Source organism: Bos javanicus, chromosome 10, assembly GCF_032452875.1.
Source record: "Bos javanicus breed banteng chromosome 10, ARS-OSU_banteng_1.0, whole genome shotgun sequence".
Lineage (NCBI taxonomy): Eukaryota > Metazoa > Chordata > Mammalia > Artiodactyla > Bovidae > Bos > Bos javanicus.
This window is the reverse complement of record NC_083877.1, coordinates 5,884,255-6,028,433: the sequence shown is the minus strand read 5'-3', so window position 1 is coordinate 6,028,433 and position 144,179 is coordinate 5,884,255.

The following is a 144,179-nucleotide window of genomic DNA, read 5'->3' as shown; positions in this document are numbered from 1 at the left end:
ATGCCAAAAGTCAAGTCATTTAATATACTTTTTCTGTGTGGTAATGTGAAAAATTTAACATATTATCAGTGTTGTTTGCTTCAATTTACTTTTAATTTTAGGTTGTGTTTTTATTTTTTTTCTGTTTAGTTTTTGAATATGTAAAGACTTACATAGTTTAAAAGTTAAAAAACCATATACAAAGATGCACTCAGAGGAATATCTGTCCCTTCTATACAGCTAAATGTTACTTTTATTAGCTTTCAGACTATTCATCTGGTGTCACTTTTTATATAAATAGTATATATTGATACTTCCCCTTGGTTTTATACAACAGGTGGCAATGGCACCCCACTCCAGTACTCTTGCCTGGAAAATTCCATGGACGGAGGAGCCTGGTGGGCTGCCGTCTGTGGGGTCGCTAAGAGTCGGACATGACTGAGCGACTTCACTTTCACTTTTCACTTTCATGCATTGGAGAAGGAAATGGCAACCCACTCCCGTGTTCTTGCCTGGAGAATCCCAGGGACAGGGGAACCTGGTGGGCTGCTGTCTATGGGGTCGCACAGAGTCGGACACGACTGAAGCAACTTAGCAGCAGCAGCAGCAGCAAACTCTAAATGATTTTCAGTAACTTGCTTCTTTACTTAATAAAATATGCAGAAAATCACTCCCAATCTGTAGACTGAGATATTTTTTATTGAATTTTAGCATTGCATATAATCCGTTGGGCTTTCCAGGTGGCAAGGTGGTAAAGAACACCTGCCTGCCAATGCAGGAGACCTGGGTTTTGTGCAAAAGTATCCTAGTTTATGCAACCATTCTCTGAATGATACATATTTGATGTATTTCCAGTCTTTTTGCTCTTGGAAATAATGCCATAGAGGCATTTTTGCCACAATGCCACAGATATTTATGGAAGTATATCTTTAGGGTGGACTCCTAGAAATAAGATTGCTGGGTCAAAGGATAAATACACATGTAATTTTAATAAATATAAAATTCCCCTTCATAGGTTTTGGATATTTTGCACTTTTATCAGCAAAGTATGAGGGTGATGATTTCTTGCAAATAATGTAGTACCAAACTCTTGGATTTTTGCCAATCTGAGAGAGAAGAAAGGATATTTCAGTGTAGTTTAAATTTGCATTTCCTTTATTACAAGTGAGGTTGAGCATCTTTTCATGTGTTTAAAAACCCTTGCCTTTCTTTCTGCTATGAACTATGCCTTTTGCCCATTTTACCTCAATTCTGAAGAGCTTTTTAATGTATTAATAAGATTAGCCTTTTATGATGTAAGTTGCAAATATTTTCTCTCGACTTTTCATTTCACCTTGACTGCTTATGATGTCTTTTGTCATGCAAAATTTTTAAAAATTTAGGTAGCTGAGTTTATTAGTCTTTTCTAACACTTTTGAATTGTGAGTCATAGGGAAACAGGCTCCCGTCATTCCCAGGATGAAAAGAATCAGCCCGCATTTTCTTTTAATATTTATATGGGTTAAAATATTTTATATTTAGATTTCTGAGGCATTTGGAGTTTAACCTGATGAATGGTATGAGGCATGGACATACTTTTATAGTTTTCCAAATGTCTATCCAGTTATTCCAACACTGCTAATTGCAAGGCCATTTTTTTCCTCCCCAGAATCTGGGGGTGTCACTTTCCTAGACAAAATTTCCATTTGTTCTTGATCGTATTTCTGGATTTGCCATTCTGTTCACATTTATTCTGTCTATTCAGGTGCTTTAATTATGGACTGTCATGTCTTCCACTTGCTCCCTGCCCTTCCCTCCGAGACCCTCTCCCTTGCTTCTGCACTCTGTCATAAGCCATGGGAGGTTGGTTTGAAAGAGCTACAACCACTGCTTTCTTGTCTTTGGCTTCTGGTTGGGTGTACCTATGGGGGCGCTCTGGCAGGAGATTGGAGAGAAGTGAGCAAGGTCTTTATTCTCCTGACTCCTTCCTGCAGGGTCTCCTTGACTAACCTGTGTCCCGGGAAAGAATGTCACCGGTCATCTCAAGCTGGCCATTTTACACAATCCTCTCTTCTAGGTTCTGCTACCTACTCCCTCCTCTCATATATTTGGGCCCTTAGCTGGTTAACAACCCTGTATTTATTCAGAAAACTTTATAAACCCTTGCGATTTTCAGACAGCCTGTCTACCCACTTGTAAATAGTTCTTTTATTCAGTCATTTTCCAATTACACTAATTTGTGTTATCTGTTCCTTGCTCCAGCCTAGGCAATATACAGAGTCTGTATTCACTTCTGTCTATGTATGAATGTATATATGTATCTATCTATCTATCTGCCATCTATCTATCTGATGAAATCACCTTGCCCTTAATTGCTTCTAAAAGAATCTCAAAGCTGTTCTTGCTTTTAATTTATATGGACTTTTAAAGTCGACTTGGCAGACTCGATTTATCCATATTCTGCCAACAGTTGTAACTGTCTTTTTGATAACAGTCATTCTACTGAGCATGAAGTTGTATCATGTAAATTTGATTTGCACTTCCTTAATAAGCAATGACACTGAGCATCTTTTAATTGGCTTGTTAGCCATTAGTATATCTTCTTTGGAGAAATGTCTATTCAAATCTTGCCTATTTTTAAAATTTGGTCACTTCTATTACATAATTATAAGTTCTTTATATACTCTGGACCCCTATAAGATATATAATCCTGAATATTTTCCACCATCCTGTGGATTGTCTTTTCACTTTATTATTATATCATTTATAAACATTTTTAATCATTCCCTGGTAGCTCAGCTGGTAAAGAATCCTCCTGCAATACAGGAGACCCTGGTTTGATTCCTGGTTCGGGAAGATCCCCTGGAGAAGGGATAGGCTACCCACTCCAGTATTTGGGGGCTTCCCTGTTGGCTCCGATGGTAAAGAATCTGCCAGAAATGTTGGAGACCTGGGTTTGATCCTTGGGTTGGAAAGATACCCTGGAGAAGGGCATGGCAACTCACTCCAATATTTATTACACAGAGGTATTTATTTTAAAAAATATTTATTTATTTGGCTGTGCTGGTCTTTATTGCGACACAGGGGATCTTTAGTTGTGGCATGAACTCTTATTCATGGCATGAGGCTCTTAATTGCGACATGTGGGATCTAGTTCCCTGATCAGGGATCAAACCTGGGCCCACTGCAATGGGAGCACAGAGTCTTAGCCACTGAACTGCCAGGGAAGTCCCAGCAGCATTTGATTTTTATATAATCCAATTTTGTGTTTTTTGTGTGACTGATAATTTTGTTGCCCTTTCTAAGAAAGCTTTCCCTTCATCCAAGGTTGTGAACATTTACTCCTATGTTTTTTCTAAGAGTTTTCACAGTTTTAGCTCTTAAATTTAGGTCTATGATTCATTTTAAGTTAATATCTGTTTACGATGTGAGTTAGGCAATTCAGCTTCAGTCATCTATATATGGATATTCAGTTGTCCCAACATAATTTGTCGAAAAGATAATTCTTCCATCAGTTGCCTTGACATTCTTGTCCAAAATCACTATCTTAATGTAAGTGGTGATTTTTGGACTCAGGTAAATTTTCATATCAAACAAAAATATTATATAAAGTGGTTTCTGAGAATTATTGATATATAAAGTTGTGTCCGACTCTTCTGAGACACCAAGGGGTGTAGCCCACCAGGATACTCTGCCAATGGGATTTCCCAGGCTAGAATATTGGAGTGGGTTGCCGTTTCCTTCTCCAGGGGATCTTCCTGAGCCAGGGATAAAACCCATGTCTCCTGCATTGCAGGCAGATTCTTTACCACTGAGTCACAAGGACAAATTTTTACTTAAAGAAATGTTTAAAGTTGTCATTGTTATTTTATATGTGATAGAATAGTTCATTTGAAATTATTAAATTCTTCTATTACTTCTTGTATCTACCATGTTTTCCACTTTATGAAATTTGCTGCTATATTATTTGGGGCATAAATATTTGTAACTATTTAAACTCTTATACATTGCTATTGTATTGTTTTATTAAATATTCTTTATCTTATTATGCTTTTTAGTCTGAGTTCTAAGTTATTATGTTGAAGTGTTGTGTTTCTATTTTTCTGTACTTCATGGATTTTTTTTACAAATTCTGAATAGTTTTTATCTCCTGAGAAAGTGTAATTTTCACTTTCTGTTTTCGTCTCAGAGTAACTTTTAATCAGTTATGGATTTTTTCCTACTCATGATTATTTTATGGGATTTTCCCGGGCCTGTAATATGTGGTGATCTTACGGGAGAAGGAGGGGGATTGCACAGGCAAGGTCATATACTTGCTAAGTTTCTTGGTTCAGCCCTACTTTGCTAACATCAAGTGTGATGTATTTAATAATGGTACTTCCTTTCTTTCTTTCCTTCTTTCATCTCTGACACATATGTTGTCTCGGTATGCTCCTATCATTAGTCATTACTTTCTTTCCCTCACTATCAGGCCTCCATTGCTTCCACCTACACCTTCTAAGGGGCTTCCCTGGCGGCTCAGATGGTAAAGAAACTGCTTGCAATGTGGGAGACTGGGTTCAACGTGTTCCTCTTTCCCAACACTGCCTCATGTCTTCCTGCACAACTTTCTTTTGCCCTTTTCTAAACCCCTTTCTTTTTTCTGACCCATTAGCCAATGCTTTGGTCCACCAGTTCGGTTCAGTTCAGTCACTTAATCATGGCTGACTCTGCAACCCTATGGACTACAGCACCCCAGGCTACCCAGTCCATCACCAACTCCCGGAGCTTGCTCAAACTCATATCCATTGAGTTGGTGATGCCATCCAGCCATCTCATCCTCTGTCATCCCCTTCCCCTCCTGCCTTCAATCTTTCTCACCACCAGGGTCTTTTTAGGGCTACTATCTATTTTCTACACGTCTTATTTAGAGTAAAACCTTGTCCTGTAGAGTGAACCTTTCTGGAACTCACTTATGCTCCATTATTAGTAGGACCCCTCCTCCATTTTCTATTTATCAATACTTCCCACCAGACTCTGCACCTTTACGTAAATTCTGAAATGGACTCTGCTAGTATTACACTTTTGTTTTCCCAAGTACATATAAACTGAAGTGATCCAGTCTTTGCACTTTACTTATGCTATGGGTACTGACTATGGTGGTTCTATTCTCTTGCTCTCTCACTCTCATCTCTCTTTCATCTCTTTTATTTGTGTGGGTTTTTAGAAGACATATGGAAAGTTTCTAATCTAGACAGCCACCATTACCCCACAGGACTCTGGAACTAATGTGAGTCTGAAATTTTGGCTAGAGACTTTTTTTAACACAAAGAAACTACTACAATTTGGAAGTAGTGTTTCTGCCCTCTTTGTCTAATTCAACCAGTCACTCTGCCTAATTGGTACAGTTTGCAGCCACAAATTTTGGTGGAGAAGGAATGACTTACTAATTTATTTGAATATAGGAAACCTTCTTGGGGTATTCCTGAAAGAAGTAATTCCCTTCCTTAAGGCTTCCAATTCTTCTCAATTCAATAATAATTTTAATCCTTTCCAGAAAGACAGTATCTCACTGCAGAATAATAATCACCATCATGACTGCCCTGGATCAGTGTTCCTCCCAGAAATGCCCTTGCATGTTCTGCTTTGTGGACTCAAAAGCTTGGGCAAGCATTTGCTTAAGGGTTTTGTCTGGTTCCTGAAATGAGCATTAAATAGACTTCAGATTATTATCCAAACGTTCTGGAAATGTAAGGAGTTATTTGCTGGCACATCAGGAGCTCACCAGCGTCTTCTCGCCATAGAGAAACCTGCATGTTTTTCACCCCCCATATCATTTCCCTCCCAATTCATCATTCCCATTTCTCCTGGGTAACTATCAGAAGATGTAACTGGACAGGTCAAAAGTTATGACCTTTGAGGTTCCCCACTACATACAAAAGAAAGCCCCAATTTTCCCACATAAGTTTCACCATCTGGGTTGCACTTGCCAATCAGCCACTTATCTCCATACTCTAGTCTCATGAAACTGCTGCCTTGTTTGTTTTTCCAATATACAGCCTTTAATTCACGTGTTTCTCCTGTGTGTGTGCTTTCCGCTGTATCCAAACACTAGTGCACGCCTTGTCTTTCTGTAATCAGTTGAAATGAATCCATCCTCCACTTCCCAGTCTGGGCTGGAGGCCTCTCTCTGCTCTGTGTGCTGTGCTGCCTGCTCAGCTCCTGTGCTCACCTTCCAGCTCTTCTGACTGTAGTTCTCAGCGCATTGCACCACCATTTTCTGTGTGTGTGTGTGTGTGTTTCCATCGTCCCCTCTATTCTCTGAGCCTCTTGAGAGCAGGAACCAACACCTTGTTAATTTCTATAGCCCCAAGGCCTAGTACAGAGCCTGGTGCAACGTAGGTGCTCATTAAATATTTGAATGAATATATGCACAGGTAGGATCTGTGAGTAAAAGCCCTGACCATGTTAAATCTCTTCCCACCCATTAAGACGATGCTCAGTTATCTCTGCAGTTGTGTTTTACTCTGTTTCAGTGAACACTAGTCCAGTGAGAATTTTTCCAGGGAAAGTGTTTCATGGTTGACCATGTCTGGCAAGTGCTATTTATTCAGCATCTCTTTCAGAAAGTGCCTAGACCTAGGAACATTAGTGCATTAAAGGCTCTGAGAAGTCCTGCAGTGTTAAAAACATGTTCTCTCTTTTTAAACCCAGGGATTCACAAACTTATTTGATCATTGAATTTTTCTTTCCAGTAATACCTTATTTACCCTGAGAAAATATTGCTGTAAAGAACACACATTAGCTCACAGAAAGGAAATATCCAGGCCCCTCCTGAGAAACAAAGTTGGGTGGTATTTATTGACTCCCATCCCCAAAGCTACGTGATGGGTCAGTGACAAAGAAGAGACAGGAAACGTGGTGATAGCTGGTGATAGACTCGTGATGGGAAGACAGTTCTAGGGTCACTTGAGCAGAATCTCTGTTTTAGCTTCTGCAGGAATATTTGGTGAACTGGGCATTTATGGCCATTCTTGCAGGCTCTATCTAATCAGTTATTGTGGATTGCAGAAAGAAACCCAGCTCATGCAAGGTTTTAGTCTGGCATTAGACTCAGCTTGACCCAGAGCCCAAAGTCATCAAGAAACTATCTGCTTCCGTCTCTTTCAATTCTACTTTCCTCTGTTTGGGTTGTATTATCAGACACATTTTAGTCAAATAATGGCAAAATGACTTCTGCCATCCCTAGCTTCCTATCTTCCAGCTAGCATATGCAATGGAATACATCCTTTCCTAACCCAATAGAATACACAATGAACTATATGCTTTTCTAACTCAGTAATGCCAGCAAAAGTCCTAGAGCTATCTCTCTCACTGAGCCAGTACGGTCATTGTGTGTGTGTGTGTGCGCGTGCTCAGTCACTCAGTCATGTAGGACTCCTTAAGACCCTACAGCCTGCCAGGCTCCTCTGTCCATGTGATTTTCCAAGCAAGAATGCTGGAGTGGGTTACCATGCCCTTCTCCAGGGGATCTTCCCAACCCAAGGGTTGAACCCGCGTCTCTTGCATCTCTTGCACTGGCAGGTGGATTTTTTACCACTGAGCCACCTAGGGTGTCCCGGTATGGCTATTACCTAACCCTAAATCAATTACTGTGGGATTCTCTGATTCGGACAGGACTGTTCACAAAGTCCACTCCAGAGAAGGAAGGTAGTTCCTCCTAAACCACAGAGAAATAATAGTACAAGAGAAGCTGGATTCCCAACAGAAACTGGCTGCTATTCCCAGATAAAAGGATCCAGGGCAGACGGAACAACAAAAACATCATTTAAGAAGGAAAGGAGAGATGTAGACTGAGGCACTATGCTAAGCGTTTTCAATGCCTTTTATACGATCATTTCCTCCACTCAAAAGATGGGGAAAGGGGAGTTTTGTGAACTGAGTGATTTTCTCAAGGTCACACATAATTTGTGAAGAAGCTTAGGCCTTGGATTCTGACGTCTGAACTCTTATCCACCGGGTTGGGCTGCTTAGCCCACCTCAGTATCAGCTCCTCATCTTCCTGCCTGCATTCTTTTCTAGAACATTTTAAAGCATTTTTTTTTTCATTTCCTTAAAAATCAATTTTATAGTAGAAAAGTTAGGTCTGGGTCATTCACACTTACTGCACTTTTAATGCATGTCTGCCTCCTCTCCCTCCTCTGTTCTTACTGAGGCAATAACATCATTTCTAATGAGTGACACAGGATGCGTGGGTTCCAACTTTGCTTAAGCAGACCTGCAACACTGCTGGTGGATAAATGGTCCTGGCGGGCTGCCCTAGCAGTTTGTATCCCAGGGGCATCTCCTTTCCCTCTGATCTCCACATAAACTGTTCCCTTTCTATTAGCATATCTCAGAGACCCTTCCAAAGCCCAACTTGTGACCCAGAAAACAATAACCTGGTGGAGGCCAAGTGACTTCCTCCCTAACAGCGTTTCCTGTCTGCTCACCTGAGGTCCGCAGCCTACCTGTCGCTCTGCACCCATATCATCCTGTGAAGTGATACATCATGCTCCTGGTCCAAATGAAGCTGATCACCACCAGGTGCAAAACTTCTACTAGTACTGACGACCAGTAACTAACCACTAACTCTTTTCATGGGGACTTCTCAGGTGGCACAAGTGGTAAAGAACCCACCTGCCAATGCAGGAGACACAAGAGATGTGGGTTCAACTCCTGGGTTGGGAAGATCCCCTGGAGTAGGAACTGGCAACCCGCTCCAGTATTCTTGCTTGGAGAATTCCATGGACAGAGGAGCCTGGGGGCTACAGTCCAAGGGGTCACAGACTTGGTGGTCTTGTTTCCATGTGCAAAATACAGGCCTGTCGATATGCACACATCTCTGGTGCAGCAGCAGCAGCAGCAGCTGGTTCCAATCCCTAATTCCTTCCTTTTCTATCTGTTACCACCAAAGAGAGCCAAGCATCCTCAGTGGAGTACAGAAAGAGCCTTGTTATACAAGATGCAGGCCACTGGAGAGAAGGACTCGGGACGTCTGCGATTCTCACCTGAAAGAAGTGGAATGAAACTAACCCTTACTGAGGCCCTTCCACAAGCCAGATGCCACTTCACAGAAGCACTTTCAGAAAGTAGTTCACCCAAGCTTTACCATGACCCAGTGATACTACTGGAGAAGGCAATGGCACCCCACTCCAGTACTCTTGCCTGGAAAATCCCATGGACGAAGGAGCCTGGTGGGCTGCCATCTATGGGGTCGCACAGAGTCGGACACGACTGAAGCGACTTAGCAGTGATACTACTACCATTTCACAGATAACAAGCAAGGTTGGACAGGTTATAGAGCTCTCCCCAGGCCACGCAGTTCGTGAGCAGCAGAGCAGGATTAGAACCTTGGTCTGTACCTCTAATGCCACTCTCCAGATCCCTCTCTGTAATTGCTTTTCTTCCCACCAATGGGCTCATGGAACAACCAAGGATTAAATAAAATAATGGCCGTCAGTTTGTGCTGGCCTCTGCTGTACAATGAGGTGTTTGGCGAATGTGCTTGCCTTTCCATGAGTTGGATAGAAATAGGGGAATTATGGCACTGGAGCCAAGGCTTCCTCCAGAGACTGGAGTAATGCCTTGCAGCGGCTTCTTTGCTGGAATTCCAGAGATTAAGCATCTGAAAAAGACTTGGCCAGAAAAAGTGGGCACAGCATGGGTCCATGGGCCCATGCATGAAAAAAATTAAAAAATAACACAAAAAATGTGCAATTATCAAGAGTGAAAGCTGTAAATAGAAGCAGCTCCACTCAGCACATGTATGGAAGCCTCCCTCCCAGCCAGTCCCCAGGATTATGAAAGGGTCACTGAAACATGAAGGGTCACTGAGTTCCTGGCAACTGAATGTTGCTATTATGGACTCTTCCCAAAACTCATCCATCAAAAGGATTATTAGAATTCTGGGAACAGCCCAGCAAGCAAAGGTACAATGTAAAAGGAAACTCATGGATATGGATGGGTCTCCTGGTCCTGCCAATTCTTGCTAGATGGTTTCAAACACATCTTCTGCCCTAACCTGTACATCCAGCCCAAGAAATAAATATGATTTATTCCACTTCGTAGATGTGATAACTGAGCCTTCTGGAGAAAAATTCCTTATCATTGTACAGCTGGTAAGTGGCTAAGTTGAACTAGAAGCCACATTTTTGACTCTATCTTGTTTTCCCTACCATTTCCCTCCCTGTAGACAGCATATTGAAAAGCAGAGACATTACTTTGCCAACAAAGGTCTGTCTAGTCAAGGCTATAGTTTTTCCAGTGGTCATGTATGGATGTGAGAGTTGGACTATAAAGAAAGCTGAGCACTGAAGAATTGATGCTTTTGAACTGTGGTGTTGGAGAAGACTCTTGAGAGTCCCTTGGACTGCAAGGAGATCCAACCAGTCAATCCTAAAGGAGGTCAGTCCTGGGTGTTCGTTGGAAGGACTGATGTTGAAGCTGAAACTCCAATACTTTGGCCACCTGATGAGAAGAGCTGACTCATTTGAAAAGACCCTGATGCTGGGAAAGATGGAAGGCAGGAGGAGAAGGGGACGATAGAGGATGAGATGGCTGGATGGCATCACTGACTCAATGGACATGGGTTTGGGTGGACTCCAGGAGCTGGTGATGGACAGGGAGGCCTGGCGTGCTGCCGTTCATGGGGTCACAAAGAGTCGGACATGACTGAGCAACTGAACTGAACTGAACTGTCCATCCCTGACATTATAGAAAGTCTCCAGTTCATGTGGAAAGTGGCCCCTACACCCTAAACCAGCCTTCCTGACCAACTCAGATGCTCAAGAGGCCCAGTTTGTTTGAGGTATTTTCCCACTGTGATTATAACAATCCTCTAAGGGAAATGTGGCCACACAGGGCCTTCTGTGAGTTCCGGTTCTAAGCCCCACTAAGCCCCTTCTCCTTCAGGGCCGAGTGTGCTGACCTGGATTACTTCATGAGTTGTTCTCAAGGTCGCCACACTCAGTGACCACCTCTCCTTGGAGACTTTCCTCTACTTCACACCTGATCAAGGACATTGTGCAAATCTCTACTTAGTGCCAAATGCCGAATGGCTTAGAAGCCATTTCTCTGGGGACGGTCATGTATAAGACGCACCTTCCCAAGAAATGGCCTCCAAACCCTGATATGGGAGGGCCTTCTGACTGCCCTGAAAGCGAACGCATAACCCAAACAGGGCCAGTCAGAGCATCTTTCTTGGTAACAGAAACACTTCTCCTAGGAAGTGGAAGCGTGGCTGAGGCACTCCAGACAAAGTGTCCTGAGCCAACTCAGTTATTCCCACCCTCCCTCCTTCCTAAAACCTGTTGAAAATATCAACATCTATCTAACATGTCTCCCTCTTGTTCAAGATGGTCGGGGTAGACTTCTATCATCTGTAACCAAAAGAAACGCTCTAGTTTCACTTGCTGGCTTTTGTCTGGTCTCCTTCACTTGACTGAGCTCCTCAAACACTATCACTTTACCCTAAATGTTTGATCCAGAGAAAGAGCTCAGTCAAGGATGGCTGAGTAAGTGGCTGACTGCCTTTCTCCACATTTTTCCTTCAGGTCATCACATGCACACGTTTTCTTCATCTATTTCCCCTCAAGTCAGGTTATTAAGGAACCATTCTGTGATGAGATCTTACTAGAAAGATAAGGAATGCAAAGAAGCATCATACTCATGCCTGCCCTCACCTACCTGCAGTCCACTTGAGTAGGGCAGACAGCGAACCAAATAAATAGCACAAAATGCAAGAAAGAACAAAAGAAATGAAAATGATAACACCTACCATGCACTGAATGCCTACTAAATGCTATGTAGAGCCCTTTTACCCACCATGTCATTATAATCTCACAACAACCTTGGAGAAAGATGTTACTGTATCTGTTTTAAAGAAAGGAGACTTGAAACCCGGGGAGTTTAAGTGACGTGCTCAGTGTCATACAGGCGGTAAGTGATAGGTGTGGGGTTCAACACATGAGTGCATGCTCTGTCTGTTTCCAGAGCCCACGGAGTCTCTGGGCTGTTCCATGTAATCCCAGTGCTAAAAGGCTTAGCCAGGAGCAATAGATATGAGGCAGGGCCAACAGAGGATTTTAAGAAGGACTTCAGCCTGGGCAGAAGGTCCCAAGTTAAGTGGTGGAAGCACCTGACAGCCGGAGAGAGGGAGACAGGTGTCACCATTAGCTAATGTAGATGGGGTTAGCATATCAGGAGACGAGGTTACCTCTTCTGAGGCTGTCCACTGGGGACTTAGATCTCTGAGGATAAGCTGGGTGTGGGGCCCCAAACATCCTTTCCATTTCTTACCTCCTTTTCTATGCCAAAGGGTGGTGCCAAGTGAGAATAAGTGGGAGGGAACTCCTTTTGAGGCACCTGATCCAAAGGGACAACTCATTGGAAAAGACCCTGATGCTGACAAAGATTGAGGCAAGAGGAGAAGGGGGTGACAGAGGATGAGATGGTTGGATGGCATCACTGACTCAATCGGGGAGATAGTGAGGCCAGGACTGAAGCCTGGAATGCTGCAGTCCACGGAGTCACAAAGAGTTGGACACAACTTAGCAACTGAACAACAACATCAGAACTAGTACAGCATGCAAAAGTTCTCATAAATCTGATTAAGCTTACCCAAGTGATCAGCAGGAAGCCTTGATGTTTTGTATTTGTTCTGAAGCAATTCTATATTAGTCAGCTTTCTTTTAACAGAAATCCAACTCAAAGAGCCTTAAACCAAAAAAAAAAAGAAAGAAAGCATTGACTCATGTAACAGAAAGGCCAGACATATGGTTATTTTAGGGGATGGCTGTTTCCAGATACTCAGTCAGTGTATTCAGAAAATTGGCTCTCGTCATTGCTTCATTCTGCTTTCATCTGTGTTGACTTTATTCAACCCCCATAGGGTAGCAAGACAACCCCTTAGCATCTCCAAGTTTGTCTACTAGCTTGAAAATGCCAAGTTTAAAAAAAAAAATGCCTCTTTCTAAATAGCTCCAGCAATAGTCGTGGCTTGGCTTTAATTAGCAAGGCTTGTGATGTGTGCTCATTGCAGACCTAATTATAATACTAAGACATCTCAGGCTCTCAGACCAGACAGACCTGGGTTATGAATCCATTTTTGGAGCTATAGTTGTAGGGTTTCTCAAAGGAGTATCAAGGTATTGTTACCAGAAAACAGAGGACTAGATTGCATTCGTGTGTGCTAAGTCCCTTCAGTCGTGTCCGACTCTTTTCAACCCATGGACTGTAGCCCACAATGCTCCTCTGTCCATAGGATTCTCCAGGCAAGAATACTAGAGTGGTTTACCTTGCCCTCCTCCAGGGGATCTTCCCGACTCAGGGATCGAACTTGCATCTCTTATATTTCCTTTAGTGGCAGGCAGGTTCTTAACCACTAGACACCTGGGAAGCCTGAGGACTAGGTTGAAAGTGAGTGCAAGTCTTGTCCTGTCCAATCACTCAGTTGTGTCCAAGACTTTTGCAACTTCATGGACTGTAGCCCACCAGGCTCCTGCTGCTGCTGCTGCTGCTGCTAAGTCGCTTCAATCATGTCCGACTCTGTGTGACCCCATAGACAGCTGCCCACCAGGCTCCCCCGTCCCTGGGATTCTCCAGGCAAGAACACTGGAGTGGGTTGCCATTTCCTTCTCCAAGGCAGGAAAGTAAAAAGTGAAAGTGAAGTTGCTCAGTCATGACTCCATGGACTTGCAGCCCACCAGGCTCCTCTGTCCATGGGATTTTCCAGGCAAGAGTACTGGAGTAGGTTGCTATTCTCTTCTCCAGGAACTAGCTAATGTTATGCTAAGTTGCTTCAGTCGTGTCCAACTCCTTGTGACCCCATGGACTGGAGCCTGCCTGGCTTCTCTGTCCATGGGATTCTCCAGATAAGAATACTGGAGTGGGTTTGCCATTTCCTTTTTCCAGAGGGACTAGCTTCAGTTCAGTTCAGTTCAGTCACTCAGTCGTATCCAACTCTTTGTGACCCCATGAATCCCAGCACGCCAGGCCTCCCTGGTGTTGGTGCTGTCCATCACCAACTCCCGGAGTTCACCCAAACTCATGTGCATCTAGTTGGTGATGCCATCCAGCCATCTCATCCTCTGTCGTCCCCTTCTCCTCTTGCCCCCAATCCCTCCCAGCATCAGGGTCTTTTCCAATGAGTCAGCTCTTCGCATGAGGTGGCCAAAAGACTGGAGTTTCAGCCTCAGCATCAGTCCTTTCAATGAACACCCAGGACTGATCTCCTTTAGGATGGACTGGTTGGATCTCCTTGCAGTTCAAGGACTCTTGAGAGTCTTCTCCAACACCACAATTCAAAAGCATCAATTCTTTGGTGCTCAGCTTTCTTCACAGCCCAACTCTCACATCCATACATGACCACTGGAAAAACCATAGCCTTGACTAGATGGACCTTTGTTGGCAAAGTAATGTCTCTGCTTTTGAATATGCTATCTAGGTTGGTCATAACTTTTCTTCCAAGGAGTAAGCGTCTTTTAATTTCATGGCTGCAGTCACCATCTGCAGTGATTTGGGGGCCCAAAAAAATAAAGTCTGCCACTGTTTCCCCATCTATTTCCCATGAAGTGATGGGACCAGATGCTATGATCTTTGATTTCTGAATGTTGAGTTTTAAGCCAACTTTTTAACGCTCCTCTTTCACCTTCATCAAGAGGCTTTTGAGTTCCTCTTCACTTTCTGCCATAAGGGTGGTGTCATCTGCATATATGGGGTTATTGATATTTCTCCCGGCAATCTTGATTCCAGCTTGTTCTTCTTCCAGCCCAGCATTTCTCATGATGTACTCTGCATAGAAGTTAAATAAGCAGGGTGACAATATACAGCCTTGACGTATTCCTTTTCCTATTTGGAACCAGTCTGTTGTTCCATGTCCAGATCTAACTGTTGCTTCCTGACCTGCATATAGGTTTCTCAAGAGGCAGGTCAGGTTGTCTGGTATTCCCATCTCTTGAAGAATTTTCCACAGTTTATTGTGATCCACACAGTCAACGGCTTTGGCATAGTCAATAAAGCAGAAATAGATGTTTTTCTGGAACTCTCTTGCTTTTCCCATGATCCAGCGGATGTTGGCAATTTGATCTCTGGTTCCTCTGCCTTTTCTAAAACCAGCTTGAATATCTGGAAGTTCACAGTTCACGTATTGCTGAAGCCTGGCTTGGAGAATTTTGAGCATTACTTTACTAGCATGTTAGATGAGTGCAATTGTGCGGTAGTTTGAGCATTCTTTGGCATTGTCTTTCTTTGGGATTTGAATGAAAATGGACCTTTTCCAGTCCTGTGGCGACTGCTGAGTTTTCCAAATTTGCTGGCATATTGCGTAGCTGAGGGGGCAGCAAAACAATTGCTGGCCAAAGCAGTGGTGTTAAAGCACTCTGGGAAATATTTCTTTACTCTTTTACAGTATATGCACTGCAAAGAAGACATTGTGCTGGGGAGGAAGAAACCATGAAACATAGTATCTGTTGTATGAATAGCAACAAATACTGGTGCTGTTCTTCATTGCTTAAATGGTACTTTCCCCTTCATTGCCTTTATTTCTATCTTAACTCTGCATGGTGTCAACAGCCCCACTTTATAAGATGAGAAAACTAATGTTTAAAAGGTAAATTTGCTAGTCTAGGTTTCCTTGGTGTGGTAGATTGGAATACTGGGCCCAGGTCTGCCACTCTTTCCTGTAACAGGATTAAGGACCCAGGTCCTTTGCAGGCCTTTTGGTAGGCTGTGATTCTGAGCCAATAGAATGAGAACAAATGTGATATGCAGCATTCCGTACAAGGCTTGAAATGTGCTTACAAGTTTCACTTGGCCTTCTGTGCTTGAAAGCAGATCTCTTGCACCTTTCCTGTTTGCCCATTTCTATTCCCCTGTAACCTTAAAAAAACCTAATTTTATGAGATCAGCAGGCAGTCTGTGCTTTCTGCTGTCGTATTAGAGTGGCCTCTAAATTCCTGATTCATGGCTTCTTATTTAGGTCTGTTAATTAGCATTTGCTGTGTAACAAGCTTCCCTCAAATCTCAGGGACTCTCACACGTGACTCACAGCAACACATGTGATCTTGAATACATATCTGAATATATTGCTCTCCTGAATACATACCATGCCTTGTCTAACATGTTGATTCTTTTCCTAGATAAGAAGAAGTCACTTTAAAAAAAAAAAAAAATGAGTAGCTCTACTCCCAACAGCAGGCAAGATAACATCTGAAGAAAGAGTCAGCCAGTCCACACACAAAGGAAAATAATGCAGAACCCAACCTCCTGCCTTGGTGATTCACTGAGCTTCTTGCCCATTTTTCCCTTTAAAAACTGTCATGACTGAGCAGAATCTTCAGAGTTCGTCCCTGGACACAAGTTCCCCATCTCCCCTGACTGCCAGCTTTCCTGGTCAAAGCATCTTTTCTTTCTCCTGACATTTGTTTCTCAAATTATTGGCTCCTGAACCCAGGCAAGCAGCCAACCTGGGTTCAGTAATATGTTCTGCCAGGAGAAAGCATGCTCCAAGGAAGCACTGCTCTTTCAGCCTGGGTCCCAAGTTAAGGGGACACACGGAAAAGACCTGAACCCAACTTGCTAGGAACCAAGTTGAGCTGAAGTCATCAGAACCATAGCCGATTCACAGATCTGAGAGCACATGACCACACATGCTGCTGTGAGTCACTGAGATTTGAGGGAAGCTTGTTATACAGCAGATGCTGATTAAGAGACCTAACTAAGAAGCTATGAATCAGGAATTAATTTAGAGGCCAGTCTAATATGACAGCAGAAAGCACAAAGAAAGGGCCATGAGTATCGATGACCGATTTAGACTTCACCCTGAAAACAGTTGGAACTCCTGAAAGGAAAGCGCTAATTAAGTGTGAGTGTTAGTATGCTGACTCTAGGGTTTTAATGAGTAAACATGTGAAGAGGGTGTCCAGGGAGGAGGCAGGATCCCAGCTCCAAGAAAGAGATAATAAAGGATGCAACTGAGGCAGCTCAGATGCGTGGGCAGCTCTCTGACCTGCTGTTACAGCTGGGTAATTGTTCAACTCTATCAAAAATCATTAAATCATTAAGACCAGGTAAATCTGTTACAATATTTACTAAAGATAAGCCTCTCAAGAAACACATCTTTGGTGGTAACACATATTTTCCTTTCATTATCTCCTTTCTGATTAGAATGCATCTGATTGTAATTGCTGAACTTAATTCAATGTTGTGTTTTATCCCATATTGCAAATATCACTTCCAATTCTGACACGGTGCTGACCGTACATAGCCATTCCATTTGTGTTCATTTGGGTGCAACAGAACTTTCCTTCACATTGAGAAGCTGTCACTGGAATCGATACCATGCACCTTTCAAAGATAAATAGCCATGCTTTTAAAAAATTCAATGAACTTTAGAGCTAATATTAACTTCTAAAGATAAATGTTTATGAAGAAGCTTTAAATAGGGAATTTAGATTATGATGCCTTGTATTTTAATACTTTGCTCTGTGTCAACCCTCTATTTTAAACTAGTTATTTCTCTTAATCTCTGTGACTCCCATTATCAGATGAGGACATTGAGACTTAGAGAGTTAAAGGGCTTTTTAAAAAACGTGAGAATTTAGAATGGATAAACATCAAGGTCCTACCATATAACAAAAAGAACTATATTCAATCTCCTGGGATAAACCACAATGGAAAAGAATATAAGAAAAGGAATCTACATGCATATAACTGAGTTACTTTGCTGTACAGCAAAAATTAGCCTAACATTGTAAATCAATTATACTTCAATTTTTTCAAAAAGAAGTATTAATGTGATGATGAGCTTCTTGGTGGGAGCTCCCTGAACATCTTCTTTCAAAAGATTATTTTTTAAAAAGCTTACTTTTGGGGCCTCAGTTTCCTCATTTACCAGAGGGTATGAAGAGACTAGGGTTTACCAGGTGGTACTAGTGGTAAAGAAACTGCCAATGCAGGAGACATAAAAGTCACGGGGTTCAATCCCTGGGTCAGGAAGATTCCCTGGAGGAGGGCATGGCAACTCACGCCAGTATTCTTGCCTAGAGAATCCCATGGACAGAGGAGCCTGAAGGGCTATAGTCCTTAGGGTCACACAGAGTCAGACACACCTGAAGTAACAGCACTCATGCGTGAAGAGACTAATGTCACGAGATTGTCATAAAGATGAAATGTGTAGTGGGCATTTACCATTCTTAATGCCATTCTAGAACCTTCAAAGTCTCTTTTTAGTTAGAAAACTCCCTTGCCTGAATCTTGAATGCCCCCCCACAACCCAATTTACTTTTAAATAGCTTCCTTGAGATATAATTTGCAAACGATAAACTTCACACATTTTAAATTACAGCTCAGTGATTTTTAGAAAATTTACAGAGATATGCTTCCCTCACCACAGTCCAACTTTTAGAAAATTCCCATCATTCCAGAAATGGAAATTTCATGAGTATGCGTGCTCAAGCCCCACTCTTGCTCCAGCCCCAGGCAATCACTGACCTGATTTCTGTCTCTAGATTTCCCTTTTCTGGACATTCCACATGAATGAAATCAGACACTCTGTGGTTTTTTAGGCTGAGTCTTTCATTTGGCATAATCTTTTTGAGGTTTATTCATCTGCCTTTTTATTGGTGAATAGTATGGCACCCCACTCCAGTACTCTTGCCTGGAAAATCCCATGGACAGAGGAGCCTGGTGGGCTGCAGTCCATGGGGTTGCTAGGAGTCGGACACGACTGAGTGACTTCACTTTGACTTTTCACTTTCATGCATTGGAGAAGGAAATGGCAACCCACTCCAGTGTTCTTGCCTGGAGAATCCCAGGGACGGGGGAGTCTGGTGGGCTGCCGTCTATGGGGTCACACAGAGTCAGACACGACTGAAGCGACTTAGCAGCAGCAGCAGCAGTATTCTGTTTATGAATGTATCTCATTTTATTTACCAATCACCAGCTGATGAACATCTGGATCATTTCAAGGTTTGGGCTATTATGGAAAGTGCTGCTGTTAACATTTGCCTACATTTCTTTGTGTGGAGATATGCTTTCATTTTTCCAGTGAGCTTTTCCAGCTTCCCTTGCAGCTAGGGTGCAAGCATCGTCATGTGACCAGCATGTACTAAGCACTCCACATGCATCTTTTCATTTAACCCTCAAAATATGCTTTATTCTAGGCACTATTCCCATAACCATTTTACAGATGAGCAAACTGAGGCCACAAAGAGGTTATGTGACTATCACTGGGAAACATCAGAGCCAAAATTTGAATCCAGGCAGCCTGCCGTCATTAGGGGCTATGCACTTAACTGTCTCTCTGCTCTGAGAAGTGGCTGAATTTGTACCCTGAGCTCAGTTGTCATTGCATGTATCCTGTTTTAAGCACCACACTGTGCTCTCCCTCTGATGACAACCAACCCTGCATTGTTTCACTGATGCATGAAGTGGAGCAATAGCAGAAAGAGCATTTGCAGGATCTCAGAATTCTGATATCTGCCACCATCAGAGCAGCACCCTGCAGGTCCCAGAGTCACTGGCAACCACAGTCCTATGTAATCATCTAGTCACCATGCAAAGAGGGAAAGGTCATCAACATCCCACTAACAGAAAGGAAAACTGAGACATGGAGAGGAAAGTCACTTGCCCAAATTTACACAGAGAGGAGTCCCAAAAACCAGGATTCCATGCTCAGTGGGCCAATAGCCAGCCTGAGTTCCTCCTGCTCAAACCTCCTTCAACTTAGAGCTCCATGTTTTCCCAGGTGATGACTGAAGAGAGGAAGAGCTCAATGTGCCCTGGGTAGCACTGGAGGGTTGTCAGGGGCTTTGGAACCTAATAAAACCTCTCCCTGTCCCATTTGTCACCTGTGCTAACAAAATTTTTATTCATTTTCCCTTTTGTAAAATGGTGAAAGGTATTTGTCTTTTTCTGGCTTACTTCACTTAGCATCATAATGTCTAGGTCCATCCAAGTTGCTGCAAAAGGCATTATTTCACTCTTTTTAATGATCGGTAATATTCCACCGCCTCTTGAGAAACCTATATGCAGGTCAGGAAGCAAGAGTTAGAACTGGACATGGAACAACAGACTGGTTCCAAATAGGAAAAGGAGTGCATCAAGGCTGTATATTGTCACCCTGCTTATTTAACTTATATGCAGAGTACATCATGAGAAACTCTGGGCTGGAAGAAGCACAAGCTGGAATCCAGATTGCCCGGAGAAATATCAATAACCTCAGATATGCAGATGACACCACCTTTATGGCAGAAAGTGAAGAGGAACTAAAAAGCCTCTTGATGAAAGTGAAAAAGGAGAGTGAAAAAGTGGGCTTAAAGCTCAACATTCAGAAAACGAAGATCATGGCATCTGGTCCCATCACTTCATGGCAAATAGATGGGGAAACAGTGGAAACAGTGTCAGACTTTATTTTTCTGGGCTCCAAAATCACTGCAGATGGTGAATGCAGCCATAAAATTCAAAGATGCTTACTCCTTGGAAGGAAAGTTATGACGAACCTAGATAGCATATTCAAAAGCAGAGACATTACTTTCCCAACAAAGGTCCGTCTAGTCAAGGCTATGGTTTTTCCATTGGTCACGTATGGATATGAGAGTTGGACTGTGAAGAAAGCTGAGCACTGAAGAATTGATGCTTTTGAACTGTGGTGTTGGAGAAGACTCTTGAGAGTTCCTTGGACTGCAAGGAGATCCAACCAGTCCATTGTGAAGGAGATCAGCCCTGGGATTTCTTTGGAAGGAATGATGCTAAAGCTGAAACTCCAGTACTTTGGCCACCTCATGTGAAGAGTTGACTCATTGGAAAAGTCTCTGATGCTGGGAGGGATTGGGGACAGGAGAAGAAGGGGACGACAGAGGCTGAGATGGCTGGATGGCATCAGTGACTCAATGGACGTGAGTCTGAGTTAACTCCGGGAGTTGGTGATGGACAGGGATGCCTGGCGTGCTGCGATTCATGGGGTCGCAAAGAGTCGGACACAGCTGAGCGACTGAACTGAATATTCCACTGTATGATATCACTTATATATGGAATCTTTAAAACTGATACAAATGAACTTATATACAAAGTGGAAATAAGCCCACAAACATAGAAAACAAACATATGGTTATCAAAGGGGAAAGAGAGAGGGAGAAATTAGAAGTTTGGGATTAACATATACATACTGCTATATATAAAATAGATAAACAACAAGGACCCACTGCATAGCACAGGGATCTATACTCAGTATCTTGCAATAACCTATAAAGGAAAAGAATCTGAAAAAGAATATATATATATATATATGTATTATATATAACTGAATATACATATATGTATACAAAACTGCATCACTTTGCTGTACACCTGAAACTAACAAATTACTAATCAACTATACCTCTATTTAAAAAGTGTTAAAAAGCCCCCTTTATAAAGTGTTAAAAATTAAATAGTCCTGTGGGGCTATTGTGAAAGTTGAGGGAAATACGCATAGTAAAAACACATGGCAGCCTAGAATCAGGCCTCCTTCTGTCTTGCTCGCCAAACAGCACCACCAAACCCCAGAGATGGAGCAAACAAAGCCCCAGTGGCCTGGTTTTAACTCTAGAGCCACCTTTGCATGACGCCAGCATGGCTCATCCCTGAATAGAGCTCAGCCCAAACTAGATGTCACCCCGAGTCTCCCCCTTCCCTGTCACACTCCCAACCCACTAAGATCACGTCTGCTGAATCAGTTCACTGCTTCTCATCTCTGCAACTCCTCTTTGGCCCAAAGCATTTGAACAACTGCGCCAGCCTCCTAACTGGTCCAGCTTCCATGCTCCCCTCCCTTTTTCCCACCCAAAATTCATTCTTTTCACAGCAGCTGAAATGATCTTTCCAGTTTATCAATCAGACTCTCTCCCTCTCTCAACAGATGACCATTTGTTGCTCTATGAATCCAACCCAGACTGCTCAGTTCTTGTCCATAACCTCATAAATCTGGTCCCAAGGATTCTCATAAGGTCTTCTGGTCTGGCATTAATGATAAAAGATATCATTTACTGAATGCTTGCTACATGTCTTGGGGTTTCCTAACCAATATGCAGATGTTAGCTTATTTGATGAGGTCTATATGTTTACAAAGGGCCCTGTGGTTAGGAGGGTCCCATGTTTTGTTTAATGCTTTTCTCCCAGAGTCTGGAAATCTTACATATTAATACTTTTTTCACCAATGTGCCCTGCATTTTCATTTCACACTAACAATATAGCTGATTCTGTCTCCTAATAGCCATGAGAAATTGTGGATGAGTCAGAAGTCTTCTAGCTGCAAGTAACAGATCCAACTCAAAATGGCTTAAAGGAGAATTTACTGGTTCATAGAAATAAATAGGAGTAGATTTTACTGGTTCAGACATAATTAGTTCTAGGGTTAAAATGATGCCACCAAGATTCTGTTCTCCCCATCTTTTACCTCTGTTTTGATTTTACCGGCTTATTCCTCCCATAGTTTCAACAGGTCATAACATGGGGTCTCACCATACTATTTTGTTGTTTTCCCATTCCTGAACAAAGCACAGAGGCCTCGGGATGTCTAGTACAAAGGGAGTGTGTTACCATCTCTTATTTTCAGGTAAGAAAAGAGACTCACTGCAGCAGTGCAGAGTGACCAGAATGACATGCTGCCCTGGGATTTAAATGCAAGAGTGAGACTCCAAAGTCCCCTAGACCTGATCCTGACCAGGCCCTCCTGCCTCCCACCTGACAACGGCCCAGCTGAAGATGTGCACTGCATCCAGCTTATGTTTGCTTATTCCCTATCTCAGATCAGGAGGTTTGGGCATCACTTTGTGCTGTTTCTACCTTAGAATGTTCTCTTGCTGGAGGAGAATGGGCAGAAATACTAGTCTAGCCCCTGGCCAACAGTCCATGACAGGGACAGACGTTTTTGTTATTTTTTCTGTCATCGTCATTATGATCACTAACATTTTGGTCTATCTGTTTCCAACTTATATCTATAGCTACAGAGCCATATTGATTACATTCTCAGAAATGGGAACAAACTATAATATTGTTTTATGATCCACTTTTCTCATAGATGATAGTGTGGTCCATGCAGCTTGTCTTACCCAGAATTTTTAATGGATACATATTTGCCCACTGAATTGAAATAACAAAATTTCTTCATAGGTTTTTTTTTTTCTCTGTGTGATTAAAATCCTTATATTCTCCTTTCATTCATTGTCTCATTACTTCCTTAGGGTATGATCTTAGAAGCAAAATTTCTAGATCAAAGATATTTACAAGGTAATATATATGATACAAATCACTAAATCACCTTCTAGAAAGATTACTCCAAATTATACACTCATCAACAATATATGAAAAGTACCCATTTTTCAGCACCTTATTTTAAAGTATCTTGTTTTTAAGAGGCTGATATAAGCCTTGAAATTTGAGGATATTTTTACAATTGATTGTAGAAACTAGGGAAAACAAATCAGAGATTAATTTATTTCCCCCAAGTTATCATATATACATAGCTGCTTTGCTATAAATTAATTCAAACTTGCCTGCCTTAAACATTTAGCATGAGGATTTTATGCTTTATTTTGACAAGTGCATTTAAGAGAACCCTTGTAGCTTCTAACCATTTCAGCTTGTTTTTCTTCTTGTTTTATATAAACACCACATTCAGCTCCATGCTACAGATAAAATTGCCACACAGTTCTCACAAAATGTATATCCCTGCTACTGTCCTCCCCCTCCACAGCTGCAGAGAAAAAAGAAAACATCTGGTAGGAAGCTGGGGCGTTAGAAAAGCAGGGTCTTGTGGACTGTACTCCTAGGGACTGGCTTTTTCCACAAAGCCTGACCCCAAGGCCTCCCTGGGCCAGGTTCCATTGCTGAGTCAGTCTGTGACTCTCCAGATGACTAAGGCAAAGCCTTATTAATTAATTGGGGAGCACGCCTAGTGGAGGAAGCAGGCTAGAAAACAGAAGTTGACTACGGAATGACATAGGGCTGATGGAAGCCTGGAGGAGCTCAGAAGATGGAACCACTCATGTCTATGGAAACCAAAGAGGATCAAAGTCCCCTGGAGTTGCCAGGCCAGGACATGAGAGCTCAGGGCTTTCAGGCAAAGGGCGCACCACATACAAAAGTGGGAAAGCTTGGCAGGTCCTGGGAGGCTTAAGAAAGCAAAGCATCCACAGAGGTCAGAATCCCACGTGTGTGGACTGTAGAGGAGACAGGGCAAGGATATGACGTCTAGGTGGGTGCCCCGAGCAAGCTGGATAGACAGAGAGAGGCTGGGCCCAAGTTGCACAGAACCACGGATGTCAGGTCCAAGCATTTGGGGAGCCACTGAAGTCTCCAGCAGGAGAAGAAAGTGACGTGTTTAGCAGGTGGAAAGGTCACACAGGTCACCATAAGGAGAGTGGATTTGAGTGAAGTTTGATGACAGGGAGATCAGATCAGAACTAGATCTTGGTGGTGGAGATGAGAGGTGGAGAAGTATCGGGGAGACATGTACAGATGGACTAGAGGGTCCTCACTGAGTGACTGAGTGTAGAATAACAGGGAGGGGAAGAAGGAAAGCTATGTCCAGCTCCTGGCTCTGCTGACCAGATGGAGGGCGTGAGCATTCACTGACTAAGCTGCGGAGCCCATCAGTAGGGTCATATTGACGGAACCTTAGGGAGCACATCACTCCCCAGGCACAGTGCATCAGGGGAAGATCACAGGGAAGCTTCACGTCCTGCCTGAGGAAAACTGTGATGGGCATGTGGAACCCTTCCAGGCAGGGACAGAGGCTGATCATGGCATCACAGAAGCTTCCACCTTTGAAGCAAATGTATGCGAGCTGAAACCAAATGTCCCTCACTGCTTCTGTAAGAACCGGTACTGGTCCCTATGGGCAGGTAGGGCAGAGTGGAAATCCAGAGCTCCCTCAGCTCCTGCTTCCCTCACGCTGCGAGAATTTCATGGGCAGTCAGCAGCTCAGTCTCATCACCATGGATTCATTTCACTGGAGAGCAGAATGAACTTTTTTTTAGGAGAAAATTAATTTATTTCAGCAGTATATTAAAACAACAAAATCAGTATTTTTTCTTTTTTATCGAAATTAGTTGGTTTATAATGTTGTATTTGTTTCAGATGTACAGCAAAGCGATCCAATTACATATATATGTGTATTTACGTATATATATGTATACATGTTATGACGGCAGCAGAGGATTAGATGGTTAGATGGCATCACTGACTCAACGGACACAAATTTGAGCAAACTCCAGGAGATAGTGAAGGATAGGGAAGCCTGATGTGCTGCAGTCCATGGGGTCATGAAGAGTCATACACGACTTAGAGACTAAACAACATGTATGCATATATAGTATACATGTATACGTGTTTATATATTCTTTTTCAGATTCTTTTCCCTTCTAGATTATTGCAAGATGCTAAATATAATTTCTTCTGCTATATGGTAGATCCTTGCTGGTTATCTATTTTATATTTACTGTTTTATATATGTTAATCCAAAACTACTAATTTATTCCTCCTTCCCCCAACTCGAGAGGGGAATTCATATTTAAATGCATCATATCTGGTTCAGCACTGGCTGATAGGGAGAAATGCCAGAGGGCAAGGCCCTTTCCTATTTCACTGTGTGAGTTCTTCTTTCACCAGGTTAACCCTTTCAAGTCAGGGATGTGTATAGGAGTGGTTAACCCCTTCAAGTCGGATCCACAGGAGCCCTGAGTATGCTGGGTGCCCACAACGAGAGGAACATGAAACATATTTCATCATTGGTACAATAAAAGTCCCACTGTTCCTGAGAGGGAAAATACAGATGAATCAGAATACTTCTCAGGCAGCAGAGAGTGGTGGTCAAAAGTTGATGCTATATGGTAAAAACCACTACAATATTATAAAGTAATTAGCCTCCAATTAAAATAAATTAATTAATTTTTTAAAAAGTGGATGCTAAACGGTCAGTTGCCAGGATTCAAGGACCAAATCCTCCCTCTTATAGGTTGTATCTCTGGGAACGTCTCTGGCCTCAGTTTACCTATCTGTAAAATGGGGATTAATAATAGTTCCTACATGTAAGATCGATGAGAATTTAAATATGTGTATTTCTTCTGGGATGATGGAAATGTGTTAAGAGATTTAGGATAGGCAAATAAAAAAGGAAGAGCTGCCTGGAATTTGTGGAGTCATTTGTTCAATAACAACGCTTAGAATATGAATTTCCAAAGCCAATTACGTTTCAGTAGTTAGTTTGATATCAAACTCCAGGCCTTCCCTAACTCAAGATAGATTTATAGATAAATATAGCTTTTTTTCTACCTCAATGATTTAAGGTTGAGTTCTTTTATTTTCCTACCCAGATTCCTACACTCATTTTGTATTTTAAATTCATAGGCAGCTAGAAAACTGGAGGCGAAAAACCAAAGGAGAAATTTAATATAGAGAGAAGCTCATCATGGTGGGAAAAGAAGGGGAGCGGTGCTTAGACCTGGGGAACAAGAGACTGTTTTGAGGTCTATCCCTGCTTTTGATCAGCCCTGAGGCTCCGGACAAGGTCCTGGATCCAGGAAAATTAAAGCTGAAAGAAGCTTTAGACACTACCGGGTCCAACCAGCTCCATCGGGAGGAGGGAAACTGGGGCCCAGGAAGGGGAGGTGAATTTCGTGACATTGCCCAGTTAGCAAACAGCTGAGCTGACACTCCACCCCAGGTTTTCCCATGCTTTGAGCTCTGAATGGGGATAATGGAGTTAGTGCTATCTAGCTTGTCTAGCCCTCGGGGTTGCCACAGATGTCAAATGCTATATTAAATAGTCAATACTCAAGTGCCCAAAATATGCTCTGAAGAGCTACAAACTTGGATCTGAACTTCGTCTGTAGCAAGTACCAGCTATTGTGACTTTGACCTTAACCTTCCCGGGCCTTTGCATTCTCATCTGTAAAATGGAATAATAGTTAAAATGACAGGCTGCAATTCCACATGTAAAACACTTAGCACAGTGACTGGTACATGAGTGACTACTTGGTTAAAAAAAAACACTAAAGCCTGAAAGGGAAAGTGAAGCCGCTCAGTCATGTCCGACTCTTCGCCACCCCATGGACTGTAGCCTACCACGCTCTTCTGTCCATGGGATTTTCCAGGCAAGAGTACTGGAGTGGGGTGCCATATCCTTCTCCAGGAGATCTTCCTGACCCAGGGATCAAACCCGGGTCTCCCACATTGTAGGCAGGCTTTACCATCTTCAGGCAAGAATACTGGAGTGGGTAGCCATTCCCTTCTCCAGGGAGTCTTCCTGACCCAGGGATGGAACCTGGGTCTCCTGCACTGCAGGCCAACTCTTTACCATCTGAACCACCAGGGAAGCCCCACCCACTGTGCATGCTAACTCTCACCGTAGGCACAACACACGTGGGCTTTTCTGTCACATACACGAGAGCTGGCAGTCATGGACCCCTGATGCTCTGATTCTAACAGCCCATGAGGGTCCTCATCTTATTAGTAACATGGTTTTCTGAGTTTAAGGGTGTCCTTGTTTACCATTCTTTTTTTCATAATCTTACTTCCAATAGGAAAATAGACAAGAGCTGAATGCTTAGTCTTAAATTTCTTTGCATTTTTCTTCTTGGGAAATCTAGCATGTCTTTTTTGGGAAAAGGACTCCTGGTGACCATTTGAGTGCACCTCTCCGGCTATGAATGTGCCCCCATGTGTCCACCTGCCCACTCTTGCCGTATGCAAGTTTTCCTGCTACAAGCTAACATAATTCTTCCCTATGCCTAAACTTTTAAGAACACTAGCTTTACTAGATCAGGAAGCTTTAGACAATACAGGAACATGGCTGCTTGCCTGTGCTGCTCTGGGTACTTTCTGTGTGCACTGGCGCTGCCTGAAGCGCTATTCACATCCTGCTTCTGAATGTGAACCTGTTCGCCCCCAAACCCAACGCTCTAACTTTATACTGAATTCCAGGTCACACAAATGGCTAAGAAAGGCAAACTCCAGAATAATGAGACATGCTGTCTTCTTAGAAAAACTCAAGGGGACTAAGTTTGTATTTTGGACAAAGAAACAGAATTTCAGATATTTCACTGTGGCTAGTAAATATACATTTATTTCCTAGTAAATACACATTTATTTCTTTGCATCATGAGGGGCTGACCCAAAGCAGGCACTTAAATTTTGCTACTGTAATGCTGGATAGGGTTGAGGGCATTGCATATGAATTGAATTGAGTTGAAGCTAATCAAGTCAAACTAAAAGTGATGGAGACAGAAAATAAAGACAGAAAATATATTGGGTTTGCAGACAACTCTAGTGGGAACAGCAACTGATAGGAGTAAAATCTTGAAGGAAAGGTGAAAACTCATCTCCTGAATATGCCCTATGGGAGCTCTAGCAGTGTTTTTCAAAAATTGACTATTATCCACAGTAAGACATGCATTTTATAGCACAATACAATACACAGAGTCATGTAGACATGTATATGTATGTAAATTAGTGCCTATAAATATACATGCATATGTGTGTGGAGTTGCTCAGTTGTGTCTGACTCTTTGTGACCCCATGAACTGTAAGCCCACCAGGCTCCTCTGTCCATGGGATTTTCCAGGCTAGAATACTAGCTGCTGCTGCTGCTGCTGCTGCTAAGTCACGTCAGTCGTGTCTGACTCTGTGCGACACCACAGATGGCAGCCCACCAGGCTCCTCTGTCCCTGGGATTCTCCAGGCAAGAACACTGGAGTGGGTTGCCATTTCCTTAGAGTGGGTTGCCATTTCCTTCTCCTATATTTACAAATATATATATATAAAGTTTCCTGAAATAGGATTGGTTCATACTACCCAGGGTGCACTCTAGTTTTCCATTCTACTTTATTCTAGTTTAATTTGTTCCATTTTATAATTTTAATCATTTTAGTTCCAAGCCATCTAAACTGATTTTACCTTTCTTTAAGAGCTTGACCCCATAGCATGGAAAGCTCTGCTTTACTGGAAAGGGTTCTGGGTCGACCTAGAGTTGAATCCCAGTTCTCCACTCACTGTCTGTGACTTTGTGATCTATTAGAGTCTCAGCTGCTTCGTCTTTAAAATGGGTGGGAGGAGTTACAACACCTCTGCCAGTGATTCTGTGAGGACAGACAAGTAACATGGTAACATGCCACCTGTAAAGCTCCCAGCACAATGTCCAATACACATCAAGTGGCCCTTGACATCGCCAGCCCACGGAAGCTGCATTTGACCCATTGTAACGATTCCTGATTCTTTTCAAATCGGGAGACGTGAAAGGTAGAGGAGGCATTCCCACTTCGCATGCCCTCTATGCCTTGATTCCCTGGGTCCACAGTGGACCAGCCCAGCTGAAACACAGCATTTTTAGCACAGAAGCCTATTCTCATCCAGGTCATTCCTGGAGGTTCCTAGCCCCCAGGAATTCCTCAGGCCATCCTTCTGCTCTGGGGTCATTTCAGAGAGAAGCAGTGTCTCAGGTAATTGAGCACCGTGAGCCAGGACCTGTCTGACTTATGCCAGAGAGCAGGTGGCAGTCAACCAGGGCTTGAGGTTGGCCCCTGAGACCCTGCACTGAATTATTCAGGATTAAAAAGTTCTGACCTGCCAGGGAACAGAGGGGTAAGCCAGCTGCACAAGTTGAAAAACAGTGTAATAAAAAGTTAGACATAAAAATGAGCAGTGTGGGTTCAAGTGGGAGAGAACCTGGCTAAACCTATGGCTGATTCATGTTGATGTTTGGTAGAAATCCATGCAATGCTGTAAAGCCATTACTCTTCCATTAAAAATAAACAAATGAGCACTGTGGACCCAGAGAGAGAGGGGGGGGGATAAGTTGCAAACTCTAGAATAATCATCTTTCTAAGTTTTGTGTTCATTTTCCATTTGTTAACCCATTCATTCATTCATTCATTTTCTGCTTTCTATCCCTGCTCAGGCTCTAGAGGCCCAGATATATAAGACTAGCTCTGGTCTTTGAGGAACTCAGCACAGGAGGCCATCAGGAGGCAGGAAAGGTACAAGAGATGCCATGGACATCTCACAAGGTACAAGAGCTTGGAGTCCTCGAGGTTGGAGTGACTGACTTGGCCTGGGAGAACAGTGGAAGACAAGAGTACCAGGAGAGAAAAAAGAGAAGTGTGTTCCAGGCAGAAGGAACAGCAGAGTCAGAGGCACAGAGGAAAGACAGTGACCTGAGAGAGGCTGATGGGGCTAGGGTTTAGAAGGGAGGAAGAGGGGGCACAGGAAGGGGGATGGACAGAACCACCAAAGTGTCAGGCCCTCTAATCAGGCACCAGGGAGCTAGCAAAGGCTTTGCAGTGGGGATGGGGTGGAGAGCCTCAGTTTTACGATCTACGAAGCGCTCCGTGGAGCAGAGCAGTAGGAGCCCTGGGTAGAGAACCTGTCAGCAGGGAGACCATTCTGGTACTGCCCCGACAGTCCAGGAAAGAGGTGGTGAAGAACCAAGGAAATGTAAACACTAGCTGGATTTTTTGTTAATATTCAGGGATTAGCTTTCACTTTCAGGTTAGGTACTATGGCACTTGTATATTTTTAAAAGTGAATCTTTATCTTTTAAAGCTGCGTACTGGAATATTTATGAATGACATCATATCTGGGGTTTCTTCAAAATAATCTGGGTACAGGGGTTGCAGGAATTGGGGGCAGATAATAGATAAAACACAATTGGCTCTAAATTGGTCGTTGTTGAAGCTGGTTGCTGGATACACTGAAATCTATTCTATTATTCTCTCTACTTTTGTTTTGTTTGAAACCTTTATAAAACATGTTAAAAAAATAATGGTTTAATAAAAGAAAGGAAATAATAAAAGAGCTAATACATATGGAAGACTTCCCGTGTTCTGGAAGAGCTTATGCATATTAATGACCATCACACCTACAGCAACTCTTGATGCAGATATTATTAAATCCTTCTTGAACAGATGAAGAAACTATGGTCAGATCGGTGTGAACCATACTGAAGGTGATACAGATTACTTCGTGGTGGAGTGAAAATTCTAACCCATCTGACACCACAGCCCTGCTCTTCTTTTAAGATTTTTTTGTTTAATGTGGACCAGTTTTAAAGTCTTTATTGAATTTGTTACAATATTCATTCTGTTTTATTTTTTGGCTTTTTGACTGCAAGACACGTGGGATCCTAGCTCCCTGACCGGGGATCAAGCCCACACCCCCTGCGTTGGAAGGCGAAGTCTTAACCACCGGACTGCCAGTTCTTTCTTATGCTCTAGGTTATGGGAGTGAGCTTAGGTTATGTTGCTTCATCAAGACATTTTCCAGGAACAGGAAATAAATAAAACACACATGTCCCCAGCATTCTGAGCCTTACCTGTTCTTACTGAACATACAGACAAGAAGCCAAATAAACCCTCCAGTGTGTTAGAAGACAATGGAAAGTACAAAGGAGGAAAGGGTCAGAGACAGTGCCGTCACCCGGAATGGACTTGGGGAGGGGTCATATGTGCCACTGAAGGAGAGAGAGGAACCCAAATGGACTGCCGAGGGGAACACCTTTGGCGAAGAAGGAACAGTAAGTACAACACTTTTGGGTTGTACACGTGGGCCTGCTGGGTTCCCTGAGCAGCAAGGAGGCCAGTGTGGCCTGAGCAGAGGGGGAGGGTTGAACAGTCAGAGATGAGATTAGGGAGGGCATGGGGGGCTCCACCAGGCAGGGAGTTTTAGTGACTTTAAAGACTGTGGCTTGTACTCTGTGTGAGCTGCAGTGTCCTGCAGGGTTTTGAGTTGAGGAGCTGTGCAGAAAAGAGTGAGTCCCGGAGGCCTGCAGCTGCCCTCAAGGAGCCTGTTTACAAGGTGGGCCTCTAGCTGGCATCTGGGACCTGACTTGGGGACGGCCTCACTGCTCTCTGATAGGAGTGGCCCACTCTGCCTGGAGCATTCGCACTAACAATGTGGTAATGTGGTTTGTGCTTCCTTCTGGAAGGCTAGAGTCGAGCTTTGTGGCGCACACAGAGGGGCTGACACCATAGGCCCCAGTAAAGACCGTGGGCACAGGTCTAACGAGTGCCCTGGTGGACAGCGTGTTCAACATGCGGTCACAGTCTGCCGCTAGCTGGGTTAAAGGTGTCCCCTGCCGCTCCACTGTGGAAGCTTGTGTCTGGCTTCCCCTGGACTCCACCGCACATACCTTTCCCCTTTGTTAATTGTGTTTTGTATCCTTCACTGTGATAATTCATAGCCCTGAGTATGACAATACATGGACTCCTGAGTCCCAGTGAATTGCTGAAACTGGCGGTGGTCTCAGGGCCTTCAGCCCAGGAATCATTTTTCCAGCATTTTTAAAAGGATCACTAAGGCTGCCTTTTTGAAGGCAGCAAGAACAGAAGCTGATAGACCCCACAGGAAGCCACTGCAATAATCCAGGTGACAGCCTCAGCTTAGGACAGGATGGTACTGCTGGAGACAGTGAAAGGAGGTGGGGTTCACTATTTTTTTTATTCCTCACACTTCTACTGAAAACACATATCCTGGTTTTCTTCAAGTTTTTTTCCACATTGAGGTACATTTTGGCTGACTAATTGGTTACAGATATAGTACCTTATTTATGTTAAACTCAGGCACAATGAAAGTATTATACTTAATATTATATTTAACACCTTGATGACTCAAGACCTGTCTATATTATTATTATTGTTAGATCAATAAACTTCAACATTACTACAAGGTACCAGTAATACCAGGTAATTTAATATTAAATATTTCCCAGTTCCTGTGAACCTGAAACTCAAATTAACCATGGCAATGTGATTTTTTCAAAAAAACAAAAGGGACATAAAGACACACAGTGAGGCCTCAGTCCTTATTTTGGTTTCAATGCTGAGTCAGGTACAGTAACAAAAACCCCATTAGTTTACAAAAAGGTTGGATTAAAACCGGGGTTCTCATAGGTGAAACAAGTCAGGTGCACTTGGCTGGATGGCTAAATATTAATACTTGTTAAAAAAAAAAAAAAAGCAACTTTCAATTACCTTGGACAAGCCAACTTCTAAATTATTTTGCCCTTTTCAAATTTGCATTAAAAAGACACCAGAGAGGACATTCGCATTTCAAAGATACAGCCAAGTTCTTTCTCGAATGACTGTTAACCCCTTTCTTTAATATTTACAAGCTTCATAAGATGAGCAGGGAAGGTTTGGGGAGTGATGAAAGGACTTTTGAAACCACCTGTAAAGACTACATTTGTAAACCAAGTTTTGTTTTTTCCTCCTTTCCCAAAAGAATTGGGTGACCTCCCCAACAAGTACTGACACATCTATCCACCCATGTTGGAAAGCTCACCCCTCTTCCTGTAGCCTAAAGGAGAAGGCCTCTCAGGAATGTCCAGAGGCAATTCCCAGACTCCCGCAAATCCATCTGGACCAAGGGGAAGGAGGCAAAGGCAACAGGAAAAGTAGGGAAGATGGACTGAGGAATCCACCCTGCAATCCCTCTGGCCTGGTCCTCAGCTTAAGGGAAGGAGAGGAATGGAGAGCCCTTACCTGCTTGGGTGGCAGCTACGGGGGCACACCAGGCTGAGGGCCTTTGAGACACACCAGAGAGTAACCCTGGCCAGAGTTCCTCAACTGCTCCCGCAGCCACTTGCCTGTTCACAGAGGGTTTGAGGAGAAAGAAACGAGAAAACCCGAGAGGAAGCCTTAGAGGAAGCAGTGAGTACCAGAGGTCTGTGTGTTACCAAAGTAAGCAGAATAAACCAAAACTTAGCCAGCCGGAAAGTTACAGTAACGTGATTTCCCAGTCCCATAAACCAGTGACCTTTCTTCAAAGCACCTTATAAATGGAATTTCCCTTCACAGGTAGAAGACCCCAAATTGGAGCCAAAGCCCCCCAGATGGGAGCCAAAGCTCCCCAGATTGAACAAGGTCACAAAGGCCCTGGTGGGACCCTGATGTCAAGCTGTTCTGGGGAGAAGGTTATTTGAGCGTTTAATTTACAAAGTAGAGTAGTATTTATTAGAGAATCAACCAACTTGCTCCCCACTGTTAAAGTTACCCGGGGCTCCAGTAGGAGAAATTAGAACTGAACGCCTCTAGTCCAAGGGAGTCTTCAGACCTGTTCATCATCAAAGTGTTCCTGGCCTTTGTAAAGTACTTCTGACTGCTAGATTCTTTTATTGTGAGTCATTCAGAGGTCACTGCTCTTCTGATCTTAACATATCTAATACATGCCCCCAAAAATCTTTCCTTTGGGATAGATGAAATATTTCCCATTTTTATAAGCTTTATATGTAACACCAAAACACAAAAGACACAGACAAATTTCAACAAAAATGGCACAAATTTTGGCATCGATGCACAGATGAACTGATTCCCACAATCAGGTAAATAAGTTTACAAAACAAATGAGCTAATTCCAGATAGGCTACCCATCCCAGAAAAACCAGCTCCCCAATGAACTGGTTCCAACTGAGCCTATTCCCAAATCAGGTAAATAAATTTACCCTACAAATCAAACGAGCTAATTCCAACTAGGGTGGGCTTGTCCCACGAGATCTAGTTCCCAATGAACTGGTTCAGGGTAGAGTCCAACACTTCCCCTCTCGAACAGCATACACCAACCAAATTGTCCCATAAAGAAAAAACCCAAATTGAGGGGAAAAAATGTTCCCAGAGCAACTTGCCCTCCAAAATCGAGCTCACTGGCTTATCACACAAAAGGGCTCACAAAAGAAGTGAACTGGCTGAAATGGCTATAAAATTGAGAAGGCTTACTCTACAAACAAAATCAAGTCTGCCAACTAATAGAAGTCTGTCTGTTCCTTTTCTCAACTGCCAAGCACTGGGAGCAGCCAGGCCACTGCGGGTAATCTTGAAGGAAAGACCCTCAGGACAAGTGGCCCCCGCAGCTGCTAGGGTCTTGCCCCAGTATTCCTTGATCAGGATCAGCTAACCATGAGCAGCAAGGCTCCTGACTGGCTAAGCCAAATTGATACTGAGTCCAGGCTTGCTCTTCTCACCACACGACAGGCCAATGAACCTGAGGGACAAGGGGCTGAGGCAAGAAAGAGACTTTTTTTGGGGCCCAGCTGGTCAAGAAGCTGGCAGGCTAGCGCCTTGAAAGAACCATCTTGTTGGGGCCTGGTTGCCAGGTTCTTTTATGGATCAGAGATGGGTGGGAGGAGAGGAAACAAAGTAAAAAGGCTATTGAATCCTGCCAAAGTCCCGTGGGATGGCAAGCCGCAGGCAGGGGATGTGTTAGTTTCACTTCCTCACAGTCCTTCCCGTGTGGGCAGCTCAGGTTACCTCCCTGAGGCAGGTGAGGGTTGAAGCCACAGCAGCAGATCCAGGGTAAATGTAAAATGAACCCTTCCTGGTTACAGTTCTGGGTTTACAGAGACTTACTCCACTACTCTTGCCTGGAAAATCCCATGGACGGAGGAGCCTGGTAGGCTGCAGTCCATGCGGTCCCAAAGAGTTGGACACGACTGAGCGACTTCCCTTTCACTTTCCACTTTCATGCATTGGGGAAGGAAATGGCAGCCCACTCCAGTACTCTTACCTGGAGAATCCCAGGGAAGGGGAGCCTGGTGGGCTGCCGTCTATGGGGTCGCACAGGGTCGGACACGACTGAAGCGACTTAGCAGCAGAAGCAGCAGCGGAGGCAAGCAGAGGAAGGCGGTGCCTGTGAGGACACAGCATGCTAACTGAGGACTGTCCTCACGCAGGAACGCTACACTATTGGATGGATCCCTTAGCGTGTAGAAAACCGGTGACAAATGCCCATTACAACCTCCAGCAGGGTCTCTGACCCACCGTGCAAGTGCAATTGTCAACGATGTCTCCCTCTTATCCAGCACCTATTTTCAGAAATCAATCTAAGGAGACTCTCTGCCCTTGAAAAGACAAGTGTAACTTCTAAGACTTAAGTGCCCTTCACAGAAGAGGGCAGTGAGTTCAAAACTGTGGGATGTCATTCAAGAAAAGCTGTATAAACAGTCTAGCCCTATTTCCTGACCTCAGCTTTTCCGAGTCCAAAGTGGGCAGGGAGATTTTAAGAAAAAAACAGTTTTCAAGGACAAAAAGTGGAAGTGCCTTTTTGATTAAGAATACAGGTACCCGTGGGCTGCTTCTGCAGTGGAAAAAAAAAGACATCTCTTTTTATGACATAGATTACACAAACTTTCTTGAACTCTAAATTTGAAATAGCATATTTCAAGGCAGGTGGGTGGATGGGTGTGGAGGAGGGAAAAAGCAAAAAGACAATAGGAAGTGGGGTGGGCCTGAGGGAGCTCTTGGGAGCTCATTTGCAGAACTCTCTCTGAAATTTTCAAGTTGAGAAATGATGTTATGTTAATCTATGTCCTAATTGCTCAGCAATAAACAACACCCACTTGCTGCATAAATGTCAGGACCAAGACTATTTCTGTTTCTGCTTTGAAGCAATGTCAGTCATGGTGAAGAGCACAAAGGGATGGAACGCTTGGGTTAGCTACAAAACGTGATGTGTTAGCATACCAAAAGACCGAGGGGCATTGGTTCCCGAGAGAAAGAGCTCTCAGATGCCTTGGGACTGGTGGAGCTGGGTTGAGGTGGGACTGTTTGCCTGCTGACTGCTGATGTGGGAGGGATAGGCATGATGTGTACCCACTCATCACCTCTTGCTGAAAGTGTTAAGAACAGGTCACTGCCAAGCTTGGATGGCACTGGGAGGAGGGAGATAACTTTTCAAACAAAAATGAAGGCCAGTGAGACAACTTTGAAGACTCCAGTCCTCCAAGTCGGTGAAGATGTCAAGAAGTAGAGTGAAAAAGATAATAATAAAATAACCAGATGTTCTGTCTGTTCTAATCACAGGCTGGGAAAGACTGGAAACCCACTCATGGGGCATGCAGAAGTTGTTTGGGAAACCAACATCTGGAAATCCTCTCCTTTATTTACTGTGTGTCCTCTGGCAGGCGCTCCACCTCTCTGAGTCTTGGTTTCTTTGTCTTTCATGCTGCTGCTGCTGCTGCTAAGTTGCTTCAGTCGTGTCTGACTCTGTGCGACCCCATGGACTGCAGCCTACCAGGCTTCTCCGTCCATGGGATTCTCCAGGCAAGAACACTGGAGTGGGTTGCCATTTCCTTCTCCAATGCATGAAAGTGGAAAGTGAAAGTGAAGTCGCTCAGTCATGTCTGACTCTTAGCGACCCCATGGATTGCAGCCTACCAGGCTCCTCCATCCATGGGATTTTCTGGGCAACAGTACTGGAGTGGGGTGCCATTGTCTTTTATAAATGAAGGTAATGATCCCCACCTCTTTGAGGAGACAAGAGGATTCATGAACTAACGTGTCTATGTAGGTACATTTTTGGTTGTAGGTATATAATCTTCATGACATAAAGCACGTTCCCAGAAGCAGCCTGCAGCAGCTGGACACTGTAAACTCACGAATTTCTACTGAAGTGCATCGAGTTATCTTGGCTCCCCAAAAGCTACACATATATCTCCACTGATCCCCAAGGATCTGCCTGGCCTATCCTTGCTGACTGGGTGGAGATCCCAGGGAATGTCGGGAAACTGATGTCTCTCTAAGGTGCTCATGTCAACATCTAAACTGAGGGAGTGTTTCTGCAAAGTGATGTCTGCTTTGGGTTTCAACCTCCTCCTTGCTTCAAGTAGGGCTGGAAGACGAGTGAAGCTTAATGGTCAAGAGCATGGAATTTTGGCTTCTCCCATTGCATCGAGGTCTGTTGCTTTCCATAATGAATAGAGCATGGTTGTTGGCATCAGATCTGACTATAGCTCCAGGCCTTGCTCTGTCAAGCTGAGTAGCCTTAGGTAAGTCGTATAACCTCTCTGAACCTAGGTCATTTGATGAAAACAGCAGAGGGAGACAGTTATATGGTTGTGTTATTAAATCCACCACGCCTCCCAATTTTGAAAACAGAGCTATACAGATTTCGTTGAAAAAATAACTTTGCTTTTAAATTTTCTTCAAGATAGAAGGTGTTGGTAAAATCTGGCATCACTGGAGACCACGTTTAGATTTTGGAGTTTGTTTTCTTCCTACTTTTACACGGTAGTTTCTTATTGTTGTTGCATTCAGCCAAAGATTTTATTTTACTGTTGACGCCAGTAAAATACGATGCTCTTCAATAGTTGAGACCCCGAGGAGACAGAAAATGTCTATCTATTTCTATTAAAGGTGGAAAATAAAGACTGCATTTCTTCAACTAGCAAGGCTTTCCCAAAATATCCCAAAGTTCAGTTCTTCTCAGAATTATTTGTGTGTGTGTGTGTGAAGGCACTATTTATGTATGGGTATACACTTACGTGAGACCATGAAAATAAAGTTCTTCCCTAGGAATTTCTTTTGTGTGTGTAATCCAAGGTGTTGTTTGAAAGCAGTTGAGCTTAACTTGCAGGTCACCCAGGTCTCATGGGTGGGACCCGAGGAGCCATCAGTGTGATCTGACACCCCGTGGAAGGTTTCATCAATGCTCTGCATGTTCTGGGGCTAGTGTGACAGCCCTAGAGTGAGACACAGGCCACCTCCACTCTCTGCAAGATGGTGACAAGCTCCTCTGTCTCTGCTCACACAAGTTAGTGTAGAGCACCTTGGAGAAAGAGTACTCTGGAGCTATCAAGAAGGACTCGGGAGCCATTCAAAGCTCTTATATCAAACAAGAATGCTTTCATCTGTAGCTAATAGAATTATTGACCAATATATACTTTTTTAAAAGTCACTTAATTACCTCACCTAATAAAAAGTCTGAAGTTAAATAGCTCCAAATTTGTGTCAAAGACTTAGTGACTGAGACACATTTTATTCTTTTTATTTCACCATCCTCTGCAAGTAGATTTGTTGCCTCATGGTCACAAGATGGCTGCTGTTGCTCCAGGCATAATGTCCTTACATGAGCAATGGAAGTAGAGGGGGAAATGGGACAAAGGCTTTCTCCTGGGAGAACTTTTGTATTTATGCTTTATTTAAAACCAAAATTATTTGATTTCAGAGACAATAGAGGATTATTGTGAGACTTAATTACATGATGTACAGGAAAAAAATTGGTACCTGGTTCCTTTCTTTGGAGGAAGTCTAGCAAGATCCCAGGCTCTAATGTTTTGTTACCTGGATGAGACCATGAGGGAGCTACTTCCTTCTCTGTGCCTCAGTTTGTCAACCATGAAAAGGGATGCTAGTAGTCAAGTACATATAAACATTCATTGTTCTCATTATAATTTTTTCTTAGCCTGTGTAGGCTTAGTCTGAATTTGAAGATTCACTTTTCAGGCCCAAGTACTAGTCAATTAGCACATTCAATTTGATTTTTAGCAATATCACTTTTAGAAATAATACCTAGTGAGGATTTCTGCAATGTGTCAGCATTTCTTCAATCTTGAAGATGCTGGGGAATGCCAGCAATAATTATCACCTAACTGAGCTCCTGTTAGAACAAAACTTTAATTAAGTAGGTGAGTAATCAGATGCCTCCTTAGAAAATGGGCAGTTAGTAGGTAAATAGATGATTATGCATCACCAGGAAAAATGTTAATTTATTTGCTTATGCCTGCTAAGTCTGCACTCAGGAAAGAGTTCTTTGGCACTGGATTAGTACATATTATTTTTTAAATTTAACATATATGATTATATGAGAAAAAGAGGCAGAAAACTGAAGTTGGTATTCTTTGGCTTTAATTCTTTGTGCCACTAACTTGATCTAAATTTTCAATATTTTATCATCAGAACAAGGGACCATTGTTGCAAAGTATTCAATGTTAAGAGACTGCGCATATATCTAACCATCATTCATTAGCAGCCGTTCTGTGGCTAAACCTGTGCCAGGCCCTAGGAAGACGGAGAAGACAAAACCTGCTCCTTGCCTCAGAGAAGCTCCCAGCCTGAAGGGCAGACTTCAATGCACCTAACTTACAAGCTCCTCAGGGTGCTCATAGAGTGTGTACTCAGAGAAGCTCTGGAAAGGGAATGGTCACACCCATCAAAGCTGAGGAGTTAGGTGGGGTCAGAAAGGCTTCCCAGAGGAGCTGATCGGTGATCTAGGAAAGGAATTCCCCAGAAGAAGAAACAGCACATGCAAAAGTGCAGAGGCTGGAAATAGCACTGCGAGTAGAGGAAACTGTATTCAGCTGGGTTCTATGTGCTAAGGAGCTAAGCCCTCTCCTGAGGCCAGTGGGGGCCTGAGAACATTTTTTCCTTCCCGCTTCTCCTCTTTTCTCCCTCCCTCCCTTCATCCCTCCCTCCCTTCCTTTTTTCCCCCTTCTTTTCCTTTCCTTCCTTTCTTCCTTCTATCTTTTCATTTTTGTTGGGATCGTAGGCTTCCCCGGTGGCTTAGAGGGTAAAGCGTCTGCCTGCAATGCAGAGACCTGGGTTCAATCCCTGAGTCGGGAGGATTCCCCTGGAGAAGGGATAGGCTACCCACTCCAGTACTCTTGCCTGGAAAATCCCATGGATGGAGGAGTCTGGGAGGCTGCAGCCCATGGGGTCACAAAGAGTCGGACACGACTGAGCCACTTCACCTTCCTTTCCTTTCCTTACGTGTTAAAAGCTACTTTTCTTGCAGGAAGACGGACCCCTTTCAGGGCCTGAAACTGGGCTCTTGTCTAACAGTCGGAAATGAATTGTCCGAAGAGACACATGTGCTGACAAAGCAAGAGATTTTACTGGGAAAGGGCACCCGGGTGGAGAGCAGTAGGGTAAGGGAACCCAGGAGAACTGCCCTGCCGCGTGGCCCGCAGTCTCGGGTTTTATGGCAATGGGATTAGTTTCTGGGTGGTCTTTGGCCAATCATTCTAATTCAGAGTCCTTCCTGGTGGCGCACGCATCGCTCAGCCAAGATGGATGCTAGCGAGAGGGATTCTGGGAAGTGGACGGACACGCGGTGTCTCCTTTCAACCTTTCCCAAGCTCTTCCTGTTGGTGGTGGCTTATAGGTTCCGTATTCCTTATCAGGATCTCCTGTCATAAAACAACTCATGCAAATGGTTACTATGGTGCCCAGCCAGGGTGGGCGGTTTCAATCAGTGTGCTTCCCCTAACACTTTGACTGCACCAAAGGGATTTTAACATTAACATGTTAGCTCCAAGCTGCACAGAAGATACATGGTCAGGAAAGGGTCATGATTTGAGTCTTGACTCTGTTGCTAATTAACTGACTGTCCAAATGCAGGTTACTTCATCTTGCTGGCTTCACTTGACTCACCTGTAAAATGGAGCATGTGGGCCAGATGATCACAGCTGCTGCTGCTGCTGCTGCTAAGTCGCTTCAGACGTGTCCGACTCTGTGCGACCCCATAGACGGCAGCCCACCAGGCTCCCCCGTCCCTGGGATTCTCTAGGCAAGAACACTGGAGTGGGTTGCCATTTCCTTCTCCAATGCATGAAAGTGAAAAGTGAAAGGGAAGTCGCTCAGTCATGTCTGACTCTTAGCAACCCCATGGACTGCAGCCTACCAGGCTCCTCAGCCTGTGGGATTTTCCAGGCAAGAGTACTGGAGTGGGGTGCCATTGCCTTCTCCGAGATGATCACTAAGTTTTCTCAAAAGGCAAAACATTTGAGCTCTATAACTCTGAATTCTCTGGCTGCAATGGTAACAAATATGGGAAACATTTTTATCTGAAAGCATTGTTTACTCATATGGCTCCAAGGGGACTGGGTCCCCATGGGCAGCATCAGCTCTCATCCACACTGCCTGGTGGGTACTCAGCGTGGTACTGCCCCCCAAAACACAGAGCCAACCCCATAACCCAGTTACGAGCATGGGAGATTTTCCTGACCATCTTCCCAGGAGACAGGCAGAGGCTTTACACTCACATTGCAGCAACACTGGAGAAGGACACACAGGCTTATTTGGATGGCTTAGAAGAAAGTCCATTCCTCAGTGTGAAAACAAAACAATGCCTTTCTAGCTTTCAGATGGAAGAATCAGTCTTCAGATCCCAAGCAGACAAGACAGCTAAAGAGAAATCAGTACAAAATTTTCATCAGTCTTTCAAAGTAAAAACTATTGTGCATCCTTAGAAAAGCACTGATACTGTGAAATCTGAAGGCAACTACTTTCATTATTTAGGGAGGATGTCATAGCATTTTCCCCCAACTCTTACAAAACAGAGAGAAAAGTTGCTTGTTAGTATCATCCTTCTCTTCCCTAGAAATCTAGCAGGGAATTGGATTTTTGTATTTCTAAGCACTTGGAACAAACAGCATTACCGCATGCGCAGAGTAAAACATAGGTGAGGACTGGGCAAGACGGTTTTTTTGTTTTGTTTTTTTTCTTTTCACGCCCATCACAGAGCAGAGGGAATGGGCCAAGGAAATCTACTGTCACCACAGCCTTGAAAGTCCCATTTTCTCTCTTCTCATCCCAAATAGAGGAGAAATAGCCAAACCCGCAAAATGTGAGGGAATGAGACTGAGAAAAAAACCGACTGGCAGCTATGCTTTCAAAATAAGTCTGGAGCTCCCTGTCTTTTTCAAATTATTCAAGAGTTCAAAGAACAATTTAGACTCCATTTTAGAAAGCAGATTGGTTCCTTTATTTTCTTAGTCCCCAGGTTGGTTACCCCAAGTAAAAAAATCTAGAGAAATTTCACGCCAAATATAGGGTGTTTCTTGGCATCGAATATACATCTTACCTGGACGTTGATAGCAGACCCTCTACCACGGGAGTCAGATGGTCAAAAGCCCCCTGTCCTCTGGTCCCCTGAGTGCACATAAGGAAAGGAGCTGAGATTGTGACTGCCAAAGGTGGAACGGAGGAAGGGAGGAGGAAAGATGGAGAGGGGACAAGGGAAGGGAGGGTGACTTCAGGCCAAGCCCGAGGGGAGGGATGTCCTCTGGGGATGTTGGGATTCTTCCTGACAGAGAGAAAGCATCGCTTGATGGAAGGAAGACAGGCTCTGCAAGCAGCACACCTGACCTGAATCTGGCTTTGGGATTTGCTAACCTTGGGTCTTGGAGAAAGCAATGGCACCCCGCTCCAGTACTCTTGCCTGGAAAATCCTATGGACAGAGGAGCCTGGTAGGCTGCAGTCCATGGGGTCATGGAGAGTCGGACACGACTGAATGACTTCACTTTGACTTTTCACTTTCATGCATTGGAGAAGGAAATGGCAACCCACTCCAGTGTTCTTGCCTGAAGAATCCCAAGGATGGGGGAGCCTGGTGGGCTGCCGTCTATGGGGTCGCACAGAGTCGGACACGACTGAAGTGACTTAGCAGCAGCAGCAGCCTTGGGTCTCGGGTCTAATTATTTAATTTTATGGAGCCTCGTTTCTTCATAGGTAAAAAGGCAATTGATAAAGCTGTTCTCAAATGCCCAGTGCTTGTGTTTTCTCAGGAGGCAACCAGCAGGTGGTGGTGTGATGAACATGTGTTTCATAGTAATGCAGACCTGTGCCCACCTTACAGATGAGAAAACTGAGGCTATATTTGTAATCAAGACCCCAAAGGACATCCCTCCCCTAGGGCTTGGCCTGAAGTCACCCTCCCTTCCCTTGTCCCCTCTCCATCTTTCCTCCTCCCTTCCTTCCTTCTACCTTTGGCAGTCACAGTGTCAGCTCCTCCCTTATGTGGACTCAGGGGACCAGAGGACAGGCGGCTTTTGGCCATCTGACTCCCAAGGTAGAGGGTCTCAGATGTTTTTACAGTGGTTTCTCAGCACATTCTCTTTCTTTCCATATTCTTGAAGCTTCCTTGAGTGATTTTTTTTTTTCAAGTCAAAAGCGGTTGGAAAGAGTGAAATAAAGACAAATACTGTTTGATATCACTTATGTGTGGACTCTAAAAAATATGACAAACTAATGAATATAACAAAAAAATGAAACAGACTCACAGATGTAGGGGCAAACTAGTGGTTACTAGTGGAGAGAGGGGAGGAGCAGTATAGGGGTAGCAGGTAAAAGGTCCAGACTACTATGTATAAAAGAAGCTGCAAGGGTATATTGTACAATACGGGGAAAATAGCCAGTGTTTTACAATGACTATAAATGGAGTATAACCTTTAAAAATTGTATAAAATTTTTAAAAGTCCAAAAAAATTAAGTACAAAATAAAAATTGTTGTTGTTGTCGTGTCCGACTCTTTGCAACCCCATGGACTGTAGCCTACCAGGCTCCTCTGTCCATGAGGTTTTCCAAGCAAAAATACTGTAGTGGGTTGCCATTTTCTTCTCTAAAAAAAACAAAAATCATATATTTTCATTTAAAAAAGCAGTTGGAGATACCATACTAATAACACAGGATGTATCCTAGGGTTTGAAATCTCACCACTGGAAACGTGTGTGCATGTATGTGTGTGTGATCACATGTGCTGTATTTTCACCTGACCTGTAGAGTGGTAGGCAGGCAACGACATGCTGATCCCAGCTACCTGGAGAACCACTTCAGAGCCAGCTCAGCACAGCAAGAGGCACTGTGGTGCAATGGTTATGAGCATGGTTTTTTTTAAAGAACCTGGGTTCATATCTCTGTTCTACCATCACTAGTCGGTAAATAGTATCATCTCTCTGAGTGTCAACTTGTCAAATGATGATAAACCCTCCATCATCAGCTTGTTACAGAAGTTAATCAGAGCTATAGGTATGCAGTTTCTGGCACATGGTAACATGACTAGTCATCATCTTTATCTCTACCCTGCTGCTTCCAGCCCCACATGATGTGTGATCTTTGGGGTGAGGGGTATCTATGAATCATTGAAGATAGGGTCCTGATTGTGAGGGTGGGACATGTCTGAGTGATCTGGATCTGACACTATGTGACTGAGTGATGGAGTCCCAGGATAATGAGATGCTGAAATTAGAGTCAAAACAATGACCCACACCCATGAGGACAGAGAAAGCCCTAGATGCTGTGGGTGAGTCAGAACTGAGAAGGCAATATAGCAGTTCAAGGACAGAGGAAGTCGTGGGGTCTGTGCCAGGAAGTTTCCGCAGGGGGACTCCAGAACAGTTTTGGTCAACTTTCTGAAGCAGCAACCCCCTGAGTTGGCCAGCCCTCTGGGGTTAGGCAGTGTGCTTTCTAACAATTCTTGAAAAGCCTAAGAACGTAGGTGGCTTGGGGAATGAGAAGAAGGATGCTAATGTGATGGGATCATCCCCCCCCCCTTTTTTTTTCCTGTATCTTTATCAACAAGCTCTGAGAGGTAGGTATCAGCATTCCTGTTTGCAGATGAGAAAACCAAGGTTTAGAGAGGCAAAGCCTCTTGTCCAATGTCACACAGCTTGTAAGTTTGGGGCTATTTCTCTGCAAAGCCCTATTTCCCCCCTTGCCTACACTGCATTCTACCAATGCTGAGTCAGGCTAGCCACACTCGAATGTGCTCATGTTTTTCTAGGGGAAAGAACCTGCAGTATTGAAAACAGTTCTTTGTGACAAGGGTATCTGAGGTACAAGCACAAGTTCTCCACCTTAATTACAGGTCCTCCAGAATCCCCAACAGGCTACAGTGAAGTGAAAGCCGCTCAGTTGTGTCCAGCTCTTTGCGAGCCCATGGACTTTATGGTCCATGGAATTCTCCAGGCCAGAATACTGGAGTGGGTAGCCTTTCCATTCTCCAGGGGAATCGCCTCAACCCAGCAATCAAACCCAGGTCTCCCGCATTGCAGGCAGATTCTTCACCAGCTGAGCCACCAGGGAAGCTATAAGCAGTCACTAAATTTTGAACAGATAAAGAATTAGAATAGCTGCTAGTATTAATTGAGAGTTTGCTTTATACACACTTCATGCTTAATCCATTGAAATCTCACAATAACACATAGTGTTAAGTGCTGTTATTCTCACCATGTTACAAATGGAGAAATAGGCACGGGGCAGTGAAGTAACTTGCCCAAGACAGCACAGCTAAGAAGTGGCAGCTTTGTCTACGGAGGGTATGTTCTGAATCCTGTTGTTCTGGAGCCTGCTCCTAATTGAGGAGATGATGGAGAGATGGAGGGCTGTCAGGAAAAAGTGAGAAGGGAACCATCATTTATCAAGTATCTGGTCCTCCCCAGCTCCTGTGCCCAGCTCTCTGCCTGTTATACCGCGTATAACACAAGCCTATGGGGTTAATGGCATCCCCAGTTTACACACAAGGAAACTGGGCTCAGAAAGTCGAGATGACTTGGAAGAGTCCCACAGCAGCAGAACTGAAATTTGAAGCAAAATTGTCTCCCGTCAAAGCTGAAGAATTTTCCAGTCCTGCAGGCACTCCTTGGGGGTCAAGAGGAAGAAGAGTGTGGAGGGTGAGAAGGCTGCAGGGCAATTCACTCTTTGCGAGAAGCTCATCTCGGGACCCAGCGTCCCCGTGACACACGGACGACTGGCAGCTTTCTTCCGTGTGAACTGTGCTCGTGGCAGGTTTTCGTTTCCTGTGATGCTCCTGACAGCCTTTGTGGGATGATTGCAGGGTAGAAGACAGCAACCTTTAAAGGTTTGGTAAAAACTCTGCAAGTGGGAGGTCTGTCGTCTTCCTGGGGCGTGTTGTCAGCTGCTGCTTAGAAATGTTTCTTTACAAACCTGGGTGCCTGAGCTCTCCAGGTGGGGAAAGCCTGAGCTCAGACAAAAGCTAGGGTGAGGAAGTGAGGAGGGAAGGCAGGAGAGAGTAAGAGGCGATGTGGCAGGACTTGGGCTCTGTGGGTGGAGGAGAGGGAACACCCAGGTTTGGGGTGTGTGGGGGGCAACCAAATGGGTGGGAGACACTTGAAGGGACTTGGAGGCAAGGAGCTGTTTAGGGATGGGAGAAACAAGATGGTCCTCCATCAACAAGGAAGCTTCTCACTGAGACCTCTAACAGATGTCTGGACCTAGGAAACCACAGAGGGTTTCTGAGACCCAACTGCAGTCCCAGCAGCTCTGGCCAAGCCTAGAGGGAAACCAGAAGCCTGGCCAGAGGAGTTTCCTTTTGGCCCCTGGGACTCAAATTCTGGGTCCTGACGTGTCTTCTGGTGCTTTGCCTCCATCTCCCTTTTCTCTATTCTCCGGAAACTCAGTCACTTGGAAGCTGAAGCTTCCAGCCCAGCTCCTGTCTTTGTCATTTCCCGTGCCCTCGGACCTCTGAGTCTGGTGCACAGCTGCGGGGAGACGAGCCCTGAGGACGCAGAGACACAGCTGCCTTAAGATCTTCACAGCCCAAGGAAATGCCTGCAGACAGGGGTGCTCCCAGCGCAGGAGAAGTACTGGAGGGTCTCAGGGAAGCCAGAAGAGAGTGTCTGCCCTGCTAGAGAGGAGACTCCCTTAGGGCCGGGCCTGGGGAGCTGAACACACCCTTTCCAAGCAACAAACAAGGGGAAAGGCATTCCAGGCAGAGGGGCTGCCGTGTGCTAAGGAAGGGAAGAAAGCCTAGTGTTTGAGGACAGGCAAGGGATTCCCGACAACTGGAGTATAAGGTGAACGTGGATGTGTGGAAGACACAGTTGTTCAGAGATTATACAGGGCCTTAAATGTGGTTCAGAAAAGTTCTGGCATTTCCTCGATATTTCTCAGTTCATGGTCTGAAGAAGATTCATATAAAAATCGACTTGTAGCACTTGTAAAAATGCAATTCTGGTTCTGGCCCCCAGGATCCAAGATTTAAAACATTCAGAGAGTGAAACGTCCAGAGGATGCCCAGGAATTAGCACTTTAAAAGCATGCAGAGAAGCACTGTGCACTCCTGTAGGCACAGGGGAGCCATGGAAAGTCTGAAGCTGTGGAATGAAGAGATTGTGGATTTAGATGCCCTTCCCGAGGGGCAGAGTGTGATATGATAAGAGGCTGTCACTGAATGAGTCCTCTGTCCCAATAGAGGGACAGGGGCCAACTGCTCAGGCAGAGGGAGCGTCTCTCTCTAGTCCCTTCAGAGCAAGGTGGCCGAGAATGTTCCAGAAGGCCAGGCTTCAGCACGATCGAACTTCGTGGGTTGTGAACCCAGACCATGCAGCCAGGGGTGTCAGGGGCCACAATTCCAGCCCCGCAGGAGTAGCGCTTTTCCTGCAGCCTGGAGCTGACATGGTGCTCCCTGCAGTTGTGCAAAGCCTCATTCTGCACACAGACAGTCCTGAAATGATCACTGAAGAGAAAGCTCCTCCCAAGTGAGGGTCCCTCATCCCCCCATAGAGAAGAAGCTGGCATAGCCCCTGGGACTCTGAGACAAAGAAGTTGTCTGCAGAGATTTCCAGCTCACCCTTCTTTTGCAGTTGTTTCTACATGTTGCCAGTGTTTTTATTTTATTTTTTTAATCATTTATCATTTATTTATTATTATTATTATTTTTTACTTTACAATAGTGTATTGGTTTAGCCATACATCAACATGAATCCGCCATAGGTATATACATGTTCCCTATCCTGAACCCCCCTCCCACCTTCCTCCCCGAAACATCCCTCTGGGTCATCCCAGTGCACCAGCCCCAAGCATCCTGTATCCTTCATCGAACCTGGACTGGCGATTTGTTTCTTATATGATATTTTACATGTTTCAATGCCATTCTCCCAAATCATCCCACTCTCTCCCTCTCCTACAGAGTCCAAAAGAGTGTTCTATACATCTGTGTCTCTTTTGCTGTCTCGCATACAGGGTTATCGTTACCATCTTTCTAAATTCCATATATATGCGTTAGTATACTGTATTGGTGTTTTTCTTTCTGGCTTACTTCACTCTGTATAATAGGCTCCAGTTTCATCCACCTCATTAGAACTGATTCACATGTATTCTTTTTAATGGCTGAGTAATACTCCATTGTGTATATGTACCACAGCTTTCTTATCCATTCATCAGCTGATGGGCATCTAGGTTGCTTCCATGTCCTGGCTATTATAACCAGTGCTGCGATGAACATTGGAGTACATGTGTCTCTTTCAATTCTGGTTTCCTCAGTGTGTATGCCCAGCTGTGGGATTGCTAATGTAGAGTTCAGAATAGTGTAAACGTGGAAAAGTCTGTCTTGGCCTTCACCTCTTATTTTTCTCTTCCAGAGATAAAATGTTCTCCTAGAAATGTGCTTTATAAGAATAAAAGAATCCTTCTCAATACAAATCAGCTCATACTCTACAGAAAATAATTGACTTTGTCTGTACTGTGCTGTTTTTAAGTGTATGCATGCATACTCAGTCACTTCAGTCGTGTCTGACTCTTGGCGACCCCTTGGACTGTAGCCTGCCAGGCTCCTCCATCCATGAGATTCTCCAGGCAAGGATACTGGAGTGGGTTGTCATGCCTTTCTCCAGGGGAGCTTCTCATCCCAGGGATCGAACCAGTGTCTCCTGCAACTCCTGCATTGCAGGCAGATTCTTTACCCACTAAGCCACCTGGGAAGCCCCTTTTAAGTATATACAGGGCACTATTGCATAAGAGCTCACAGAGATGGGTCTCATTCCTTGCCATGGCACGGATGCACCATTATGTTGTTTTTAATCAGCCCCTTGTGGGTAGGTCTTTAGATGCCTTCCAGTTTTTACCTTTAAAGATGTGAGTTTCCCCTTCTTTGCTTCCCGTGTTGAGTGATTTTTTTTCCCCTTATTTGTTTCTATACCACTCTGTGTCAAGATGGTCATTTCTCTCTCTCTTTTTTTAAAAATTAATTTATTTTTTATTGAAGGATAATTGCTTTACAGAATTTTGCTGTTTTCTGTTAAACCTCAACATGAATCAGCCATGCTGCTGCTGCTGCTAAGTCGCTTCAGTCGTGTCTGACTCTGTGCGACCCCACAGACGGCAGCCCACCAGGCTCCCCCGTCGCTGGGATTCTCCAGGCAAGAACACTGGAGTGGGTTGCCATTTCCTTCTCCAAGAATCAGCCATAGGTATACATATTTCCCCTCCTTTTTGAAACTCCCTCCCATCTCCCTCCCCATCCTACCCCTCTAGGTTGATATACAGCCCCTGTTTGAGTTTCCTGAGCCCAAGATGGTCACTTCTTTGTTTCAGAGTTGCAACTGCTCACTGCGGAATCATTACTTGTAGAACATTTTCTGTCTCTACATCTGCAATTGTTCCAAATTTCCTTTAAGGACAAAGTCCTCAAAAGCAAGGTTACCGAGGAAAGTTGCATCTATCACTCTGGTCCAAAATATCTTCTGTTTGTTACAGATTGCCCAGGAATCAGGAGCTTTGGGGCCCCGGTATGTATAGATTTATCTTTAAACTGCCTTTAGTTTCCTCCAATCTGTCCCCTGTTGCTGCAGAAGATTTTGGAATGAAGCAGAAAATGTTCAGACTGAAGTCAGACAGAAGTAGGGTCAAATCTCAGCTTTGCCTCTGGTGAAGGCCACAAGTGAATTACTCACCACCTCGAGCCTCACTTCCCTAATCTGTGAAATGTTTTTCTTAAGTCGCCAAGTTGTGCCTGACTCTTCGCGGGCCCATGGACTGTATTGTAGCTCACCTGGCCTCCCTATCCCTCACCATCTCCCAGAGTTTCCCAAGTTCCTGTCCATTGAATTGGTGAGATAGAAGCGAATATAGCTCCTGACTCCAAGAAGGAAGGGCCATATGGCACTCATATGTTGAAATATACAAAAGAAATTACAGAGTGTCAGACACCCAGCAAGAGTGCTAGACACACTGGCTGTGCATTTGTTGGTGCTGCCCCTAAGATTCTGGGGGAAAATAAGTTGAAGAGCTGAAAATGAATTTTCCCCTGTCCCAGTAGGTGTCATCTCTACTAAAGCCAGACCCATTCTTTCTGACCTTTAGGAACTCATTCAAGTGAGAATGTTCGTTGGCTTTGCACTTGGAGAGGCAGCAGAGCAGATTGCTAGCTGCTTACCAACAAAACTGGAGCTCTCAACACCCTGCTGCTGGGGATACCACGTATGCAGCAGCTTTGGAAAGCAGTCTCACAGTCTTGTATAAAACTAAGCATGAATCTACCTTTGACCCATCAAGTTCACTCCTGAGTTGTAACCCCCAAATGAAAGCCTATGTCAACAGAAAGACTAGTGCATGAATATTCTCAGCATCCCTAGTCATTGTAGCACGAAAGGGGAGGGGCAAGTCCAGGTATCTGTAAGTAAGCAATGAAGAAACTGAGTGTGGTATATTTGTACAATGGGACACCACTCAGCAAGATAAAACCAAGCTATAGATACCACAAAATATGGAAAAATCTGGAAACATTATGCCAAGTGAAAGGAGCCGGCCATAAAAAAAAAAAAAAATCCACGCTGGGTTATTTCATTTATATAAAGCTCTGAAAAAGGAAAAACATATCTATGATGAAAAAAATTCAGAACAGTGGTTTCCTGGGAGCAAGTGGGATAGATATTGATTAGAGGGATGTGAAGGAAAATTCTGGGGTGATGGGAAAGCTCTACATATTGTTCTATATGTTGTAACACAGGTGTGCACATTTGTGGGATTTTACTGAGAGTTACAATTAAGATTTGTGCATTTCTCTCTATGTAAATTTTATCTTAAAAAAAAAAAAACAAAAAAAAACTGTAAAGAAATGCTGAACTCTAGGTAAGGATATCCATGCTGAAATGTTTAAGGGTGAGGTATACAGATGTCTGTGACTTACTCTGAAATGCATCAAAAATAAGATGGATTAATGGATGGGTGGATGAACAGTTATGTAGTAAAATAAATGTAGAAAATGCTAACAACTGCAGAATCCAGGGGTTAGATTGCAGCATTATTTCAAATTTCCTGTGTGTTTGAAATTTTTCCTAACAAAATTAGGGAGAAAAAGCAGCCAGAACTTTACTGTCTGACTCTGAATCCTAGTTTTAACCCCCTCTTATCCTTGACCTTAGATAAGTCCCTTAGTCCCCCTGTTCTGTGCCCAAACTCCCCTACATGTAAAATGGGGATAAAAACATTGGGCTATTCTGGGAATGAAAGGAATTACACATTTGGAACCATTTCTAGAACACAGCACTCAATAAGTGCTTTCTTTGGCTTGTTAGTACACTGAGATGTTGGTTTTATACCTATGTCTTAAAGGAAGTATATCTATATAACACCCACTCTCCCTTTCCCCCAGCAACATTTCCCCCGAGGAGCAGTGTTGCAGAATAGTGTGTACTGAATCTCGGAGTCCAAAGACCCAGGGGTCTCAAATAAATGGTTATTCTTGAACCTGAAATTTCTCAACTCAAAAATGGGGATAATATTCATAAGAAAATTGCTCTAGGCTTTTAAGAGGATTAAATAAAACAGCATAAGTAAAGGCAACAGAAACTGGGTTCAATACATGTTCGTTGAATGCCTCTTTCCTAAATGGAACCTCTCCTTCGCTGACATAACTGGAAGAGATGGATTAGGTTATGCCCTAACTCAGTCCCCCTTGCACACATGCTTGGGAGCAGGATTCCCACTGGACAGCCCTGGACCCCTAGCAGGTTGGGGTGGTTGTCAGAGAGGTAGCAAGAGGAGGGAGCATCTTCACCCCAAAGTGCTTGGGACAGCTGCTTTTCAGTCCCTCACAGGGATGGGTGCTGACTCAACCTCTGGAACCCTGCTGGTGTTTTAGCCATGAGGCTGCAGGAAACAAGATTGATTTTGGAATAACCTTGTCAGTGCTATTCAAACCTATGTAGGACACCAATTATGTAGCATCTCTATCCCAAAGACCGTAGGTCTTTGAGTGAGAACATGCCCTGGTAAACAGAACAGAAGAGGCTGTACATAATGTCAGCAGCCATTTTTCCTCACAGTTAAAAACGATCAGAGTGCAGATTTGTACTTGCAGTTACAAGGTATGTCTTGGCGAAATTTTGGAGTCACCTAGGAGGTCATCTGGGCTTTCCTGGTGACTCAGATGGTAAAGAATAGCCTGCAATACAGGAGAACTGAGTTTAGTCCCTGGGTTGGGAAGATCCCCTGGAGCAGGAAATGTACCCACTCCAGTACTCTTGCCTGGAGAATTCCATGGACAGAGAAGCCTGGTGGGCTACAGTCCCTGGGGTCACAAAGAGTCGGATGCAACTGAACAGCTAACATACACTTATACACAGAAGGTCATCTACTAGGATTTCATAAAAACAGAGTGATTTGAACAAAAAGGGCCAACTGGTTTGCAAAACTTTCTGAAGCCTGTTATTTCATGATTTCCTGAGATTTAAAAACGTTTCTAATGGATACTTTGACTTCCTATAGAGATGGTCCCTTTCAACCCTCCCTTTCCCACGCATTGACTTCATTGGCTTTTGGGAAAGAAAATTCTCATCCTCAATCTTAAAATCCATCTGGATTTCAAGAGGATTTTAATTCATGCATTGCTGATTCGCTTATTTCTGACAAAAATGCTATTTTGTAAGAGAAATTTGCAAAACCCCCAGAGTCTCTTTAGAGATCTTTTTAAAGTGCTTTGATGCTGTAGGAGTTGAAGGGCTGCTCAGTGCTCTGTGTGTGTGGTTTTTTTTACCTTCCTCCTGGCAACACTTAAATGGAATTCAAATCCCAAATGTCATGGGCTTCTACTAAGCTGAAACTAGTTAGGAAAAGCTTCTCTAAGGAAGCCAACCACGTGCAAGCTCCTTGTTAATGAAGAGACTTAATGGTGGGTTAGATGGTACAATGGGATTGAATAGTGCCCTTTTCACCCCTGCTTGGCACCATTCCTGTAACCCAGGTGGCTGCTGACTCCCACATCCTCACAGGCAGACTCACCCCCAACCAATTCCAGCACAGACTCAGCTGCATCAACAGCTTCCCCCCAAAAACACTGTCTATTGCACCAAACATATAGTGTTTTTATTGTGACATTTTTAACTTAAGGTTTCTGGCACCCTAGGGCAGGATCACATTGCATTTCATAGAAAACCTACATGTTCACAAGTCCCTACTGGACATGACCTTCCCAAGTCCCCTCTTGATTCCAAGTCACCACGACACCTCTGTCCCAACCATCTTTCCTCATCCAGCTGGTATCAGAGGCAGTTTGCAGAGTGGTTGAACCTCCAATTTTAGAGTCAAGTGTGTAGATTCCAAACCCAGCTCCAGGACTCTCAGATTGTATAGGCTTAAACCAGAAGCTTCACCTTTCTGCATCTGTTTCTTCTTCTGTAAAACAAATAACGGCGCTTATCTTGGAGTTGTAGTGAGGAGGAAAATCCCATGGACAGAGGAGCCTGGTGGGCTGAAGTCCATGGGGTCGCTAAGGGTCAGACACGACTGAGCAACTTCACTTTCACTTTCCACTTTCATGCATTGGAGAAGGAAATGGCAACCCACTCCAGTGTTCTTGCCTGGAGAATCCCATGGACGGAGAAGCCTGGTAGGCTGCAGTCCATGGGGTTGCACAGAGTCGGACACGACTGAAGTGACTTAGCAGCAGCAGCAGTGAGGATTAAATGTGAGCCCTTGACAACAGTGTTTCTCAAGTAGGATGTACTCAGGAAATGAATAAATTAATGGACCCACCCTGGTGGCTCAGATGGTAAAGAATCTGCCTGCAATGCAGGAGACCCAGGTTTGATTCCTGGGTCGGGAAGATCCCCTAGAGAAGGGAATGGCAATCCACTCCAGTATTATTGTCTGGAGAATCCCATGGACAGAGGAAAATGAGGGGTTACAGTCCATGGGGTTGCAAAGAGTCAGACACGACTGAGCAACTAACACTTTCAATGCTGTCCAATGTAGAAGACAACTTTGCAGGCACAATGTCTAGAGAATGCTCTTTAAAGTGTTTCTCTCCTGACTGGAGCACTGGTAAATACAGCTTTCTCCATCACTTTGCATGGAGAGCCAGAGGTGAAAATGTGTATATACGGGGTACCTTGAAAATGGACCTGGCTTGGTTCATTTCTGAACTCTCCCCACTGCATTTCTGGGGTTTAGAGAGCAGCATTGCCCATCTTAGCTTTCTCTGGGACCCCAAACGCAGAGTCAGTCAAGCTGCCAGACAGTGGTCAGGGCCTAGAGGCAGCCTCTGGAGAGGGCAACCTGAGGAGGGATTTGGGGCTCCTTTGGGAGGTACAGTGCTATGCAAATGCCATTTTGCAGAGACCTGAAAAAATCCATCACTTAGCAACAGTTGACCTTGATCAAAAAGAGACATGAGACTGCTATTGTGACCTTGGGGACCCAGAACTGGAAAACTACCAACAGCAACTGATTGAAAAGGACCCCGAAGGCAGAGGTGTCTGTAAATAGCAATTGGTTTGTAGTGATATGAGGACACAGGGTGGGAGCAAGAGCCAGGCTCTGGAACTAGGGTCTCAGCTCAGCCACAGACAGGCTATGTGACCTGCAGCAAGGGCTAACCTCTAAATACCATGCCCCTCACCTGTGATGCAGAGACTCCAAGTCTTGTTCTTCAGTGTTATTGCACAGACTACACGGGTGACCTATCTGAAGCGCTTAACACAGTGACAGCACAGAATAAATTCCAAATAACCAGTTGCCATTCAGCTGCTAAGTCATATCCAACTCTAATATTGATTTCATATTTGTTTTGAATACCTGGAATTGTATATCTTGTTAGATATAATCATATATAAACTTAATATTTAAATAATACCTAAAATACTTCTACACAAATGTGAAACTGCAAGGACTCTCCCTGGGGAAGGAATGACAAATTCTTTTGAAAATCTCATTTCGTCAATTCGCCTGTCCATCTATTATTCATACACACACATATTCGTGTCCATGTGCACGTTTATATATGTGAACTTGTCAACATAAAATGCATGTATATATGTGTAAATATCTACACATACAAAGTGTTTGGTGCATGTACACCTACAGATGCACAGGTATAAGTGTCATTAATAGTAGTGCAAATAGTAATGTTAATAATACTAATCATTCACTAAATGATCAAGTGCCAAACACCATGTTATATGTAATAGACACACATGCTTTTTTCCATGCTACCAAAAATGAATGCAATGTCTCACGTGTTTGACTCGATATTCAAATCGTCATTTTATAGATAAAAATCATTCAAACCAAGATGATATATGGAGAAGTGAGAGAAGTTACAGCAATGAACTTTGTAGTGCAAAGGTCAAACGCAAGCCTGAATCCATCACTGACACTTCTGGTATGCACCCATGTTTCTGACTTGAACAACTGAATGAATGGAGATTAATGAGTAGGCAGATGGGTGGATAAATGGATCATAAACTGAAACTGGGAAGAGACTTTGGTGATAAAAGTCATGAGTTCACTTTAGAAATGTTGGTTTTGTGGTGCCACTGGATAAATGGATGGTGGCCATGTCCAAGAAGCTAGAGAACATATTGGCCTAGAGAGAAAAAAAGTTTCTGGACTGAAAGTATAGAATTTTCATATTTACTTTGCCTCCCTGAGCCTCAGTGTTCCCTTTGGCAAAAAAATTCCTGAAGGAATTTTGAGAATGTTATATTCCACTTCAGACTGAGGTTTCTGGGTGTTTCCCAATTAATAGAGCTCAAATGATGAGACAAACAAATAACTTACAAAAACAAGGATAAAAATGCTGTCTTCCTGGTGCGTGCAGTGCTGTTTTTGAACAAAATCAAAGCCATGGCACAGAGCAGATAGCTCCATGGAAAAGGGACAGTGAGAAAAGATGATAAGGATTCAGCAGCTGCAAGTTTATTTGGCTCATTTTATCACGGAACTCCACATGGCCAAGCTCACACCCTCAGAAGGCAGGAACGTCTGGACTCCCTTTGGATACAGATGGCTAGGCTCCTTTGGCATCCCTCATCTAGGATAAAGTCCAAAGTTGGTTTAGAATTTGAGTTTCTCCTGAGCTTTCAGGACATCTCCAGGCAGGAAGCCATATTGACTTCATACTGCCTCAAAACATTTTGACTTCATCTAAGTGACTGAAGGATAACTGAGTTGAATCTTAATTAAATAGGAAAAATGGATTAGGAACAAAATATGTTATTAAGTATCTGAGGGTGTGAGGTTGTCCTGGGAGGCAAAAACCGAAAGTTCACCTTGAGAAAGCCGATGGGAAGGGAAGTTTCTTTTCTGATGATAGGAAAGCCCACGAATAGAAAAGGCCCCTGGAGGAAGGACGTGCCGCCTAGTGAGAGACCCAACTTGGCATCTGAAGGACATAGTTATTTCTATTCCTAATGCCTAAATCTGGCATTTTATCTTGAGCAAGCAACCAAGACCCTCTGACCTTCAACTTTCTTGTCTATGAAATGGGGATTTAACTTGAAGTTAGTCAGAACTTTGGGGTTGCAAATGACAGAAACCCAGCTTGATGTGGTTGAAGCAAAGGAGGGGATTTATTAGGCCTTTCAAATTTCTAGAAAAACAGAGGATGTGGATCCAAGGACTCAGACCTTGTCAGAGCTCTCTCTCTCTTCCTCTAATATGTCCTCTCTGCACGTACTTCTCTTGGCCTTTTTGTTCTTGGAACTGAAACTCTCCAAGAAACTGGAATGGTAGCTGCTGAAGCTCTGGGGCTCACTTCTCCCCATCTTCACTAATAGAGAGAAAAGGTTGCTCTGCCCTGGGGAGAACTCTAAGTCGCCTAGTTTGGGTCATCACCTAGCTCTGCATCACCACCCCTAGTCATGCCCTAGGGAAGCAAGGTAGAGGAAGGTGACAACTCACCTTTGCACCACTTGTTAGAGGCTGATAGGAGGATACGAGATATGATTTATTAAAGGTGGTCATGTTGGCTCCAGAAGTAAAAGGTGCGGCCAGATAAGAGGAATAAACACCCATTACAGCTTCTTTCTATCACAGGGCTATTGTAAGAGTCAAATTAGATAACGGATGTGAAAGTGTCATACAAATATCACTATTATGTTAATGTCCTATTATTATCTTGTTACTTAAAATATTGATGAAATAACAGAAAATTATCAACATTAGAGGCAGGTATATTTCTCAAAATGAATGTAGAGAAATTCATATCACCAAGTAAAGAACACAATCAGCCTTTGTTTATATTTCAAGAAACTGCTGTCTACCCCACCATGAGACATAGAGATGCATCCCAGAGCCATTTGAACAAGAGAATCCAAACTGGACCATTCATTCAACCACTACTGAGTTAACGTTAAGACTGTTCCAAGCTCCATGTTACACTGAGAGGCAGAGATAGTCTAGTCTAGTGATCATCTCCCTCAAGGAGCCCAAAGTCTAGATGGAAGAAAGATAAAGGGAAAATTGCTCTTGTTTTGTGTGGTACACCCTTAGAAAAAGGAATGTCAAAGGCACTGGGGAGCATGCATGGAACCAAGCAAGTGGTTCATTCATCAATGTAGCCTGGCAATATTGGGTGGAACCAGTAAAGAAGGCTTGGGGATACTGTGTGATTGGCTCATATGCATCTGGGCTTGTTAAGGACAGTCTTAGTTGTCACCTGTTGACCTGATTTAATCATTAATAGCACTGCCAAATCTTTCCTCTCAAAATAGACCCAGATTAGATGATAGATTACACTATCTCTATGGCTAGCAACCTTTAATTGGGGCAGTTGTGTTTCAGACATTCCAAATATAGAGAAAAGAGCGCAGGCTTGGAAGTCAGGTAAACTTACAGTGTTCAAATTACATTTCCATTTATAGGCCCTGTGACCTTAGAAAAGTAACCTCAACTCCTGAGCCTATTAGTGAAACACAGACCCTTATTATACATGGAAAAGCATCCTATGTGTGAGAGGTGCATGATAGATTGGAAACCCTTACCCAAACAATAATTGCACATACCAATACATGACATTACCATTGTGGGGTCAAGTCCTATGACTCATATTAGATTCTATCTTTTTCTTACTTTCCAACATGAAAACATGAAGTCCATACTAGTTATATAAGTTACAGCTACAAGTTATAGCAACTCTATCTCCTGCATTTATCTTGATAATGTCAGTACCTTGGGTTCACAGAAGAAAAGCTATCACAAACCATGTCATCTCCTCATTTAAAGTTACGAGTAGCCTTTGATCTTGTTGTCTGAGCAGTTCAGGCAAACACCACGGACTGATTGTGACTAGATTCTTTCCACTGAAGCTAGGAAGAGATTTAAGGTTTCCTACTCAAGTGTTCTTTCCAGACTTCAGATGACTTAGGGAAGGTTGTGGCTTTGGCTGAATGCTAAAGGTGAGATCCTTTGGGAGGATCTCAGAATGCTTCAGGATCGATTTATTTTTCTACCGTTATCACAGAGGAACTTTCTAATGGGATTTCATGTTCCTATTAAGGTCCTATTAACTCAGTGTTCATTTTCCCTTCAAATCCAGAGAAGTCTCTAAACGTCTTCCCACTCTCCAAAACTACCTACGGAATAAGGGAAAGAAGTGCAAGAGTGGGATGTTGTTACCATGGTGAGGCGGAACGGTTGTGGACCAGTTGTCAGAAATCCCGAGATTCAGGCTGATTCTGTCTGGGCTGCTTATGTGAACTTGGACTGAACTGAGCTTCCAGTTGCCCATCTGTAAATGGAGCAGGATTAAATCATCTCTAATGATCTTCTGGCTCTGAGTTTTTACAGCCAGTGACCTTGATGAATTGAGCTATGGCTAGAAGAACTAGAGATTTCTTCTCCTGCCCAAAATGCTCTGGTTGCTTCTCCAGCTTTCACCTAAACTCTAGGCTTCACTATGCTGTACTGTCAGTATCTTCCTACTTGCGTAATGAATTTGAATTTTAGCCTCAGATTCAGGCAGGCAGAAAGGAGACATTTTTGTCTATGATCTAACTTAACTTAGAACTCTGAGCACTCATATTTTTCTGGGAGGGGAGAAACTGAATGATGCAAATTCAAGGTAAACTCAGTCACTTAAAAAAAAAAAAAAAAAGCTTCCCTGGCAGTCCAGTGATTAAGAATCCACGCTTTCACAGCAGGGGACACGAATTCACAAATTCAATCCCTGCTCAGGGAACTAAGATCCCAGAATGCATGCCAGGTGGCGTGGCGAAAAAAAAAAAAAAAGAATTCACACTCTCGTATCCATTTAGATTCCTCTTTCTCTGTTTTCTCCTTTCCTTCTCCCAGGATGATCTAAATTAGATTTGAGAAACGCACCCACCACCCTGGCTTCCTTTCCTGATCACAGGCATGGCGAGGAGCCTCTGCCCTGCCACAACCACTGCTCTTCTGCCTTCAGCCTGGCCCTGAGGCATTGCCAGGCTGTTTCTTCTCAAGGTTTCAGATGTGATGTGAATCATGGGAGCCGTCTGATTCTGGTCCCCACAGACACATCTGAGACCTCTGTTGTTCCCATCCCGGGACTCTGGCTGAGGTTCTCTTAGAAATATTTCCCATAGGCCTCCCTCTCTGCCCTCATCTCCTGTTTCTCCTGTAACCAACATGATATTTACTAAGTCTAAGGTGGAAAGTGTTCTACCACAGTCCATGTACATGAAAGCAATCATTGACACTAAGTCCTCCAGCCCAGTGGTTTTATGAAGCCAAATTTGTAACTTAAAAAAGAAAGAAAGATAAAGCATTTCTGTCTAAAATTCTAAACTCTTGCAGTTAGTAGCCTAAATTTTAAAGAAACTTATTCTGTGTTTCAAGAGTTTATTTTGGAATCTACCAATATTTTTTCTTGGTTATATATGTTCTCCTCCTGAGTGCAGGGTATGTGTTCCTTGAAAGTGGCAGATGTGAAATGGGTACAAAGGAGTGGAGCAGGCATGAACTGCGAGATGACTTTGGCCAATGTCTCAGAATATTGTCCTTTTGAAATTGACTGAGTCACCAATGGTCGCTGAGTCTCTGAAAAAGCAAAACTGTAATCATGACCATTCAACTCTGAACCTCCAGTTTGCTCCAAATGCTCAGAATGTGCATAATACATTTCTTAGACAGTCTTAGCCATAGAACTTTGTGTCTCCTCTTTAAGTTACCTTCAACCTGAAAACTTCTACTTACATTTTCATTTCTCTAAGGTTCAAAGGAAAGAACAGGGAGATAATCCATTTCATTTCTTTTTTATTCCAGAATGCTATGTCAAAGGAATAATGCATCTGCCTTTATTCAGTGATAGAATATACTGTTCATTGTATTCATTAACTTCTTGTGGATCCCCTCTCTGAAGGGAAACATCATTAGCAGAGAAACATCATTTGTGGGGACTGTTTTACATCCAGAATTATACACATTGAATCAGCAGCACAGAGGATAAGTGTTAGGGGAGATTTAGACTGCTGAGCATTGGAAAAAAAATAATGTCATTTGCAGGGATAAAAGAGATAATATGGTACCCAGGGATGTATAGCCGAGGAGATGTACCAAAAGGTGGAGTGAAAGAGATGTGAAGGTGGAGGGCTGATGGCGCTAAATCTTCCCCAGCCCCAGATGAGTGTGCGGTCTCAGCTCTATGGATGAGCAGGGATTCCAGTTCTGAAAACCAAAGCTCATCACTCGGATCCAGAACCCAGTCTGGCTAATATCCAAACTGAAATTTTTTGCCCAAGATAAGGACCAAGAAATGTACTGATTTTTTTTTTTGTATCAGCACTTCCTTTCATGAAGGCAAAAAGAGGTGGCCCCCCTTCCTCTCCCACCCTCCTTGCCACTCCCCCTGAACTCCACGTCACTCCTTCTCCTGTTTCTCCAGCCTCTGCCTTGCCTCTGACTTCATTGCTTCCAACCTCAAATGTGCTCTCTTTTCCTCCCCAGCCAAGTTTGGAAAGTGGTCTACAGGGACACTCTGGACACTGCCTCCCCTCCCAGCTACTCTGCAACCCACTGCAGTTCTGAGTCCCAGAGACTTGGGACCACAGACTAGGAGCCCCACAGGACAACTGTTTCATTTCTCTTGTCCTCCGACCTGCAGCACAGGGTCTGGCCCAGAGTAAGAAACGTCTGATAGGTGACAGGTACCTGGGCAAGGTCCTGAAGGAGAAAACAGCAACCCACTCCAGTATTTCTGCCTGCAGAATCCCATGGACAGGGGAGCCTGGTGGGCTACAGTCCATAGGGTTGCAAACAGTCAGACACAACTGAGTGACTGAGCATAGCACCTGGGCAAGGCTGGCTAACTGAGCTACTGAGAGATTCACTGAAGGTAAATCTCTTAGGAATCCTCAATGGCTGGATTTTTTTTTAAATTTTCATAACAGTAAAGGAATACAGACAAGCTATAACAAGCTGTCTTTTTTTTTTTTTTTTAATCCAGTAGCTGAGTGGCCCCTGTCATGCACCATAACAAGGATCAAGGTCTTGAGACAAGGTAGGACTGTTTGCTTGCCTCAGGCAGGCCTGTTGCTTTAAGCAGTAGTTCAGGATCGGGAACAGAGCTGGGATGGGGCAGCGTCTCTGTGACTCTGAGCACCAGCAGCCACCAGCAGTGGTGAGCGACACGGGAGGAGAGGGTGGTGCCAGGGCATGGCGTGCCTCTTCTGCCACCGTCCCTTTGCATTAGCCCATCCACAGCGATAGGGAGCTGCGTGCTTCTTGCTAGTGTGCGGGCCTGGGGAAAGGTGGGGGGAAGGAGGCTCAGGGGGTTCAGCGAGGAAAGCCCACCTGCAGCAGCTGCAATGGGGGTGGAGCACGGACCCCCTCTTAGGGTACCAGCCCGGCTCTCACCTACTGTGGGCAATCGTGCTCAGAGAGAAACATAGGAACCATCCCTGCTGAACGGGGCTGTGGTAACGGTAAAAGGAACCAGCATCTGGGAGCCTGGTCCCGTTCCCAGTGGATGCCTGGTCCCTTCCCACCTCCAAGAATCCAGCAGCCTAGGAACTGGCAACATGGAGTGCTGTCTTAGAGCTGGGTTCTGCTTGCCAGCCAGAGGTGTGAATCCTGCTAGCTTTTCATATACCGCATTTGGGAAATGAGAATTCCAACTTTTTTTCCAGCTTTGCTGGGGAAAAAAAGGGAAACTTGATACCACCTCCTCCCCTCGGGAGGCTCTGCAAGGCCTGGAACCGAGTCTGCCCAGCCTGCACTGGGTGTAAGACACCTGGAGGAAATCAAGGCTCCATAAATATGCTTTCTATAGTCAAGGAACAGCAACCACAATATCCATCGTTTCTTAGTGCTTTATAGTTCTCGAAATGTTTCTGCTACATGATCTCATTAAATATGTGCTGCTAATGAAAGAGATGGGCATTAAGTGTAGTAATTTAGGGTTCAAATCCTAGAACTCACAAGCTATATGGCTTTGGGCCAATTACCGTTCCTTTCTTAGTCTCAGTTCCTCACTTAAAATATGGGGTCATACCAGAATCTATTACCTGAGGTGTGTGGGAAAGACGATAAAGATGATAGAGGCAGAGGACTCGGTGTGATGCCCGGGACTTAATAAATGTCCCATACAAGTTACCGTCACTGTCACACGTGCTGAGTTGCTTCAGTCATGTCTGACTCTGTGCGACCACGTGGACTGCAACACACAGCCTCCTCTGTCCAGGGGATTTTCCAGGCAAGGATACTGGAGTGGGTTTCCATGCCCTCCTCCAGGGGATCTTCCTGACCCAGGGATCAAACCCGCTTCTCTTCCATCTCCTGCATTGGCAGGCAGTTTCTTTACCACTAGTGCCACCTGGGAAGCCCCATTTCCCAGAGAGCTGAGGCCAGTTGCCATGGTCATGTGGTAATTCAGTGTCAGAACCAGGACTGGAACCCAGACGTTTGACTCCAAATGAGTTGCTGTTTCTTTTCTATGATTGTAACACCTACCTCTTGTTTCTTGGGTGCCAGACACTGTGCTAAGTATCCTTCGTGTACTATCTCTTTTTATGCTCAAGATGATACTGAGATGGCTCCCAAAATTGTGATCATTTTACAGATGAGAAGACTGAGAAGCATTAAGGTGACATGGCCAAACACGAAAGGATGCTCAACATCGCTAATATCAGGGAAACGCAAATCCCAATGAAATATCACTTCACACCTGTCAGAGTGACCGTCATCAAAAACAACACAAATAACAAATGCTGGTGAGCACATGGAGAAAAGGGAACCCTTGTACACTATTGGTGGAAATGTATGCTGGGAGAGCCACTGTGGAAAACAATATAGAAAAACTCTAAAATCCTAAAAGAACTAAAACTAGAACTAACATATGACCAAGCAATTCCACTCCTGGGTAAGTATCCAAAAAAAGAAAAACACTAACTAGAGAAGATACACACACCCTGATATTCATAGAAGCATTATTTATAATGGCCAAGATATGGAAGCAATCCAAGTGTCTATCAACAGATGAATGTAAAGGAGTGGTGTCACACACAATGGAATATTACTCAGCCACAAAAAGAAGGAAAGTTTGCCATTTGCAGGATTATGGATGGACTTGGAAAATACTATGCTAAATGAAATAGAGAAAGAAAAATGCTATAAGTTATCACTTTTATATCAAATCTAAAAAATACAACAAACTAGTGAATGTAACAAAAACGAAGCAGACTCACTTACAAAGTATCAGTTACCAGTGTGGAGAGGGAAGGGAAACGGGCAACACGGGGAGAGAATATTAAGGGTACAAACTGTTATGTATAAAATAAACTATTAGAATACAGACAAAATATTATAATAACTGCAAATGGAGTATTACCTGTAAAAATTATACATCTATATTGTACACCTGTAACTCGTATAATATTGTGTGTCAACTATTGTACAACAAGTTACTATTGTGTACAATTCTTTGCAACCCCATGGACTGTAGCCCGCCAGGCTCCTCTGTCCATGGGATTTCCCAGGCAAGAATACTGGAGTGGGTTGCCATTTCCTTCTCCAGGGGATCTTCCTAACCCAGGGATAAAACTCATGTCTCCTGATTGGAAGGCAGATTCTTTATCACTGAGCCACCTGGGAAGCCCAACATCAATCTCACTTCAACTAAAAACAAAAGGTAGCATGGTCAAGGCCACAGTGTCCTTACACGGAGAAGCTGGACACACACCCAGGCAGCGCGTGCAGTGCTCACACCGCTAGCCACCTGGTCCTACTCTGCTTTCACTGGGGTCAGAGCCAGTCAGAGTCAGCTCACTACAGCCAGGAGGTAGAGATTAAGGAATATTTACTGCCTGACTGTTAAACTGCTGGAAACCGGAAACTGGTCATGGACGTGGGAGTATTTACACCATAGGAATTAGCACATACTACAAATCAGAGTTTTGTTTTTTAACCTGATAGCCAGTTTACCAGTCTACTATCTTTTTGAATACGACTAGGCTTCCCTGGTGGCTCAGTTGGTAAAGAGTCTGCCTGCAATGCAGGAGGTTTGATCCCTGGGTCGGGAAGATCCCGAGGAGGAGGAAATGACAACCCATGCCAGTATTCTTGCTGGAGAATTCCATGGACAGAGGAGCCTGGCCGGCCACCATCCATAGGGTCCCAAAGAGTGGGACATGACTGAACGACTAACACTTGACCAACTTATATTTGGAAGGTGTTTCTTCTCAATTCCTAGTCATTGTTATTTGGGAAAACTTGGCAAAAGCAGATGGTGAAGAGTGTGTGTCTCATCCTGACGCAATCATTTTCTCTCACCGGGGCTGAAAGTATGTGGCCTGATAATGTCACATAAGACTTAATTGGTCCCTTGCCTATAGATGGCTGCAGTGCTCCTGGTGGGGGAGCGTTTCCGTCTGCACTAATGAGAGGTGCGTCCACACTTGGCAGGGGCCCTCCTGCTTTTCAGCCTGAGAAGGTATAAACTGGCTGTTTCATACCACAGCGCATTAACACACACCACCCAACAGGTGCTTTGCAGAGAAGCTGACAGAGTTATCCAGTGTTTATTCACTCAGTTGACAAGCTTTCACCTAGTACTCTCACCAGACTTGAACAAGACAAAGAGATGAGTCACCTTCAGCCCTTGTCGTCAGGAGTCTCAAGGTCTTAGGGAAGAGACAGATAAGGTAGGAGACAGCTGGGAAATTCTGTAGTAAGTGTTGGACTCTTTCTGCATACAGTACAGTGGTCACACCAGGGAGGATGGAGGACTTGGGTCTGAATCAAGAAATCAAAGAAATCAGCAGTGGTGTAGGAATCTGTGGATGTCCAAGAATTCACAGATGGTTTTGCAAAGAACGAAGGAAAAAGGGCATTCCAGACAAAGGAAACAGGATATACAAAGGCTGGGAGGAGTTCAAACAGAGGGTGTTCACAGAGTTCACAGTGTGTTGGGTTAGGGAGTATGATGAGAATGGAGAGATGGCCAGAGGTGAAGTTACAAAGGCCTGAGAAGTAAGATGTATTAGTTTACTTTTGTGTGTAACAGAATATCCCACAACTTAAAGGCTTAAAAAGACCCTGATGCTGGGAATATTGAAGGCGGGAGGAGAAGGGGATGACAGAGGATGAGATGGTTGGATGGCACCACCACCTCGATGTATTTGAGTTTGAGTAAGCTCCGGGAGTTGGTGATGGACAGAGAAGCCTGGTGTGCTGCAGTCCATGGGGTCGCAAAGAGTCAGACTTGACTGAGTGACTGAACTGAATGGCTTAAAACAATATATCACTTCTCATGTCTCAGAATTTCTATGAGTCTGAAGTTCAGGAGTGGCTTAATTGGGTACTTCTGGCTCTGAGTTCCTCATGCAACTTTATCAGGCATCAACCGGGGATACAGGCTTAACTGGGGGGAAGATCCACTTTCAAGGTAACCTGCTCACATGGCTGACAAGTTAGTGCTGGCTTGGGGTCTCAGTTCTCCACAACTCTCAGCTCCAGAGAACTGCTTGGGGGTCCTCATTGCATGGAGGCTGGCTTCCTCTTGAGTGAATGATTGAAGAGAACAAAGTGGAAAGTAGAATGCTTTCTGTTACCAAGCCTCAGCTGTCACTCCACGGCAATCTATGGACCCTCCAGACCAACCCCGATTCACTGTGGGAGGAGGCTGTGCTAGTGCACTCATGCCACCAGGCAAGGATTACTGAGGGCTGTCTTGGAGGCTGACCGTCACATCTGGTTAGAAGTTAGGATTTTGTCTTATAGCTGATGGAAGATGTTGGAAAAGAAAGCAAGAGCATGTGTCCTTCTTGAGCATCAAAACCATGACAAGAAGCGAGAGAATGAAAGTAGTGTATTCACACGGAGTGTGCATTGCCTTCTGATTCTTGAAAATCCTCTTGCAGTTCTCAGATGAATTCTGTCACTTGTTACCTGTGCGACCTTGGACAAGTCTCTTCCCTTCTCCTAGCTTCAGCTCCCTGTTCTGTAAAATAGGATTTATTTTATCTGTCTCTCAGGGTTACTGAAAGACTTGGAAACATAATTCATTCAAAAGGCTTGGAACAGTGCTGGGAACTCAGTAAGTGCTAAATAAGGAGCAGTTGTTATGATGATCAACATGGTGGAGACCAATACTTCGAGTCATACAATGAAGACTGGATATCCATCCATTCCCCGGAGGAGGACCTACAGCTTGTTTGGCCAGGACTTCTGCTCCTCGCAAAAAGCCAGATGCCCTGCCAACCACTTCACTGACTAGGAGGGTGAATTTGAAGTGTGAGCCTATTGGTCATGTGCCTATTGGCCATGTTCAATGATTTGTATCCCTTCTAAATTTTCATTTTCTTTTTTGGGATTTTCAATGCTGAAGTGTGTGTGTGTGTGTGCGCACTCAGTCGTGTCTGACTCTTTGTGGCCCCAAGGACTGTAGCCCGCCAGTCTCCTCTGTCCATGGAATTTTCTAGGCAAGAATACTGGAGTGGGTTGCCATTTCCTTCTCCATGGGAACTTTCCAATTCAGGGATCAAACCCATGTCTCTGTATCTCCTGCATTGCAGGCAGATTCTCTACCACTGTGCCACCCAACAACTTTCATATATGATGCTGTTGTTTATTTGCTAAGTCACATCTGAATCTTTTTGTGACCCCAATGGACTGTAGTCCACCAGGCTCCTCTGTCCATGGGATTTCCCAGGCAAAAATACTGGAATAGGTTGTTGTTTCTTTCTCAAGAGATCTTTCCATCTCAGCGGTGGGATCCATGTGTCTTACATTAGCAAGTGGATTCTTTACTACTGAGTCACAAGGGAAGCCCTTTCATAAATAGCATCAGTTCAGTTCAGTTCAGTTGCTCAGTTGTGTCCGACTCTGTGACCTCATGAACTGCAGCATACCAGGCCTCCCCGTCCATCACCAACTCCTGGAGCTTACCCAAACTCATAACATACAGCAGTGCTAATTATATTTATCGTGTTGTATGTCATATCCTGAGTGCTTATTTATCTTATAACTGGAAGTTTATACCTTTTGACTGCTTTCATCCAATTTCCCTCCCTTCATCTGCACCTCTGGTAACCACAGATCTGACTCTTTTTCTATGAGTTTGTTTGTTTGTTCTGGAGGTATAATTGACTTACAGCAGTGTATTAGTTCTTGTTACACAACAGAGTGATTTGATGTTTCTATGCATTTCAAAATGAACACCGTGCTAAGTCTCGTTATGATGTGTCACCACACAAAGAAATCACTTAGTTATTGATGACACGCCCCACACTGTTCATTTCATACCTATAATTCATTTCTTTTGCAACTGAAAGTCTGTGCCTCTTAGTCCCCAGCCCCTTCACTTCTGGCAACCACCTTTTTGGTCTCTGTAGATATAACTCCTGTTTCTATTTTGTTACGTTTGTTGATTTTTTTTTTAGATTCCACATATGAGTGAAATCATACAGTGTTTGTCTTTCTCTGTCTGACTTAGTCTCTGGGCCCACCTGTGTTGTCACAAACAGCAGGATTTCATTCTTCTTTGTGACTAATACTCCTGTGTGTGTGTGTGTGTGTGTGTGTGTGAGTGATGTCTTCTTTATCCATTCATCTACTGAGGGACGCTTATGTTGTTTATATCTTGCCTATTGTAAATCTTTTCCCTTTTTTGTATTTTTGATGCTACAGAAACAATAGCACAAACACAAGAATATCTGTGGCAGCGTTTTTATAACAGCCAGAGAGAGAGAGAGACAGAAAGACAGACAGAAAAAAGAGAAAGTTAAGGTCCCCAAAATTAAAAGCTTAAATAATTTACAATACATTTAGATAACAGAAACAGGCTCTCCAGTGAAAAGGATTCACTGAAGAGAAAGGAAAATATACGTCCACACAAAGACTTGTCCGAGAATGTTCATAGCATCACTCATAATAGCCAAAAGTTGGAGACCGCCGGAATGTCCATCAGCTGGTGAACGGAAATCAACATGGTACATCCTTGCCGCGGACTGCTGCTCAGTCATAAAGGGACCAAAACTGAGTGTGACAGAAATGAACCACAAGAACCCTGTGCTCATTAGGGAACCTTGATGCAAAAGGCCACATATTGTGTGATTCCATTGATACGAAATGTCCAGAATAAGGAAATCCCCAGGCAATGAACTGTTCCCTAGGGGTGCGAGTGTGAATAGAGAGTGGCTGCAAATGAGCCCCAGGTTCCTTTTAGGGGTGATGGAGAAGTACAAAAATTGGATGGCAGCGATGGCTGTGCAACTGGTGAATTTACTACAGATCACTGAGTTGTACACGTAAAGTGAATGAATGTTATACTATGCAAATTATGTTTCAGTAGAGCTGCTTCAGCAAAGGAACACTGCAGATCTTTGTATATTGACCTAGGCAGATATCTAGGATAAGTAATGACAATAAAAATAGCACATTGCAAATTAATATAGAGATGAGCATTGCTTTCCTTACAAAGAAACTGAAAAAGGTATAACATATTTTCATGTGCCTCTTGACTATCTGTATGTCTTCTTTGGAGAAATGTCTATGTAGGTCTTCTGCCCATTTTTTGGATTGGGTTGTTTGTTTTGATGACATTGCTGATTATTCGAGAAATACAAATAAAAACTACAGTGAGATATGACCAACACCAGTCAGGATAGCTATCATCAAAAATCCACAAACAATCAATGCAGGATAGCTATCATCAAAAATCCACAAAACAATCAATATGGAGAAAGTGGAAGCCCCCTACACTGTTGGTGGGAATGTAAACAGTAAATTGATACAGTCAATGAGGAGAACAGTATGGAGGTGTCCTCAAAAATTACAAATAGAGTTACCATATGATCCTGCAGTCCCACTCCTGGGCATATCCAGAGAAAAACATGGTCTGAAAGGATGCATTCACCCAATATTCATTGCAGCACTGTTTATAATAGCCAAAATATGGAAACAAGCTAAATATCCACCAACAAAGGAATGGATAAAGAAGATGCGGTACACATATACAATGGAATATTGCCCAGCCATCGAAAAGAATAAAATCATGCCATTTTCAGCAACATGTGCCAAGCTAAAAAAAATAGTCATAGCCTAAAAGATGAGAGTTATGTTCTGTTGGGTGGAAATTTTTAGATTCAAGCCCCAGAGACAGCATCTCAAGTAACCCTGAGAGAACTATTTCGAGGAGGCCATGTGGAGGAGTCAGGTTATATAGACATTTGCAACGAGGGGCAAGGAGCTAGAATATCAAAGATTATTGTTAATTAAGGAAAACCAGATATCCCAAATTAAGGAATTTAGAGCTTTTCTGTGTATGGGAAGATGCAAGAGTCTGGGCTCACTGCAATCATTGCTGCCATATGCATCTCAGCTCCCTGGGGCCAGCATTTTGCCGCTGGATTTTTCTCAGCATTAGTTCCTGGTTCACCAGAGGGAGTGGCGGAGGCAGTGGCAGGCACCTGATAGCTACTGGATGGCAGGTATTGTTTTTTCCTGACTTTACACATGGACTCTACACAGCGGACTGTCCTTGTCCTACAAAGCCCTAGATGTAGAAAGAAATGTCAGATGGGGATGGAAGTTGGCAGCTTTGTCTGGGTTCCAATTGGTATCAAAAAACATTTTTAAGGCAAACCATTTGCCTCATTTCCAAGGCAAACCATTCAATATCACAGTAATCCAAGTCTATGCCCCAACCAGTAATGCTGAAGAGGCTGAAGTTGAATAGTTCTATGAAGACCTACGAGACCTTCTAGAATTAACACCCAAAAAACATGTCCTTTTCATTATAGGGGACTGGAATGCAAAAATAGGAAGTCAAGAAACACCTGGAGTAACAGGAAAATTTGGTCTTGGAGTACAGAATGAAGCAGGGCAAAGACTAATAGAGTTTTGCCAAGAAAATGCACTGGTCATAGCAACCCTCTTCCAACAACACAAGAGAAGACTCTACACATGGACATCACCAGATGGTCAACACCAAAATCAGATTGATTATGTTCTTTGCAACCAAAGATGGAGAGCCTCTATACAGTCTGCAAAAACAAGACTGGGAACTGACTGTGGCTCAGATAATGAACTCCTTATTGCAAAATTCAGACTTAAATTTAAGAAAGTGGGGGAAATCACTAAACCATTCAGGTATGATCTAAATCAAATCCCTTATGATTATACAGTGGAAGTGAGAAATAGATTCAAGGAATTAGATCTCATAGAAAGAGTGTCTGAAGAACTATGGACAGAGATTCATGACATTGTACAGGAGGCAGTGATCAAGACAATCCCCAAAGAAAAGAAATACAAAAAGGCAAAATGGCTGTCTGAGGAGGCCATACAAATAGCTGAGAAAAGAAGAGAAATGAAAGGCAAAGGAGAAAAGGAAAGATACACCAATCTGAATGCAGAGTTCTAAAGAATAGCATGGAGAGATAAGGAAGCCTTCCTCAGTGGTCAGTACAAAGAAATAGAGGAAAACAATAGAATGGGAAAGACTCGAGATCTCTTCAAGAAAATTAGAGATACCAAAGGAACATTTCATGCAAAGATGGGCACAATAAAAGACAGAAGCAGTATGGATCTAATAGAAGCAGAAGAGATTAAGAAGAGGTGGCAAGAATACACAGAAGAGCTATACAAAAAATATCTTCATGACCCAGAAAACCATGATGGTGTGATCACTCTCCTAGAGCCAGACATCCTGGAATGGGAAGTCAAGTGGGCCTTAGGAAGCATCACTACCAACAAAGCTAGTGGAGGTGATGGAATTCCAGTTGAGCTATTTCAAAACCTAAAAGATGATGCTGTGGAAGTGCTGCAGTCAATATGCCAGCACATCTGGAAAACTCAGCAGTGGCCAAGGACTGGAAAAGGTCAGTTTTCATTCCAATCCCAAAGAAAGGCAATGCCAAAGAATGTCCAGACTACTGCACAATCACACTTACCTCACACGCTAGCAAAGTAATTCTCAAAATTCTCCAAGCCAGGCTTTGACAGTACGTGAACCATGAACTTCCAGATGTTCAAGCTGGTTTTAGAAAAGATAGAGGAACCAGAGATCAAATTGCCAACATCTGCTGAATCATCAAAAAAGCAAGAGAGTTCCAGAAAAACATCAACTTCTGCTTTGTTGACTATGCCAAAGCCTTTGACTGTGTGGATCACAACAAACTGTGGAAAATTCTTAAAGAGATGGGAATATCAGATCACCTTACATGACTCCTGAGAAGTCTATATGCAGGTCAAGAAGTAACAGTTAGAACTGGGCCTAACAGACTGGGAAAGGAGTATATTGTCCAAAGGTTGTATATTGTCACCCTGCTTACTTAAATTATATGTAGAGTACATCATGTGAAATGCCAAGCTGGATGAAGAAAAAGCTGGAATCAAGATTGCTGCAAGAAATATCAATAACCTTGTTTACGCAGATGACACCACCCTTATGGCAGAAAGTGAAGAAGAACTAAAGAACTTCTTGATGAAAGTGAAAGAGGAGAGTGAAAAAGTTGGCTTAAAACTCAACATTCAAAATACTAAGATCATAGCATCCAGTCCCACCACTTCATGACAAATAGATGGAGAATCAATAGAAATAGTGAGAGACTTTATGTTCTTGGGCTCCAGAATCACTGCAGATGGTGACTGCAGCCATGAAATTAAAAGATGCTTGCTCCTTGGAAGAAAAGCTATGACCAACCTAGACAGCATATTAAAAAGCAGAGACACTACTTGGCCGGCAAAGGTCCACCTAGTCAAAGTTGTGGTTTTTCCAGTAGTCATGTATGGATGTGAGAGTTGGACTATAAAGTAACGTGAGCACCAAAGAATTGATGTTTTTGAACTGTGGTGTTGGAGAAGACTCTTGAGAGCCCCTTGGACTGCAAGGAGATCCAACCAGTCCATTCTAAAGGAGATCAGTCCTGAATATTCATTGGAAGGACTGATGCTGAAGCTAAAACTCCAATACTTTGGCCACCTGATGCGAAGCGCCAACTCATTTGAAAAGACCCTGATGCTGGGAAAGATTGAAGGTGGGAGGAGAAGGGGATGACAGGATGAGATGATTGGATGGCATCACCAACTCTATGAACATGAGTTTGAGCAAGCTCTGGTAGTTGGTGATATAGACAGGGAAGCCTGGCATGCTGCAGTCCACGGGGTCGCAAAGAGTCAGACACAACTGAGCGACTGAACTGACTGATGGGGCTTAGAAATTCACATTTGGAGGGCCAGAATCGCTGATGGCTGTGACATCCTTGTTTATTGACATAGCAGGAAATACGTAATTTCTCCTGTGGAAGGGCCTAGAGATTGTCATACTGAGTGAAGTAAGTCAGACAGAGAGAGACAAATATCATATGATATCACTTATATGTAGAATCTAAAAAAAGGATGCAGATGAACTTATTTACAAAACAAAAACAAACTGAGACTTCGACAATGAACTTATGGTTACCAGGGGGACGGCAAGGGGAGGACTAGTTAGGGAGTTTGGGACTGACACATACACACTGCTATATTTAAAATGGATATCCAGCAAAGATCTACTGCATAGCACAGGGAACTCTGCTCAATATTATGTAACAACCTAAATGGGAAAAGAAATTGAAAAACTGAATCACTGTGCTGTATACTTGAAACCAACACAACATTGTTAATCAACTATACTCCAACATAAAATAAAAAGTTTAAAAAAATTAAAAAGGTATATGTGTACATGCAGTTATATTTGAAATATCACTGGGAAATTTCAAAAAGTCATTTCCGTTGCTCAGTGGTGTCCAACTCCTTTCCCGTTTTGGAACCAGCCTGTTGTTCCATGTCCAGTTCTAACTGTTGCTTCTTGACCTGCATACAGATTTCTCAGGAGACAGGTCAGGTGGTCTGGTATTCCCAGTTCTTTAAGAATTTGCCAGTTTGTTGTGATCCACACAGTCAAAGAGGTCACCCATTAAGTAGCTCAGAGTCTAATTTAGTAGGTCTGGGGTGGAGCCCACCAATTTGCATTTCTAACAAGTTCCTAGATGCTGCTGCTCCAACTACAAGAACTGTTACTGTAGATAAATAAGACTGTAAGGTGTCAGAGGGACTAGAGTTCCAGCCCCAGCTGCACCACCAAGTCACTTGATCTCGGGCCAGTCACTTAGGTCTCTGAGCCTCAGCTTCTTTGTCTGTAAAACAGGGATGACTCTTGCCCAGTGCTTGACATCTCACCATGAATGCTTGTTCCCTTCGGCAATCTCTTGTGAAGCATAGTGCTTAGGTACTTAATTAGTGGCTGTGGCAATAAAAAGCAGTGGTCAGAACAAGCTGTGGAGTCAGACAGATCTGGGGATTAATCCCAGTTCTGTGACTTCCTATGAGGACTCAGGCAAGTTCATTAAACTCTACTAAAGTGAAAGTGAAAGTGGCTCAGTCGTGTCCTGTTCTTTTCGATCCCATGGGCTATACAGTGCATGGAATTCTCCAGGCCAGAATACTGGAGTAGGTAGCCTTTCCCTTCTCCAGGGGATCTTCTCAACCCAGGGATTGAACCCACGTCTCCTGCATGGCAGGCGGATTCTTTACAAGCTGAGCCACAAGGGAAGCCCAAGAATCCTGGAGTGGGTAGCTTATCCCTTCTCTAGATGATCTTCTTGACCCAGGAATCAAACTGGGGTCTCCTGCATTACAGGCAGATTCTTTACCAACTGAGCTATTAGGGAAGCCCTAATTAAAGCCTCTAGCTCTGTACACTTCCTCTTTCTCTTTTATAAAGTCCAGATGAGCATAATATACCTTATAAAGCTTGGACACTATTATTTTGTTTCTGACACAAAATAAACATGAAGTAAAGTAAATTTTTACTGCTGGTAATTGCTTTTGGTCCACAGAACCCTTTGCTTTTGCAGTAAGTATAAGCCCCAAAGATGAAAAGTGTGCCCAAAGAGCCAGATATTGAAGGGCATGAATAAATATTCTAAAAGTTTAAATTCTGAATTTCTAAGCCAAAATTTCAAGAAGCAAGGTGAAAGATGTAATACATTCATTTTGAAACTAATTAATGCCCAATGGATTAAGATGGGATAAAAGTTGTGCTGAGGATTCATATTCTTAAAAGTTAGAAAAGCCAGGGATGAAATCAGTCCCAGGGCTAGAATCGATTCCTGACTCTCCTGTGGTCATTTGAGAAGATGGACAGCTTGTTAGTAAGTCCACAACTTCTCTCAGCAGTTTTGGTGTTGGCCTTATCCCTGGAGATAAAGAAATTAGGAGCCAGAAGGAATCAGTAAGTTGACTGAGAAACAGAGAAGCCAACCTATCCAGTCAGATGTCCCTCAGCATTGGCCAGTTTGGGGCCAAAATACAAACTCATTTGAATGCCTCGTGTTTTGTTTGGTTCCTTCAATCAGAAGAGTGGTGATGGAAAGTCGAAACATCTTATGCCATTCTTCTGAGGCCCACACGGGGTGAAGATGGAAAAGGCCAAGAAGAAGAGGTGGTCGGTGACAGTGGCTGTGACTCTCCACTGTCTGGTCTTTGAGTAGCAGGCTCAGTGTTGCCTGAAATATAAATGGACCTATGCAGGAGAAAGGACTTCTTTTTTGGTGGAGTTGCAAACAGACACTCCACTGAAACAATAGAACAGAATTATGCAAGTGGTTTTTTAAAAGACTTTAAAAAAAGCCAGCATTTTCTGGAGAGTTATATCTGAAGTCGTTAGCTCTGACATAGAAACTTGATTTCAGGTTCAGCATATTTATTCCCTAATTAATCAATATAATTTTTTGATTGGCTGGTTGAGTCTCAAGTATCTAATACAGATCTCTTGGACAATGTTTCCCTCAACAGCCACATGACCACGTCTTCCCAAGACTTGCAGAAGCGGAGATAAAGAGGGTAGTACTGGAGGATAATGGATCCAGATTGAGTCCCAGCTCTGTGTCACTAAACAGGTCACTTCTTTTCTGTGATCCTCAGTTGCCTCATCTGTAAAGTGGGCTGAGTCCCTATCCCTAAGATTATAGGGATTAGATAAGACAATGTTTGTGAAATGTGCAGCACAGAGTAAATTGACAATAAATGTAAACTGTTTTACATTGTCAACATGAGGCTGGAAGTAAACCCAATGGCACAATGAACCATTCCTTGGAAATGATGCTTCTCCCTATGAGCATTGATTGAGTTAGCCCAGTATGGCAATTACAGACTCGCTCAATTTTTTTTAAGTCTTTGTTATTGGAGGCAATTAAGTATTCAGAGCCCATAAGCCCAGTTTGCAAAGGAGCTTGTCACATTTAAGAATAGAAGCATGCATTTTATTCTAGCAAGTGTGGAGAAGGGAAAAAGGAGAAGAGAAGAAGGAAAACCACATTTATGGAGTACCTAGTATGTGTCAGGCCCTGTTCTAGACTTCACAGTTGTAAACATTGAGTCTTAGGTGCGTAAACAATTTTCCCTGGGTCACACAACTAGTCAATGGAAAATCCAAAATCTGAACTTAAGACTGCTAGAGCTCCAAACCTTTTCCTTGTTCAAAACCAGCATCCCAGCCCTTTAACCATGACCCCTCCCCAACCCATCTGGCAACTCTGTCCCAGAACTCAAAAGACGAGTAAGATGAAAACCTTATTAGCACTCAGCTCAAAGAGTCAAATTCCCCACCCTGAGTGACAAGTCTCTATGTAAATCCTAATCCATCCTACCCTCTTTCCCCTCCTTGGTATCCATAAGTTTGTTTCTCTATTTCTACTTTGCATGTAAGTTCATCTATACCATTCTTCTAGATTCCACATATATGTGTTTGTATATGATATTTGTTTTTCTCTTTCTGACCTAACTTCACTCTCTGTGACAGTCTCTAGGTCCACCCATATCTCTGCGAAAGGCACAACTGCATTCCTTTTATGGCTGAGTAATAGTCCACTGTATATATGTCATTGTTGTTCAACTGCCAAGCTGTGTCTGACTCTTTGTGATCAAATGGACTGCAGCATGCCAGGCTTCCCTGTCGCTCACCACCTCCTGAAATTTGCCCAAGTTCATGTCCATTGAATCAGTGATGCCATCCAACCATCTCGTCCTCTGTCCCCTTCTCCTGCCTTCAATCTGTCCCACCATCAGGGTCTTTTCCAACAAGTCAGCTGATTGCATCAGGTGACAAGTATTGGAGCTTCAGCATCAGTCCTTTCAAAATATTCCGGGTTGATTTCCTTTAACATTGACTGGTTTGATCTCCTTACTTTCCAAGGGACTCTCAAGCATCTTCTCTAAAATACAACTTAAGAAAAATATTTTCCAGCTGCATTTGGATTACAACCCAAGATCCCGAGCACAATCTGCAAGTGACTTCATGCCTTCAACCTTTAATCATGCCAAGTTTGTATCCCCAACAAAGCTGGGGCTCACCTCCCTCCAACCACAATGAACTTTTTTTGATTTAGAAACACACCAAGTTCACTTGCCCTCATGGGTTAGCAGATCCTGTTCTCTCTGGAACGCTCTTCAGCTGGGTCTCATAAGACAACGTTCCTTCATCCATTGGGTGTCAGCTGTAGTGTCCCACTCTCAAGCCTTTGCCTAAATGCTATTGACTATTGCTGTCTTTCTCCCTTCATTTTCTATGATATGCCATGTTTACTTTATGCCACGATTAGTTGAAACAGTGCTTTTTAGTCATTAGTTTGGGGATTTGTTAACGGTCGCCTGCTCCAGAGTAGAAATTCTGCGACCCTTGGGCCTTACCTGTCTTTTTCACTACTGCAGTGCCTAGCATGGAGTTTGTGTTTGTGAGCATTTAATGAACATGTCTGAATAAAACAGTAATTTCTATCAGTTTGGGATACTGTGAAAAGACCCTTGAGGTTTTATACCTCTGTTTCGTCCTCTCTGCCTGGAAGGTGCCCTACTTAAGTCCTTGTCATGTTCAGAGCTCAATCCAGGAGTCAGTTTCTCCCTGAAGTCCCCCCTGCCACTCGCCTATTAGTGACCGCTGGCTTTTGTGCACAGTCTTTCTGTCTTGAATCTGCCTCCATTTTCACCCCTCTCATACTCTATTGTGTTTATTTATTATGTTCAGCTGCCTCACTTGCATCTGAGTTTCCCGAGGACAGAAAAGCCACACTGATCTTGTATTTCACACTTGGTACAATGCCTGGCTTATCAGAAGTGCTTGATGAATGTCTGGGAAATAGGTTGATTTGAAATCAATTCAATCACATTCATGAAAACAATTTTTCAAAGTTCACAAGCTGTGAAGTATATCCACCCAGGTACATTCAATGTAACAACTATGTATTCAGCAGGCTTCAGCAAATAATGAGACTGCCCTGGAACTATAGCTCTGTCAGAGTAACTAAAATTATTAATAAGTCTCTGTCTTCAATTACAGCAGTTCATAAACTCGGGAGTAGGGGTTGCTGACAAGCAGTTGCAATACTTAATTAAAAGGATAGAAATGTGTGTTCATAGCACTCCTCTTCATGGTTAAGCCTTACATTCTATTCTGGGGGTTCCGAGGGGTGTCTCATCACTGTGCATGCATGCTGCACGCCAAGTCGCTTCATTCGTGTCAGACTCCCTGTGACCCTGTGGACTATAGCCCGCCAGACTCCTAGTCTGCAGGATTCTCCATGGAGTGGGTTGCCATGCCCGCCTCCAGCTCTTATCAGTGTGGTATATACCAAATGTTGTGGGAGTGCATGAAGGAGGGAAAAGTATTGATCACCATGGGATCTGGAAAGATCCTTACGGAGGAGAGGTTTAGCAGTGTCTTTGAACATGAACACACTTCGGCTAGAAGAGAAGAGGAGTCCTGGGTATGCCACTCTAGACAGATGGGAGAGGGACAGCATATGCAGAGACAACAGGAGTAAAAGTTGTGAGAGAGGAAACACAGGCCAAGGGATGAGGGCTGGGCCCCTCTGAGGTCTACTGCAAAATGTTAACCCCTCCTTGCCCCCACCATTTCCCACTGGATGGGATATAATGGTTCTGGGACCATGGTGGCTTGCTAGGAAGTTTTAGGAATGCAGTATCTTCATCTTTGTATAATGCTCAGGCTACCCTAGCAGATTGACTCTCTGGCCAGAGGAGGGCTTCTCAAGTCTGTTTCATCTGTGAAGTGTCCACTCCACTCTCTCATACAAGAAGGTTCTGTCCCTCCCAGGAAAAAGAACATCTTTAAAGGTCTCCAACCTGCCTTGGGGACAGAATGGAAAATGGGCAGGGAGCCCAAGATCAGGCCTTCTGGTCAACCGTGAAACCTGACCAGAAATGTCAGAGTGAGTAAAACTGAAAAATGTAGCCCTTCTTCAGTCTGTGATAGTGGGTGGATCACCTTCTATCCAATATCCTCAACATCTTCCTCTGTAGAATGCGATTACAGCACCTTCCAGCCAAGACTGTCAGCCTCACTGGGGGTAGTGCACCATTTCTCAATATACTGTCTGTGGAACATTCACAGAAGATGGATGGTTTTGGATTGTGCCAAAGGTATAATTAAGAGACATTCTGACTGCTTCAAAGAGAGGTCTCAATATGTGCTAATATCTTTAATGCCTTACCCCAACATTTTCTTTTCAAAAGAGTAAGAACAACAGCCTTGGTTTGAGCATGTGGAATCTTCCCAGACCAGGGATTGAACTTGTATCCCCTGTATTGGTAGGTGGATTCTTAACTACTGGGTCACCAGGGAAGTCCAAGGTGATGGCATAGAGCTTTCCTTTTGAAGGATAGCTTTTTTTTTCTCCAAGTTAACTGAATAATATTGGTGGGACAAAGCCACAACCTGGTGTTCAGAGCTATTATGGGGTGTAGGGGTGGCAAGCGTGGAGATGGCAGTGTACAAATGGCTAGATTTTGATAAATGGTAGAATAAATTATAGGACAATGATTTATAAATAGTAAGCACAAAGTGAAAAAGTGTTAGCTGCTCAGTCATGTCTGACTCTTTGCAAGCCTGCCGGGTTCCTCTGTCCATGTCATTCTCCCATGAGCCACTGTCAAATGGCAGATCTCATGTGTGTTCTCTGGCTCCAAGTCACTAATTAATACATAATGAGAGTGTGCTGGGTTTCATAATTAAATAGGCCCAGGGACAACCTGAGTGGTCTGCTTTCCAGTTCTGCCTGCCAGTGGCCCACCTGAGGGTGGAGAAGCAGAGGTCGAAGCACCTCTCCTTAATGATTGCCGCCTTAAACTTGGCAAAGGGAGGGTTTACTCAAATTTCCTGAAATAAATTTCCTGTTAATTGGATGGACTTCACAGACTTCATTTGTCTGGTGAGGACAACCACAGAGCAGCCGGGGTGAGCAGGGGATAATGAGAGGCAGGCAGCTGCAGCGCCCTCGAAAGAAGGAACCCTCGGGCTGTCCTGTTAACCAATCTCTCAGCAGAGCTGTGTCGGCCCTGACGTGAGATGCAAGTCCAGTGATCTCCCTAGAGATGATTAGCTCAGAACTTTGTAGAGGAATGAGAGGTACAAATGACTTTGATAAGCTATAGAAAGCACTAACTTTCTTCAAGTCTGCTTAGAACGAACATAGCAAGTGGAAGTCCTACCTGGAGTGTTAGAATCAGATTTGTGTAAGAGGATCTGGCAGCAAAGGCTGTAGCCATGGGGCTGACAGATGCTGTAGTCCTAATTGCAGGGAGGCAGGGAATCCTCTAGAAAATAACTCAAGATGTGTCCATGGATGGAGTGGGTACATGCCGGGGCAGGTCTGGCACGCAATTTGTAGGAAAACCATGAAGCATCCTATGAGGGAACTCATCTGGGCTGGCCCAGGACAAAGCCTTTGTTGTCAGAGAAGTATACTCAAGGACAACAAAGTATCTACCACATAGTGAATACACGATGCCTAAGCGTGGAATGAACAATAATGAACAAATTCACCTCCGGCTCCAGCAATGGGCCCCCATTGTGCAACACTCTTCTCTAGGCTGGAGCATGTACAGTTTATTAACATGTTCTCTACCGTGAAAGATAATGCTGACAAATAGAGACAGCTCTCGGTTGTTCCTACGTCAGTCGCAGTACAACCCACATTCCTGTCTCTCAGAAGATGAACCGTACTGAGGCAAGGAAAAAATAGAAAAGCTTCAGTGGCTCTTACTCAAAGTCCCTTGATTTTGCAGGCTGGATGACTTGCTTTTCCTTAGAAAATAAAAAAAGGAATTATCCTTCAGTATCTCAAAAATGATGTCTTGATTCCATCATTGACCCACCATTTTTGCTCTAGGGGAGCTAAAAAAAAAGCAGCAGAAGACTTCCTTCTTTCCAAGCGGGCAATTTGTCATGTCTACCAAGACAGGTGATAGATTGTGGGCGAACACTTGTGTGCATTCCTTTGTCCAAGTGAGTGCTGCCACCTCAGGGTTTTTGCTATAATTTGAAGTGTATTGCTGCTGCTGCTAAGTCACTTCAGTCGTGTCCGACTCTGTGAGACCCCGTAGACGGCAGCCCACCAGGCTCCCCCATCCCTGGGATTCTCCAGGCAAGAATACTGGAGTGGGTTGCCATTTCCTTCTCCAATGCATGAAAGTGAAAAGTGAAAGTGAAGTCGCTCAGTCATGTCCAACCCTCAGTGACCCCATGGACTGTAGCCTTCCAGACTCCTCTGTCCATGGGATTTTCCAGGCAAGAGTACTGAAGTGGGGTGCCATTGCCTTCTCCATTGAATTGTATTAGTGTCCTCCAAAGAAACAGAACAAATAGGATAGATAGATAGACAGATATATGAAGATATTTATGAAAAGGATTGTCTCAGGCACCTGTCAGTTCAGTTCAGTGGCTCAGTTGTGTCCAACTTTCTGTGACCCTATGGACTGTAGCACGCCAGGCTTCCCTGTCCTTCGCCATCTCCTGGAGCTTGATCAAACTCCATGTCCATTGAGTTGGTGATGCTATCCAACCATTTCATCCTCTGTCATCCACTTCTCCTCTTGCCTTCAATCTTTCCCAGCATCAGGGTCTTTTCCAGTGAACCAGTTCTTCACCTCAGGAGGCCAATAAAGAAATCCCATTATCTATGGTCTGCAAGCTGGATAAACAAGAAATCTAGTGGCATAAACTCAGTCTGAGTCCAAATGCCCAAGAACCAAGGGAGTCACTGATGGAATTCCCAGTCTAAGGTTAAAGGCCTGGAAACCAGGGGCCACCAATGTAAGTATCAGAGTCCGAAAGTCCAAGAACCAGGGTCTTTGATGTTCAAGGGCAAGAGAAGATGACTTCCCAGCTAAAAAGAAAGGGAGAGAATTCACTCTTCCTTCACGTTTTGTTCCATTCAGGCCCCAAGAGATTGTCTGATGCCTGCCCACATTGGTGAGGGTGGAGGTCTTCCCTCAGTCAAAAAATCAAAAACTAAGCTCTCCCAAAAACACCTTCACAGACACATCCAGAAATAATGTTACATCAGCTACCTGGACAACCTTTAGCCCAATCAAGTTGACATATAAAATTAACCATCTTTAGCAGAGAGCTAAAAGTAGGATGAACTGATTAGGAATTGTCTGGGTGAGCAGAGTTCTGAAATTCCATGCCCCCAAAATTAAAAATAATTCCAAAATGAGGTTAAATCTAGAGAAGAAGTCCTTTTCCAATTTGGTCAAGACTCTAAAACACCTTTTGTGCCCTTATGGATCATTGGTTACCACCCCTGGGAAATGCTATGCCTAGTGGCAGCAAGTGCCCCCAAAGAATGCAGCCTGGCATGCCTGGCAAAAGCTGTGCTAACTGACAAAGCAGGCATGGTGGGTCAGCAGAAGCAGGCTTGTATATGTGAGTCTCTGTGAGTCACCCTGAGAGCTTCAAGAAACCTCTTCGGGTAAAGGAGAATTTCTTTGTATGAAACTCTTAGCAGATGGGGGCAGCTTACCCCTGGAGTCCTATCTGTAGGGTTTCTATGACCTCTTTTATATCCACAGCTGACAGGACTTGGTAAAATTCAAGCTACTGCCATCGAGCAGTTTGGAACTAAAATGCTGCAGGGTAGGCTTCAGTTCTGGCAGAAGAATTCCACTACCATTCACCAGCACAGGATCTTTGGGAAGTCATGAGTCCTCTTGGATTTCCTCCTCCCTATTTGGGGAGTCATCCTCCATTCTGTGATGAGACTCATGAGAGCTTTGGTTGAAGTCAGTGAAGAGGACTAGAGACAGCAGATGCAACCTCACCCCAGGCAGCTGCCAGATTGACTTCAGACTAACTTTGACGTAGGGCTGAGCTCTGCTGTGCATTCATTCATGATTTCAGGACAATAATGAACAATGGGCTTTTTACCGAAGTCAAAGGAGGAAGATGAGCATTGGCTTTACATCACTCATTGCACAGTGCATGTATGACTGCGTCTGATCCTTTGGAACCCTGTGAACCATAGCCCGCTAGCCTCCTCATCCATGAGATTCTCCAGGCAAGAACAGTGGCCCTCCTGCCCTCCTCCAGGAGATCTTCCTGGCCCAGGGATTGAACCCTCATCTCTTATGTCTCCTACATTGGCAGGCGGGTTCTTTACCACTGGTGTCACCTGAGAAGCCCTCATTGCACAGAAGATGACCTCACACTGCTCCACCCAATGTAGCCCATTCTCCCCAAGACTTTCCTGCTCATTCTGTCAAGAGAGTCTTCTGCAGGACAGCTTCCCCTCCCAACTTTCTTTTCTCTTCCCACGTGAATCAGGTCCAAGCTTGTTTCTCTCCCAGTGAGTTTACCAAAGCCTCTTTTACAAAGCCAGTCTAATCAGGTCTGCTGCTAAACAAATACCATGTGGAACAAAAATGCCATGTGGAACTAAAACCCCTGGCACATAGTAAATGCTCAGTACATAGGCTCTTCCTTCCCTTCCTCCTTGATACTCTTTGGATGTGAAATGAGGAAGGAGTGGGCATCAGAAGTAATGTAGCAAAATAGGAAATGCTACTGAGTTAGCTTCCTCATTTTGAGAGGACAGAAGTCAGCACCAAAAAGCCACAGGTTTGTCTATTCAGGGGCATTGGAGCGTCAGAGAAAACAGTAGAATTGTAGCCAGACCTGGCTCTCTCACTTCCAGCTGAGTGACCTTGTGAGACTGTGTTTACAACCCAGGACATCAAGTTTCTCATCTGAAATTGAGTGAGATTAAGGGGTGAAAGATAAAGGACCACCACCACTTTTAAGCCTCACAACAACAAAATGAGTTATTAAAGGACAATAACTCATTTTGTTGTGAGGCTTAAAAGTGGTGGTGGGTGGGAAAGCGTGCGGTAAACTGGATGCAAATTGAGGCTGGCTTCATGATTTCACATCCTCCATTAGGAATCAGAATGCCAAATTTAATAGTTACAGCCTTCTGAAGAGATCTAAATTTAACACCTGGTCTTGCCATTTATGAATCACACAACTTTGGATAAATGACCTTCTCTCTCTGAGCCTCAGTCTCTTTATGTGTAAAATGACGGTAGGGAGGATGGAATGGGAGTGGGTGAGCAAAGTGAGGATAATTGCTGCTCTAAGTTTGTTCTAAGAATTGAATGAAATATGGAGATAAATATAAAGACTAAGCCCAAGGCTTCTTCCTTTCAGGCAGAATGGCTTCAGTTTAATAAACCTGGCTCTGTGTGTGTGTGTGTGTGTGTGTGCGCGTGTGTGTGTGCGTGTGTGTGCGTGTGTGTGTGTGTGTGTACGCGCGCGCTCAGTTGTATCTGACTCTTTGTGACCCCCATGGACTGTAGCCCACCAGGCTTCTCTGTACATGGGATTTTCCAGGCAAGAATACTGGAGTGGGTTGCCATTTCCTACTCCCGGAGATCTTCCTGACCCAGGGACTGAACCCACATCTCTTGTGCCTCCTGCACTGGCAGGCAGGTTCTTTACTACTAACCCACCTAGGAAGCCAATAAATACCTGGTTGAGGGACTGCCTTTCTTATACTTTACCAACCTAAGAAGGCTTTTCACTCTGTCAGCTTGTTTTAAACTTCAAGAATTTGGTTAATTCTCTCTCTCTCTCAATTAATTTAAAATTTTACTCTATTGTTATAAAATAATGAGAACTCATTTCAGAAAATTTGAAATAAAAACAAATCGTTATAATTCAACTGCTTGTTCAGTTAATGTTTATCAGTTGCCTTCCACAAATCCAGCTCTTACGCACCATAGTGCTACACAAGACAGAGAGGCCAGACAGGTCTCTGCTCTCTGGAGCTGACTTTCGAGCTCAGAAACAACCAACAATAAATAAACAAGAGAATATTGGGTAGTGATGTGCTGTGATGAAAATAAAATAGAGAAATGTGACACCTCTCACAGCTGCCAGAGACCCAGCACTCTAGATGAAGGAGTCAGGAAAGACCTTCTTGGAAGGGGTAATATTTGAACTGAAACCTGAATGAAGGGAGGGAAAGTGTGTGAAAAATCTGGGCAAAGAGGGCTTGAGGCAGAGAATGCAGCAAAGGCCAGTGTTCTAAAAGGGAAAGAGTGTTATGTGTATGAAGAACATAAAAAGCCCATGGACCTGGAGTGTATTGAGCATACAGACAATGATGTGGGAAGAAGTTGGAATAGAGGTAGGGACTAAATTAGAACACCTTGTGGGCTTTAGAAAGAGGCTTGGGTTTGATTCAAACAATGGCTAATGGAATGTTCACACATCTATAACATCCCACCAAGGAGGCAAAACCATAGGAGGCAAGAGTGGAAGAAGGAAACCCAGCAGAAAAACTATTGCAATCGTCCAGGCAGCGGGTAGATGTGGCCTGGTTGGTAGTGGAACTGGAGGAGAAGGAGAGACATAGGCAGGCTGGAATGTGTCTGGGAGGAAGAGTCATCAGGATTGTTGATGGATTGGTTTTGGGGGTTCAGGGAACAGGGAGAATCAGCCTTGACATCCAGTTCTAAGCTAAGCCACTTGCTTGGTGGGGAGGCCAGAAACAGGCATATTTGTAAGGAGTAGGAGGACAAAGGGGAACTGGGAGAAGGAATTGGGAGGTTTAATCTGACAATGCTACTTTTAGAATGCCAATTAGACACCCAAGTGGACATTCCAGAGGTGCAGTGCGTGTTTGAGTATCAAGTTCAAGGATGCATAGAGACCAGAGATATGAAATTGGGAGTCACTGTCATGCGACTGACACTGAAGAAAAGAGTACATGTGTAGAAAAGAGGGCCCCCCCACCCCCCAGAGGGCCTTGTGGTCTTCCAGCATTGAGAGATGGAGGAGGAGAGAAGGAAGGAGCTGAAAAGAGACTGAAAATGAGTCACCCTTGAACAAGGAGGGGATCCCAAGAGAGTGTGCAGTCATAGAAGCTGGGAAAGAAAGAAGGGAGGAAATGAGTCAGATGCTTCAAGAAACTAAGGCAAACACAAGAAACTGGCCATTGCCTTGGGCAACATGGAAGGGCACCAGTGGCCTGGGCAGCGTACGCTCCTTGTTCTATTGAAAGCAAGCATTTGAGGTCACAGGACAGCTCATAAACTGTGAATGCTGTGAATGCTGTCCCAGCGCACCCGGCCCTTTTCCTGCAAGCCACTGGGGAGAGAAGTGACCTTAGGAAAGCCTCATGGGCTCTCATGCTCACAAGGACCCCTCATGGGGTCCTTCTGTCATTCCTCCCACAGAAGCCCCACTCTGGGACTTTCTGGCATTTTCTAAGCCTGTGGGGCAGAAGAAGTCTCACTCAGAAAAAGTGATTACCAGACATCTCTCCAAAGAAGACATACAGATGGCTAACAAATACATGAAAAGATGCTCAACATCACTCATTATCAGAGAAATGCAAATTAAAACCACTCATGCCATCTCACGCCAGTCAGACTGGCTGCTATCCAAAAGTCTACAAGCAATAAATGCTGGAGACGGTGTGGAGAAAAGGGAACCCTCTTACACTGTTGGTGGGAATGCAAACTAGTACAGCCTCTATGGAGAACAATGTGGAAATTCCTTAAAAAACTGGAAATAGAACTGCCTTATGACCCAGCAGTCCCACTGCTGGGCATACACACTGAGGAAACCAGAAGGGAAAGGGACACGTGTACCCCAATGTTCATCGCAGCACTGTTTATAATAGCCAGGACATGGAAGCAACCTAGATGTCCATCAGCAGATGAATGGATAAGAAAGCTGTGGTACATATACACAATGGAGTATTACTCAGTCATTAAAAAGAATGCATTTGAATCAGTTCTAATGAGGTGGATGAAACTGGAGCCTATTATACAGAGTGAAGTAAGTCAGAGAGAAAAACACCAATATAGTATACTAATGCATATATATGGAATTTAGAAAGATGGTAACGATAACCCTGTATGCGAGACAGCAAAAGAGACACAGATGTACAGAACAGTCTTTTGGACTCTGTGGGAGAGGGAGAGGGTGGGATGATTTGGGAGAATGGCATTGAAACATGTATAATATCATATAAGAAATGAATCGCCAGTCCAGGTTCAATGCAGGATACAGGATGCTTGGGGCTGGTGCACTGGAATGACCCAGAGGGATGGTATGGGGAGGGAGGTGGGAGGGGGGTTCAGGATAGGGAACACGTGTATACCTGTGGCAAATTCATGTTGATGTACGGCAAAACCAATACAATATTGTAAAGTAATTAGCCTCCAATTAAAATAAATAAATTTATAATAAAAAAAAGAAAAAGTGATTACTTATTTCTGGCTGAAGTTATATTTTTGTATGAAATTCCAAGACTTTCTTGAATGTTGTCCGTTTACTGAAAAAAAGCAACGTACAATGAGTATTTCCCTAAAGATCTTAGGCATCCTGTTTCTATTTGTGATCTGCCAACAATATCATACAATTTTTCAAAGCTTGAAGGTTAAATACCACTTAGAGTCTGATTCTAAGAAGTTATTAACTTGGAAAAACATTAGAATTGAACTTCTTGGAAATACTTAATATATAAATGCTGATACAGAATCTTGATTCTATAATCATAAAACAAAGTGTGTTTCTATGAATCATATGAAATTGTGAAATCTGGAGCCCATGAAAGTTAGTTGCATTAACTAAAATTGCTAATATCGTATATTGGACCATAAATACTTTCTTTCCAAGAAAAAATTAAGTACCTACAACTTAGGAAAAGAGGATTTTTCTGTAGCCATGGTAACGAGTGGCCATAGGAGCGATTTAAAATCTGTTCAATTAATCAATGACAACTTGCTTCAGTGAATCTACTTTTGCAAACAGTCAGCTTTCCTTCTGAAATTCAGTCAAACTGGGACAAACTCATGCCAGAAAATGATGTCTTTGAGTGAAACATATCAACAACTATCAACTTCAAGTAATTATACTTCTATAAACAATATCACCTGATATGAGTTTTCTAAAAGTCAACCAATCCCATTTTTCCTTTTTATATTTTGCTTTTTGTTTTTTAGTTTTTTGAGAAATGTCCAAAGTTTTCCACAGTTACTGTACCAGTTTACATTTCCACCAACAATGTACAAGGGTTCCCTCTTCTCCACATTCTCCCCAATATTTGTTATTTGTGTTCTTGTTAATGATAGCCATTCTGACAGGTATGAAGTGATATGTCATTATGGTATATACTCCAAAAAAACCAGAAACACTAATTGAAAAAGTTTTATATGCACCCCAATGTTCATAGCAGCAGTATTTATAATGGCCAAGACATGGAACCAACCTAAGTGTCCATCAGCATGTGAACAGATAAAGAAGGTGTGGTGTGCATGCATATATATATAATATTAGTGCATCATATTATCATGCATATATATATACATAAAATGTATATTATATATATACTCAAAATGTATATATATAACAGAATGTATGTATATAATATATATAAGGAATACCACTTAACCATAAACCAGAGTGGAATTTTGCCATTTGCAGCAACATGGACAGAGTTGGAGGGCGTTATGCTAAGTGAAATAAGTCAGACAGAGACAGATAAATACCGTATGATATAATTTGTATGGAGAATATTAAAAACACAGTAAACTAGTGAAAAGAACAAAACAGAAGCAGACTCACATTCACAGAAAACAAACCAGTGGTTACCACAGGGGAGAGGGAACAGGGAGGGGCAAGATAGAGGTAAGGGATTAAGAGGTGCAAACAATTATGCATAAAATATGTAAAAATAAAACGACTATGTTCAAAATATTATGTATAAAATAAAATAGGTACAAACTATTATGTGTAAGAGGCAAAACTTACGTATAAGCTACGATGAAAAAAGAAAATTACAGCATCACTAATTATTAGAGAAACACAAGTCAGAACTACCGGAGATATCACTTCACACCAGTGAGAATGGCCATCGCCAGAAAGCCTGCAGACAGTACCTTCTGGAGAGGGTGTGGAGAAAAGGGGACAGTCCAGGACTGTTGGTGGGAATGTAAGTTGCTACAGTCACTATGGAGAACAGGATGAAGGTTCCTTAAAAAACTAAAAATAGAACTACCGTATGACCCAGCAGTTCTCCTCCCAGGCACATACCCAGAGAAAACCACACTTCAAAAGGATGCACGCACCCCAGTGTCCGTTGCAGCGCTGTTCGCGACAGCCAGGACATGGAAGCGACGTAAATGTCCGTGAACAGAGGAACAGATAAAGAAGAGGTACATATATGCAGTGGAAGATTACTCAGCCATAAAAAGAACAAAATAATGCCATTTGCAGTAACATGGGTAGACCTAGAGATTGTCATACTGAGTGAAGTAAGTCAGACACAGAAAGACAAATATCATTTGCTATCACTTATATGTGGAATCTAAAAAAACAGGTACAAGTGAACTTATCTACAAAATAGAAGTAGAGTCATGGATGTAGCAAACAAACTTACAGTTATCGGGGGATAAGGTAGGGGAGGGATATATTGGGAGATGGGGACTGATATATATACAATGGCACCCCACTCCAGTACTGTTGCCTGGAAAATCCCATGGACGGAGGAGCCTGGTAGGCTGCAGTCCATGGGGTCACTAAGAGTCAGACAGGACTGAGCAACTTCACTTTCACTTTCCACTTTCATGCATTGGAGAAGGAAATGGCAACCCACTCCAGTGTTCTTGCCTGGAGAATCCCATGGACGGAGAAGCCTGGTAGGCTGCAGTCCATGGGGTCGCACAGAGTCGGACACGACTGAAGTGACTTAGCATCAGACTTAGCAGCATGGATCTTCCCTAGTGGCTCAGACAGTAAAGAATCTGTCTGCAATGCAGGAGACCTGGGTTTGATTCCTGGGTCAGGAAGATTCCCCTGGAAAAGGGAATGGCTACCCACTCCAGTATTCTTGCCTGGAGAATTCCACAGACAAGAGGAGCCTGGAAGGCTACAGTCCTTCGGGTCGCAAAGAGTCAGACAAGACTGAACAACTAACATACCCAGGATATAGAAAGTAAATAACTAATAAGAACCTGCTGTATAGCACAGGAAAGTGTACTCAGTACTCTGTAGTGGCCAATATGGGAAAAGAATCTAAAAAAGAGTGGGCGTATGTACAGGTGTAACTGATTCACTTTGCTGCGTACCTGAAACTGATGCAACATTGTAAATCAACTAGACTCCCATACATTTTTAAAGGCTCTCAAAAATAAAATGTTATAAGCACACAGTGTACAACACACAGTCAATAACTATAAATGAAATATAACCTGTAAAAATTATGAATCACTATGTTGGACCCCTGTAACTTATGTAATATTGTGCATCAACTATGTGAAAAAGTGAAAGTGTTAGTCACTCAGTTGTGGATTGAACCCAGGTCTCCCGCATTGCAGGCAGACGCTTTAACCTCTGAGTCACCAGGAAACTGTATTTTGATTTAAAAAAAGTCAGCCAGTGTCTTCAATACATGCTTCCCCAAAGCCTTGTACAAAATCAGGAGTCTGCTCTGCTCAGAGAACTGCGTGACCAGGATGGCTGCCCTTACTCCAGTAAGCAGTAAATCCAGCTTTGACTTTTCATGTCAGGTACTGAGTGATAGAATAAATAAATACTCAGGACTGATTTCCTTTAGGATGGACTGGTTGAATCTCTGTGCAGTCCAAAGGACTCTAAAAAGTCTTCTCCAACACCACAGTTTGAAGGCATCAATTCTTCGGCACTCAGCTTTCTTTACAGTCCAACTCTCACATCCATACATGACTACTGGAAAAACCACAGTTTTGACTATATGACCTTTGTGAACAAAGTAATGTCTCTGCCTTTTAATACTCTGTCTAGGTTTGTCATAGCTTTTCTTCCAAGGACCAAGTGTCTTTTAATTTCATGGCTGCAGTCACCATCCATAGTGATTTTGGAGCCCAAGAAAATAGTCTGTCACTGTTTCCTTTGTTTCCCCATCTATTTGCCCTGGAGTGATGGGACCAGATGCCATGATCTTCGTTTTTTTGAATGTTGAGTTTTAAATGTTGGGAAGATCAATTAATCCAGTTATTCATCAAACCTTTCTTTATTGTCTTTTTAGATGCCTGAACTGTGCTCGGGGCTGGGGACACAAAGAAAAACAGTATTCAGTTCCTTTCCTAGAGGAACTCTCATACCAGGAAACACATGGAATTCAGTGTAATAGCCACAGGACCAGATCAACCTAGGGTTACAGTAGCCAAGAGGAAGAACTAAGAAACTCTGTTTCGGAGTGGAAGGCCAGGGAAGCAGTCCAAAGATGATGTTCAGGTTGAGGTTTCAATACATATGAGTTTTCCAGATAAAGGTCAGGGAGAAAGTGTTCCAGGTGAAGGGAACACCATGGGCAAGATCCCGGAGACAGGAGACTCCAGACTGAGATGGGGAGAAGTACTGTGCACTTGAGCATTCTTGGGAAAGAGAGATGAGCATGGAGGGGCCAGGTCTGTAAAGGTCCCTCATGCTGTATCTGAGAGCTTGGTTTAACCTCGTTTACCTCAGTCTTCTCATTGATAAAATGGGATTATAGTGTTACCTACCTCTCACAAGTGGGGTGAAGATTAAAAAATAAGGTGCATGAATATAAGCGTTTGGGACACCTTATACATCCAGGCAAGAATATATATGATTCTGATTAAACTTTGTCTTGAAGACTTCAAGGCACAAGGGAACGAATTGATGCCAAGATTACGTTTGTGTTTTAAGAGCTCTCAGAGTCATTGTAGGGAAGCTAAAAAGAATTGTGAACAATTTTCCTTTGAAATACTCAGGAAAAAATAACAACCATAAGGGCAGCTAAATAGTTGCTGAGCCTTAACTGAGTACCAGGAATGTCTTCTTCTGGTAACACGCATGACATGCTTTGACTGGTTAATTCCAACAGCCCTACAGGGTCAGTGCTACTATCATTTCCATTCAAGGGGCAGATTCTTCACAAATGGAGCCATCCAAGGGAGCGCCAAGCCAATGTGATAACCTGAGTTTGGAGATAGTCTGTGTTTTCTTAGCTTGTGCTAGAAAATGCACCGGCTTGTTTGCACACTATTGAGTTCAGCTAACATCTCCTCCACAGCAAGACTTTCTCAGTGAAGAAATATTATTGTGACTGATACGCTGGTACAAACTCCTTATCTAGCCACAGGGGCAACACTGTGAATAGCAGTGGATGAAAGAGATCAGGGCAAGTAACAGAACACTCATTTACTCATTTGTTCAAGAACACACGCTCCTGAGCATCGTTGCCGCATGCCAGTGGATGTCATTCCTGCTCTTACAGAGCTTCTAGCGATGATAGCTATGCATGCAAAGTACCAGCTATCTGCCAGGTACTGTTCTAAGCACTCTGTTTCCAAAGACTCACTTAATACTCCTGACCAATGTATGAGGAAGGTAATAGTATTACAGCCATTTCACAGAGATAAAACTGAAGCAAAGTTGTCTTGCCAAAGTCACACGGTAAATAGCAAAGCTGGGATTTGAACCCAGGGAGTGTAGCTCCAGTAACTATACTCTGAACAACAGCTGCACCAGGTCATGATCTAGGGTAGCAGATCCTAAACTACGGTCTGAAATCCGTGGCCATCTATCCCACCCACTGTAGCTTGTGCTAGGAAGTGTGCCAGATCACCTGTGCACATTGTTTAGGGCCGTGGACAATAGTCCACTTTCTATGGAGAATACTCCATAGCAAGACTTTCTCCACAAAAGCAGTATTCTTGTGATTGGCATTCTGGTGCAAATTCCTTGTCCGATCACAGGTCCGCACTAAGTAGCGGTGGATGAAAGGCTACACAAATCACCATGCTGATAAATTTGTAACTGTTATTAAGATCAGTCTTAGAAGAGAAACAGGCAGGGAACTGGGAAAGAGTGCACCAGGGTAGCCCTTTCCTCCTTGGAGCAGGACAGGGGGGTCATGAAAGCATCCCAGAGACCCGTGGGATGAGGAAGACTTCTGTAGGTTGAAGCGAAGGGATGGAGGGGTGCTTGGGAAGGATGGTCAGGCAGATGTGAGGCTGTTATGGAGAAGACTCTGGCAGGTTTGAGAACTGCAGAAAGAATTCTGTGAGTTCCTAGATTTGTTCTACCTTTAATGGGAGGCAGGCGTTAATAGCGGAGAAGGCAATGGCACCCCACTCCAGTACTCTTGCCTGGAAAACCCCATGGATGGAGGAGCCTGGTAGCCTGCAGTCCATGGGGTCGCTAAGAGTCGGACGCGATTGATCGACTTCACTTTCACTTTTCACTTTCATGCACTGGAGAAGGAAATGGCAACCCACTCCAGTGTTCTTGGCTGGAGAATCGCAGGGATGGGGGATCCTGGTGGCTGCCGTCTATGGGGTCACACAGAGTTGGACACGACTGAAGTGACTTAGCATGGCATAGGCGTTAATAGAAGCATAACTGGGTTTTGAGTTCCTCCCTTGTTAGTGATGCAACATGTTTTTTCACCTCACTTTGGAATAGGATGTCTCTTGTCATGAGGCCTTGGCAGAATATGTCCATTTCAAAAGAAAGATACCTAAAATACCACGAGAATTTTCTGGGACAGGAGAGTGGAGTCAGGGATGTCTTTCCAGAGAAGGGAATGTTGGAGATAGCTCTTGAAGGATACATATGAACTTACCAAGTGGAGAATGAGAGAAAGGCCATTCCTGATGGCAGGAAACACATGTGCAAAGGCAGAGAGGTGTGAGGAGAGCTTGACATTTAGCCAGATTGAGTAGAATAAAGAGGAACTGAGGCCAACCCAAGTTAACTCAAAACTAGACCGATGACTTTGGCTACGTATCTCAGTGTGAGCTCCTCAACTGGGCCACCTGTTCCTGAAGCCAGTGGCTGTCCAGCTTTAGAAAACATAACAGTCCCCCAAGAGCTTTTTAAAAATGCAGACCCTCAGGCCTCCCAGGAGAGACCGACTCAAGGAGGTCTGGGATGGGGACCAGGATCCTGGTGCAGGTGGTCTGCGGGCCTCATGCCCCATGCAGCACACAGGGCCTGGCATACAGCTGGTGCTCAGTAAAGGTAAGGTTTCAGGTAATGAATGTGTTAGTCACTCAGTCGTGTCCAACTCTTTGTGACCCCATGGACTGTAGTCCACCAGGCTCCTCCGTCCATGAAATTTGCCAGGCAAGAATACTGGAGTGGGTTGTCATTCCCATCTCCAGGGGATCTTCCTGACCCAGGGATCAAACCTGGATCTCCTGCATTGCAGGCAGATTCTTTACCATCTGAGCCACCAGGGAAGTCCAAGTAATGAATGAAGGAGTCCAATTAATCCACTTCTATGCAGCTTGCCCCACAAGAATGCTCTCAGAAGTAACACAAGGCTGCCTAAAACATCTCAACCCATTTCACAACACAGGTGGATTTTACACAATCCACCTCACAGAGGATTCTGCATAGAAGTGAAGGGCTCAGAGACATCTGCCCAACCTGGGAACATTAGTCAGATCTGATGAGAGTGGTGCAGGCAGAAAGCCTCCCCAAGGACAAATCCTACGGTTATTTTAAGTTTCTCTGCATCGTCATTGTGGCAGTCAGAAGGAGCTGGGAAAAACTGAAAGAAAACCACTTGCAATTCTTTGCAAAAAGCAATATGGTACCCGATTTGACACCAAGCTAGGAAAAGAGCACAGGGCTTTGGGGTCAAATATCCCTGGATTTTAGTCCTGGCGAGTCATACATCTCTGACCTCGGTTTCTTCAATTGTGGAATGGAAATCACATTCCTGGGAGGATCGCTGTATGAATTCATTGAGAGGCAGGGGTTACAATTGCTTAGACACTTGCCACCAGCAGAGGAAGTGATGGGGGGTCAGCCACCATCACCTCACTTGGGCAGAGATGTGAAAGCAGGCAGGGGAGTGGGGATAAGGGAAGAGACTATCTCTGATTGGAAGCTGTTGGTGTAGGGAGGCTGGAGGTGGGCTAACTAGACTGAGGTCCCTGAGATGATGGTTTGGGGAGCATATTTGGCATTCCCTGGTTGGTTCTGAATTGGAAGCAGGCTCTAAAATAGGGAAGCCCAGAGTCATTGATCAAGTCCCGACTGTTCTGGGAAGGTCGCTAGAGGTGCTTTGGTTTGGCTTCTTGGATGCTGCAGAGGCTGGGGGTGTGAACTCTACAGCCCCGATCTGGCTCATCTGCATCTTCACTGTCACTGAACATTTACGGCAGAGACACTGACTGCGGGTATCGGCCACGCTCCAGGCACTGAGCACTCAGCTGCGACCAGGACAGGTCAGACTTCCTGCCCTCCCGGGGTTGCTCTCAGGGTCCCCTGCGTTGGGCTAAGTGGGCCACTTCCATAGCCCTGGGGACCCACCACCTCCGTCCAAGCACACCTCCTTTGTCATAGCTGTGGTGGCTGCCATGGAGGGGGTTCGATTCATTCAAAATTCCTGCTTCTTGAGATTCTGAGTATTCTTCCAGTGGTCACAGGCCCCATGTTAGTCCCATGGCAGGGCCTCAGCCAACAGCAGGCTCTCTTCCCTCTACTGAGCATCAGTCTTCATCAGTCCTTAACATCAAGGATGAACGAATGCCCACCACCGAGCCCGTCATGCAATGCAGACCCTTCCCGTTTCATTGTCCCAGTTGTCATTTGTCTCGTCCCCCACTGGTGCCAGGGCCATGAGCAAGGACTATGGTCACAACCAGGAGAAGCCTGTTTGTGTCTGAGGGCCCATGCAGGCCCTGGCACCCACGCCTGAGCTGAGTTATCACCCAGGGAAGAGTCAGTAGGCTCAATGCCATTGTTATGAAGCACATGCTCCTTCCTCCTAGGAAGCTGAATGCCTCCGCCTGCTGCTCTGCTCAGCTAAGCCTTCACGCGCTTCTCTCCCCACCTCCTCTCTTTCCTGCTCCTTCTTTTCTCTCTTCCCTCTTTCCTCCAGTTTCTTTCAGTAATAGTAGTAGGGACAGGAGCTACTCTGCCTCAAGCAACACTCATGTGATGCTGTCAACTGGGCCCTGGGAACCCTAGCTTTATGTCCATTTTCTGTCAAGCACATGTGACTTGTCCTTTTAGTACTGAGATGGTAAGTAACAAAGCGGAAGATTTTTAAAAAAATCAAATGTATTTGGCCTCCTGTGAACCTAAAAAGAAAAGTGAGGTTTTGCCAATATTTTTATTTTGTTGTTGTTCAGTCACTACATCATGTTTGACTCTTTGAGACCCCATGGACTGCAGCACGCCAGGCTTCCCTGTCCTTCACTATCTCCCAGAGTTTAATAAAACTCATTTGCATTGAGTCAATGATTTCATCCAATCATCTTATCCCCTGTCACCCCCTTCGCCTGCTCTCAAACTTTCCCAGGATCAGGGCCTTTCCAAATGAGTCAGCTGTTCAAATCAGGTGGGCAAACTATGGCGCTTCAGCTTCAGCATCACTGCTTTCAATGAATATTCAGGGTTGATTTCCTTTAGAATTGACTGGTTTGGTTTTCTTGCTGTCCAAGACTCTCAAGAATCCTCTCCAGCACCACAGTTCGAAAGCATCAATTTTTGGCACTCAGCCTTTACTTGGTCTAACTCTCACATCACTACATGACTACTGGAAAAACCATAGCTTTGACAAGACGGACCTTTGTAGGCAAAGTGATGTCTCCACTTTTAAATATGCGGTCTAGGTTTGCCATAGCTTTCCTTCCAAGGGTCTTAATTTCATGGCCGCAGTAACTCTCTGCAGTGATTTTGGAGCCCAAGAAAATAAAATCTGCCATTGTTTCCACTTTTTCCACATTTGCCATTTTTATTTCAATAAATTTAGATTTAAGGAGGGGCTGCCTTTACAGACTCACTTACTCAACGTGACAAAAATGGCACTGCAAAGAAACCATCAGTAGGAAACTTGTCTGTGCTCCCCACTTGGCTTGTAGACACGCACCTTCTTGCTGCGTTCTCACATGGCAGAGAGACAGACAGGGACCACGGGTCTCATGAGAGCACTAATCCCGTTCCTGAGGACGTCACTCACTGACCTAACCATCTCCCCTCCTCACACGTCACGTAGGGGGTTAGAGCTTCAGTGTATGACTTCTGGGGGATGCAAGAGTGCAGCCCACTAGAGGTCCCTGTCCTGTAGGCTGTCCCCTCCACGACGCACAGCAGACATCCTGGTATGACTCCTGATCAGAGATGCCGCCTCCAGCCACATCACAGGAGTTCCCCCTCTCATTGACAGCACCTCATTGGGAGAAAATGAACCTTACTGCTTTTCGCCATTGGTTTCTGATAAGTTGACCAGCCTGGTCAGCCATCCCAGAACACTGACCCCAGGCCCACGGCAGGCTTCACATCAAGACGCTCTTTTTAGAACTCACTTTGGGACTGTGAACCTTCTTAATGGAACAAGAATTATCTCAAGTTAAACACAGTGGCCTTTCAAGATGTAAAATTTTCATTTTTTTCTATTTTCAAATTCCTCTGAAAAGCCCCAGAAATGGCACCAACAGAATTCCGGAAATGGAGCTTTTAGGAGCACCTAACTCAGAGGACTCACATACCTTTAGTTTGCAGAGGTGACAGACCACTTCTTTTTTTTTACTTTTCAGGTTTTTTTTAATTATTATTTTTATTTTATTATTTTTTAAATTTATTTATTTTAATTGGAGGCTAATTACTTTACAATATTGTATTGGTTTTGCCATACACTGACATGAACCCGCCACGGGCACACCACTTCTTATAATGTCCTTCAGTTGAATCAGCTAGAGGAGGGAGCACGGATGAAGAGTCCAGGGTACGACTGAGCCGGTGTGGAGGTCTGCACTGCTGTATCCTCATGGGCGGCTTTGGGAATGCTACTTAAACTTGCTAAACCATAATGTCCTCGTCTTTAATAGAGATAATATGGCATATACAGTATACTGGGCTTCCCTGGTGGCTCAGATGCATTCAGTATATTATAGTGTATATTACCCAGAGTTGATGCAATATCCAGGTTAAAATGAAATAAAGTGTGTAAAACGCTTGTGTTAAATGTTCAGTTATGTCTGACTCTTTGCTGCCCCATGGACTATAGCCTTCCAGGCTCCTCTGTCCATGGAATTCGCCAGGCAAGAATACTGGAGTGAGTAGCCATCCCCTACTTCACAGGATCTTCCCAACGCAGGAATTGAACCAGGGTCTCTTGCATTGTAGGCAGACTCTTTACCATTTGAGCCATCAGGGGAGCCCATAAAACTTTCTTTTTTTTTTTTTTAATTTTATTTTATTTTTAAACTTTACATAATTGTATTAGTTTTGCCAAATATCAAAATGAATCCACCACAGGCATACATGTGTTCCCCAACATATGTTATATATACATCTTATCACAGTTTTGTTAAAAATTGGGGGAAAATAACCCTCTTAGAACAATGCCTGACTTATGGTTATACGTTCAACTAACCATTCAAGCAATGTTATCTGGATGGTATGTTAAAGAGATTTTCATTTTTATTCCAGTGTCTCCTCCAAGATCTGCCTTCTGGGTGTTTGTTTTCCAGAACAGGTATCCATTAAGGGGATTATGCATGGGGAAGGGAGAGAGGGCATACCTCTGAGGGCAGTTTGGGAAGTGAGGAAGGGTCTCTTGCAGACTAAGCAAGTCATGGTGAGCAGTGAAGGATGCTGGCAGCACCCAGGATGTGGCAGGACTTCACACGTTCCTATAGCAGCCTTGATTAATAGTGACCTGACAGTCAGATCAGATCAGATCAGTCGCTCAGTCATGTCCAACTCTTTGCGACCCCATGAATCGCAGCACGCCAGGCATCCCTGTCCATCACCAACTCCCGGAGTTCACTCAGACTCACATCCATCCAGTCAGTGATGCCATCCAGCCATCTCATCCTCTGTCGTCCCCTTCTCCTCTTGCCCCCAATCCCTCCCAGCATCAGAGTCTTTTCCAATGAGTCAACTCTTCACATGAGGTGGCCAAAGTACTGGAGTTTCAGCTTTAGCATCATTCTTTCCAAAGAAATCCCAGGGCTGATCTCCTTCAGAATGGACTGGTTGGATCTCCTTGCAGTCCAAGGGACTCTCCAGAGTCTTCTCCAACACCACAGTTCAAAAGCGTCAATTCTTCGGCGCTCAATCTTCTTCACAGTCCAACTCTCACATCCATACATGACCACAGGAAAAACCATAGCCTTGACTAGACAAACCTTTGTTGGCAAAGTAATGTCTCTGCTTTTGAATATGCTATCTAGGTTGGTCATAACTTTCCTTCCAAGGAGTAAGCGTCTTTTAATTTCATGGCTGCAGTCACCATCTGCAGTGATTTTGCAGCCCAGAAAAATAAAGTCTGACACTGTTTCCACTGTTTCCCCATCTATTTCCCATGAAGTGATGGGACCGGATGCCACAATCTTTGTTTTCTGAATGTTGAACTTTAAGCCAACTTTTTCACTCTCCACCTTCACTTTCATCAAGAGGCTTTTGAGTTCCTCTTCACTTTCTGCCATAAGGGTGATGTCATCTGCATATCTGAGGTATTGATATTTCTCCCGGCAATCTTGATTCCAGCTTGTGTTTCTTCCAGTCCAGCGTTTCTCATGATGTACTCTGCATATAAGTTAAATAAACAGGGTGACAATATACAGCCTTGACGAACTCCTTTTCCTATTTGGAACCAGTCTGTTGTTCCATGTCCAGTTCTAACTGTTGCTTCCTGACCTGCATACAAATTTCTCAAGAGGCAGATCAGGTGTTCTGGTATGCCCATCTCTTTCAGAATTTTCCACAGTTTATTGTGATCCACACAGTCAAAAGCTTTGGCATAGTCAATAAAGCAGAAATAGATGTTTTTCTGGAACTCTCTTGCTTTTTCCATGATCCAGTGGATGCTGGCAATTTGATCTCTGGTTCCTCTGCCTTTTCTAAAACCAGCTTGAACATCAGGAAGTTCATGGTTCACATATTGCTGTAGCCTGGCTTGGAGAATTTTGAGCATTACTTTACTAGCGTGTGAGATGAGTGCAATTGTGCAGTAGTTTGAGCATTCTTTGGCATTGCCTTTCTTAGGGATTGGAATGAAAACTGACCTTTTCCAGTCCTGTGGCCACTGCTGAGTTTTCCAAATTTGCTGGCATTTGAGTGCAGCACTTTCACAGCATCATCTTTCAGGATTTGAAATAGCTCAACTGGAATTCCATCACCTCCACTAGCTTTGTTTGTAGTGACAGTAGCTGAGGTGAAAATTCCCAGCAACCAGGTGGACGGAAGTTCCAAGTTAGACTGAACGTGACTTAAAGAAAATTTTCAAATGTGACTTTTTTTTTTTTTTGTAATTTTGTGTACTAACATGATGATAATGGTAATGGTGGGACAGATAATGTGAAGCTATTGTTCATTTTCCAAAAAAGCCTCAAAAAATGTGAGCGAACATCAGAAAAGATTAGCTCTGTGAGAGAAGGAGGAGGAGGAAAGAACTTAAAGTATATACAATAAGAGGAGGGGAGAAAAATAGCCTGAATTAAGAGATTGCATCTCTAGGACTTTGCTTGTACTAGTGTCCAGAAAACCATTTGCGTCAAGGTTTGTTTGTTACAAACAAATAAAAATCTTGAGCTTTAATTAGAAATGATTCATTATAAGACAGGCCCTGAAGCTAGGTGCAGCTACTCTCTTCACATGTTTGTGCTTGCGTGTGTGTGTGTGTGTGTGTGTGTGTGTGTGTCTGGGCCCTAGGGTCTCTCACTCTGCTCTTCTATTCACTCTCATTCTCTAGATTTTTCTGCAAACCTTCTATTTATACATCAATGTAGAAAATCCCAATGGACCGCCTCTGCATGGCAGCCGTGGCCCAAGCTGACATGGCCTTGAAGGTCCAACATTTTCTTTTCTCTGACCCAAGTTTTCAACTTCAAATTCCCAAGAAAGAAAATCTAATTGGCTCCATTCAGCCAATAGACTGTGTCCTGGGTCAGCTATCCACCTTGGTCCAGCCAGCTGCGGCCAGGCAGAGACAGGCCAAGCACTGGGAATCATGGCTGCAGAGGGCCAGTCTAGAGGCGAGGGGTTGTGAGCTGAGCTGGGCAGGCACGTGTCCCAGCGTTTGTCACCTGCCTCTCTCACTTTTCACCCTGTGAGTGTCCACACATCCTTCAAGCCTTAGCCCCTGGCTTTGTGAACTAGCCTCCACACCTACTAGGGGAATCAGTTTCTCCCTCCTCAGATGCCTAGGAATGGGCTTTTATCACAATAACTACACATCTCTTCACAATCTTTTATTTACACAGCTGGTTTTGGCTCGTGTATCTCAAGCACAAGACTCTTATCTCTAGTGCCAGGGCAAATATACACTGATTGGCTGGCTGAAGAAATGGCATGACCATCAGTTTTACATTTAAGAATATGTTTCAGGATGGGGAACACATGTATACCTGTGGTGGATTCATTTTGATATTTGGCAAAACTAATACAATTATGTAAAGTTTAAAAATGAAATAAAATTTAAAAAAAAAAGAAGCAAAGAAAAAAATAAATAAATAAAATTTTTCAAAAAAAAAAAAAAAAAGAATATGTTTTGGCCCTCTTTAGAGGCCTCTGGGGGCTATATCATCATGGCCCAGGAAGATGAAGAGGTTTATTTATGCCTCTTAGAGACAGAGGGATGGTTTAACCCAGAATTTATGACCCCAGAGCTCTTAAGCCATTAATACCAGTCTTAATTTGAGCTTCCCAGGTGGCTCAGTGGTTAAAGAATCCACTTGCAATGCAGGAGACACAGGTTCAATCCCTGGCTTGGGAAGATCCCCTGGAGGAGGGCATGGCAACCCCCTGCAGTATTTTTGCCTGGAGAATACCAAGGACAGAGGAGCCTGGTGGGCTACAGTCCATGGGGTCACTAGGAGTCGGACATGACTGGAGTGACAGAGCACACACCTGGGTCTTATCTCTGGTACAGATGTTGTCACAACCTCTCCGTTGTTTAATCTGTGAGAGGTTTATTTTAATAGCACTATTTGCCTTTCAAGGGGTTGTGGGAGAAATAATTAGTACTTATCCATTGTCTGAAAATGGCAGGTTATAAAATGTAGCAATCTAACTCAGTTTTCATTTTTAGATCTTTTATAGAACATGAAACTCTACTCTGCAATCATAGTAGAAAGGCTTTTCTTTGTCTGTTTATGTAAAAGTTTATTTTGAGCCTTTGATTTTGCCATCTAAAGAGTCATACTCTTTTGCATCTCCTAGAGTGTAAGCAAATCTAGATAGAGATTTTTGGCAGCTCAGTGTCTCCATGCAAAACCACCTCTGACCTAGTCTCAGGCCATGTGGTTGCAGTAGGGGCGGGGCAGGAGGCATTCAGTGCCCTGACACCAGTGTGGCCGCGTGACCCAGGCCTGACCAAGGTGATCCTGCATCCCACTGTTCTAGATGAGAACAGAGCGCCAAGCTGGAAGAATAGGAGCCAAGCTTGGGAATTTGCTGGAGCTTTCAGGAAAGTGCTGCTCTCCATTGGCTGTGGTTATTAAACCTAGAACAGCTAGTGGTCACCTCTGTCACCACCTAAAAGGAGCCTGTCTGAGACTTCATGGACAGCAGAGTCAAGAGATGGGGGCTTTCAGGTACTGATGACACTGAGGACCCGTGGCTGATGCCTGTGCTGCCCCGGGACTTCCCAGGTATAATCAGCTCCATTTTTTGCTGGAACTCATCTGACCTGGGTTTCTGCCATTTACAACAAAAAATCCTGCATAGCATATTAAGCATAGTAATTATAATAATTGAAAATAAATAACATATTAAGCCAAACTCTTGATCTATTTGCTAAGCTTAAATTATATGGACTATATGAGCTAGGCAACAGTACCCATGTTCAAAGAATATATATTCCAACCAGGAAGACTAAACATAAACATATTTTTGAAAGATTCTTTCTTTGTTTCATTCCTTCATATAAGAAACATTTGCTCAATGCCTGGTCTGGGCCTTGCTCAGTGCTGTAAGCTGGTCATATACACATGAATGGGCTTTCCAGGTCACTCAGTGGGTAAAGAGTGTACCCAGCCTACAATGCTGGAGATACAGGAGATGTGGGTTCAATCCCTGGCTCAGGAAGAGCCCCTGGAGGAGGGTATAGCAACCCACTCCAGTATTCTTGCCTGGAGACTCTCGTGGACAGAGGAGCCTGGCGGGCTACAGTCCATAGAGTCACAAAGAATCAGACACAGTTGAAGCGACTGAGCATGCGCGCACACAGATGAACACAAAGGCAAGTCAGATCGGAGCTCTCTATGTTGCGGCTCTTTTCTGGCACCTGGACTTTGGATTCACGGCACTCATCATGATTTCAAGTTGTTTATGTAATTATCACACTAATGACTAACTCTCCCATCAGCTTGGGGTTTCATATGGAATAGGGCCTTATCTGTCTTTTATTCACCACTATGTCCCACATGCCTGGCACAGTGGTCACCCTCCGGGAGCTCACAGTCTGATGGCACAGCTAAACAGATAGCTGTAACCCAGGGAGATACACTCTCACCAGGGGAATGAGATGTAAGTCCAGCCACTTGTCTAGAGGAGGAATGCAGAACCCAGAAGTTTTTCTCAGAGGAAATAGCTCTTTGGATGTGGAGGAATAAGAACTCAAAGGAGGAATAGGACTTTTTTTTATTTTGTGGCTCTTAAATTGAGAAGGGTATTGTGGTGGCACATTCTGCAGTTACGCCCCCGATCCCCACTGCCTGGTGGCCATAGGTGGGTTCTTCTAGACCCAAAAGTGAGTTGGTCTTCTTGGCATAGAACCTGGCCATTCTCCCTTGGACATAGTCCATGCAGTTGTGGGCAGCCTCTATGATGACCTTCTGTGATCTCCCATATCCTGGGAACATAAGCGTGTTTGGGTTGGGCTTTCTGTCACTTGCATCTAAAATATTCAGATCAGATCAGATCAGATCAGTCGCTCAGTCATGTCCAACTCTTTGCGACCCCATGAATCGCAGCAGGCCTCCCTGTCCCTCACCAACATCCATGTAGCCAAGCATCCCAAATGTTCAAGGTCCCTTATTTCCGATAAAGGACAAAGGAAAAACATCACCTTATGAAGCCTTACTCTGTGTCCCTTTTTTGATTACCAATCTGGGAAATGAACCCCAAACCTACTTTGAGATAGAGTTGGGAGAAGGATCTGAAACTTATTCTATTGAAACTTTGTTGAAGTTTTAACTTTTTTTCCTTATGGATAGCATGTAAGTCCTAATGTCAGGTCATCTAGATATCAACAGAGGCTTCCCAACCCTGGAGATCTGAGAGCATTCCCAAGTCTCACCAAGATTTCTACAACTTTAAACATCTTCTTCCACATTTCTACACCTTTATATGAACATCTGCTGTTCTGTGAGTATGAAATGCCTCTCCTCTTTGCTGTCAAAACCCCATTTACCCCTCAAGATCCATCTCACATGTCATCTTCTCAGTGAAGTCTTCCTTGATCGTGAAAACATGTTGTTTTTCCTCTGTTCCCAAGACAGTCTGAACATCTTCTCTTTGTACTCACTATATGTTGTTCATGTCTGTGTATGTCTCCATCTCTCCCACAAGATTGTGAGCCCCCTGAGAATCCACGAATCTTCCCCTCTTTATATCCCTGTCATCAAGTCCTGGGATAAAGTAGCCACACAATAAATATTGTTAAATTATACTGGAAAAGCAGAGGAGCAGAGAAACTCTCCCACTGGGGCTTTTTTGTTTTTGTTTTTAAGGCAAGATTTCCAGGGTCATTAAAGTAGGCTATTTATCTCTCAGACCCATGTTACCTCCTGGTGGTCATGACTCAGAGGCATTTTTAAGAAAAGTAGATAGCGTTTGCCTCATCATCAGGGCTCCAGGAAAATCATGTAGGACAAATGAACAGCAAAGTTGTATATGTCTTAATAAACACTCCTTTCTCAGGATGCAGGATCAGAGCTGAGCTGCGTGTCTTTCTCTGGACGTCTTGAGTAAGTGGATTTTACTGCCATTTAATTCTGAGATGAATGTTTTGCATTCCAAAAGCATGTTGCAAGAAGCTCCACAATGAAATGATTAAAATTAAATGGCAAATCATTATACCCTGTCTTGTATTTTGCTAGATATTCAAAACATAGTCAATAGAAATCTAACTAGATTTAGAAAACTCTCTGTTTCATCATCACCTGCATTCATTTATTCACTCGTCCATTCATTCTTCCGAATCAGTGTCTAATATGTGACATTCAAGATACACTTTAGTCTTTGAAATAAAATCTTCTCCCATTGCTGAATGTCTTGAAACACCTCTAAGTGAGCAATTCTTCAAACAGCATTAGCAGAGAGCAGTTCATATTTGAAAGTTTATTTTGAAATAATAGTCTCTATCACTACTCTGGCAGCCCATTTCTTTACACCCAGGGCCATTAAAATGCCTAAATCTTCATTTCAGGTGTTAGAGTCAAGAGTTGTAAAGTCTGGTGAGGCAATACTGAGAATTTAATAGGTTACAACCCATTTCACTAGCTTACTTCTATGATTTTCATTCACTGTTCCCCTAATACCTCTGTCACCAAATTCTGTCATAGGTCTCCACACTGCTTGAAAACCATAATAACTTATTAGGTCCCATTCTGCTTCTCCTCCTTATCCTTATTTCAGAAGCCAAAGGGAACAACACATAAAGAACCCAGAAACAGAGACTGAGAAGTCTGACCAGTCTAATTATGGCCACGGTTATAACTTTTGTTACTGCTGCTAAGTATTGCTATTGACCGCTGTCCTGTACAGGTTGCTGCTCAGGATGTGATCCACAGACCAGCAGCATCCGCATTCCTGGAAGGGATGTTAGAAATGCAGAGTCTCAGCCCCATCTCAGACCTGCTGAAAGTGCACTCTAAGAAGATCTGCAAGCGATTCATGGGCACATTCCAAGATGAGAAGCAACATGTGTCCACTACTGCATTAAGTCTTTGTTGGCCCAGATCAGCAGCACTGCAGTGGCACCCACATGGATGACCTCCATGATTACAGTTCCCTTAGCTCTTGTTCACAGGCTCAGCCCTCATTTCCACTGGGCAGTTAAGGCTGGTTAGGGCTTTCCAAATATAGCCACGAGTTGTGCTAGAAGTCCAGCTCTCAGGCCCTTTGAGTTGAACTAAAGTTACTCACCCACCTAGAATGTCCCTTCCAGCCTAATGAGTTGTACCCTAAGCTCCTGATGTGCTTTCCCACTTGTGGCTCTCCAATGACATGAAGCTACCAAAAGAAAGGGGATTTCAGATGATTTCTTCCTAGGAGGCTCCTTGACCCCTATGCACATTTTTAATACTTCCTCCCAATGAACAGCCAAAATAATTTTGAAAAAGAAAAACAAAGCTGGAGGATTTGCGCTATCTGATTTTACACTTAATGTAATACTACAAGGAACATGGTGGTGTGATTGTGGCATAAGGATGGCTACATAGATCAATGAAACAGAAGAGGAAGTCCCAAGATAGACTAATATCTATACAGAAATTGATTTTTTGACACAAGTCCAAAAATAATTCAGTGTGTGCAATTTGCAAGAACTTGCAGCGTATTATAAATGGGCTTATAATAAACCTGTTCTCCAAATATTGTGGATCTATGTTATGTTCATAGATTGCTTCTTCTGATCATGGAGGTGCCCACAGAGAAGTGGGCAGCATTATACACCCTTCTGCAGTGCCATAAGCCCCTCCCCTTCTCCGAAGCATTTTCAGGTGATTTAAAGGGCCAGCACCCTCCTTGTTTCAATTTTTCTCTTTTTTTCCCCCTCATTTGGAAGGCAGGCACTAAAAACTAGGAAATTAAAAACTACATATATGGGGAAGTTAGAGAGTCACTGACTATTCCTGGGGAAAAGCAAAGATTCAGAAAAAAACCCTAAGAAGACCTTACCTATATATCTCCAGCTGAGCCCCAGCATGGAGACGGTCTCCAACAGTCAGCAAGCAAACAAAAACCAAGAATACCAAACCCTGGGGAAAGGGAAAATCAGATTTCCAGAGTTACCACATTCAGATCAGATCAGTCGCTCAGTCGTGTCCGACTCTTTGCGACCCCATGAATCGCAGCACGCCAGGCCTCCCTGTCCATCACCAACTCCCGGAGTTCACTGAGACTCACATCCATCGAGTCAGTGATGCCATCCAGCCATCTCATCCTCTGTCATCCCCTTCTCCTCCTGCCCCCAATCCCTCCCAGCATCAGAGTCTTTTCCAATGAGTCAACTCTTCGCATGAGGTGGCCAAAGTATTGGAGTTTCAGCTTTAGCATCATTCCTTCCAAAGAAATCCCAGGGCTGATCTCCTTTAGAATGGACTGGTTGGATCTCCTTGCAGTCCAAGGGACTCTCAAGACTCTTCTCCAACACCACAGTTCAAAAGCATCAATTCTTCGGCGCTCAGCCTTCTTCACAGTCCAACTCTCACATCCATACATGACCACAGGAAAAACCATAGCCTTGACTAGATGAACCTTTGTTGGCAAAGTAATGTCTTTGCTTCTGAATATGCTATCTAGGTTGGTCATAACTTTCCTTCCAAGGAGTAAGCGTCTTTTAATTTCATGGCTGCAGTCACCATCTGCAGTGATTTTGCAGCCCAGAAAAATAAAGTCTGACACTGTTTCCACTGTTTCCCCATCTATTTCCCATGAAGTGATGGGACCGGATGCCACAATCTTTGTTTTCTGAATGTTGAACTTTAAGCCAACTTTTTCACTCTCCACCTTCACTTTCATCAAGAGGCTTTTGAGTTCCTCTTCACTTTCTGCCATAAGGGTGGTGTCATCTGCATATCTGAGGTTATTGATATTTCTCCCAGCAATCTTGATTCCAGCTTGTGTTTCTTCCAGTCCAGCGTTTCTCATGATGTACTCTGCATATAAGTTAAATAAACAGGGTGACAATATACAGCCTTGGCAAACTCCTTTTCCTATTTGGAACCAGTCTGTTGTTCCATGTCCAGTTCTAACTGTTGCTTCCTGATCTGCATACAGGTTCCTCAAGAGGCAGGTCAGGTGGTCTGATATTCCTATCTCTTTCAGAGTTTTCCACACCACATTACTAGATTCAAATGTTCAGTTTTCGACAACAACAGCAACAACAAATAAAATCACAAGGCATACAAAGAAACAGGAAAGCATGACCTTTCCAAAGAAAAATACACCAACAGAAACTGTCCCCAAGGAAGACTACATGGAAATCTACTAGATAAAGACTTTAGAACAACTGTCTTAAAGATGTCCAAAGAACTGTAACATGTTACAAAGATGTAAAAGAAGACAGTGTCTGAACAAAATGAGAATATCCATAGATTGAAAACCTAAAAATAAACCAAAAAGAAATTCTGGAGCTAAAAAGTACAATATACAAAAGTTTAAAACTTTATCAGAGGCACTCAATGGCAGGGCTGAGTCGGCAGAAAAAAAGGAATCAGTGAACTCGAAGACAGGATGATTGAAACTACCGGGTCTAATGAATAGAAGCAAAAGACTGAAGAAAAATAAAGAGAGCCCGGGAGTCTACGGGCAATCATCAACCTGACCAACAAATGTGCAGGAGGAGTCCCACACTGAGAAGAGAGGGAGAAAAGGGAAGAGAAAATATCTGAAGAAGCAGCGGCAAAAAGTTATCATATTTGAAGAAATACACAATTATAAACATCCAGGGAGCTCAACAGACTTCATGTAGGATGGGTTCGGAGATAGCCGCGCTGAGACAAACTATAATCAAATGGTGGAAAGATGAAGAGAGAACCTTAAAAGCAGCAAGGAAAGTGACTTGTCAGGTACAAGGCATCAGCAATCAGATTATCAGGGAAATTTCTTAGCAGAAACTTTGAAGTATATCAGAAGGCAGTAGCTGATATTTTCAAAGTGCTATAAAATTGTCAACCAAGACTCCTAAAGGGAGTTCTGTAGGCTGAAATCAAAGGAGAGTAGCTCAAAACTGTATAAAGAAATAAATATCCCAGTAAAAGGAAATAAAGGGACAATTATGAAGGCTATTAATAGTGTGATTATAACTTTCATTGTAACTCCACATTTTGCTTTCTCTGTTATTTAAGAAATGAATACATTAAAAAAATTACAAATATATGTTTTTGGACACACAGTGTACAAAGATGTACATCAAACTTGAAAAAGGCTAAGTACAAATCTGTAAATGAGAAGAGTTTGTGTATATTATTGAAGTTGCTGCTGCTGCTGCTAAGTCGCTTCAGTTTTGTCCGACTCTGTGCGCCCCCATAGACAGCAGCCCACCAGGCTACGCCGTCCCTGGGATTCTCCAGGCAAGAACACTGGAGTGGGTTGCCATTTCCGTCTCCAATGCATGAAAGTGAAAAGTGAAAGTGAAGTCACTCAGTCGTGTCCGACTCTTCGTGACCCCATGGACTGCAGCCTTCCAGGCTCCTCCATCCATGGGATTTTCCAGGCAAGAGTACTGGAGTGGGGTGCCATTGTGGAATGATATAATGTCATGAAGTTAAATGTAATCCCTGTGAAAACAACAAAAAATACAATATACACAAAAGAAAATGAGAAGGGAATTAAAACATTTCACTACAATAAATCAACTGAACACAAAGGAAGACAGTAAGGGAGGAAATGAGGGACAAAAATGCTACCACACACACATGCACACACACACACACACACACATGCACACACACAACAAAATAGCAATAGGAAGTACCTCCCTATCAGTAATTACTTTAACTGTAAATTGATTAAACTCACCAGTCAAAAGACACAGATTGGCTGAATGTATTTTTTAAAATAAAAGGATCCAACTCTATGTTTTCTATAATAATCTTACCTTAGATCTAAGGACACATCCAGCCAAGTTAAAAGTGAAAGGACAGAAAAAAAAATGTCATGCAAATAGTAACTGAAACAGAGGAGAGGGACTAAATAGATGCTAAATCAAAAGACAGGTGACAAGGAAGGGCCTATATTAATAAAATGTTCAATGGAGCAAGAAGATACAACAATTATAAAATCTTACACACATACTAACAGATTATCAAAATAAGTAAAGCAAACATTGACAGAGTTAAAGCCAGGAATAGGTAGTTCTACAATAGTAGAGAAGTTAACTATTGTTCAGTGGGTACAGAGTTTCAGTTTGCAAGCTAAAAGTAGTTCTGGAGATGGATGATGGTGATGGTTAACAACTATATAAATGTAATTATGTAACATATATGTAACTATATACACATATAATATAACTATATTATATATATAATTTGTTATATAGTTACATATAGTTATATAGTTACATATATATATTATATATATAACACATATATATAACACTATATAAATGTAATTAATGCCAGTGAAATACACACTTAAAAATGGTAAGGATGGAAGCTCTTATGTTACAGGTACTTTTCCACTTTTAAGAAATTGAAAATAAAAGGCTGGGCAGGGGGTGCATGGGAGCAGATTACCAGAATGGCAAGGGGAAAATCCCAGGAAAATGAATGGTCAAGAACCACTTCTTGGATTATGTGCTAGAAGTTATCATTTCCTACGTCAGTGGGTAATCTCCAGACAACTTTAAGCATGAGAAAAAAAAAAAAATAAGCATGAGAGGGATGGGACTGATCTTGACAAGGAAGAGAGTAGGACCTTTCCAGTCCTTTAGGAAAACCCCACCCAGACTTGCAACAAATTCTCCACAGGGCTTGTCCCTCCTCTGGAAGCTCGCAGAGGCTGCAGTGAGACCTTGGGAAGAACATAGACTTCCTCAGCAAATGACCAAGGACTTTTCTCTTCCCTGGAGATAAAGCCTCTTGTGAATATCATCAGAAAACCTCATGGCTTCAGAGAATATGATCTGAGCAACTGTCCACCCAAAGGGAATGCTGGTGTGTATGTGTGTGCGTGTGTATTCCCTCTTGCAAATTTTTCTTGCATGCCTTTTCTAGAATGCAGTTCAAATTTACAGCAAACGAATAGTTTGAGGGCTTCCCAGGTGGCACTAGTGGTAAAGAACCGGCCTCTCAATGCAGGAGACATAAGAGACAGAGGTTCAATCCTTGGGTTGAGAAGATTCCCTGAAGGAGGAAATGGCAACCCACTCCAGTATTTTTGCCTAGAGAATCCCATGGACGGAGGAGCCTGGCAGGCTACAGTTGACAGGGTTGCAAAGAGTCTGATATGACTGAAGCAACTTAGCATGCACGAAGCACACAGTGTTAAAATATCAAATAACTCCAAAATGCCAGCAAAGTAAAACAATTCTTTAATAAGGCATTTCAAACATAACATGTCTGAAACTAAACTTCTGATTTTTCTCCCCAGAAATACTATCAATTCAGTTCAGTCACTCAGTCATGTTCGACTCTTTGCAACCGCATGGACTGCAACACACCAGGCTTCCCTGTCCATCACCAACTCCCGGAGCCTCCTCAAACTCATGTCCATAGCGTTGGTGATGCCATTCAACCATCTCATCCACTGTCGTCCCCTTCTCCTCACACCTTCAATCTTTCCCAGCATCAGGGTCTTTCCCAATGGGTCAGTTCTTCCCATCAGGTGACCAACGTATTGGAGTTTCAGCATCAGTCCTTCCAATGAACATACAGGACTGATTTCCTTTACGATGGACTGGTTGGATCTCCTTGCAGTCCAAGGGACTCTCAAGAGTCTTCTCCAACACCACAGTTCAAAAGCATCAGCTTTCTTTATAGTCCAACTCTCACATCCATACATGACTCCTGGAAAAAACCTAGCCTTGACTAGATGGACCTTTGTTGGCAAAGTAATGTCTCTGTTTTTTAATATGCTGTCTAGGTGGGTCATAGGTTTTCTTCCAAGGAGCAAGCCTCTTTTAATTTCATGGCTGCAGTCACCATCTGCAGTGACTTTGGAGCCCAAAAAATAAAGTTCCTCACTGTTTCCACTGTTTCCCCATCTATTTGTTATGAAGTGATGGGACCAGATGCCATGATCTTAGTTTTCTGAATGTCCCACCTCAATAACAATTCCAGAACAGCTTGGAGTCATTTCCTACTCCTCTTTTCCTCTGACACCCGTCATGTGAGCCACTAGAAATCGCCATCCATTTGTTGAACCTTCCAAACATGCACAGAACCTGACCTATGTCCTCCATCTCCTCTGCTACCTCCATGGTTCAAGCCACTCTTGTCTTTTCCTTGAAAAAATTTCTGCTCCTGCCCAGGTGGTTTCCTTAAATCCTCTTAAGTTTTCCTACAGCCCATTCTGCATGCAGCAGCCAAAGAGATTGTTAAAAAATATAAAGCAGATGAGTTACGATGCCAATTTCTTCTGTTCACAGGAAATAAAATCCAAACACCATAAAGCATACAAAGCTTACAGGATTGGCCCATAGCTACCTTTCCAAGTCAATCTCGTGCATGTCTCTCTGTTCTTACAGTCAGACATGCTAGCCTTCTTGCTCTTCTCCAAATATGCTATATTCGCCACCATCTCAGGTCTACGCCTCTCTATCAGGAAGGTTTTTCTTCCAGGTCTTTCTTGGGCTCATTCCCTATTCCTTCAAGTTCAAGTGCTACCCTTTCAAAGAGAGGCCTTTCCTGACCACCGTATTGAAAATAACATATGCTGTCCCCCATCATTGTTCCCTTACTCTGTTTCTTCAATATACTCATCATTATCTGAAATTGTCTACTTGTCCACGTGCCTGTCTGTTTTCTTAACTAGACGGTAAAACCTCTAAAGGCAGAGATTCTGACTATCTTATCCAGTGATGTGTATCCTGTGTCTAGAACACTACTGCAAGCATGGTGAGAAAATACATAATTTTAAATGAATAAATGAATGCTTCATGTCCCTTCCTAATTTCCAGTTCTACTTCCAAGAGACAGCAACTTTTAATTATTAATATTTTAGCTATTTATTTTGATAGTTGCTCCATATTCCAGTCTTCTATGTCTTCAATAATTTGTTATAAACATTAGTTATTTATCACCTATTAAGCTAGATGAGGAGAAGGCGATGGTACTCCACTCCAGTACTCTTGCCTGGAAAATCCCATGGACTGAGGAGCCTGGTGGCCTGTAGTCCATGGGATCTTGAAGAGTCAGACACGACTGAGTGACTTCACTTTCACCTTTCACTTTCATGCATTGGAGAAGGAAATGGCAACCCACTCCAGTGTTCTTGCCTGGAGAATCCCAGGGACGGGGGAGCCTGGTGGGCTGCCGTCTATGGGGTTGCACAGAGTTGGACACGACTGAAGCGACTTAGCAGCAGCAGCAGCAAGCTAGATGAGGATTAGCTCACTGATACTTGCACCCTCACATTTTCTTTCTCTATCACCCAAATATGCTTCCATCACTATCTTTTGATAGAAAACAACATTACTATGGCTGTATTAAATTTTCTTGCTTCAGTGCCAACTAGTATACTATGATTATTTTTTGTACAGTTTTATACTGTTCCAATAGTTTCTAAGTATCATTATTTTCTGCTTGCAATTTGTTATAAGCGATAAGTCAAAATTTTTTAAAGTTTCATCACATTAAGTATTCTAATAAGCCCCGTCTTTCACATTTTTAGGGTCCCTCTCTTCCTTTTCCTGTCTAGACTGTTCCTTTTCTAGCCCTTTACACAAACGACCTTCTGGAATTTCCCATAATTTCTTTCCTGGGTTCGACCCATTGTTTTCTAAATACCATGTCTTACTTATTGAGGGTTTGTTCCCTTTGGCTCTGAATCCCTTAGAAAGCATTGGGTTCCTACGTCTCTCCTGAATCTTATGGCAAATTTGGCTGTGTAAGGGACATAATTTGTGTTAACTATAATGATCCCTTTCAATTAGAACTGATTCAAAACAACTCTGGTCTTCCCTGTTGGCTCAGCGGTAAAGAATCTGCTGGACAATGCAGGAGACATGGGTTCAATTCCAGGGTCAGGAAGATCCCCCGAAGAAGGAAAAGGCAATCCACTCCAGTGTTCTTACCTGGGAAATCCTACGGACTGAAGGATCTGGCGGGCTACAGTCCATGGGGTAGTCAAAGACTTAGCAACTGAACAACAACAAAACAACTTCATAAAGTATATTTTATCCTCATTTTATAGAGAAGTATACTGGGGTTAAAAAAGTTAAGTAACTTGCCCCAAGTCTCACATATAGGAAGTAGCAGAGCTGGGACTTGACTTTCTAGCCCCAAAGTCTGATGAGCTACCTTCTGCTGAGGGCTTACCACACATCAGACTACCGTCCTGAGCTCTTGTATTATTATGATGATACATCATCCTTACCACATCCAGACGTTGTTGAAATGAATGCTGTTATCAAATATTGACTCTCACAATTAATAAAGAATTAGACTTCCTCAAATAACTACAGAGAGCATAACTTGGATCAGTGAGAAAAAGTCACAAGGAGATAGATAGCTTAAAATAAGGAGAGAATGTCTAACCATCTGAGCCATTCCAGGATGAGTCACTTTGTAAGATAGTGAGCTTTCTACCCCTGGAGATACACAAGAAGAATCTTCCAGGTAAAGGTGACTGTAAAATCAACTTCTTTGTTTTATGTGCTGATGACCTAAGGAGGGGAAAGGAACCATCAGGTTGAACTCCTGCTATGGCCAGGCACAGGGCTTTGCATACAGGAACTCATTAAAAAATGTACATCTTATTCATTTAACAAGTAAGGTAACTAAGCTCAGAAAAATCAAATTGTGAACCCAAGGTCACACAGTTCATGTGTAATTTTGAATCCAAATCTATCTGACTTCAAATCCTATAAGGTGATTCATAATCCTTTCAACCTATCAGCACCAAGACTTCCTTTGAGACTCCTCTTACCTTCACAGACTTCTTCAAAAGATCCTATCTACTCAATTAACTGCCTCTGTGGAGCAACAGTGGCTAATCAAAGGCTTATGAGCCTGTCAATCAGAAGGAAAGTGCTGCTAAAACTCCATGCCAAAGCAAAGGCACACGCCACTTGTGATAACCTGTTCAGTCTCATAATTGATGTATGGTAATTTTAAAACAGCTCACGAACTTATCTTCCAAGGTCCTTCCTGAATTAACATCCTAAAAGTTAAATTAATTTATACAGTCTTATTGATGTTATCGTTTAGGGAGAAGCATTATTTTTGACTGAACATTTTTCGTTCTTGTTCAGTGAGCTCTTTTTTCTCTGCCTCCTCTCTTCCCAATACAACTCAAATCTTGAACTTCACTCAAGATGCAATTAAAGTTTAAACACTCTGTGACATATTCTGCCTTCAACCAACCAGGTTTATTGTTACCATCCTTCTAAATTCCATATATATGCGTTATTATACTGTATTGGTGTTTTTCTTTCTGGCTTACATCACTCTGTATAACAGAAAAGTCAATGTGTAGTCAGGCATCAGACATGGGTCAGTCCAGAAGGTTAAACGTTTCCATCAGGACTTGATGTCTCTCCACCAGGGTAACCAGGAGTCCTAGTCTGAGAGAATGAGGAGGATAAGGGGCTTCCCATAATGGGAGACTTTCAGTGCTAGAGTCTCGGGCAAACCAGGACCAGTTGGCACTCAAGACTTACAGCATCTTTACAACTAACAATTTCAGTGGGAAAAGAATATCTCTTTCACAGTAGTTTCATCAATATCTCAGGTTGTATCTTGCTGGGCTGGCCTGGATCCCAGGGCAATTCCTAAACCAATTCCCATGGCCAGGTGAAACGCAAGGCACTGACTGACCAGGCATGGGGCACACAAGCTTTCCAGGGCTCAGTTTTATAATCCCACCAAAATCAACAAACTATGTTTGAAATAGAGATGGGTCCCCAGAGGGAAGTCAAATTGCTGTCATCAGAAGAAAAAAGAATCGAGTGTGGGCAGGCAGAAACAATGTCCACCACAAGGAGTGATGTGGCAGAAAGAGCACTGGTCTCTTTGAGACCAGTTCAAATCTCAAATCTATCATTTTCTGGAGCGACCCTGCTGAGCTGCCAGAGTTAATGGGAAGCTTTTCTGCTGCTGCTGCTAAGTCGCTTCAGTCGTGTCCGATTCTGTGCGACCCCATAGATGGCAGCCACCAGGTTCCCCCATCCCTGGGATTCTCCAGGCAAGAACACTGGAGTGGGTTGCCATTTCCTTCTCCAATGCATGAAAATGAAAAGTGAAAGTGAAGTTGTGTCTGACTCTTATCGACCCCATGGACTGCAGCCCACCAGGCTCCTCCATCCATGGGATTTTCCAGGCAAGAGTACTGGAGTGGGGTGCCATTGCCTTCTCCGAATGGGAAGCTCTTAGGTCTGTGAGAATTAAAGACATTAGCTGTTGAAAGTAACTGACAAGGAACTTTGCCAACTGGTAAGCTTGGTCAAGGTTCTGCTCACCATATTTACCTAGAAATAAACAGTTTTAACCAGGTATTCCCAGTGACAAAACACAATGGCACCTTTTATAATATGTAATTCAGTAGGAAATATTTCTTTTTCTGTCTTAAAGCAAGTATGATTTTGGAGTTATTTTGAAAGCATTAGCATTCAACACTTCTACTTACCCTGAGATCCTGGAATTAAAAAAGAATCTCATTAAAAAAAAATGAGATAGGATATGAAAACATTGATTTTGATGACAAGTGGTTTACTTTCCCCAGAATGCTTAATTAGGCCAGTCCTCTAAAGATTCTAAACTAGTCCTTCACACAAGATTTTCAACTCCCAAATCTGAGAAAGGTGTCTAGAGCTAGCCTCATGAAAACTTTGCAAGAGTTTGGAAAGGATGGAGATTAAATACCAATTCCTTCTAAAGTCCACTTTGTACTTGAGACAAGCTATTATTGGGAAGAAACATATAAGAAATGTTCCATCCCTCAGATACAGAATTTTTAGAGGATCTTTGGACATTTTCTGATCCAACTTTACCTCACCGATGCAATGGGCACTAGTTTGAGTAGGCTCCAGAAGTTGGTGATGGACATGGAAGCCTGGAGTGCTGCAGTCTATGGGGTTGCAAAGAGTCGGACACGACTGAGTGACTGAACTGATACTTTGCTGTTACCTAAACCAAGGCCATATTTAGCTATAAGTACTTCAAATGACTTACTCCCCAGAGTTTCCTCATATGCTGTTACTTCTGTTTTAAATGTTCACAGACCCCTTCCTCAGACTTCTGTAAAATGTCTTGCTCCTTCACAATTCAACTTAAGGCCACCTCCATGAGACTCTTTCCCTGATGCCACCCACCCCAGGTTGAATGAGGTGGCTTATCATAGTGCAGTCCAAGTCATAGTGTATGGTAACCATTGGTTTTATAGGCTCCCTTGGTCAATTGTCACCTCCCACCCTCCCACCCTGATCTCCTTACGTGAAGAGTTAATGTATTATTCATTGCTGAATCTCCAGTATTTAACACAGGGCTTGGCGCACACCAAGCTTCAGTTCTTGTGTGTGCTTAGTCGTGTGCTTAGTCACTCAGTCCTGCCTGACTCTTCCCGATCCCATGGACTGTAGCCCACCAGGCTCCTCTGTCCATGGAATTCTCCAGGCAAGAATACTGGAGTGGGTTGCCATGCCCTCCTCCAGGGGATCTTCCCAACCCAGGGATCAAACCCAGGTCTCCTGCATGGCAGGCACATTCTTTACCATCCTAGCTGTCAGTGAAGCCCATCAGTCCTTGCTTGTTGTCAAAGACCAACCTGGCTGGATCTATTTTATAAGCATGTGGCAAGCCAGGGTACTGCCACTTTATAGGACAAATTTGGGGGTAACAAGTAGGTAACTGGGTCCAGTCACAAAGATAGAATGAGGTACTTTATTTTTTCTAGCCACATAATTTGGCAAAGGATACACATTTGTCATCTTCAAGGAATAGACAGTCAGGTGCACAATTTAAGAAGCATACAGAGTCAGCAATAACAAGAGAAAAATGACGTAAGAAAGGAACAGAAAAAGGCTCAGAGAAGGGCAGGATGCTTCTGCCCAGCAGTGTTTCAATATAGATAGTAGAGAAAAGGGGCCATTTTCAGTGGAGGGAAGAGCATTAGCACAGGGCTGGAGGCATGAAAGTAGATGTAAGGATGGGGGAGGAGAACATAGTGATCAAAAAGGTCACTGCAAAATAGGTCAGTGGGACACCTTATGAAAATACGATGTATAAACTACATGGAGAGAGGAAGATGGCTTATACTTTCAAGGTGGGTCAGACAGGATTCCACTTTACAGACCAAGCTAAGGATGATGTTGGGTGGGATGCCAATTACTATGGAGTTAAATAATAATACACTCACTAGACCTTACATACTCCCATTTATACCTCAAAATCTTCCTCATAAAATGTGTGGGTTATGCATCTACCCCCCTGGTTCTGCTCAGAGGCCACACATGAAGCACTGAAAAGAAGCCAGGCATTGGATTAGGCAAGTCTGTACCCAAATTTCAGCTCTATCACTGACCAGATGTGTGACCTTGCATATCTGACATAACTTTTCAAGGTAAAATGAAGCCTGTTTCCTAGTGATGCCTATTTCACTGGGTTATTCTGGAATGTAAATGAGATTGCACATGGGAGAGTTCCTGACACAGCAGCTCGCACAGCACCTGTGACTTTACCCTTCCTCTTAGCATCTTCCCATTGCTGGTGAGATAAGTGGTGGTGGTGGTTTAGTCGCTCAGTCGTATCTGACTCTTGCGACCCCATAGACTGCAGCCTGCCAGGCTCCTCTGTCCATGGGATTCTCCAGGCAAGGTTACTGCAGTGGGTTCCCATTTCCTTCTCCAGGAGATCTTCCCAATCCCAGAATCGAACCCCAGTCTCCTGCATTGCAGGCAGATTCTTTACCAACTGAGCTACAAGGGAAGCCCAGTATCCAAGAGAAACCCACATCCAAGTTATTTCTGCTTCCCCAGATCCTAATCTAACATTCTTAGCTCTTTATTGAATGAATAGTTGAAGGAGTGAGTGAATAGATAAATAAATAAATCAGTTTAACTGAGGGGTGAATGAAGAAAATGATAATGAATAAATTATTCTCTCACACACACACACAAAAGGATCTTTCCAACACTGCAGGTGGATTCTTTACTGTCTGAGCCACCAGGGAAGCCCAAGAATACTGGAGTGGGTAGCCCATTCCTTCTCCAGTGGATCTTCCAGACCCAAGAATTGAAACGGGGTCTCTTGCATTGCAGGTGGATTCTTTACCAGCTGAGCTATGGTGCATGCTCACTGGCTCAGTTGTGTCTGACTCTTGGGACCCCATGGACTGTAGCCCACCAGGCTCCTCTGTCCATGGGATTTCCTAGGCAAGAATACTGGAGGGAATTGTAATTTCCTTCTCTAGCAGATCTTCCTGACCCAGGGATCAAATTCACATCTCTGGTGTCTGCATCGGCAGACAAGTTCTTCACCACTGACCCATCTGGGAAGTCCAGCTGAGCTACCAGGGAAGTCCAAATATGGGAAAGCAATACCAAGAATAGTGGGAAGTAGGTGCTATTTTTTATTATTGATATTTTACAGATGAGGGAACAGAGAGAGAAAAGGTCAAGAAATTTGCCCAAATCCCTACATTAGCATGAGATAACTGGGGTTCTAACTAACACTTTTTTATTCTGCTGTGTGTAGGGGACAGGAATAGGTAATGGAGGATGAATGTCACCTATAGGATGCCATGAAATCAAAAATCTCCCCCCCCAAATCAACTTAATTCTTTATTCAAATAACCAAACAAATTGGGAAAATACTGTGTAGACACAAAGATCCTTCACCTCAGAAATCACAACTGTCACCTGTTGACCACTGTGGGCTCACTGGGTACAATGGTAGACATTTCACATACACTATCCTTTACAACAAGTTCCCAAGGCAAATATTACCTTCATTTTACATATGGAGAAACTGAAGCCCCAAGAGTTTAATCACTCGCCCAAGGAGGCAAGTCAGTAGCAGACCCAGGATTTGAAGTCATATTTGATTGTTTCTATGACAACATGCCCTTTCATTGTCATTTATGAATGAATTCTTGGTACTGTAGGCTTGCCAGTAGTCATGTGTGAATGTGAGTGTTGGACTTATAAAGAAAGCTGAATGCTGAAGAAATTATGCTTTTGAACTATGGTATTGGAGAAGACTCTTGAGAGTCCCTTGGACTGCAAGGAGATCCAACCAGCCCATCCTAAAGGAAATCAGTCCTGAATGTGCACTGGAAGGACTGATGCTGAATCTGAAACTCTGATACTTTGTCCACCTAATGTGAAGAACTGACTCACTGGAAAAGACCCTGATGCTGGGAAAGATTGAGGGCAGGAGGAGAAGGGGACGACAGAGGATGAGATGGTTGGATGGCACCACCGACGTGATGGACATGAGTTTGAGTAAGCTCTGGAAGTTGGTGATGGACAGGGAAGCCTGGCATGCTGCAGTCCATGGGGTCGCAAAGAGTTGGACATGACCAAGTGACTGAACTGAATTGAACTGAACTGTAGGCTTACAGTTTGTTATATAAAGATGATGACACTAAGTGAAACTTTGGGGAAAGGTGCGTTTTTATTGGTCACAGAATCCAGAGTCATGAGCAATAGCAGCTCAGCAGTGACAGCAAACTGCATTTCTCTTTTCTACCCTTTTGGGAAGTGGGGTTCTCTGTCGTGTTCTTCCTATTCTTGCATCACAGTTCCTGCTGGTCAGGAATCACCTTTCATGCACCTTCAGTCTTGGTTTGCCACTAAATGAGGCTCAAGGCTACAGGCTAGATATGGGGACAATCTAGGTCTTTCTCCATCTTTATCTGTTTCTTCATTTCTTCCAGAGGGAAAGAAGGGCTCCCCTTGGACAGAAATAGGATCCGTTGCCTCCCTCCTCGAATGAAAGAAGAAACACTGCTTATCTCCTAGGAAGGAAGAAAGTGAAGCATTACTTTAATCTGGCTTTTGTCTAGCACTTTTATCTGTTACAAGTAGTATATATATAAACACCACACATATCTCAGGATTCCTTATGATCTCTGAGGATTTTTATAAACACTTACTTTAAAGTCAGCTGGTCAGACTTTAAATTCCAGCTTTGTTATTTACTAACTTACTATCTTATAAAATATAGGACACGATGCATACATCACTGGGCTGTCACAAGAATTAGACACTCAGCCAGGTAGGTGGAAGTGCCAGCCTATGGTGGAGACATGGAGTGAATGGCCAGCTGAAGAGCCCACCTTGCCTTGACTGTGAGGGGGGTTAAGAGAGGACGTTAATCATGGGAGCGGAGCAGTGTTATAGGACTGTCTATAGGAAGTGGTATGCAAGGAAATTTGAAGGCTGGAAAAGACATTGTTAGTGTGAGTTGCTCAGTCATGTCTGACTCTTTGTGACCCCATGGACTGTAGCCTGCCAGGCTCCTCTGTTCATGGACTTCTCCAGGCAACAGCACTGGAGTGGGTTGCCATTTCCTTTTCCAGGAGATCTTCCCAACCCAGGGACAGAACCTGGGTCTCCTGCTTTGCAGGCGGATTCTTTGTAGGCTGAGCAACCAGGGAAGCCTGGTCATTTTTAGTCTTTGTGGTGTGAAGGGCAGAGAGGCAAATTAGGCTTATGGGAGAAACTAGAGACATTCCAATTCTTTCTCTGGTTTACTATTTTCTTACTATTTTCTCACCTGTCTCCTGGACTATCACATCATAGACTCTGAGGACAGGTTCGGATGGCTCAAACATCAGTCCTACCAGGCCTTGCCTGGCAGTCTTGGGAAAAACCCTCCAATATGTCTGAGCTCAATTTACTCACCTGTACAGGTTGAAAACACCTACCTTGGAACATAATTAAAAGATAAGAAATTCTGTTCATAAAGCACAGCTTTATGTAGGCCTGGAAAGCAGCAGATACCCCATGCACAAAATGATTTTTCACTAGCCAGGAGCATGCTAGCAGCTACTGAAAGAACCATATGGACAAGTCAAAATGAATTAATTAAATTGAGTATAAATTGAATCCCTTCCAATTTGCTCTTATTTGAGCAATAGTCATAAATATTTTTGTAGAATCTCATATTTTTTCAAAGTACCTGTCTCTAGTTCTCTGAGCAAAAGCCCTTCAAAGTACCTGAAGTGGGTTTAGTTGGGATATTTAAAACTAATATTTAAACATTTTGGACACAGTGAGTAGTTCTCCAGAGGGATCTCAGCAGGGTCTATTCCTACTATTCACAATCATGAAAGTCTTCTACATTTCAGAACTACATGGCTTTTAAGACCTTCTCACCTTTGCTCATGTAGTTCCTTCTACTTACTTAGAGTTTCTTTCTCCTTTCTTCTTTTTCCATCTACTTCCCACTTCCCTTCTTTCCCCTCAAGCCACAGTGAACAGAATTGAACTGCAGACCCTAACTCCACCCCATGCTAGCTAAAGGATCTAGTGCAGATTTCTGGGTCTTTTCCAACTTGATTTCCTCATTTGTAGAATGAGAGCAACAATAATAATAGTGCCTGCTTCCCATTATTCTTGGTGTTGCTGTTATCTCATCATTTCAGACTCAACCAGAAGATTTTCCTCACTGTCTCTTCTAGCAGCTTAAGTCCAGTGCTGTGTGCCTTTTTCAGCACTCTCATGACCTCCAGACTTGTCTCTGGTGTGATGTGAATTAGACCCTTTAATTTACCAATTCCACTTTCAGGAATCTAGTTTAGTGACCCACAATCTGAAGTAAACTCAGCGCTTACACATAAAGATACCCGCTGGAGCATTGTTTACTTTAATAATATTTGCAAATAAGCTAAATGCCCAGCTGAAGGCCATGGTCATTGACAAGGCCAACTATGGGTGTTGTGTTTTAATCATCCACCAAGACCCAGATCATGTCTGAGTCCTCTCTAGCCCCAGTGACTCAAAAAGAGCCTCAAACAAAGTGACTCCTCACTAGATGTTCCCATTTGTGTATTCAAGAAGAGTTATAACACCTATGGTGAAGCAGTAACTACAGCACTACATGCTTTATGTTCATTATTGTATTTAATCTTCCCGATACTCCTTGTGGTAGGTGCTGTTTTTACCCAATTTAGAATGGAGGAAACTGAAGCTTGAAAGGTGAAGTCAAACCTCAGTTTGCTGGACTTGACGAGGCAAGTACTAACCACTTGATGAATCAATGAATGATCTCCGATAAGATCATTGCCCACCAACACAGTAAATGCAAGTATGACATTCTTGGATGAAATCTCTTAATGTTCAGTTCAGCTGCTACTCTGAAAGGTCAGAGTCTAGAACTATTATTAGTTCAATTTTATAAATGTGACTCACTTATCTGAGTCACAGAACTGATGAATGGCTGATTTCTAATAAGAATCATGTCACCTGGTCTTTTGTCCATGGCTCTACCCATACTCTTAGTCCCAACTGGAGGCAGATGGCTGCAGTTCAGAAACTGATGAAGGACTGGTCTTAGAAGAAAACATTGATCAAGAAGAATAGCAGCTGCTTGGGGAAAAAGATGTTTGTGGAAGGTCTTTGTCAAAGAGAAGTCCATTTTCATAAATTTGTTCCACGGTATTGTCACAAAGAATGAGCAATTCAACACCACCCAAGACTCTGAGATCAGTTGTCATGTTTGTGCTGTGTGTGCTTAGTCCCTCAGTCATGTCTGACTCTTTGCGACCCCATGGACTGTAGCCCACCAGGCTCCTCTGTCGATGGGATTCTCCAGGCAAGAATACTGGAGTCGGTTGCCATGCCCTCCTCCAGGGGATCTTCCCAACCTAGGGATCAAACTCGGGTCTCCCACATTGCAGGCGGATCTCCCACATTGCAGGCGGATCTCCCACATTGCAGGCGGATCTCCCACACTGCAGGCGGATCTCCCACATTGCAGGTGGATCCTTTACCGTCTGAGCCACCAGGGAATCTGTTATTATGCTTAACTCATTCCAAACCCTTCTTATGGCCTGTGAAATATGAAACATGACTAATACAAAGAAAGCCTGCTCTTGCTCCACTTTTCTACATATACCATCTTGACTGCTTAAATATTGCAGTATTTTCTACCTCATTTCCCAATGATCATGACCTAGTTTTTCTGGATATAATTTCTAGAAATGTCTGCTTCATGATATAGTGAGGGTCTAAAATGTCTTCAGCAAATTCTTTCAAAGAAAAACCAAGTTGAGAGTTAAAGTAAGCACAATATCACTCTAGTAATAATAGTCATAGTAGAACAAGGTTAATAAGTTCAAATTAGCTGAACAATCTATTTTTCCCAATTCCTCAAGAAATTGTTAGATTCTCTTCTTCACTTGGAGATGTATAAATGCAGTGTACAATGGATCAGAATCTTTAAAACGGAGAATCTTAAATGGGTGTTGCCTCAAAGTCACCATTTAGCAGTGCTATTCAGGAAGGAAAATAAAGATGAAGTTGTCATGGAAACCTCTGTAACACCTGGCATAGCACCTTTGACTCATATAGCTGTATTTTAAAGAAACATAGACATAAACTGATGCTTTTATTCAATTTCTACGGCCAACTATGACTTTCTGATGTACAGTGTTGGGACATTTACTGGTGTACATCAATCTTCTTGTAAGGAAGCAGTTAGAGAACAATACAGCCTCTCATAGACCAAATGCATTTTCATCCTACCCCAAATGTTCACTGTATTCCCAACTTGAGAAAATCTATTTCTTGCTCCACAACTGTTTCTATTTCTGGCATCATATAGGAGAGATTTGTCCCCTAAGTTCAATCTTTGCAGCTTGCAAAGAGAGTTGATATGAGAAACAGGTAACAAGTTTAAATATATGGACAGTCAAGTTTGTAAGTGTGAACTGCACAGACAAGACATGTCAGGAAGGATTGCCTATTGGAAATTTGGCTGTGACTCTTAACTTTGCCATTATCTGGTTAGATATCTGTCTTCTCTGTCAGCCTCTTCATCAACTACATTTATTACCTATGAAAATACATACATCACCAGGTGAGTGTGAGAATTTCATTAGATCATTGGAGGATAAAAGTCTTTTTGTAAATTGCAGACAGGGTAGAGTGAACTGTCATTTTCTGGAAGCCTATTATGTCTATGCACACACAAGCAACTAAATATTTTTAAGTGTAAAGTACAAAGCGAACATGCATCTGAGATGAGGCTGTTCACATCAGCAGGATGAGGTCACATAGGACCTTGAATATCAAACTAAGAGTGTAGATTTCATAATATAGGTAACTGAAAGCCTAAGGATAGATTTTGAGCAACAGAGCTATGCAATTGAAACTGGGCCTTAGAAGAATCTTTTGTAGATAATGAAGGTAGATAGAGACAAGGACTGAAGTGAGAACAGCAAAGAAGTTATTACAATAATCAAGAAAGAGATGGGAAGGCCTGAAAAAGAACAGTGTAAGTAGAGATAGCATCTTCATTTATGCCTCTGTGAGCAAGATGGGGTAATGTGGTCAGGATAATGGTCCAGGAGATGAATTAATGTCTCTGGGGTAATGTGGTCAGGATAATGGTCCAGGAGATGAATTAATGTCTCTTAGTAGCTGTTACAGGGAAGGCAATGGCATCCCACTCCAGTACTCTTGCCTGGAAAATCCCATGGACGGAGGAGCCTGGTAGGCTGCAGTCCATGGGGTCTCGAAGAGTCAGACACAACTGAGCGATTTCACTTTCACTTTTCACTTTCATGCATTGGAGAAGGAAATGGCAACCCACTCCAGTGTTCTTGCCTGGAGAATCCCAGGGACAGGGGAGCCTGGTGGGCTGCCGTCTATTTGGTCGCACAGAGTCGGACACGACTGAAGTGACTTAGCAGCAGTAGCAGCAGTAGTAGCTGTCATGGGTTGAATTCTGTCCCCTCAAAAGATGTATTGAAGTCCTAACACCAGGAATGGGCTTCCCAGGTGGCACTAGTGGTAAAGAACCCACCTGCCAATGCAAAAGACATAAAAGACACGGGTTTGATACCTGGGCGGGGAAGATCCCTTGAAGGAGGCAACCCACTCCAGTATTCTTGCCTGGAGAATCCCATGTACAGAGGAGCCTGGAAGGCTACAATCCATAGGGTTGCAAAGAGTTTGCACTGAAATGACTTAGCAACCCCAGGAATATATAGAGCATGAGCCTATTTGAAAGTAGAGTCTTTGAAAATGTAATCAAGTTAAGAAGAGGTCATACTGAATTAAGATGAAACTTATTCCAATAACATGTCCTTACAAAAAGAGAAAATTTTGGATGCAAAGACATATGGGGAAAATGCCATGTGATGACAGGTAGAGGTTGGAATGATGCATCTGTAGGCCAAGGAACACCAAGGATTACCAGCAAACACTGCTGCTACTGCTGCTAAGTTGCTTCAGTCGTGTCCGACTCTGTGCGACCCCATAGACGGCAGCCCACCAGGCTCCCCGTCCCTGGGATTCTCCAGGCAAGAACACTGGAGTGGCTTGCCATTTCCCTCTCCAATGCATGAAAGGGAAAAGTGAAAGTGAAATCGCTCAGTCGTGTCCGACTCTTCGAGACCCCATGGTCTGCAGCCTACCAGGCTCTTCCGTCCATGGGATTTTCCAGGCAAGAGTACTGGAGTGGGGTGCCATTGCCTTCTCCACCCAGCAAACACTAGAAGCTAGGAAAAAAAAACAAAAAGTGGGAAGGATATTCCCCTAGAGACTTTAAAGAGAGCAGGCCCTGCCAACACTTTGATTTTGGACATCCAACCTCCAGAACTGTGAGATGATAGGTTTCTATTGTTTTAAGCTGCCAAATATATGGTACTTTGTTACAGCATCCCTAGGAAACTAATACAATTACACAGAGAGAAAAAGAATTCAGCCAATATTTTCTAGCATTTCAAATGATGTTGTAATCATTAAGAAATGCCCCTATGTAGTGGCTATTGGGGCATACAGAGTACCAGGCGCCCTCTTCAGAACTAAGGTACTCATTGTCCCCTTCCAGGAATGGTGATTCCTGTGGGCTCATAGATATGTCCTTCCCTGGGAACTGCCCTGAAAATAAGCAGCCTTCCCTGATATCTTGTCCTGCTCCCTGACTCAAACCATATCTAAATACTGGCTGATGTCAGGGTACAGAGACCACTTGTCCTTGCTTCTGAGATCCTCATGGGATTTACCTAAAGCCTGTGTTGTAATTATATCACATTCCAACTTCCTTATAAGCCCAATTCAGTTTCCCTCACTTCCTTGCAGATTTGCTCCTGAGAGCACTGCCCAGTATATAAATTTCTCTCTCAGAGTTTTCCTCCAGGGACCTCAGCCTAAAATATCCTACAATATTATTTTTAGCCCCACAAATAGAATGTTGATTTTTACCACAGTCTCAGATTTGCATCTGAAAGACCTAGAGGGCATTTTTGAGCAATAAAATATAATCAAGATATGTGAATTAAAGACAAAGTTCCCTCCACAAAAGTAAATTTCCATCCAATTTTTCTCATATGAAAATAAATCTGGTTCCATTTACATTAAGAGAATATTGGGAAATACCTTCTACACTCCAGTTTAGAGCAAGGAATAATCTTGCAAGCCATCATTTTATCCCCTTGAACCACCAGCCTTAGGAAATAGAATAATCAGTTACAGACCCATGGAGATATTATGACTTGGCCAACCTAAGGTAGTTGAAAGAATTCGAATTTATAATAATAACAAAAACCAGCTTAGTGAGAATGAAAAATAAGAAAAAGCTTATTAAATTTCCAAAGACAAATAGAATTTGAACCACACGAAAGGCAAGAGGAAGAAAAATATGAAGAAATGTATTAGCTCTATTCGTCTGGTCTGAGTCACCAAATCTCTTTATCAAGAAGAATTTGATTTTAGGGACAAGAGGCAAAAGATGAGACAAATGAAAGTCAGGACTTGGTGTTTTACTTTTAGGGAATTCAAGTGTCTTCACGCATGCTCAGTCCAAATAAGTCATCACTTCTCCAGTCCCCGAAGGACTGGCTCTGCGTCAGTATCGGGGGATGCTCAAGTCCCTTATTGAAAATGAAATGGTGTAATACCATCAGCCCTCCACATCATCATATTCTGCATCTGCAGAGGCAGCCAACCATGAATTGAAAAGTTCATTGAATCTGGGCATGCATAATACAGATATGGTGGGCCAAGTGCGTAAGTGCAAAACTACAACTGCCTCAACGGTTTATCAAGTGGTTAATATGTCAGAGAGTACGCTAAACACTTGCCCTGGTTTCACTCATTTATTTCTCATAAAATACTACAATTTGGATTCTAGTAAGATTGCCTCCATTATGCAGAGCTGGCCAATGAAGCAGAAGAAGGAAAAGTAACTCCCCAGAGGTCTTACTTCTTACTTTTTGGGGATTGGAGCCTAGGGCAGCCCAGCTCCTGAGCTCCCCTTCGAGCCCACATTCTGCTCAGTCAGAGATCTCTCTTGAATCCTTCCTTTTATCCACACTATTTTTATCCTTTTTTTTTTTTTTTTCTGTCTAACCTTGGTGCACACCCTTTTATTGGTCTGCCTTCCTCCTCCTTTCTCTCCTTTTAATCTACTTTGGAATTTGAGACCGTATGTAGAGAAAGCCTCTCTTCCTGACTAAGTTGGGAACCAAGTAATTGAGGAAATAAGTTCAGAAGTCAGATGAAGATAAACACGTGAGCTTTGTTCCTGATAAAAGCTAGGCAGAGCTTAGATCTGGTTAAGAATGGATTAACTGCAATCTCCTTAATTTCAGTGACCCTCAAAACTGCAGGGCAAATGGTGAGAGTGTAGTCTTTCTTGGCAAGTTCACCAAAAAGCAGAGAGTAGATAAATATTGTGCTTTTCCTCCAGACAAGCAGATCTGAACAGCAGAAAGAGAGAAAAGGTCTCTACAGGGCAAAGGAATAAATGCTCCACTCCAGCCCACTTCCATGTAAACTCAGTTCTAAGTGTGTCTCTCCCACTTTCAAACCTTGGCTGTTTTCTCTTCCTTTGAGATCAAATCCAAACTCCCTAGTGCATATTTCCTCCCAATGGTGGTCATTAAAAGCTATTCACCAATGTTTACAGCTCACCTTTGGGGACCTCGGGAGGACTGTACTTTCCCATTGTCTTCAAGTTAGGTGTGGCCATGTGGCTGGTTTGAGGCAATAAAGTGTGAATGAAAGTAACATGTCACTTCTTGATTTGAGTCTATAAAATCCAGTTTATCATTTTCCTGTCCCCTCCCCACAAGTTAATGATGATGATCCAGGTAGCAGAGGGTCCATCAGGACAACATAAAGAAGATCCCAGTTGATCCATGATGGATTATTAGCCCAGATGAGAAACAGTGAAGTCTGTTGTGTTAAGTCACTGAGATGTAGAAAGTGAAAGTGAAGTTCACTCAGTTGCGTCCGACTCTTTGCGACCCCATGGACTATAGAGTCTATGGAACTCTCCAGGCCAGAATACTGGAGTGGGTAGCTTTTCCCTTCTCCAGGGGATCTTCCCAATCTAGGGATTGAACCCAGGTATCCTGCATTGCAGGCAGATTCTTTCCAGCTGAGCCACAAGGGAAGCCCAAGAATACTGGAGTGGGTAGCCTATTCCTTCTCCAGCAGATATTCTCAACCCAGGAATAGAACCAGGTTCTCCTGCATTGCAGGCTGATTCTTTACCAACTGAACTATGAGGGAAGCCCAAATTGAGAAGCAGTTTCTTATTGCAGTATCCTAACCCATCCTGACTCTGCACTCCTGGATTCCCATTCTGTCTCCACGTGATATGATTTCTGTACCCACAATGTTACCATTCAGCTCCAGGCTTTTGCTCATGATGATCACTCTTGATCTTTATTCACATACACTCCAACATCCAGCCAACCTCCAATATCTCCTCCAAAGCAAGATCAAATATCACCTCCTCTATGAAGGCTTCTATGTCTCCTGGAGGCAGAAGTTAATGCACTTTCTTTTGAACTCAACTCAGAAGACATTTCATGATGACTGAGTTGGGGAGGAGATGAGGGGAGGTTCTATGGCCAGATGTGACTTATCTGCCATCTTTTGCTATGTTAAGGATTCTCAAACCTATAGCCCTTTCTTTTTCATTATAAACTACGCCATTTCTCCTTGCAGAGTAAGCAGAGGCATGTTAAAAATGCTATGCACTGCACAATGCCAGATTTAGCTTTAACCTGAAGAATGCACTTAGCATTTTCCTCTAGACAATCAATAAGCATGCCAAGCATCTTGCTTCAGGATCTCCTGGAGGAGCTGGAGAGGCACAACAGAGCAGAGAAGAAGAGCCACATGGTGTGGCATATGGTGGCAGTGGCACCTTGCCAGAGATGGCAGAACTTACACTGGCCATGGGAATAGCTTGGAGAAGAAATTACACTTGTGCAGGGGATACTGCAGGAGACAAAATGGGACTCAAGCGTTGTGCCAAGACTGCGGTAGAATTGTGCAGATGGATGGCCCGTCTGTCTAGAGCAGTGCTTCTCAACCCTGACTACACATCAAAATTTCCTGGAGAGTTTTTTTAAAATGCAAATGCCTCGGCAGCATCCCAGACAAGGTAGGTCAGAATCCCTGGGGTTGGGGCCCAGGTATCAGCATTTTTCAAAACTCTCTATGTAGTCATGTGCCGCCAGGGCTGACAGCCACCACCCCTGAGCACAGCCTTTTCATGGTCTTCCCAGCAGATGCCAGAGGCTGATAGTACATGTGGCATGAGTTTATCCTGCTTCAGTTCTCACATCGTTAGCAACACTGATATTCTCTGAAATTTCAAGAGATGGGTTAGTATTTGCCAGGTGCCCGCTATTTTCAAGACCTTGGTGGTACACACCTTACATAGTTTTTTTTAGTCTTCACATCAACCCCATGGAATGGTCACCTCCTGTGAGAAATGAGAAAATGGAGGTTTCAAGAAGGGAAAGCTTGCTCATATAGCTAACCAGCAGCAGTCAGGATTCAGTTCAAGAGAGCCTGTTGCTCTGTGCCAGTGGTTTTCGGCCTACAGTGGTGTCTGATGTGCTGAAGAAGTCTGTACAAATATCATTTTAAAATGTACGCTTACAATGTTCAAAGCTGTAACACAGAACACAGTGAAAGTGTTAGTCGTTCAGTCGTGTCTGACTCTTTACAAAGCCTGCCAGGCTCCTCTGTCCATGGAACTCTCCAGGCAAGAATATTGGAGTGGGTATCCATTCCCTTCTCCAGGGGATCTTCCCGACCCAGAGACTGAACCCAGGTCTCCCGCATTGCAGGTGGACTCTTTACCATCTGAGCCACCAGGGAGCCCACACAGAGGAGCGCACATCCAGTTGCCCCATGCACCACCCAGCAGCTCCCTGCAGCCTTAAGTGCTTTGCTGTGCATGTCTCTGTTAACTCAGTGATGCAGACCGCCAACAAAGGATTCTCCTGCACTTCAGTGTTCATCATTGAACATCTGGAAAACGGGTTCACTGATTATAATTATAATGATTAGAAGTGCTCTTTTTAAAAAAATCAGATTGACCATGTTTTTGTTGCTTATTGCTTAGTTACTAAGATATGTCCGACTCTTTTGCAACCCCATGGACTGTAGCCCGCCAGGTTCCTCTGTCCATGGGATTTCCCAGGCAAAGATACTGAAATGGGTTGCCATTTCTTCTGCAGGGGATCTTCACATTTACACTTATGAAAAATTGTTCAAATGAGTATATTATGGAAAAATATGTGTGCAGCATCCTTGTATACATGCTGAATATACCTGCTGAGTGCAAACACTCATTAAGGTGTCAAACCAGGTGTGTGACACCAGGCAAAGACTTACATGGCACAACACATCCATGTACTTCTGGGACAACTGTAGGGTTTGCAGCAAGTTTGGGGACTATCCTCCAAATGTGATTAAGTTCTGTTGGACAGGTTGCCACTGCATGTAAAGGGCCCACAATGAAGCTGAACTGTAAAGCTGCAGTCCAATATGCAAAACACGAGAAGTTGGCAGCACAAGGATGACTGTTGTGCTACAATTAAATCATGTCATAAAATACTAGATAATGGGGATTCTATTAATACATTGACCCAAGAATCTATGCACTAACTTTCTTCAAGTTGTGCAATTGCAATTCAGAAATGGTTGAGCCTCCCAGGTGGCGCTAGTGGTAAAGAACCCGCCTGCCAATGCAGGAGACATAAGAGACACAGGTTCAATCCCTGGGTCAGAAAGATCCCCTGAAAGAGGAAATGGCAACCCACTCCAGTATCTGCCTAGAGAATCCTATGAACAGTGGAGCCTGGAGAGCTACAGTCCATGGGGTCACAGAGTCGGACACGACTGAAGATACTTAGCACAATATGTAGTCAATGATTCCGTGTCATGTTTTAAAGCGGCTTGATTGGTTAAATTTGACAAGTATCCTGAGATTACTTGCTGAGCTATTGAAAACAAACATCTGCAGGTAGCAGTAACAGTCGTAGAATCAGCCGGGTCTCAGTTGGAGGCAGCAGCCCCAGTAGCCTGAGGTAGAGCTCAGAGCCAGTGGAGCCATAGGTAGGCCCTGGTCCAGGCTATGCGGCTTCCTCCAGGCCCACTGATGCACCCTCAAGGCTGGCTGGGGCTCAACAGGGTACAGTGGGGGCTGGATCCAGACTTTGAGGATAGTAGGAGGTTTATGCTGTACATCTCTTTCACCTCTGAAGCAGAATTTGAAGCTGTGGTTAGATATTCAGAGGACATTATCATGAATTATGAGTTCTAGTTATTGCAGAGAAATACCATGGACAATTAATACCAGGAGCTTGAGAACAGGAGGAGAATCAGCTCACATATATATCTACTTTAATGACTATAATTCTTTGCTAGAAAAGTATACTGAAGAGAGGCTGCTGGAACAGATCCCCATATTCAACACAGCAGCCTTCACAGCAGCATAGAGTCCCACAGAGATGAAGGAGCTTAGGACATACTCAACATGCTGCTCCCATTGACAGCTGATCCTTGAACAGCATGGGTTTGAACTGCCATCTCCATTTGTACAGGGATTTCCTTCTATAAATACATACTACAGGGCTACAGGATCGGCAGTTGGTTGGTTCCTAAGATGCAGAATGGAGGATACAAAAAGTCAACTATAAAATTATAGGTGGGTTTTCAACCCCTAACATCCATATTGTTCAAGAGTCAACTGTACAGATCTTAAAGATTTTATAGACCTGTTTCTGGACTACAGAGCAGCAGGAGAAGGCCAAGGATTAGGCTTCAGCAGCAGTTCAGTGGAGAGTTCCTCATGCAAATCATCTTTATGCCAGCTTCCTAGAAAAATCTGGGGCACCAACTCCCACCTCCAGGCAATGGGATCATTCCAGACATCATTGGCCCAATAGGCTGGAAGAGGATTCAGCTAATGGTGGCAGGAGAATACATCTTGGAGAGACAGACTCCGTGCTGCAGCTCTTCTTGAATATTAGTTATTAATGAGTCAAAAAGAAAATTACCTGACCCTGAAACACCTTGTATTCAGTGTTCCTTCCAGAGCAGACATCTCTCTCAGCTGCTTCTGAGTCAGATTTCTGGGACAAGCTGAGCATCCTTGGACAAGGATATTGAGCGCCCTTCACCCAGCACACATGTTGGCATGCTAAAAATATGGGCTAACCCACCATCATTGACGCCCCCTTCTTCCCAAATAACACAGCAGACTTGGCACAAATTTTCTATGTATTCTCAGCTCTTTACTTGGGTCAGAGGCTCAGCCCTTCAGTTCCAAGGGCCCAGCTATTTGAGAACAGTTTGGGAGTGTTTATATAGGATGTTACTCCAACAAGCTGTCCCTGTCTTGAGAGTTTTGAAGCTCCTATTATCACAGCTAGCCTTGGGTATGGGAATAAACTGGATGAGACGTCCTTTACTGAAAAGCGCCCTGTGACCATCACTTCATGTTACATTTGCAGGCCTCTTATCACTTTGTCTTCTGCTAGTCCTGATGGAGTCTGTTTCTGGAAGCCTCTTTTAAGCTTTATTTTTGAAAAAAATATTTTATAGATGAACATTCAGGTTAATCTAATAGATATATTCTTGGAATTACCTTTATTATCCCTTTAAAGATCAATGTATTATATACCGTGTGCTTTTTAGTTGTTAGTGCTGTGAAGGCAAAAATGCTTTCTACATTGGCTTTCTTATTCTACTGGGTGCCAACGAATGTGCTATGCACTGCGACTGGACTAAAAAATATCCTTTCCTTATCCCACGTTAGGTGTGTTCAGGTTCGTTTAACATCCTCTTCATATAATTCAGTTTGTTAGATTTTCTGTTGGGTTGGTGGGTGTGGGTTTGGTTTTAAAAAAGGATGACTGCAATTTCTTAGTCATTTCAAAATCTCTCTTACCAATTCAGTGTTCCAGTGGCCCAGCTCAGCATAACTAGGGGGTAGGGCAGCTTTACCAGTCAACTGCCTTGATTTGGTTTAAGACAAATTTGGTAGAAACAGAAAACATGTCTGTATTTCTAGAAAGAAGAAAAATACTTTTAAAGTCTGCCCTTTGTATTTCTATACATGGATAGAAACTTTCTCAGCACTGATTGTTCAGTGTGAAGATTGACTAAACAATAAAACAAAATACAGGTCTACACAGAATGTTGAGGTTAATATGTAGTAACCACTCACGAGCCTGGTTCACATTGTGAACTCACTGAAACTACCTTGCTGTCTTCACTGACTAACTTTAACACAGGAATTGTTATCACTGAAACTGGAAAATAAATATGAACTAACAAAGTACTAGTTGTGTGTTTTCTACATGACCGTTTTTTCCTTATAAACTTCCATTTTCTTGAGAGTGCTGAAAAATTTTAAATCCCTATCCTGTGTTAGGTTACTTTCCTAAATTTAATTAATGAGAATTGAAATCACCCTGTGGAAAGAAAAATAAATAGTTTATTAATTAATTTATGAATTTGTGTGTGCTTAGACTCACATATATTCATTCACATGCACACATGTATGGCGCACACTCATCAAAGTACAAATGCTGCTTTGATATTACCACGCCCTCCACATGGGGTGTTGGTTAAATGAAGAATATGATACAAAGCAAAATAAAGTCATGCTCAAAACTCTCCAAGACAAGCTTCAACAGTACATGAACCGTAAACTTCCAGATGTTCAAGCTGGGTTTAGAAAAGGCAGAGGAACCAGAGGTCAAATTGCCAACATCCACTGGATCATCGAAAAAGCAAGAGAGTTCCAGAAAAACATCTATTTCTGCTTTATTGACTATGCCAAAGCCTCTGACTGTGTGGATCAGAACAAACTGGAAAATTTTTAAAGAGGTGGGAGTACCAGACCACCTGACCTGTGGTCTTCAGAAACCTGTATGCAGGTCAGGAAGCACCAGTTAAAACTGGACATGGAACAACAGACTGGTTCCAAATCAGGAAGGGATTACATCAAGGCTGTATATTGTCATCCCGCTTATTTAACTTATATGCAGAGTACATCATGAGAAATGCTGGGCTGGATGAAGCACAAGTGGGAATCAAGGTTTCTGGGAGAAATATCAATAACCTCAGATATACAGATGACATCACTCTTATGGCAGAAAGAGAAGAACTAAAGAGCCTCTTGATGAAAGTGAAAGAGGAGAGTGAAAAAGTTGGCTTAAAACTCAACATTCAGAAAACTAAGATCACGACATCTGGTCCCATCACTTCATGGCAAATAGATGGGGAAACAGTGCAAACAGTGACAGACTTTATTTTTGGGGCTCCAAAATCACTGCAGATGGTGACTGCAGCCATGAAATTAGAAGATGCTTGCTATTTGGAAGAAAAGTTATGACCAAATTAGACAGTATATTAAAAAGCAGAGACATTACTTTGCCAACAAAGGTCTGTCTAGTCAAAGCTATGGTTTTTCCAGTAGTCATGTATGGATGAGAGAGTTGGACTATAAAGAAAGCTGAGCACTGAAGAATTGATGCTTTTGAACTGTGGTGTTGGAGAAGATTCTTGAGAGTCCCTTGGACTGAAAGGAGATCCATCCAGTCCATCCTAAAGGAAATCTGTCCTGAATATTCATTGAAAGAACTGATGCTGAAGCTGAAACCCCAATACTTTGGCCACCTGATATGAAGAACTGACTCATCTGAAAATACCCTGATGCTGGGAAAGAATGAGGCAGGAGGATAAGGGGTGGCAGAGGATGAGATGGCTGGATGGCATCACCAACTCAATGGACATGAGTTTGAGTAAACTCTGGGAGTTGGTGATGGACAGGGAAGCCTGCAGTGCTGCAGTCCATGGGGTCACAAAGAGTCAAACACGACTAAGCGACTGAACTGAACTGAACTGAACTGATGATACAGAAGAACTCATGGTACTGCCAAAGCTTGAGTTCTGACCTCTTTCCTTTGCCTGATTCTGACATCCTCTGAGCCACTTCAGCATCCCACTCTGACCCTCATCCCACTCTTATCCACCCAACCAATTATTTTCTTGTATGGAGCTAATATATTAATTGTATAAGAATGTCAGTGTCAGTAAGATTTTTGATTCCTTAGAGTTCTTCATAGATTCCGCCTGCTTTGAAACAGTGTATTTCTTGCATGCTGTTTGTACTGTTCTACCCATGTCTGTTCCTGCATGGACTTGTACAGCTCCCTGGGTGCAATGCTCTTTCACACCATCTCATCCTGCAAATGCAATTGCCAAAGCCATGCTGAGAATAAGGTTTATCCTATGCGGCCAAGCCACTTTTGACCCAAACTAATAGCTTAGTGACGGGGCATTTTAAACTCTGGTCCTGCCACTTACTAACTGTGTGTCCTTAGGCAAATCATTTCACATATCTAAGCTCAACCCTAAAATGGAGAGAATTCCTGCTTTGTAGGGTTGTTGTGAATACTGAATGGATTATGGAGGCAATGTGCTAGACTATAGAAATGCTTGATAAATGTGTTGTATTCATAATGTGTTCAATTTTCAGAGAAAAATAAAGCTCAGCTCTTTTTCTTTCAAACATTATCAAATCGGTTGGGATATTTTGCGTCCTCTTTAAAGTTTTTACTTTCTATCTTAAGAGACAAGTAAAAACACGCCATGATTACTTACTTACTAAAACTTTTCTAATTTCTTTCTTGACAGGTAACATTATCTAAAGTCTACCATTCTGGATGCAATGTTTAGAGTACCTGGAACTTTTTTCTAGCTAACAGAGTAAATTTGAGGTTGTTTCAAGCCTTTTATCATCCATTCTCCCCTCTACACTTTTTAATAATGCCTTTAAAATAAAATTTTGTTCTTCCTTTCTTTTTTATGTTCTTACCTTTCAGCTTGAACACATCCTTCAGCAAGCTTCTAGTCCCATCTCAGGCCCAGAGATGGAAATTAAAGTGGAAAAATATGGGATTTAGAGTCAAGAGATAGGCTTTCTCATGTGATACATTTGCTGTATCACATGAGTAAACAAGCAGCTAACTCTCTGCTGTACAAAATGAGTCAACGCACCTGCTGCCCCCAGGGCGGCTGTGAGGAGATGATGACAGTCTGGGTAAGAAATGGAGTCTGGAAACTGTGATGCTCTGCACATGTATTCTTCTGTACTTTCCTGGGAGGCCAGAGTAGTAGGCAGAGAAAAATAGGGGTTTGCTCAAAAGCATAAAGCCAGAAATGCAGGGCCTGCCTGCCTGTGGTGTTTATGGGAGGACATTTAAGGATGGAGCTTTAGCTTTGCTCCAGAGGCAGAGCCCATGCTCAGGTCACACTCCAACAATCTCCATGCCACAGATAGGGAAGCAGTTTACACCGAAACAAGTTAGGATGGTGACCGAGCGGCTGCCACAAGACAAGATTTTTATTCACACGTTTTCTGAGCCTCTGCTTTGGGCCAAGCCCTTAGGCTGGCATGGAGCTACCAAGAGGAAAGACCCAGGCACTCAGTAACCTCCTCCTCCACATATTTGCAGACCACTTCCACGTGTCAGGGGCCCTTCCAGGTGCCAAGGACACAACAGAAAATCAGGAAAGGGGTCCCTGCTCTCATGAAACTTACATTTTCAGAGAGGAGAAATACACAGAGAAAGGGAGAAATATTTTAAAGGTAACTTTAGAAAGTGAAAAGGGCTATGAAGAAAATCAAATGGGGTAATAAGACATAAAGGGACGAGGAATGATTTAGATGGGATGGTTGGGGATGGGCTCCTTCAGGAGGTGACATTTGAGAGATGAGGACGAGTATGAACATGAGTTAGTGATACTCTCAAGAGTTTGGCTAGAGGATTGGATATGGGGAAGTAATCCACCCTTTAAAATCACCTACTGTGTGCCAGGGACTGTGCTGTGCTAGCAAATTTCCACTAATCTTTATGAGCTACCAGGGCGGCCACCAAGCAGACTTTGGTCACCAGCACTAAAGGCAATATAGACATCATAGATGAGGGTTCGACCCCTGGGTCAGGAAGATCCCTTCAAGGGGGGACATGGCAACCCACTCCAGTATTCTTGCCTGGAGAATCCCACGGACAGAGAAGCCTGGTGGGCTACACTCCAAAGGGTTACAAAGAGTCAGACACGACTGAAGTGACTTAGCACATGCACACACTGAGGGTAATATATGGCAGGAGTCCTCTAATTAGAATGAATGCAAACACGGATGAATGCATTAGAACTTATTGATTTTGTTTTTTAAATAAGGAAATGGAGGCTCTGAGAATTTAAGTTTCCCAAGGCCACATAGCCACAAGCAGTAGAACTAGAATAGGTAATCACGGCTTTCTCCATAAAATGTTGTCTGATTTTAAAATTTTTATTTTATAAAATGAGAATTAAATTACAAATACTTTGTTTCAGATTATTTATAAAAAAAAAAAAAAAAACAAAGTAAGCCCAGCAAGACTATAATTTTTTTGTACCGAACTACTCTTTTTAGTTTGACATCAAAGTCATTTCAGGCTTACTAAATATACTGATTTGCTTTTCCCATACTGCTACACTCTAGAAGTTATTGTACCAAATAGGAATTACCTTTTAGTTGAATATCTGGTCTGTCTTACCTTCCAGACAGTTGCTTATTAAGGAGCAAGGGTAATTTTAACTATTACTAATGTTAGTGTATGAGCATGTGGCCCCTCTGGGTCAATACTGTGCTTTTAGTCAAGTACACACAAGTGAAAAATCAAGTTCCTTCTTTCTGAATCCATTTTAAAACAGTACCCATTTAATCAACTAATACTTAACCAACCATCTATTACAAGTTAGGCTCTCTTCTAGGCACCATGGGTACAGCAATAAACACACAGAGAAAAAAAGAATCCTTGTCCTCATAGAACTTATATTCTAATGAAGAGAGAACAGAAAAGAAAATAATACAAGCTATTACAAGGTGATAATACTCCACTGAAACAAGGCAGAGAAAGGAGATAAGAAATGTGGGGCAGGGAGGAGAGATGCACTTTTATATAGGTAAGTCAGAAAGGGCCTCTCCAAAAAGTTGACATGTAGGTAAAGATTTGAAAGAAGGAAGTACTGCAGAGAGGGAGGAAAGGCATATGAAAAGCTTGGAAGTGGGAAAGGGACATGAAAAGCCTAGAGGTGTGTCACATGGGAGGAAGAACAAGGAAGTCATCATAGCTGGGAAAGCTCAACAACAGAATAAGAGAATCAGATGGGGTCAGAGAAGCAATGGAGACCAGATTCAGTGGAGACCAGATTTTGTACTTGAAAGAAATTTGACTTTTACTCTGAGCTAGAAAGCAATGGGAGGTTGTTGAGTAGAGGCATGATGATATTTGATATGTTTTAATGGGATTACTCTGGCTTCTGTGTTGAATAGAGAATGAGAATAATCTTCAAGAGATCAGTGAAGAGGCTATTGCTGCTAACCAGGTAATGACAGTTATGGCTTGGACCATGACAACCAAGTGGAAAGGATTGGAACTGGCCAGATTCCAGCCATATTTGAAGATTAAGAAATAGGCTTTGCTGATACATCCAAAGTAGGATATATATTGGAGACAAAAAGACTCCAATATTTTTAGCTCAAGCAATTGAAAAAATCAAATTGTCATTAATTTAGATACAAATTCACTTCAATTAATTGACTAAGAATTCCATAAGTTAGCCAGTCAAATGGAGATATCCAGTATGCAAATGGATATTGGAGTTTGGAGCTTAGGAAAGAGGCATAAGCTGCTGCTGCTGCTGCTGCTAAGTCACGTCAGTCATGTCCGACTCTGTGTGACCCCATAGACGGTACCCAACAGGCTACTCTGTCCCTGGGGTTCTCCCGGCAAGAATACTAGAGTGGGTTGCCATTTCCTTCTCCAGTGCATGAAAGTGAAAAATGAAAGTGATGTCGCTCAGTCATGTCCTACTCTTAGCGACCCCATGGACTGCAGCCTACCAGGCTCCTCCATCCATGGGATTTTCCAGGCAAGAGTATTGGAGTGGGGTGCCATTACCTTCTCCAAGGCATAAGCTAGAGATGGAAATTTAAGGTTCATTATCTCCAGATGGTGTATAAAGCCATGACATAAAATAATACAACCAAAAAATGATAAAGAGGATGGGGGTGGGGGTACCCAAAGAGTGAACCTGGATGACTCCTCATTAAGAAGCAGGACATATGAAGAGTAATAAGCAAAGAAGACTGAGGAAGAGTGGCCAGCAAGAAAGGAGAAAATCAATACACTTTGCTCTATTGGAAGCAAATGAACACAGTATATCAAAGCAGAGAAAGTGATCAACTGTGTCAAATGCTGCTGGTAGATGAAGAAAATCTATAGATCTTGACCAAGAGACTGGAAGACTGAGAATTAGCCACTGGATTTAGCAATGAAGAGACCATTGGTGACAGAATCAAGAGAAGTTTAATTATAATTATGGTAGCAAAGATCTGATTAAAGTACCTTCAAGATATAATGGGTGTAATTAGCCCTCTATGGCTGCCATAACAAAATAACACATACGGGTGGCTTAAACAATAGAAGTTTATTTTCTCACAGTTTTAGAGATTGTAAGTCCAAGATCAAGGTTTCTGAAGGTTTGATTTCTCTAGTGACTGCTCTCTATGACTTTTAGACGGCTACCTTCTTGCTATGTCTTCGCCATTCCTTGCATGTATATACTACTGGGGTCTCCTCTTCTACTAATAAGGACACCAGTCTTATCAGATTAGAGACCCCCATGGTATAACTTTATTTAACCTTAGTAATCATTTTAGAGGCCACATCTCCAAATACAGTCACATTGGAAGTTAGGGTCTCAACATATGAATGGGATGGGGAAGGGGAGAAGAGGGAGACAAAATTCAGTCCATTGCAATGGAAGAGAAGCGACCTCCTCTTAGTGGCCAGAAGGGGTGCATGATTCAGACAAGGATGAAGTTGGACAAGATAGTCAAAACAAGCATTTGGGGGCACTGTAAATTGGACAAGGGCAGATAACAAGTTGAAAACTATCTGTTGCAAAACTGCCAAGAGTTTCAGGAAAGAACAACAGGAGTCTATTCTCAACCTTCTTACATGAAATTGTACCTATCCTCCACCTACCAACTAAAAGAGTAAAAGAGTAGTTTTACCAACATGGAGTTGGCCTCAAAACTCAACAGTTCTGCTGCCAAAAGGAAGACTTCATTTAGGGTAGAGTGAATAAAAAGCCCTGTGTTCTTGCCAAGTAAAAAACAGTCAAATTGGCAGGGAATGAAAAGAGAACACCTATAGCTTTGCTAACCCAGAGTTGTGATTTCAGTGGGGAGAGTGCTGGACCAGCCTGAAATTCTGGAATCAAGGAAGTTATAGAAGGGTTAAGATAGGCTTTACACATTACTGGCTGATGGGAATACTACACATATGTTCAAGAGAAACCAAAAGAGCACAGAATAAGGTGGAAAACAAGAAGAACTTGAGAATTACCTATAACTTTTGAGTGCATTCCCCAACCCACACACTTATCAGTTAGCATATACGAGGGGCTCTAGGATTTTAGGACATTTGAGCACCCAAATCATTGACCACTCAGTTATGCAGACACAGAGTTTCCCCTGCAAAGCAAGGCTAATAAACAAAAGTAAGAAGAGAAAATTAAGGAGCGCTATCAGTGGGGGCCCATTGCAGAAGAGATGGATTCCACAGCTTAGGTCCAAGAAAGTTACTTTTAAAAATTAAAAAAAAAAATCCAGTTATATAGTATTTTATCTAAAATGCTTAGTTTCAACCAAATATTGAGATGTGCAAATAATAGCAAAATATGACCCCTATTCAGGGGAAAAAGTAGTAAGTGGAAACTTACTTTAGATGTATTTACCATATAAAGATATCTTAAAAGCTACTATTAAAATGTTCAAAAATTTGATGAAACTACATACAAAAAACTTAACGGGAAATATGATGACAATGGCTTAACAAATATAGAATTCCAGTAGAGAAACAAAAACTACCAAAAAAAGGTACAATAATAAAGAATTCTTATGTTGGCTCAAAAATTAGATATGAGATGGCAAAAAAAAAGAATCTGTAAATGTAAAGAAAGAATACAATCTGAAGAAGGAAAAAAAAAAGGTTAAAGAAAAGTGACCATCATCTTAGATGTTTGTGAAAAAAAGAAATGATGTATCAAAATCCCAGAAAAGAAAAATGAGAATGAAACAGAAAAAAATTGAAGAAGTAATTCCCCAAATATCCCAAAGTTGATGAAAAATGTTAATGTGTATACCTAAGAATCTCAGTGAGCTTCAGGAAGCATAAATACAAAGAGAGTCACACTACTGCTGCTGCTGCTAAGGCGCTCCAGTCCAACTCTGTGCGACCCCATAGACAGCAGCCCACCAGGCTCTGCCATCCCTGGGATTCTCCAGGCAAGAACACTGGAGTGGGTTGCCATTTCCTTCTCTAATGCATGAAAGTGAAAAGTGAAAGTGAAGTCGCTCAGTCACGACCGACTCGTAGCGACCCCATGGAATGCAGCCCACCAGGCTCCTCCATCCATGGGATTTTCTAGGCAAGAGTACTGGAGTGGCTTGCCATTGCCTTCTCCGAGAATCACACTGCTGACGGCTAAAGGCAAACAGAAATTCTTGATAGTAGGAAAAAAACTGAATAACAATATAATTAATGGCTGACTTTTTATCAAAACAAAATGAAGAACAAAAGGATCCTTAATACCGTAGAAACAAAATTAAAAACTGAACAGAGGCATTGTGAACTTTCCAAATGAAAGGGAAATAAAGATATTCATTCTCCTCAAAAAAAGTGATTGTTGCTAGGAGACCTATCGGCCGAGGTCCAGCCCCGGCTGATCCAGGGAGTTGGAAGCGGGGACAGCATCGTCGAGGATCAGGATACAATAGCTTCACTTAGATATTAATTAGAGATATAAAGAGTAATAGAATGAGGATAGCTCAGTAGGAAAATTCAGTGGAGAAAAGAGGCTGAGTAGCTTGGTTTATGCGGGAGACCAATAAAACTTCAAGACAAGAAGTTTGCACCACTTAAGGAGGCCGCAGGCGTCCTTCAGTTCTCCTGAAGGAGAGGAGACACTGAGGCCTCCCCGGTCGGATCTTAGAAGCCCAGGCAAAATTAGTAAGCTTGGTGGGTTCCACACTCCAGATGGACACTCAGCCAGAGTTTGAGAGAGAGAGAGAGAGAGAGAGAGAGATGGGGAGACCAGTCTTTCAAGGAACTGATCCCAATTCTTTATTTTCCATGGTCTACTTTTATACACTGGGATGTTATGCAAAAGTCACGCGGGGTCAGCAGTCCTGACTTTTATCAAAGTCAGGTGCTTCATACAAATGTATACAGAGGTTTTAGGGGTGTTACATCATCTTCTGGCCAGGGAGCCTGCTGACAATTTTTGACCCTCTCCTTGTGACAGTGGTCAGTCAACCAGGACACTTATTTCTCCAGGGGTGCTTATTCTTAAAAAAGACTCCACTTTCCGAAGGTACCAGATAAAGTTACATTCCTATAGGGTGAGGGTGTAGTGGGTTTTAATTAAGGAAAGAATTTACTTAGCCTAAGGTCTAACGTGATTAATATCAAAGGTTAATACTTATTT